This window comes from Coregonus clupeaformis, chromosome 4, assembly GCF_020615455.1.
Source record: "Coregonus clupeaformis isolate EN_2021a chromosome 4, ASM2061545v1, whole genome shotgun sequence".
Lineage (NCBI taxonomy): Eukaryota > Metazoa > Chordata > Actinopteri > Salmoniformes > Salmonidae > Coregonus > Coregonus clupeaformis.
Genome location: NC_059195.1, coordinates 7,018,557 through 7,162,735, shown reverse-complemented (window position 1 = coordinate 7,162,735; position 144,179 = coordinate 7,018,557). Strand labels below are relative to the sequence as shown.

At 44.8% G+C, this 144,179-nt stretch overlaps 1 protein-coding gene and 1 pseudogene across 2 annotated transcripts; both read right to left on the bottom strand.

The window, feature by feature from the left end:
* Positions 1–29,874: 29,874 nt before the first annotated feature.
* On the bottom strand, positions 29,875–115,556 carry LOC121548200 (annotated as a pseudogene).
* A 15,622-nt stretch (positions 115,557–131,178) lies between these two features.
* LOC121550464 (gap junction gamma-1 protein) lies at positions 131,179–137,550 on the bottom strand. 2 transcript variants are annotated; one of them, XM_041862735.2, is made up of 3 exons: positions 137,332–137,550; positions 131,929–133,102; positions 131,179–131,712 (listed from the first exon to the last, which is right to left on the bottom strand). In XM_041862735.2, the coding sequence occupies exons 2-3, from the start codon at positions 133,064–133,066 to the stop codon at positions 131,699–131,701; spliced, it is 1,152 nt and encodes a 383-aa protein (XP_041718669.1). In that variant the 5' UTR covers positions 133,067–133,102; positions 137,332–137,550; the 3' UTR covers positions 131,179–131,698. The 2 variants fall into 2 exon arrangements, with proteins under 2 accessions (XP_041718669.1, XP_041718675.1); XM_041862741.2 differs by lacking the exon at positions 137,332–137,550 and adding an exon at positions 133,246–134,046.
* Between the last annotated feature and the right edge of the window lie 6,629 nt (positions 137,551–144,179).

Sequence of the window (144,179 nt, the reverse complement as noted above, 5' to 3'; positions counted from 1 at the left end):
GAAACACAGACACAAAGGTGGAGTTAGTGAATAGTCACATTGTCTGTCTGTCATGGATCCACGTACAGTTGAAGTCAGAAGTTTACATACACCTTAGCCAAATACATTTAAACTCAGTTTTTCACAATTCCTGACATTTAATCCTAGTAAAAATGCCCTGTCTTAGGTCAGTTAGGATCACCACTTTATTTTAAGAATGTGAAATGTCAGAATAATAGTAGAGCGAATGATTTATTTCAGCTTTTATTTATTTCATCACATTCCCAGTGGGTCAGAAGATTACATACACTCAATTAGTATCTGGGAGCATTGCCTTTAAATTGTTTAACTTGGGTCAAAGGTTTTGGGATAGCCTTCCACAAGCTTCCCACAATTAGTTGGGTGACTTTTCCTCCTGACAGAGCTGGTGTACCTGAGTCAGGTTTGTAGGCCTCCTTGCTCGCACACGCCTTTTCAGTTCTGCCCAAACATTTTCTATAGGATTGAGGTCAGGGCTTTGTGATGGCCACTCCAATACCTTGACTTTGTTGTCCTTAAGCCATTTTGCCACAACTTTGGAAGTATGCTTGGGGTCATTGTCCATTTGGAAGATCCATTTACGACCAAGCTTTAACTTCCTGACTGATGTCTTGAGATGTTGCTTCAATATATCCACATAATTTTCCTTCCTCATGATGCCATCTATTTTGTGAAGTGCACCAGGCCCTCCTGCAGCAAAGCACTCCCACAGCATGATGCTGCCACCCCCGGTTGGGATGGTGTTCTTCGGCTTGCAAGGAACCCCCTTTTTCCTCCAAACATAACGATGGTCATTATGGCCAAACAGTTCTATTTTTGTTTCATCAGACCAGAGGACATTTCTCCAAAAAGTACGATCTTTGTCCCCATGTGCAGTTGCAAACCGTAGTCTGGCTTTTTTATGGCGGTTTTGGAGCAGTGGCTTCTTCCTTGCTGAGCGGCTTTTCAGGTTATGTCGATATAGGACTCGTTTTACTGTGGATATAGATACTTTTGTACCTGTTTCCTCCAGCACCTTCACAAGGTCCTTTGCTGTTGTTCTGGGATTGATTTGCAATTTTCGCACCAAAGTACGTTCATCTCTAGGAGACCGAATGCGTCTCCTTCCTGAGCGGTATGACAGCTGCGTGGTGTTTATACTTGCGTACTATTGTTTGTACAGATGAACGTGGTACATTCAGGCGTTTCGAAATTGCTCCCAAGGATGAACCAGACTTGTGGAGGTCTACAATGTTTTTTCTGACGTCTTGGCTGATTTATTTTGATTTTCCCATGATGTCAAGCAAAGAGGCACTGAGTTTGAAGGTAGGCCTTGAAATACATGCACAGGTACACCTCCAATTGACTCAAATTAAGTCAATTAGCCTATAAGAAGCATCTAAAGTCATGACATCATTTTCTGGAATTTTCCAAGCTGTTTAAAGGCACAGTCAACTTAGTGTATGTAAACTTCTGACCCACTGGAATTGTGATACAGTGAATTATAAATTAAATACTCTGTCTGTAAACAATTGTTGGAATAATGACTTGTGTCATGCACAAAGTAGATGTCCTAACCGACTTGCTAAGACTATAGTTTGTTAACAAGAAATGTGTGGAGTGGTTGAAAAATGAGTTTTAATGACTCCAACCTAAGTGTATGTAAACATCCGACTTCAACTGTATAGCCTAAATTCTATGAAATTGACAATGACATACAATGACATACTCAAGAGGAAGGTGTCTGTCTGGCCATGGTTTCATTTCTGTGGCCATGCAGAGCAGAGGGGGGCTGGGATGGGTAGCCTAAGAGAAAATGGTATATAGGCAACTACAATATTAGTTCTCACATTTGGTGCCTGTTGGATAGAAAAGAATGCTACTCTGCTAAACACAGAAGTGCAAAATTGAGGGACGAACTAATTTCATTAGCTACAGTATGTGTGAAATTAGTTTAGACATAGTTTTGGTGTAGTTTCGATGGGGCATTGTCAGATGGCAGCCAACTGTCGGGTGAAGGAAGGGCAAAAACTGCTAATAATACAAAATCTGTTTGTGATATCGAATCTTCAACAGTGTGTTGAAGAGACTTATTTAGGAAAAGTCAAGGATGGAGGGACATCCCACTGGGCAAAAACTGATTGACTCAACGTTGTTTCCACGTCATTTCAACAAAAACATTATATGTGATGATGTTGAATCAACGTGGAAAACTGATTGGATTTGAAAAAGTAATCAACATAAGGGAATTGTATAACAATAAACAAAAACATTTTTTAACCTAAATCCAATGACATGGTGCCATTTTTTTTGTTTTTTAAAAAGTTGAATTCAGGTTAGTTGACAACTCAACCAAATGTCAATCAAAACTAGACGTTGAACTGATGTCTGTGCCCAGTGGGATGACTTTGAAAATGGCAGAGTAATTAAAATGTTAAATTCATATGACCTCAAAATGATGCTCTCACGCTTCTAGTGTTTATCCACAGATAAAAGGGGAAACCTAGTTAGTTTTTAGTTAGTTATCTATGATTAATTTCTCCTCGTTTGTCTTTCAAGCATCCACGAGGGGTTGTATCTTCCTGATATCCAATAAGGAGGGGTCTTGCAGCACGTGGAGCATCTCAAATAGAACCAAGTTCTATTTTAGGCTTGGCTATGTAGATGCTTGTTCACATGCGTAACATGTATGTGTAAATGTATTTTGCAACGCTCGCGCACGCAACGTGGCCGATGTGGTTTGCGTGTTAGGTGATGTGGTAGCATTAGTATGGGTAAAGCAGTGATTTACTCACTCAGCTATATATTAAATTACTTCAAATGGATTGAACTCACCGCACAGTTAGCTATGCTAGCTATAGCTTGCTAGCCAGCCAAACTTGTATAGTTAGCGAGCAACTGCTACTTGCTAGCTAGCTACATTATTTTTGTAGTGCAGCCATGCACGTCTCCAGAATTGACGAGGTGTCCCAGCTGTGTTGACATTTCACCTATCCACTTCATCCACTCATCAGAATAATATAGCTATTTTCTAACTCACCGTTTCACCGGCGTCAGCCCAACCAACATCTCCCAACAGTCGAAGTGCATTGCAGACACAGTAAGCCACAGTAGCAACAGGATGTAAATAGGAAGTAAGGAGCCCACACGTGTTAGCTCTAACATGTTTGTAGGTAGGTGGTTCCAAATGAACTAAAGCCAGCCCTATAACTGACACGTAAGTCAGAAATAACTTAGCTACACGTCATTGACATGGATTTCCCACTTCGGATTTCTCACTTCAAGCCCAAATATATCATATTCTGACTAAAACAATGACTTACTGACTTGAATCGTTGAGCAACATCACGGGTAAGCTTTGGGTGAATTCTTGCTGGTGTGGGCGTTAAAAGCTCTGCATTTTGATCGCCTGCCCCAGCTGGAAACATTCTTCCAGTATCATGTTGCCATTAATGAAGTGAAAATATTCCTGCTCGGTTTGAGGCTATCATTCCGGGTCCCACCCCACACCATTCCTTTACAATAATGTTTTCCTGCTCTAGCATTTTAAGTGGCAAGACCTCTGCCTCTTTCCTGGAATGGGAGTTTGTAAGACATCCAGCTCTGCACAGGGAGCAAAAAGAAACACAAACACTCACACATCCCGTCTCTGCTCTGCACGCTTATCTTAGAGAGATTGTATAAGATATGTACTACAACTACTACTATTTTGCATGTTTTACCACCTTGCAACCTACAATTCAATAATAGCAACATCTTCAATGCAAAAAAAGAGAAACCAACATGATATCATAGGAAAACATCATCCTGGCATCAACCAATTGACTCTTATGTCAATACACTGCATTCAATGGGAAAAGATGAGGGTCACAGGGTTGACGCTGATGTTAATACAGTCCAGTTAATGGAAAAATATGAAAAGATGAGACTAACAGACAGACAGACATGTCTCTCTTGCTCTATTCTCTAATTGTCCCGTCTCTCTCTCTCTCTCCCTTCCTCCCTCTCTCTACTTATTTTTGCCTCCCTGTGTCTCTTTCTCTCACCCTCCTCTTTATCCCCCTTCCTCTTCTCTTTCCCTCCCCGTTCTTTCAACCCCTCCACCCTCTCCCCCTCCCTCTCCCTCCTTCTCACTCTCTCTCGCTCCCTCCCGTTCTCTCTCTTCTATCTCACTTTCTCCACCTATCTCCCTCCTCTCACTCACTCTCTCGCTCTCTCTCCCCTCCCTCCCCCTCCCCCTCCCCCTCATCTCATCTCTCTCCCACTTCTCTCCCACCTCTGTCTGTTGACTCTCTCTCCCTCCCTCCCTCCCTCCTTCACTTTCTCCCTTTCTCTCTCCCCCTCCCTCACTCTCCCCCTTTTCTCTCCATCTCCCCATTCTTTCTCCCTTCTTCTTTTCCTCCCTCCCCCTCTTCTCATCTCTCTCTCCCTCCTCTCTCTCCGTCCTCTCTCCCACCTCCACAGACAGGATATTGACACACAAAGATGCGTCAAGGGCATTGATGTATAAGTCAATACATTGCATTCAAGGCAAGAAAGTTGGTGATACAGCTGCAATGGACAGACAGAAAGAGAGGCAGGCAGACAGACACAGGCACACAGGCAGACAGACAGTCTGTGGAGGTGGGAGAGATGATGGAGAGAGAGAAGGGAGAGAGATGAGAAGAGGGGGAGGGAGGGGAAAAAGGAGGGCGAAAGAATGGCGGTGGAGGAGGGAGAGAGAGAAGGGGAACAGTGAGGGGAGAGAGAAAGGGAGAGGGTGAAGGGGGGGGGGAGAGAGAGGAGGGAGGGGAGAGAAATTAGAGGAGGGGGAGGGGAAGGACGGAGAGAAAATGGAGGGGGAGAGAGAGAAGGGGCTCTGTCGTAGCCGGCCGCAACCGGGAGACCCATGGGGCGGCGCACAATTGGCCCAGCGTCGTCCAGGGTAGGGGAGGGAATGGCCGGCAGGGATGTAGCTTAGTTAGTAGAGCATGGCATTTGCAACGCCAGGGTTGTGGGTTCAATTCCCACAGGGGGCCAGTATGAAAAAATATAAAATAATTTATGCACTCACTAACTGTAAGTCGCTCTGGATAAGAGCGTCTGCTAAATGACAAAAATGTAAAATGTAAAATGTGTCATTGAAGAGCATTCAGGTATTCTCAAAAAAATACTGACCAGTAGAAATGAAAACAAAGATGGTCAGTGGCATGAATCTATTATCAGGGGAGTAAAAACACATCCCTAGAGTTATGAAAACAATTGGGTAAATCTTAAATGTCACAAAATATGACAGGAGGAATAGCACCCGAGATTCTTCCCTATACACACCACTTCCTTACTATGGACTTCCATGTCACATCAGGTAAGAGTACACACTACGTTTTCCAAAGTCAACCTGATAAGAGCTGAATTGCATCTCCCTCGAGCTGTGGTGTGAGTGCAGTATCTGAGCCTTTCCAATCCATAGCACAGAATAACTGATGTAACACTGCCACTTACAGGATGACTGACGACAGTGACCATAGACGTGAAAAATGCTACAAAGCTTAGCCTTTACATCAGAGGAGGCTGGTGGAAGGAGCTATAGGAGGACAGGCTCATCGTAATGGCTGGAATGGAATCAATTGAACGGAGTCAAGCACGTTGTTTCCATGTGTTTGGTACCATTCCATTGATGCCATTCTAGCCATTACAATGAGCCCATCTTCCTATAGCTCCTCCCACCAGCCTCCTCTGCTTTACATCCCATTAACGATACAAAGTGACGTGCTGCACTACAAATAGGTAGAGTAGCTGGCCACCATGTCCAAAATAGGGGAGAGTTGGCCCCCAAAAAACGTTTGCTTTCGGGAGGGTTGTGTGGTTGTTTTATTAGGCACGGGAGGGTAGTGCGTTTTTTCCCTGGTTTACATTCGCTCTTTTGCAGGTTTTGCTATATAATTTCTTCCATCCTAGCCACATTTCCTCATCTGCTTGCACGCGCCTCCCCTATATCAAGGTGTATCCTACCTAGACTCCCCTACAACACCACAATGCAATGAATAATTGCATTATTGTTTTCAAGTGAGTACCAAATTCTACTTTAGGCTGCAGTGAAAATGTAATTTGTATAACGACGCAAAAGCCCTGTGATTTGAATGTTTCATTCCATTTGGATCAGTTGTGGGTCTACTCTCAACAGTTTATAAGGTCTAGAAAGGCACAGTAGCAGGCCAGTCTGGCTGCATTTTTACTTCTGATACTGAGATGCGCGGTCTGTGCAGATCATAATTCTCCCAAGTCGTCCTATTATAATGTGGCAACATATGCTCCATATCACGTTTCAGGAGAAGACCCAGATGCAGACAGTGTCGAAGTAACAAAAGTTTATTACAAAAACAGGGGGCAGGCAAACGACAGGTCAAGGGCAGGCAGAGGTCAGTAATCCAGGGTGGTGTGACAAGGTACAGAACCGCAGGCAGGTTCAGGGTCAGGGCAGGCAGAATGGTCAAAACGGGGAAAACTGGAACTTGAGAAAGACAGGAGCAAGGGGGAAAACGCTGGTAGGCTTGTCGAAACAAAACAAACTGGCAACAGACAGAGAATACAGGTATAAATACACTGGGGAAGATGGGCAACACCTGGAGGGGAGTGGAGACAATCACAAAAACAGATCAGATCTCCCTTCTTCTCATCTCTCTCCCTTCTCTCTCTCCATCATCTCTCCCACCTCCACAGACTGTCTGTCTGCCTGTGTGCCTGTGTCTGTCTGCCTGCCTGCCTCTCTTTCTGTCTGTCTGTCTGTCCATTGCAGCTGTATCACCAACTTTCTTGCCTTGAATGCAATGTATTGACTTATACATCAATGCCCGAGATTGACAGTTATTTTGTGTTTCTTCCATTTGCGAATAATCGCACCAACTGTTGTCACCTTCTCACCAAGCTGCTTGGCGATGGTCTTGTAGCCCATTCCAGCCTTGTGTAGGTCTACAATCTTGTCCCTGACATCCTTGGAGAGCTCTTTGATCTTGGCCATGGTGAAGAGTTTGGAATCTGATTGATTGATTGCTTCTGTGGACAGGTGTCTTTTATACAGGTAACAAACTGAGATTAGGAGCACTCCCTTTAAAAGTGTGCTCCTAATCTCAGCTCGTTACCTGTATAAAAGACACCTGGGAGCCAGAAATCTTTCTGATTGAGAGGGGGTCAAATACTTATTTCCCTCATTAAAATGCAAATCAATTTATAAAATTTTTGACATGCGTTTTTCTGGATTTTGTTGTTGTTATTCTGTCTCTCACTGTTCAAATAAACCTACCATTAAAATTATAGACTGATCATGTCTTTGTCAGTGGGCAAACGTACAAAATCAGCAGGGGATCAGATACTTTTTTCCCTCACTGTATACGGAGGGTACGGGGCAACAGAAGATGAACAGCAGAGGGGCTAATGATCTTGGAGATGGGGAAAGGGCCGATAAACCAGGGGGAAAGTTTGCGGGACTCCACTCGGAGGGGCAGATATCGGGTGGACAAATATACTTTCTGCCCAAGACGATACCGGGGTGCCGGGGTCCGGTGGCGGTCCGCTTGTCGTCGATACCTGGAGGTGGTCTTGAGAAGAGCCGACCGGGCTCTCCTCCAGGTACCATGACAGCGGCGGACAAACATCTGGGCCGAGGGTATGCTGACCTCTTCCTCCGGGAAGAGCGGGGGCTGACAACCTAGGGAACACTCAAAGAGCGAAAGACCCGTGGCAGAGCAAGGAAGGGTGTTGCGGGCGTATTCAACCCACACTAGTTGCTGGCTCCAGGTGGTGGGGTTGGCGGAGACCAGGCAGCGCAGAGTCGTCTCCAGGTCTTGGTTGGCTCGCTCCGACTGGCCGTTAGACTGAGGGTGGAAACCGGAGGACAGGCTGGCCGACGACCCAATGAGTGTGCAGAACGCTTTCCAGAACCGGGACGAGAACTGAGGACCCCGGTCGGAGACCATGTCCACTGGGAAACCATGGATCCGGAAGACGTGATGCACCATGAGCTGGGCCATCTCTTTGGCAGAGGGTAGCTTGGGGAAAGGAATGAAGTGGGCGACCTTGGAAAACCGATCCACAACTGTCTGGATGACGGTGTTGCCATCAGACGGGGGAAGACCCGTGACAAAGTCCAGAGATATGTGAGACCAGAGACAGTGAGGAACAGGCAGAGGTTGGAGGAGACCAGCCAGAGCTTGCCGAGGAGTCTTGTTCTGTGCACAGATCGTGCAGGTGGCGACGAACGTGGAGATGTCAGTGTTATGATGAGTTTCTAGGGTATCAAGTGATTACGAATGTAAGGATGTACTTAGACACTTTTGATGAGGAGTTCATATAAGTATTTAATATGGTACCATGGTTAGTGTCACGATCGTTGTAAGAGGCAGGCCAAGGCGCAGCGTGATAGGCGTACATCTTTTAATGAGTACTTTACACCAACAACAAAACAACAAAACGATACGTGAAGTCTAAAGGTTCACCAACACAAACCTATACAGAACAAGATCCCACAATCAACTGTGCAAAACAGGCTGCCTAAGTATGGTTCCCAATCAGAGACAACGAGCTACAGCTGTCTCTGATTGGGAACCACCCTGGCCAACATAGATATGAACGATCTAGAACAGACCCAATGAAAACTAAACATAACAAGTCCACACCCTGGCTCAACATTTAAGAGTCCCCAGAGCCAGGGCGTGACAGTACCCCCCCCAAAGGCGCGGACTGCGACCGCGCCAATCAAACACAACAGGGGAGGGGCCGGGTGGGCATTCCGCCTCGGAGGCGGATCCGGCTCCGGGCGTGACCACCACTCTCTCGCTACCCCCGTAGCGCCCTGGTCTGGTCTGGCCCGCTGGCCGGAGCTGGACTGGACACCGGTGGAGCGGATTGCTCTTGCTCCGGAGTGGAGCAGCTGACCGGTGCCGGACCAGGCACCGGTGGAACAGGCACGGCCCTTGCGGGACGGACACGCGCACCACTGGCTTGGTGCGGGGAGCAGGAACGGGCCGGACCGGCTGACGACGCGCACCACTGGCTTGGTGCGGGGAGCAGGAACGGGCCGGACCGGGCTGACGACGCGCACCACTGGCTTGGTGCGGGGAGCAGGAACAGGCCGAACCGGGCTGGCGACGCGCACCATTGGCTTGGTGCGGGGAGCAGGAACAGGCCGAACCGGGCTGGCGACGCGCACCACTGGCTCTCGCCGTGCCTCTACACTCTCCTTCCCCCTCATGACCAATGGCCCCCGTAACCTGGTGGCCTCCTCTCCTAGTCCGTAAACTCGCCCTGTAGCTGCCTCCAGCAGCCCCGTCGTCCATGCCGTGTGCCCCCCCCAAAAAATGTCTTGGGGTTGCCTCTCGCCTGTCCGACGACGACCCGGTTGGCGCCGCTTCTCCTCTCCTGCCTGGGCATCCTCCCTCATCGCCTACCAGAGTAACCTCTTGTTCCATACCCGGCGTTTGCTCCTGCACACGCTGCTTGGTCCTATTTCGGTGGGATCTTCTGACACGATCGTTGTAAGAGGCAGACCAAGGCGCAGCGTGATAGGCGTACATCTTTTAATGAGTACTTTACACCAACAACAAAACGATACGTGAGGTCTAAAGGTTCACCAACACAAACCTATACAGAACAAGATCCCACAATCAACTGTGCAAAACAGGCTGCCTAAGTATGGTTCCCAATCAGAGACAACGAGCTACAGCTGTCTCTGATTGGGAACCACCCTGGCCAACATAGATATGAACGATCTAGAACAGACCCAATGAAAACTAAACATAACAAGTCCACACCCTGGCCCAACATTTAAGAGTCCCCAGAGCCAGGGCGTGACAGTTAGTTATAGCAGACATAGCCCTGCCTCTTCTAACTCCATAACAAAGATCCACTCTCTATATATACACTGCTCAAAAAAATAAAGGGAACACTAATATAACACATCCTAGATCTGAATGAATGAAATAATCTTATTAAATACTTTTTTCTTTACATAGTTGAATGTGGTGACAACAAAATCACACAAAAATTATCAATGGAAATCAAATTTATCAACCCATGGAGGTCTGGATATGGAGTCACCCTCAAAATTAAAGTGGAAAACCACACTACAGGCTGATCCAACTTTGATGTAATGTCCTTAAAACAAGTCAAAATGAGGCTCAGTAGTGTGTGTGGCCTCCACGTGCCTGTATGACCTCCCTACAACGCCTGGGCATGTTCCTGATGAGGTGGCGGATGGTCTCCTGAGGGATCTCCTCCCAGACCTGGACTAAAGCATCCGCCAACTCCTGGACAGTCTGTGGTGCAACGTGACGTTGGTGGATGGAGCGAGACATGATGTCCCAGATGTGCTCAATTGGATTCAGGTCTGGGGAACGGGCGGGCCAGTCCATAGCATCAATGCCTTCCTCTTGCAGGAACTGCTGACACACTCCAGCCACATGAGGTCTAGCATTGTCTTGCATTAGGAGGAACCCAGGGCCAACCGCACCAGCATATGGTCTCACAAGGGGTCTGAGGATCTCATCTCGGTACCCAATGGCAGTCAGGCTACCTCTGGCGAGCACATGGAGGGCTGTGCGGCCCCCCAAAGAAATGCCACCCCACAACATGACTGACACACCGCCAAACCGGTCATGCTGGAGGATGTTGCAGGCAGCAGAACGTTCTCCACGGCGTCTCCAGCACTGTCACGTCTGTCACATGTGCTCAGTGTGAACCTGCTTTCATCTGTGAAGAGCACAGGGCGCCAGTGGTGAATTTGCCAATCTTGGTGTTCTCTGGCAAATGCCAAACGTCCTGCACGGTGTTGGGCTGTAACCACAACCCCCACCTGTGGATGTCGGGCCCTCATACCACCCTCATGGAGTCTGTTTCTGACCGTTTGAGCAGACACATGCACATTTGTGGCCTGCTGGAGGTCATTTTGCAGGGCTCTAGCAGTGCTCCTCCTGCTCCTCCTTGCACAAAGGCAGAGGTAGCAGTCCTGCTGCTGGGTTGTTGCCCTCCTACGGCCTTCTCCACGTCTCCTGATGTACTGGCCTGTCTCCTGGTAGCGCCTCCATGCTCTGGACACTACGCTGACAGACACAGCAAACCTTCTTGCCACAGCTCGCATTGATGTGCCATCCTGGATGAGCTGCACTACCTGAGCCACTTGTGTGGGTTGTAGACTCCGTCTCATGCTACCACTAGAGTGAAAGCACCGCCAGCATTCAAAAGTGACCAAAACATCAGCCAGGAAGCATAGGAACTGAGAAGTGGTCTGTGGTCACCACCTGCAAAACCAGTCCTTTATTGGGGGTGTCTTGCTAATTGCCTATAATTTCCACCTGTTGTCTATTCCATTTGCACAACAGCATGTGACATTTATTGTCAATCAGTGTTGCTTCCTAAGTGGACAGTTTGATTTCACAGAAGTGTGATTGACTTGGAGTTACATTGTGTTGTTTAAGTGTTCCCTTAATTTTTTTGAGTCCATTGATAATGTATAGTCTGTTACAAGTCTCTCAACGAACATCTGGTAAACCTCCATGGGCACTCCCTTTCTTTGATGTTATTACCCTTTACCCCCAAGTCATATATCCTGTCCATCAATCATTTCTAAGATCAACATCAGTAATCTCCTTTGACAATAGGAATGCAGACTATGTGTCACCAAACCACTTATCTACTAACTCTCCCCTGGTCCACACAATACTATGACATGACATCATTACCATTTTTTTCTTCTTCTTTTGTGGTAAGTAAAATTACTTAACCCCCAATAATTCATATAAAATACAATATTCCCAATCAGTAGTATATATATATTTCTGACTAGATCCTAAACTATGCTAGATAACTGACCCATCATCTTAGACATGCTACCAAGAAAACATCCATAGAAAAAAATAAAAATTGTGACCATAATGACATCATCCCGACAAATACAAAGATACATGACAATTTCTAATTTGCATTGATATTACAATATATTCAAATGAATATATCAAAATAAAATAACTTCAATCTTCCTCATCCATCTTCATACAGATGAACCCCAAGCTTTTCTCTGTTCACTTGGAGCGCTAACTGATCGACTGAGATAGTCTTCTTTCCACATCTTCAATCCTGTATACCTTAAAATCCACTTTACACATCTCCATCTTAACATTCCTTATTCCTCAATCAACATTATCAATGGACTCTAAACTGGAATAACATATAGATGAATAATTTATCCTTTCTCTACTTGCATTTATACTGACTGATACATCTCTATTCATACTCCTAATACCTTCCTATATGTCTCTAATATTTCCCATAGCTTTATTTAAATTCCCAATACCTTCCTAATCTTAATGGCCAACATGTATCCCCCATATAATCACATACATTCCCTCTTTATCTACTATAATAGCATCCAATGCTATGTGATTATCACTTACATAGTCTAATGAGTGACATCTCAGACCCAATTGCTTAAAAACCCATGATTGTTAATAGATACAATGTTCAACTCCGACTTTGTTCTCCTATTATTCCTGAGATAGATACACATTATAACACTCTATTTTCACTCCCTGCTAAATCATTACATCCCTAAACCAATCATGCTTAAAAAATTAAACCATAATCAGATCATCTGAAAATATCATAACCCCATGATAGTAACCAATTAAGTGCTTGCCTAGCAACATAGATACAGTGGGGAAAAAAAGTATTTAGTCAGCCACCAATTGTGCAAGTTCTCCCACTTAAAAAGATGAGAGAGGCCTGTAATTTTCATCATAGGTACACGTCAACTATGACAGACAAAATGAGAAAGAAAATTCCAGAAAATCACATTGTAGGATTTTTAACGAATTTATTTGCAAATTATGGTGGAAAATAAGTATTTGGTCAATAACAAAAGTTTCTCAATACTTTGTTATATACCCTTTGTTGGCAATGACACAGGTCAAACGTTTTCTGTAAGTCTTCACAAGGTTTTCACACACTGTTGCTGGTATTTTGGCCCATTCCTCCATGCAGATCTCCTCTAGAGCAGTGATGTTTTGGGGCTGTCGCTGGGCAACACAGACTTTCAACTCCCTCCAAAGATTTTCTATGGGGTTGAGATCTGGAGACTGGCTAGGCCACTCCAGGACCTTGAAATGCTTCTTACGAAGCCACTCCTTCGTTGCGGTGTGTTTGGGATCATTGTCATGCTGAAAGACCCAGCCACGTTTCATCTTCAATGCCCTTGCTGATGGAAGGAGGTTTTCACTCAAAATCTCACGATACATGGCCCCATTCATTCTTTCCTTTACACGGATCAGTCGTCCTGGTCCCTTTGCAGAAAAAGCAGCCCCAAAGCATGATGTTTCCACCCCCATGCTTCACAGTAGGTATGGTGTTCTTTGGATGCAACTCAGCATTCTTTGTCCTCCAAACACGACGAGTTGAGTTTTTACCAAAAAGTTATATTTTGGTTTCATCTGACCATATGACATTCTCCCAATCCTCTTCTGGATCATCCAAATGCACTCTAGCAAACTTCAGACGGGCCTGGACATGTACTGGCTTAAGCAGGGGGACACGTCTGCACTGCAGGATTTGAGTCCCTGGCGGCGTAGTGTGTTACTGATGGTAGGCTTTGTTACTTTGGTCCCAGCTCTCTGCAGGTCATTCACTAGGTCCCCCCGTGTGGTTCTGGGATTTTTGCTCACCGTTCTTGTGATCATTTTGACCCCACGGGGTGAGATCTTGCGTGGAGCCCCAGATCGAGGGAGATTATCAGTGGTCTTGTATGTCTTCCATTTCCTAATAATTGCTCCCACAGTTGATTTCTTCAAACCAAGCTGCTTACCTATTGCAGATTCAGTCTTCCCAGCCTGGGGAAGGTCTACAATTTTGTTTCTGGTGTCCTTTGACAGCTCTTTGGTCTTGGCCATAGTGGAGCTTGGAGTGTGACTGTTTGAGGTTGTGGACAGGTGTCTTTTATACTGATAACAAGTTCAAACAGGTGCCATTAATACAGGTAACGAGTGGAGGACAGAGGAGCCTCTTAAAGAAGAAGTTACAGGTCTGTGAGAGCCAGAAATCTTGCTTGTTTGTAGGTGACCAAATACTTATTTTCCACCATAATTTGCAAATAAATTCATTAAAAATCCTACAATGTGATTTTCTGGATTTTTTTTTCTCAATTTGTCTGTCATAGTTGACGTGTACCTATGATGAAAATTACAGGCCTCTCTCATCTTTTTAAGTGGGAGAACTTGCACAATTGGTGGCTGACTAAATACTTTTTTTGCCCCACTGTATGTACCACTCTCAACATCCATATCAATACCACCCAATACTTCAAATGTATATAATGACTAATATGCTAATACGTTAACCCAATTAATCAACATATTCATGATTTAATTCACAATCCTCACATTAACTTCCATGTTTCAAACAGTATGATTCAACAATGTCTACTCAAAATAAATCCTATAAGTGTATCCTAAGACATTATCATAATTTATCACTGTTTTTAACCCATAATATCTATATAAAACAGTTCTAAATTGTACAATCAATATCCTTCATTTTGAAAATAATTATACTAAGACATACTAATGATTCACTTAAATCACTCAGTCATCTTATAAATTATAACCCAAAACCAAATGACTTAACTCAACCAAATTTAAAATGACAATCCTTATTGATTCACTTTATCTTTATCAATGAAAATTAAAACCCTAAACTTTATCACCCATTACCTGTCAGAATGTACACTTATATTAACATACAGTATAAACATCCATAATTCTATTATGACTCCTCATCCTGATAATAAATACAGATCATTATCTCAATGCATTCTTATTACTATTAATTTAGTAGTGTATATACCTACTACCCAAATTAGCAAATTTATATAAACCCAATTTTATTATCAATACAGCTAAGCAACCCCTTAATTTCTCCCGGCACTTAAATCTTCTGCCGTCTCTTCATTATGTTCTTCAGACAGCTTCATAGTTCAAAATGACTTGCCCATGACAATGTCACAACTACAATGTCTCATTCGAGTCACCACCAACTCCACAACCTCATTGTCTTGTCCATTTGCCAACCATTATGCCCACAACATTAAAAATGTTGCATTTGAACATATCTTTCTCCATTCTCACTCAATGGTGGACTCCTTTCCCACTCCTTCGAGACAAAAACATGAGAAAATCCTTTGATAGCTTCGATTGGTTGTTGTAGACCAGTTGCATGTAGAAGTGATATTTTACAAAAACATCTTCAACGCCTCTGATATTCATCTTCAGCCGGTTCATAGTTTGTTACTTTATTTAGTTAGGTTCACACCCTTCTAGGCCAAATTATCCCTACTATGAATCAAGACACCATCTGTATTTACCTCACTAGAAGACAAACATAATAGTTGAATTGATTTAATTTTTAATCCAATAAATCCATACAATAATTTACCACATGACAAATTATTATGTTTTAACAATTATACTTAATACCAATTTCTAATATACTTCCCAATTTCTGGTCACATCGCTCTGTGTAGTGTCCTTCTTGCGTCGCACCAATATGGAATTCAAGATTCACTGCTGCAACGTCACACAGACATAGACACAAAACAATGCTCCCCATTGACAGTGCCATCTTCCTCCTCTGATTTTTATTACCTCCTACAGTGGGACAAATAGATGCACAAATCTCTCTCTGCTACTGTCCCCTCCATCGAGGTAGCCAGCAATACCTAGTACTAACCTCTCCTTCTATATTCTCTCCATCTCTTACGTCTTTAATCCTCTACTGCCACACAGTCTCCCATGCACAGAAAATGCCTAGATTCTCCTCTAGTTCTTGCCAAGAAGCCTTCACCTTTTTGGCTAAAAATCTTCAAAACATTGTTAGGTGAGACACAATATGCTACTTTACACTGTCTTCTTATCAATCACTCAGGAAAAGCCTCTATTAGGAAGTACACATTATTGCATCTTGTTATAGTCCCTCTTTCCATAGACATGCCTCCACTACATTCTACCTTAAACCACAAATAAATGTTCACCTAAAACATTTAATCTAACTCATAACACATTGATTACTACTGCTCATATTCTTACTACAATATGCAAATGTACCAATAAATCCTCATACCATCAGTACTACTACTTTTCTGAACAGATGAGTCACAACGTGATTCATGCTTTCAAAAACAAAACACCAACCTTGCCTATTAAACCAAAATAATAAATGAAATTAAAATGACAACATTTGATAATACCTTAACTTACTTCTATCCCGTAAATAATCCAAGATTAGTACAATTGACTAGCAACAGGTATCCCTCATCCAGGGAAAGCTCTCTCTCTCTTTTCTTTTCATGGTCCGAATCATATATATTATTACCAAATTATAAACTTCTTCACAATTTTCAGTATTATAAATTATCCTCAACTCGGTAAAATAAACTATCTTAAAGTCCTCATCTCATGCCTTTAGAATTACCAGTGTGGGTGATCAATTCACACTAGAAAGTCAGAACAGAGTGCAGAGGTCATTGAAATCATCCAACTAATTGTTCCATTCTATAGTGTGCTAATCATTACCAACATTCAAAACCTTTCATAAATGTTACTTATCCCAAGTGTACATTAAATCCTCATGACATTTCTGCACATAAGAAATCATGTGTATCCAAAACTTACTCAAAAAAGAAAGAAAAATTCATAGAATTCACTGTGTATGCTCCTTTAAGACTTATCACCTTTGACCTGTTGAAAACCCCCTAAAATCAAAAATAACAACCCTTTATAAACATCATACTAGGTGTGTTGTGTTTTTTATTTGAAAAACCCAATTGAAAGCAACAAATAAAAATAGCCATGCCTTATTTAATTTGGTAGCTCCCTTCCATGACCTAATACTGCCTAACTTCACTAAACTGCTCCCCCTAGCCCTAGGCAATATTCAAATGAGATAAGGAAATCCCCTTTCTCCTGGAAGAGTAATTATACATTTCATTAACATTCAATTACTATCAGTAATCCAAAGATAGTAAGTACACACAAAACATGATACAGATACAGTTGAAGTCGGAAGTTTACATACACCATACAACTCAGTTTTTCACAATTCCTGACATTTAATCCTAGTAAATATTCCCTGTCTTAGGTCAGTTAGGATCACCACTTTATTTTAAGAATGTGAAATGTCAGAATAATAGTAGAGAGAATGATTTCTTTCAGCTTTTATTTCTTTCATCACATTCCCAGTGGGTCAGAAGTTTACATACACTCAATTAGTATTTGGTAGCATTGCCTTTAAATTGTTTAACTTGGGTCAAACATTTCGGGTAGCCTTCTACAAGCTTCCCACAATAAATTGGGTGAAGTTTGGCCCATTCCTCCTGACAGAGCTTGTGTAACTGAGTCAGGTTTGTAGGCCTCCTTGCTCGCACACGGTTTTTCAGTTCTGCCAACAAATGTTCTATAGGTTTGAGGTCAGGGCTTTGTGATGGCCACTCCAATACCTTGACTTTGTTGTCCTTAAGCCATTTTGCCACAACTTTGGAAGTATGCTTGGGGTCATTGTCCATTTGGAAGACCCATTTGCGACCAAGCTTTAACTTCCTGACTGATGTCTTGAGATGTTGCTTAAATATATCCACATAATTTTCCTTCCTCATGATGCCATCTATTTTGTGAAGTGCACCAGTCCCTCCTGCAGCAAAGCACCCCCACAGCATGATGCTGCCACCCCCGTGCTTCACGGTTGGGATGGTGTTCTTCGGCTTGCAAGGAACCCCCTTTTTCCTCCAAACATAACGATGGTCATTACAACAATGGCCAAACAGTTCTATTTTTGTTTCATCAGACCAGAGGAAATTCTCCAAAAAGTACGATCTTTGTCCCCATGTGCAGTTGCAAACCATAGTCTGGCTTTTTTATGGCGTTTTTGGAGCAGTGGCTTCTTCCTTGCTGAGCGGCCTTTCAGGTTATGTCGATATAGGACTCGTTTTACTGTGGATATAGATACTTGTACCTGTTTCCTCCAGCACCTTCACAAGGTCCTTTGCTGTTGTTCTGGGATTGATTTGCACTTTTGCACCAAAGTACGTTCATCTCTAGGAGACAGAACGCGTCTCCTTCCAGAGCGGTATGACGGCTGCGTGGTCCCATGGTGTTTATACTTGCGTACTATTGTTTGTACAGATGAACGTGGTACCTTCAGGCATTTGGAAATTGCTCCCAAGGATGTGGACACTTGTGGAGGTCTACAATCTTTTTTCTGAGGTCTTGGCTGATTTCTTTTGATTTTCTTTTGATTGGGGTATGGCCGCCGGGCTATAGCGGCGTGACAGCGCATCTGGCTTGACATTCTTGGATCCCGGTCGGTATGAGAGGGAGAAGTTGAACCGGATGAAAAGCAGGGCACACCTAGCTTGCCTGGTATTGAGACGCTTGGCGGTGCTGAGATATTCCAAGTTTCTGTGGTCTGTCCACACAATGAATGGATGTTCCACCCCCTCCAGCCAGTGCCTCCACTCCACGCCATCTTCACTGTGAGAAGCTCATGATTCCCCACATCATAATTCCTCTCTGTGATGTTGAGGCAATGGGAGAAGAAGGCAAAGGGATGGGCCCCGTGTAGCTCAGTTGGTAGAGCATGGCGTTTGCAACACCAGGGTTGTGGGTTCATTTCCCATGGGGGGCCAGTATGAAAAATGTATGCACTCACTAACTGTTAGTCGCTCTGGATAAGAGCGTCTGCTAAATGACTAAAATGTAGATTTTAGAAATGTAACTTGTAGAAATATAACTTGAGGTCCAGTGCTGAACGCTGGGACAGGACTGCTCCCACTCCGACATCCAAAGCATCTGCTTCCACTACGAACTATCGGGACGGGTCAGGATGAACCGAGATGGGAGCAGCGGTGAAACTGTGTTTGAGGTCCCAAAACGCCCGGTCAGCAGCTGGGGACCATGTGAATGGAACCTTGGGAGAGGTGAGTGCAGACAGGGGGGAAGCCAGGGTGCTGTAACCACGGATAAAGCGGCGATAAAAGTTGGAGAATCCCAGGAAACGTTGTAGCTGCACTCTGGATGTAGGCTGGGCCATTCCACCACTGCTCTCACCTCCCCGGATCCATCTGTACACTCCCTGCAGCAATGATGTAGCCCAGGAAGGGGATGGTGGAGCGATGGAATTTGAATTTCTCCGCTTTCACAAAAATCTGGTTCTCCAGGAGGCGTGGAGCATGTTTTCTTGGGCGGAGCGGGAGAAAATGAGGATGTCGTCGAGGTAGACGAACTGGTTCATGTCGTGGAGAACATCATTAACCAGGGCCTGGAACACAGCTGGAGCATTGGTAAGGCCAAATGGCATGACCAGATACTCGTAGTGAACGCTGGCCATGTTGAAGGCAGTCTTCCACTCATCCCCCTCCCATACATGCACCAGGTGGTAGGCATTCCGTAGATCCAGCTTGGAGAAACGGCAGACTTCAGAGACTCGTGGGAACTCGGGTAGCCTCGGGTTCTCTCGGAAACGGAGCCGTCAGGGACTTCCGGGATGCATCGGAGGCGAGGTGGAATCCTTGGGCGGGTGAGTGGAATTCGACTTCCTCTCCTTCCTTCGTTCCCGTAGTCGCCCATCGATCCGAATGGTCAAGGCGATGAGCGAGTTGATATCCATCGGTAGTTCTCGGGCTGCAAGCTCGTCCTTTACTTCCCCCGATTCTCAGCTTCCGGGTTCCAGGCACACTCAGCTGCCAACGTGCGGAAATCCACTGCAGGATTCTTGCCGAAGCTGGAGTAACTTCCGGGCAGCCTCTCTCCCGGACAATGGAGCATCGAAAACCTTCTTTACTGCCTGCATGAACTCCTCCAGACTGAAGCATACGGCCGACTGTTGTTCCCACACTGCCATAGCCCATGCGAGAGCCCTCCTGGACATCAGCGTGATAAGGTACGCCATCTTAGAGCGGTCAGAGTGAAAGGAGGAGGGCTACAGCTCAATGATGAGCGAACACTGAGTGAGAAATGCCCGACAGGTTCCCGACTCTCCAGTGAAGCGTTCCGGGGGAGGTAAGCAGGGTTCTTGGGAAACCGGGGTGGCCGGGGAGGCTGTGCTGCTAACAGCCGGGTTACTGAGGGGCTGGAAGGTTACTGTCATGGTAGGCTGCCTAACAGACAACCCACGGAATTGCTCCAGCAATGTGTTAAATGCTCGGTCATGGTGTTTGGCCAAGGTCTAGAACCCTTCCATGAAACCACAAAGCAACTCCTCGTGCCTTCCAATGGTGGCTCCTTGGGAGGAGATGGTGTTGCGGAGCTGGTCCGAGTCTGCTGGGTCAGTCAAGGGCCAGTCCGTACTATCACGTTTCAGGAGAAGACCCAGATGCAGACAGTGTCGAAGTAACAAAAGTTTATTACAAAAACAGGGGGCAGGCAAATGACAGGTCAAGGGCAGGCAGAGGTCAGAAATCCAGATCAGAGTCCAAAAGGTACAGAACGGCAGGCAGGCTCAGGGCAGGCAGAATGGTAAAAACCGGGAAAACTAAAAAACAGGAACTTGAGAAAGACAGGATCAAGGGGAAAACCGCTGGTAGGCTTGACGAAACAAAACGAACTGGCAACAGACAAACAGAGAACACAGATATAAATACACTGGGGATAATGGGGAAGATGGGCGACACCTGGAGGGGGTGGAGACAATCACAAAGACAGGTGAAACAGATCAGGGTGTGACACTCCCAGCAGGCCCAGTTATTCAGGAAAGCTTAAGGAGCGCTATGCCTCCTCTCTAATCCGAGCGGCTATTCCTTGCGCACCTAAATATTTATAATTTAACTTACCTTTATATGTGGCATAAACAACCAGTCACAATGTTTTTAATCTGATTAAGCTACTTCAAAAGTCTCCCGTAGGCATGCCCACGTTCGTCCAATTCCAGCATCCTCAAAATGGCTTGACATTAACCAGGTTTCCATCAAACCTTTTTAATGCGAGTAAAGTACAACGGATAAAAATTGTCAAGACATCATGGGAAAGCATGCAGTTTATTAGGCAACAGATTAAATAAATGATTATGAACTTCACAGGGTGCTGAAAGTGCACAGTGATGAGCTTGATGCTCCTTTCAATAAAAAGTGAGGGTCTTACGCTGGTGACATGATGATCAATGATTGGCTGCCTTTTGACAAATAAAAAATAATCTCACACTTTTGTTTATAATAATCTCATCATGTATAGGCTATACCCGCACTATATCTACGAGCTATGGCTAGAGCACACCAAAGTGGGCACATTCGCTATATCTATGCAACATTTTTTGTGACAAAACCATCAGTAGGCCTAGAGTTGAAAATGCGATGGAAACCCATTTAGCTTGTATTTTTTATTCGGTACAAGGGAATTTTACTGCAAAGTAATTTTTATGTGCACTATGTATTTACGCACAGACTTTTATCCTAACAAGTCAATTTGATGGAAACACAACTCTGTTGGGAAAATGCACACATTGTTTTAATGCCGATTTTAGAATATTCGCATGGAAATCTGTCACCAATTGGATGGGAACCTAGCTATAGACACCCTAAAGACTGGCAAGTGCTCTAGTCCAGTGTCACTTTGATTATGCCTGCACATCATGGTTCACCAGCAGCCCCAAACATCTAAAGAAAAGATAACATTTGATTATAAAGTATGCAAGTTTGTATGTCGATACACAAGCTTCTATGTTAAATTTCGTGGTCGCACACTGAGTACAATTCACAAATGTGTAATTTCATTTCACAATCTTGTATCATGATTCGCAAATGTGTCATTTAATTTCGCATGCCTGTATCATGATGTGTGAAAAATATAACGGTCGCAAAATTGTAACTTGACATTTGAATACATTCAATAAGATTTGCAAGCATGCAACTCAATTTGAAGAAGAATGCAACTAAATGACTAAACTTGCAACTGGTGAATCTTCTTCTGTGAATAAAAACTACATTTGCCCATGTCGAATCTGCACACTTGGAGTTTTGAAACAAATGCAACTTGTAACTTGTGCCAAAATGGTTGTAGTTGTAAATCCGGGGTTATCTGTGCTTGTGTCTTTATGAAAGAGAAAAATACATGATGGCTCTGGTGTGGGCAGGGCTTTTTCTTCTGACCAATTAGGTGAGTGCATGGCCTTTTCCTCCGACCAATCACATGAGCGCATTGCCTTTTTTTCTGACCAATCAGGTGAGGTTCTATCATTCTGCACCCTTGTTTCAACCAATTATGTATATAAACCCTGGATTGCCGATGCTAAGTATTGCCCATTGAGAGGCTTTGAAGCCACCGGTCGGGCTTTGAAGCCAAGGTGGGTGTGGTGCAGGAATCAAGCGCAGGACGCAGAAGCTAAGTCCAAAAGACTTTAGTGAATTATTCACGTAGTAAGCGAGCACAATAAGCCCGGAGGCGAAATAAAGGCGCACACAGGCGTCAAACAAAAGGCGCACTAACATGTGCGAAAACCTCTCCAAACAATGGAGGGAAGTACGTAGCTCAGAACACCAAAACAGAAGAGCAATCACACACAACACCATACACACACAACGAGAACTAAATAGGACACTAATGAGGACTAACTAGACACAGGTGTACAACATCAAGACAAAACCAAACGAACATGAAACATAGATCGGTGGCAGCTAGTACTCCGGGGATGACGACCGCCGAAACCTGCCCGAACAAGGAGGAGGAGCAGCCTTGGCCGAAACCGTGACAGTACCCCCCCCTTGACGCGCGGCTCCAGCCGTGCGCCGACCCCGGCCTCGGGGACGACCAGGAGGGCACGGAGCAGGGTGCGCGGGATGGTCCCGGTGGAACTCCGACAGGAGAGATGGGTCTAGGATGTCCCTCCGCGGCACCCAGCACCGCTCCTCCGGGCCGTACCCCTCCCACTCCACGAGATACTGGAGACCCCCCATCCGGCGTCTAGAGTCCAAGATGGACCGATCGGTGTACGCCGGAGCCCCCTCGATGTCCAGTGGGGGCGGAGGAGTCTCTCCTATCTCACATTCCTGGAGTGGACCAGCTACCACCGGCCTGAGAAGAGACACATGGAACGAGGGGTTAATATTCTTATATTCAACAGGCAGATGTAACCTATAACACACCTCGTTCAATCTTCTCAGGACTTTAAAAGGCCCCACAAACTGCCGACCCAGCTTCCGGCAGGGCAGGCGGAGGGGTAGGTTTCTGGTAGAGAGCCAGACTCGATCTCCGGGTGCGTACACCGGCCCCTCACTGCGGTGGAGATCGGCGCTCGCCTTGTGACGACGGATGGCCCGCTGCAGGTGGGACGTGTGCAGCGTTCCACGTCTCCTCCGAGCGCCTCATCCAATCATCCACCGCAGGGGCCTCGATCTGGCTCTGCTGCCAAGGTGCCAGAACCGGCTGGTAACCTAACACACATTGGAAGGGGGTTAGGTTGGTAGAGGAGTGGCGGAGAGAGTTCTGGGCCATCTCGGCCCAGGGGAATGTACCAAGCCCACTCCTCAGGCCGGTCCTGGCAATACGACCTCAGAAACCTACCCACATCCTGGTTGACTCGTTCTACCTGCCCGTTACTCTCCGGGTGGTACCCTGAGGTAAGGCTCACCGAGACCCCAAACGCTCCATGAACGCTCTCCATACTCGGGAGGTAAACTGGGGGCCTCGATCAGACACTATATCCTCGGGTACCCCGTAATGCCGGAAGACGTGGGTAAATAGTGCCTCTGCGGTTTGTAGGGCAGTAGGAAGACCCGACATAGGGAGAAGACGACAGGCCTTAGAGAACCGGTCCACAACGACCAGGATGGTGGTATTCCCCTGAGAGAGGGGAAGGTCTGTCACAAAATCCACCGAGAGGTGGGACCATGGTCGTTGTGGAACGGGCAGGGGTTGTAACTTACCCCTGGGCAGGTGTCTGGGCGCCTTACACTGGGCGCACACCGAGCAGGAGGAGACATAAACCCTCACATCCCTGGCTAACGTGGGCCACCAGTATTTAGTGCTAAGACAATGCACTGTCCGGCCAATACCCGGATGTCCAGAGGAGGGTGACGTGTGAGCCCAGTAAATGAGTCGATCCCGAATCTCGAGCGGAACGTACTTCCGACCCTCAGGACACTGTGGAGGGCTGGGGTCGGTACGCAACGCTCGATTTCGGCATCGACCTCCCACACCACCGGTGCCACAAGACAAGACTCCGGTAGTATGGGAGTAGGGTCAACGGACCTCTCCTCCGTGTCATACCGCCGGGACAGCGCATCTGCCTTACCATTCTGGGACCCAGGGATGTACGTGATTTTAAATACGAACCTGGCGAGAAACATGCTCCATCGAGCCTGGCGAGGGTTCAGTCTCCTCGCTGCCCGGATGTACTCCAGGTTCCGATGGTCAGTCAAAATGAGGAAAGGGTGTTGAGCCCCCTCAAGCCAATGCCTCCACACCTTAAGGGCCTGAACTACAGCTAACAGCTCCCTGTCCCCGACGTCATAATTTCGCTCCGCCGGGCTGAGCTTTTTAGAGTAAAAAGCACAGGGGCGGAGTTTAGGTGGCGTGCCGGACCGTTGAGAGAGTACGGCCCCTATACCGGCCTCAGACGCGTCCACCTCGACCTGAAAGGGTAATCGGGGTCCGGATGCGCCAGCACCGGGGCCGACGTAAACAGGTCCTTCAGTCTCCTAAAGGCCCTGTCCGCATCAGCTGACCACTGCAGGCGCACCGGACCCCCTTTCAGAAGGGACGTGATGGGAGCTGCCACCTGTCCAAAACCCCAGATAAACCTCCGGTAGTAATTCGCAAAGCCCAAGAACTGCTGCACCTCTTTGACAGTGGTTGGGGTTTGCCAATTACGCACAGCTGACACACGATCCACCTCCATTCTCACCCCTGACGCGGACAACCGATAGCCCAAAAAGGAGACCTACTCCTGGAAAAACAGACATTTCTCTGCCTTGACATATAGGTCGTGCTCCAACAGCCTCCTCAATACACGACGCACCAGGGCTATATGCTCGGCTCGGGTAGACGAGTACACTAGAATGTCATCAATGTACACGACCACCCCTTGCCCCTGCATATCCCGGAAAATGTCATCTACGAAGGATTGGAAGACTGATGGAGCATTCATCAACCCATATGGCATGACGAGATACTCGAAATGACCTGACCTGGTACTAAACGCTGTTTTCCATTCGTCGCCCTCCCTAATGCGCACCAAGTTATACGCGCTCCTGAGATCCAGTTTTGTGAAAAACCGCGCTCCATGCAATGACTCCGTCATGGTCGCAATCAGAGGGAGTGGATAACTGTATTTCACAGTAATCTGATTGAGACCACGGTAATCGATGCACGGGCGCAACCCTCCATCTTTTTCTTCACAAAAAGAAGCTCGAGGAGGCGGGAGAAGTGGAGGGCCGTATGTATCCCTGTCTCAAAGATTCGGCTATGTAAGTTTCCATAGCTTTTCTCTCCTCTTGAGACAAGGGATACACGTGGCTCCGTGGGAGCGCTGCTCCTGCCTGGAGATCAATCGCACAATCCCCCTGTCTATGAGGAGGCAACTGCGTCGCCCTAGCTTTACTAAACACGAGAGCTAAATCCCCATATTCAGGCGGAATGTGCAGTGCGGGCACTTGGTTTGGACTTTCCACCGAAGTCACCCCTACGGAAACACCCAGACATCGCCCCTCACACTGAGCAGACCACCCATTGAGAGCCCTCTGTTGCCACGAAATAGCAGGGTTATGGGTGCTTAACCAGGAATTCCCAGCACCACCGGGGTACGCAGGAGAGTCGATCAGATACAACTGTATAGTCTCCTCATGACCCCCCTGCGCACACATCCTAAGTGGCGCTGTGACTTCCCTAATCAACCCCGACCCCAACAGGCGGCTATCTAAAGCATGAACGGGAAAAGGCTTGTCAACAGGTAGTAGAGGGATCCCTAAATCTAAACAAAACTTCCGATCAACAAAATTCCCAGCTGCGCCTGAATCTACTAGCGCCTTATGCTGGGAATGAGGTGCAACCTGTGGAAAACAAACAGGTATACAAAAGTGCGCAACAGAGAGCTCTGGGTAAGTGGGGCGTCTACTCACCTGGGAAGGCTCCCCAGTGCGTGGCCTGTTGTCTCCTCCCTCGGGGAACCCTCCCCAGCACCTGGCCGCAGTGTGCCCTCCACGACCGGTGCAGGGGACAGGCCCCCTCGGGCTCCTCCTCCTCCTTTCTCTAGCGCCAGCACCCCCGAGCTCCATAGGGCTCGGCTCGGAGGTGCCGGAGGGTGGAATGGACAGACCCCACTCGGGACGTCCCACGGGTGGCCAGCAGGGTGTCCAGACGGATGGACATGTCGACCAACTGGTCGAAGGTGAAATTGGTGTCCCTGCAGGCCAACTCACGTTGAACGTCCTCCCGTAGGCTACATCGAAAATGGTCGATGAGGGCCCGTTCATTCCACCCTGCGTCTGCTGCTAGAGTCCGGAACTCCAGCGCGAACGCCTGTGCGCTCCTCCTCCCTGTCTCAGGTGGACTAGACGCTCCCCCGCCGCTTTGCCCTCAGGTGGATGGTCGAACACGGCCTTGAAGCGACGGGAGAACTCGGCGTAGGAGATGGTGGTGGCGTCCATCCTCCTCCACTCGGCGTTGGCCCATTCCAACGCCTTGCCCGTGAGACAGGAGATGAGGGCGGAAACGCTCTCGTGTCCCGAGGGCACCGGGTGTACAGTGGCCAGGTAGAGCTCCACCTGCAGGAGGAACCCCTGACACCCGGCAGCTGTTCCGTCATACACCCTCGGGAGCGAGAGCCGAATCCCACTGGGTTCCGGACCTGGGACTGGTGGACCGGCCGATGGGGGGTGGCAGGGTAGGTGGAGGTGTGGGTACCCCTCTGGACTCCCATCGGTGCAGGGTGTTGATGACGTCCTGTAGAGCGGTCCCCAGTTGTCGTATCTGGTGATCCTGGCCGCGGACATGCTCCTCCAGCGACTCAGGGCGTGACTGTTGCTCCTGCTGATTCCATTATTAAAGGTGTGTGATTCTGTCAGGGGTGCTGAAGGTGGGTGTGGTGCAGGAATCAAGCGCAGGACGCAGAAGCTAAGTCCAAAAGACTTTAGTGAATTATTCACGTAGTAAGCGAGCACAATAAGCCCGGAGGCGAAATAAAGCGCACACAGGCGTCAAACAAAAGGCGCACTAATATGTGCGAAAACCTCTCCAAACAACGGAGGGAAGTACGTAGCTCAGAACACCAAAACAGAAGAGCAATCACACACAACACCATACACACACAACGAGAACTAAATAGGACACTAATGAGGACTAACTAGACACAGGTGTACAACATCAAGACAAAACCAAACGAACATGAAACATAGATCGGTGGCAGCTAGTACTCCGGGACGACGACCGCGAAACCTGCCCGAACAAGGAGGAGGAGCAGCCTCGGCCGAAACCGTGACAGTATGTAACTACTCAAATTCATCCAATCTGCTACGGACGCAAAAACTGACTTATATTCACTTGTCCTATTCTTCAGCATTGTCTGGAATATGTATTTTAGTTGGCACACCAGTGTGATGTCTTCTTTAAATATATAATTATATATTTTAGCCCCTTTTTCTCCCCAATTGCGAGCATTTAACACAAGTCAACCTGCAGGCACCCGGCCCGCCATAAGGAGTCACTAGAGCGCAATGAGCCAAGTAATTCCCCCTGGCCAAACCCTCCCCTACCTGGACGACGCTGGGCCAATTGTGCGCAGCCCTATGGGACTCCCAGTCACGGCCAGTTGTGACACAGCCTGGGAACGAACCTGGGTCAGTAGGTACGCCTCAAGCACTGCGATGCACTACCTTAGACGGCTGCGCCACTCGGGAGGCCTGTGTGATGTCTTCTATACATGAGTAAACATTTATTCACCCTGGACATGAGACTTGCATTGATTTGAAACCTTTTTTAATCATAAGCTCTAACATGCTAACCACACCACTCGCGTCGCGTGCACGAGCGTTGCAAAATAAATGTACACATACATATTATTCAATCATTGCACCCACACTGCTCGCGCACGTCAACGAGTGTCTGTGTAGCCAGGTGCTAAAATAGAACTTGGTTCTATTTGTGATGCTTGATGTGCTGTTGTCCCGCCTCTCCCATCTCCTCATTGGTTTTTAGGAGCACATTCCCACGTGTGTGATTGAAAGATGAACTGAGGTACACACGCCAGACCAGTTGGTGGGGGTAATGCACCTTAAAGTTGGTTGCCAACCGCCATATAAAGTCCAAAGAAGAAGAAGAAGCATGAAGGAGGAGAGATTACTAGAAACAAACTTTGTTTACCCTTTTATCTGTGTATTAATTGTCGGAGTAGAGGACCATGTGCATTTCAGGTAAAATAACAACCAAATGTTTATGTCCCAGGACAAATTAGCTAGCAACAGCAAGCTAGCTAGCTAAATTGAAATAAACATTTAATGCTTTTCGACCTGTACCCAAATTAATATATTTGGTTCAGAGTTCGTTTTGATATTTCAACCTGCGTGACTCATCTGGGAATATGGCGATGGACACTTGTTAGTTTTTTATAAAATTCTGTGAGACTTTTAGGGGGAGGGTAGAGCATGAGTTTGAGTGAGTACAGTAAATCCAATCCAACCAGTGGCCTGGGATAATATGCTATATGTCATCACACAGACAGACAGCCATAGTGAAGGAGGTTTAAAGTATATTACCACCAGCGGGGCTTACTTCTCTGTGCTCTGGAGAGGTCGCAAGTAGATGATCAGAAGGCTCTGGAGGAATATTCTGTCTCTGTAGAACCTGTAGTGAGATGGATAGAGGTACTGAGTGCTCTTGAAAGAGAGAGAGCAAGACAGTCAACATTTATGTTGTTGATTATTGAGGACTTCAAGGGTGCCTTCCAATCAGACAAATGGCTGCGTAAAAGATGCAGCAACTCAATGGTTTTCAATGGGAGGAGTGTGTTGGGGGATAGGCTTGTGTTGTGCTGTCCATCAGAAAAGTTGCAAATACTATCCATCAACCAAATTAAAAGTAAAACTGAGTTTTTCCCCATCAAACAGCTGCATTGGACATGCATTTCATTCATTTTGGTATGAAGGCAGCCTTACTCTGTGGTTCAAGTTGTATCTTCATGTCTGTAACTTTGCTCTCATCTCACTCCCTCTGACCCCTAAGCCCTCACCACTGACCTCCCATTGGCCCAGGGCCTCCTGCCAAATCCTCTAATCAGTCTCTCTGACAGGGACTTACTCCAGGAGTAGACAGGTTTATGGTGCATAGGGCTTCTCCACTCCTCATATGAGTAGAGCATTATTTAAAAAAATATACATGATTTACTGACACTGACATGAAGTGCGCCATGTTCCTGCTGGTAGCAGGCCTAAACCTGGATGCAGGGAAATGTCCTGCCTTGGAAGATGGTTGTATCCATCTTCTTGTATTCCAGGATCCTGGAAATCAGATAACAAACCTGCATAGATTAACAAAAGAAAATGCTACATGTACTATTTAGTCAATTGAAGTAGTGACAGTCACAGGTTATTTACACAGGAGTGTACAGGTTTTGTTCCAGCACTTCACTAACACCTCATTCAACTAATTGTGGTCTAAAATGAACAAAAACTTGCACACAATTCAGTCCCCTGGGACAGAAATCACCCATGCCTGTATTATTGAATGAACTTCCCAAGTTACAAGCTAACAATTCTGCATGCTAGAAATAGATCCAAACATATTATTCTATACCTAAACTTGTGAATAAACTCCAAGAACAAGATGATTTTCCTGGTGGCCGGGAGGTTGTGAAGTTCTTTACATCTGCCAGGGTGTTAGGGGCTGTGCTTTAACCTGAGAAGAACAGAGCAGAGACATAAAGGGGAAGAAATTAACCTCACTGCTCAAATTTCAGTGCTGGTTGCTGAGATTCAAAACTACCTTTAATGTGCCATCATTTTGTAAACAGTTTTACATATTCACCTGTTTACATTTCACTGATAATTCCATACTTCAAAACATTTTCTTTACAACAATAGCCTAGCTACATAGCTAGTCTATTCGCTGTGAAATCAGGAGGGGCATTTTTCTTGCCAACTTTTCCAGTCACCAAAAATATCAATAAACAGGCAGTGGAATGAAGTAGTTTGACGAAAAGTGTTCAAAAGTCAGTAACAAGTCTTTAAAATAAAGCTAGTAAATATATAGTTATTTTCTAGAAACCTAGATAACATTAGCTACAGTGATGATGGTGGGAGTTAGCTCTAGCTAGCTAGCTTTCCCCTGAACCAAAATCTGGCTTTACAGGAGACGGTGATATGGCGAATCTCCTTTAAGCCCAGGAAGCAGCCATTCAAATTGCCATTCACCAGCTTTTCAAGCTTAATAATGGCAAAATATGTTCGTTACTCACCAAATATGGAGTTTTGATTAGCAACTATCGATTAGCAACTGTCCCCCAGTAAAGATTTGAACTGTCCCTTAGAGGACAGAAAATATAACAAAGCAAATAGTATGTTCATATAGATTATCTTACGAAAGTAAGTTTCACTCTACCTTCAGGCTCAGGATTCAAACACTCGTGAGGTCCCAGTGCGGGGTCAGAGAAGCCATTGCATTTGATGATAGTGGCGTAGCGGGCAGGAGAGCTCTTGGCTACGCGTGGAAGTTTGGGGTCAGAACGGTTCACAATGAACAGGCCAAATCTTTCAGAATACCCTGCAGCCCACTCAAAATTGCCCATCAGAGACCAGGCTGTGTAGCCTCGAAGATCCACCCCATCCAGCAAAGGTGCTGTAAAGAGGGTACAAAACATATAGCGAATAAGGGCTATATTGTGACTAAGAAAACTAAACTGGAAAAATATATAATTGACAGTTACACAAAAAATTTACAATATGTATTATATGTTATAAATTAAATTAATAAAATTTAATAAAATCATGAAAACTACAAGATAATTTTTGAAATAAATAAAAAATTATGAGGGCTTAACTTGAAAAAGCAGTTGTGTATCAGAAAAATTATAATTCATGAGACATATCAGTTCCATAGCTGCTATGAATACGGTGTTCTTGTACTGTACCTTTTAGGGCCTGGTTAATACAGTTTTCATAGTAATGAGTCCCGTAGTAGTCGTCCAGGGACACTTCCCCTCGTTCCAAGACCTCGTTTTCTGTGACGTAGAGAGACGGATTTCCATACTCATCCTTGATGAATTTCAGAATTTTCCGGAATCCTAATAAAGTGATCTTAAGCTAAAATGAGCCGGTCTCAATCAGAGATGACTGTCGTACCCCTGGAACACAGGTTAAAGGGGACGTTTTACAACTTGATGTTAGATGGTTCCTCACCCTGAGAGTAATCTTTAGGCCAGCAGAAACTGTAATCCATGCTTCGGTTTTCTTTAAACAGCCACTACAAACTTCAGCTAACTTTAGCCACCACTAGTTAACAATAAAAGGAAATGACAGGGACAACCTAGCAATAAAAATAATAATGGCCAAATCAGCTCAAATTTAACTCAATATGGAAGATCTCAATATCTTAATGAAAGATATTCAATGCACTATGGATAAAGAACTGGTTATCTTCAACAATGTAGACATACAGTATTTCAATTCATATTCCATTTCCTTGTGGACCCCAGGAAGACTAGCTGCTGCTTTCGCAACAGCTAATGGGGATCCTAATAAAATACCAAATACCAAATCTCAATGACTTATCTCATATACTGTAAATATTCTGCTTTTCAGCACTTCGTCATCCCCTGCCATGATATACACACATTATGTATCTACACAGCAAAATTGCAAGTTTTAAAATCAACCCTAATAGTGTTACATTTTTCATTCAGTGTCTATATTGTCCCACACTACACCGAGCTAATGTTACACTATTGAAAGTGTTTCTGTAACTGTATATATATATTTTTTTTTACACTGTTTTTGTTGCATTCACTGGTTTAAAGTATTAAAATAACTAATGTTATACTAAATTAACTCTCTCTCTCTCTGTACAGTTTTTACTCTAATAGAGTTGACTACCTTTTAACACTGTGGATGTTTAAACTTAAATTGTACTTCTATTCTACTCTGACCTCTCTTTGTCTTTAACAAGTTTGTGTTTTATGTTCTGTTTGGTGCTCAACCCACATTGGTATGTGGGCTGTAATAATCAAATAATTTGTCAATTTTTTTATGTAATTCAGCTTTCTATTGAATATGTCTTCGACCAGAGCTTACTTATCTCCCTCATAGTCCTGTTGCATTCCTAGGTCATTAGGGAATGCCAGAACAGAACAGCAGTGGTTGAACCCAAATTAATCATTGGTGCTTTTGATCCTCTGGATCTCTGCAGGGGTAAACTCAGGAAGCCTGTAAAAACAGATGTTATTGGTGGGTAATGCAAATACAGAGCAGTATATTATGTGTAATTTTTTTGTCATGGTTGTAGAGGGTAACCTGGAGAGTATGGATAAAAATATAAAAAGGGGTTAGCCGAGTGGAATTAGAATGTCACACCCTAACCTCAGGAGTGCTTGGAATGTTCCATTACACACATCATTTTCAAGGTATAAAACCGAAATAGTGTGTGTCTCTGTAATGTAGTAATCGTTTGCGAACAGTTCTAAGGGACTCGCTAGCGTGCGAGAATGGTATTGTAAAAAGGCAGTCATGCACTAAAACAAGTTCAAGTGCAGCGCTGTCTCACTACTATTGTTAGCTAATTATGTGGAGGTATACTGTAAGTATTAGCATTATATAACAAAGGGTACCCCACAGAATATTACAGTCCTAAAATATCACTATTGACCATGGAAATATGCCTGGCTCACCTGAGGCTGGATGTTGGCAGCAAGCAGTGCATCCAGCAATCTTTGGTAGTAGTTGAGGCCGGCTTCGTTTATGAATTTGTTGGTGCCATCAGGCAGCACCCTGGTACAGCATATGGAGAAGTGGTAGTGTGACGCTTTCAACATCTTCAATACCTCCACATCCTCATCGATCTTATTGTAGCTGTCACAAGCGATGTCCCCGCTGTCAACTCTAAAAGGAGTGTGGGCAAACTTGTCCCATATGCTCAGGCCCTTTCCATGTGCTCTCCAGCTGCCCTCAATCTGGTATTAAGGGAAGAGACTGTTATGATTTAACTGGATAAGAACCCAAATGCAGACAAGTACACCAAGCCAGAGAAGTTTTAACAGGTTTATTTACAATGTTCAAAGTCCAGGTTTCCAAATATATGGGAAGAGCAAGTCCAGGTACAGGGAGGGTAACAGATCCAGATCAGGGCAGGTGTGGTACCGTAATGTCCTAGTGTCCGTGGTGAGTCCAAAAGAGAGGTCCGGTAATGGAGAGCAGGATGGTGGTGGCAGGAGTGAAGCGGAGGCAGGAGTCAGGTTCCAAATATATGGTCGTCTTGACTATGATCTGACGATGAGTGGTAAGTTTGACCGGGTCTTAAAGGCTGAGGTGATATGGTGAATGAGCTGCAGCTGGAACCCTGACTCCCGCACACCAGACTTCACTCCTGCAATCAAGGACAGACAGAGGGGAGGGAGAGAGCAGAGAGAGCTACCTATCAGCAGTAGGCCTAACAGTACCCCCCCCTCTACGGACGCCACCTGGCGGCCGACGGGGTTTATCGGGATGTAACCTATGAAACTCTCGGACCAGATCAGGATCCACAATGAAGCTCCTGGGCACCCAGGAACGTTCCTCGGGACCATAACCCTCCCAATCCACCAGGTACTGGAAACCACGACCTCGGCGGCGAACATCCAGAAGTCGCCGGACAGTGTAGACCGGACCCCCACCCACGATCTTGGGCGGAGGAGGGGACGAGAGGGCGGGCACAAAGGGCTAACCGACACAGGCTTAATCTGGGAAACATGAAAGGTGGAATGAACCCGTAGGGAGGCAGGAAGCTGTAGCTTAACCGCGCAGGGGGTTAACAATAGACAGTATCTTGAACGGTCCTATAAAACGAGGCGCCATCTTCTTAGACTCCACCTTCAATGGAAGGTCCCGTGACTTCAGCCATACCTCTTGACCAGGAGAGTAACCGGGAGCCTGGGACCGGTGACGGTTGGCTTGCCTCTGCATGTACGCTCGAAGCTCGGGACAGAGCTACCCTGGCCTTCCTCCAGACCTTGAAGCAGCGGCGCATGTGGGACTGCACCGAGGGTACCGCAAGTTCCCTCTCTTGGGAAGGGAACAGGGAGGTTGATAACCCAGAGCACACAGAAAAGGAGACAAACCAGAGGAAGCGTTAGTCAAGGTGTTATGAGCATATTCCACCCAGGGGAGCATGGAGCTCCATGACCCAGGGTTAGACCCAGTGACACAGCGAAGTGCGGTCTCCATCTCCTGGTTCGCTCTCTCGGCTTGCCCGTTGGTCTGGGGGTGATATCCAGAGGACAGGCTGGATGTAATGCCCAAAGCTTTACAGAAAGCTTTCCACACCTGGGAGACAAACTGGGGACCCCTGTCAGAGACAATATCCGTGGGTAGACCATGAGAGCGGAACACATGTTCAACCAAAATATCAGCCGTCTCTCTGGCAGTGGGCAGTTTAGGTAGGGCCAAAAAATGAGCGAACTTAGAAAAACGATCAATCACCGTAAGAATGACAGTCTTACCAGATGAGGGGGGAAGTCCAGTGACAAAATCCATAGCGATATGCGACCAGGGCCGGCTGGGTATAGGTAGAGGTCGTAGATGACCAGCGCTGGCCTGGGTGGAGTTTTTACTTCGTGCACATACCGTACAAGCAGCAATGAAGGCTCGAGTGTCCGCCTCCATCGTGGCCCACCAGAACTTCCGTCGCACAAAGTCAAGGGTCCGCGAAACTCCAGGGTGACAGGTAAGGGGAGACGAGTGAGCCCACTGAAGTACCTGGGAGCGAGCAGACTCAGGGACAAACATCCGGTTAGGAGGACCCCTCCCAGGGTCAGCTTGATGATGTTGAGCCTGTCTAACAATCCCCTCGATGTCACATGTGATGACTGCAATACTGCAGGTAGGAGGCAAAATGGGTTCAGGGTTACTACCAGTATCAACAGCCGAATGAACACGAGACAGGGCGTCAGGCTTGACGTTGCGTGACCCAGGACGGTAAGACAGAGAAAAATTGAATCTCCCAAAAAATAGTGCCCACCTGGCTTGACGGGGGTTGAGCTGCTTCGCTGACTGGAGGTAAGCCAGATTCTTATGATCCGTCCAAACGATGAAGGGTTGTTCCGCCCCCTCCAACCAATGTCGCCACTCCTCGAGAGCCAGCTTAACGGCGAGCTGTTCACGATTTCCAACATCATAATTCCTCTCTGCCTGAGAAAGTTTCCTTGAGAGAAAAGCACAGGGATGCAGTTTGTTATCTTCAGGAGAACGTTGTGACAACACTGCACCTACCCCAGTGTCGGATGCATCCACCTCCACGACAAACTGGCGGTCGGGGTCCGGCTGCATCAGAATGGGAGCCGAGGCGAAGCGATGTTTCAGTTCTTCGAACGCTGATTCGGCCCCTTCATTCCAAGCGAACGGTCGTGAGATGGAGGTGAGAGCGGTGAGTGGCGCCGCAATGCGGCTGTAGTCCTTGATGAACCTCCTATAGAAGTTCGCAAACCCCAGGAATCGTTGAAGTTGTTTGCGGGTAGAGGGAGCTGGCCAGTCCGTGACAGCAGAGATCTTAGCTGGGTCCATCCGCAGCTCCCCCTGAGCTATGATGTAACCCAAAAAGAGGTCTCAGACACATGAAATTCACATTTCTCCATCTTCACAAACAGTTTGTTCTCCAACAACCTTTGCAACACCTGGCGCACATGCAGTTCATGTTCCTGGGAGGACTCTGAGAAAATCAAGATATCATCCAGATAGACAAAAACAAACCGATTCAACATGTCCCGAAGGACATCATTGACTAGTGCCTGAAAAACAGCAGGGGCATTAGACAACCCAAAAGGCATAACCCGATACTCAAAATGTCCCAAGGGTGTGTTGAAGGCAGTCTTCCATTCATCACCCTTACGAATGCGCACCAGGTGATACGCATTTCGTAGATCCAGTTTCGTAAAGATGGTAGCACCATGAAGGAGGGGAAAAGCAGAATTAATCAAAGGCAGAGAATACTTGTTCTTAATGGTGATGTTGTTAAGTCCACGGTAATCAATACAGGGTCTGAGGGTCTTATCCTTCTTAGCAACAAAAAAGAATCCCGCTCCTACAGGTGACGAGGAAGGACGCATAATACCTGCCGCCAAGGAGTCCCGAATGTAGTTCTCCATAGCCTCCGTCTCCGGCCGGGAGAGATTGTACAGGCGACTGCTGGGGAGCGGGGCTCCTGGCTGGAGGTCAATGGCGCAGTCGTAAGGCCGGTGAGGAGGAAGAGAAGTAGCTCTGTGTTTGCAGAAAACGGATGCCAGGTCATGATACACGTCAGGAACAGCAGAAAGATCCATGGACTCCAGTGGAGGTTGAGGCACAGTACTGGCAGGAGTCTGAGCAGAACACAAACAATTCACATGACAAAATGTGCTCCATGAAACAATGCTACCTGTCACCCAATCAATGTGTGGATTGTGTTTTATGAGCCAGGGGATACCAAGGACCAGGGGGAGTCTGTGGGCAGTCGATAATATGGAATTGAATGTTCTCCTGATGATTTCCCGACACTCTAAGACAAACAGGAACAGTCTGATGGGTAATGCGGGTCAACAATTGTCCATTTAGACCCTTAGCCTGCAGCGGACAGTCCATAGGAACAGTCTCCAAATCCATTTGTTGAGCCCACTCTCTATCCAAAAAGCTTTCGTCGGCACCAGAGTCAATCAGCGCACTAACAGAGAAATTCTGGGACTGCCACTGGAGGGATGCCTGGAGCAGAATGCGGGGAGAAGAGGAAGAATCCGCTGCTCGGCTCACCAAAACTTCTCCCATTAATGATGAGCCGGCCCTTTTCCCCGGACGAACTGGGCAGGAAGGAACGAAATGACCAGCTTCTCCACAATACAGGCAGACCCGAGCCTGAATACGACGTGCACGCTCCTCTGAGGACAACCGTGCACCGACCCACCTCCATGGCTTCGGGTTCAGTGCTCCTCGTATCGACTCGGGAAGACACGGCTCTCTCCGTAGGGACGATGCAGGGAGGAGTTTGTTGATGACAGACAGGTTGCTTGGAACTAACACTCCTCTCCCGGCGGCGCTCCCGAATCCGATTATCCAACCTGATAGTGAGTGAAATAAGATTATCCAGCGTAGGCGATTCATCATATGACACCAATTCATCTTTTAAGGTCTCAGACAAAGCATTGATGAACACTCCTTGTAATGCCTCGTCATTCCAACCACTCACTGCTGCTAAAGTCCGAAACTCCACTGCCATCTCCGCCACACTACGAGCCCCCTGCCGAAGAGAAAACAGCCGTTTCGCAGCCTCCTTGCCTCGTACGGGGTGGTCAAAAACCTTCCTCATCTCCGTGGTGAAGGCAACGTAAGCGTTGCAAATGTCCGACTGACTCTCCCAGACCGCGGATCCCCAGGCACGAGCGGAACCGCTAGTAGAGTTGATAAGGTAGGCAATACGGGCTCTTTCTGAGGCGTAGGTGAGGGGCTGTTGTTCAAACACTAACGAGCATTGAGTCAAAAAAATCGCCACAGGTTCCCATGTTCCCGTCATAGCGCTCTGGAGCAGGAACAAAAGGCTCTCTGATCTGGGCTGAAGGGGTAGTAAGGGCAGATACTTGATTGGAGAGTAATTGAACCTGATTAAGCAGCACCTGACTGTCCTCAGCAATCGTTTTAAACAGGGTATCATGTTGGCCAAGTAAAATGCCCTGATTGGCTATGGCAGTCCAAATTTGAGTGCACTCTGGGGTGGTATCCGAGCTACTGTCTGCTGGGTTCATGTTGGTCAGATCATACTGTTATGATTTAACTGGATAAGAACCCAAATGCAGACAAGTACACCAAGCCAGAGAAGTTTTAACAGGTTTATTTACAATGTTCAAAGTCCAGGTTTCCAAATATATGGGAAGAGCAAGTCCAGGTACAGGGAGGGTAACAGATCCAGATCAGGGCAGGTGTGGTACCGTAATGTCCTAGTGTCCGTGGTGAGTCCAAAAGAGAGGTCCGGTAATGGAGAGCAGGATGGTGGTGGCAGGAGTGAAGCGGAGGCAGGAGTCAGGTTCCAAATATATGGTCGTCTTGACTATGATCTGACGATGAGTGGTAAGTTTGACCGGGTCTTAAAGGCTGAGGTGATATGGTGAATGAGCTGCAGCTGGAACCCTGACTCCCGCACACCAGACTTCACTCCTGCAATCAAGGACAGACAGAGGGGAGGGAGAGAGCAGAGAGAGCTACCTATCAGCAGTAGGCCTAACAGAGACATTATGACATAATGTGTAAATCATTACACTTGACAAGTAAAATGTGTATTACTACCAGTTAGGTATGAAATAAACCAAGAAGGGCCTGTGTTGTCATGTCAATAGGACATACATTTTCATACTATTGTTTTTAATACTTTTTGTTGATTCCCAGCACCATCGTTTTCTAAAAGTTAATATTAATTTCTGTTTTCAAGTTTGTTCTCAATAAAACTACTGGTAAATGAAACATGCAGTAGTAAAATATGGTCACAGCCACCTGGTAAGAAGCATTAAGGTGCAATATGCAGAAATCGCTCTGCCATTTCCTGGTTGCTCAAATTCAGTTAGTCTAATTTCAGTTTATGTGGCAAAACAAGCAATAGTGTAGAGAATCATTGTACCATTGAAACCGCTGGAAAATACACTGTTCAAAAAAATAAAGGGAACACTTAAACAACACAATGTAACTCCAAGTCAATCACACTTCTGTGAAATCAAACTGTCCACTTAGGAAGCAACACTGATTGACAATACATTTCACATGCTGTTGTGCAAATGGAATAGACAACAGGTAGAAATTATAGGCAATTAGCAAGACACCCCCAATAAAGGACTGGTTTTGCAGGTGGTGACCACAGACCACTTCTCAGTTCCTATGCTTCCTGACTGATGTTTTGGTCACTTTTGAATGCTGGCGGTGTTTTCACTCTAGTGGTAGCATGAGACGGAGTCTCAGGTAGTGGCTCAGGTAGTGCAGCTCATCCAGGATGGCACATCAATGCGAGTTGTGGCAAGAAGGTTTGCTGTGTCTGTCAGCGTAGTGTCCAGAGCATGGAGGCGCTACCAGGAGACAGGCCAGTACATCAGGAGACGTGGAGGAGGCCGTAGGAGGGCAACAACCCAGCAGCAGGACTGCTACCTCCGCCTTTGTGCAAGGAGGAGCAGGAGGAGCACTGCCAGAGCCCTGCAAAATGACCTCCAGCAGGCCACAAATGTGCATGTGTCTGCTCAAACGATCAAAAACAGACTCCACGAGGGTGGTTTGAGGGCCCGACGTCCACAGGTGGGGGTTGTGCTTACAGCCCAACACCGTGCAGGACGTTTGGCATTTGCCAGAGAACACCAAGATTGGCAAATTCGCCACTGGCGCCCTGTGCTCTTCACAGATGAAAGCAGGTTCACACTGAGCACATGTGACAGACGTGACAGAGTCTGGAGACGCCCGTGGAGAACGTTCTGCTGCCTGCAACATCCTCCAGCATGACCGGTTTGGCGGTGGGTCAGTCATGGTGTGGGGTGGCATTTCTTTGGGGGGCCGCACAGCCCTCCATGTGCTCGCCAGAGGTAGCCTGACTGCCATTAGGTACCGAGATGAGATCCTCAGACCCCTTGTAAGACCATATGCTGGTGCAGTTGGCCCTGGGTTCCTCCTAATACAAGTCAATGCTAGACCTCATGTGGCTGGAGTGTGTCAGCAGTTCCTGCAAGAGGAAGGCATTGATGCTATGGACTGGCCCGCCCGTTCCCCAGACCTGAATCCAATTGAGCACATCTGGGACATCATGTCTCGCTCCATCCACCAACGCCACGTTGCACCACAGACTGTCCAGGAGTTGGCGGATGCTTTAGTCCAGGTCTGGGAGGAGATCCCTCAGGAGACCATCCGCCACCTCATCAGGAGCATGCCCAGGCGTTGTAGGGAGGTCATACAGGCACGTGGAGGCCACACACACTACTGAGCCTAATTTTGACTTGTTTTAAGGACATTACATCAAAGTTGGATCAGCCTGTAGTGTGGTTTTCCACTTTAATTTCTTGGGTGACTCCAAATCCAGACCTCCATGGGTTGATACATTTGATTTCCATTGATAATGTTTGTGTGATTTTGTTGTCAGCACATTCAACTATGTAAAGAAAAAAGTATTTAATAAGATTATTTCATTCATTCAGATCTAGGATGTGTTATTTTAGTGTTCCCTTTATTTCTTTGAGCAGTGTATATTTTCAATAAGGAAAAATATTGTATTTTCAGCTGTTTAAAGCTGGTGTACAAAACCGAAAGTTAAAGACGCAAAAACGAAGAACAGATCTACCTCTTCTTAGACGATTAATTGACAGTAGCAACTGACATTGCTACTGTATGTGAATTTGGTTGGGTCGCCCAAAAAGTTGCATACTGTATTGCAGCTTTAATAGACCAATAACAAAGAGAGTTACAAACCTCTCTGCCAATAACAGCTAGTTTTAAGTTTTCCCCTCCCCACTCAGACCACTCCCGGACAGTCCTAACAAAATTATTGTTTTTGCAAAAAAACTATTTTTGCCCAGTTTAATGAAAATCTATTACGGTAAGGTACTTAATTGTTACCCAGAAATGATTAGATATTGATATAAAAAAAGTAACACGACTCAGGATATGACCCAGATGCAGACACAGGAGACGGAAAGTTCAATAAACAGAGTTGTTTATTAAAACCACAGGAGGCAGGCAAGGGGCAGGTCGAGGACAGGCAGAGGTTCGTAACCAGGTCCGAGTCTGATAGGTAAAGGGCAGCAGGCAGGCTCAGAGTCAGGACAGGCAGAAGTTCGTAAACCAGGTCAGAGTCAGATAGATACAGGACGGCAGGCATGCTCGGGGTCAGGGCAGGCAGAATAGGTCGGAACCGGGAGAACTAGATAACAGGGACTAGAGCAAACAGGAGTACGGGAAAAACACGCTGGTAGGCTTGAAAAGACAAGACGAACTCGCAACAAACAAACAGAAAACACAGGTATAAATGCACAGGGGATAATGGGGGAAATGGGCGACACCTGGAGGGGGGGACAAGCACAAGACAGGTGAAACAGATCAGGGTGTGACAAAAACGGCTGCATTGGGCCTTTAAGTTAATATTAGCCAAGAAATGTTAGCTAGCTAACTTGGGAAGGCATTTAATAATGACCTAACTTAATTAAATGGAATGTCAGCTAAGCAGTTAGTTACTTTATTAGCAACTAATTACACCCAGAACTGATCAATCAGCTAAAGGACGACTATGAAATGTAAACCACAGCTTTCAATATTTGAAAACTAGCAAGTCCTCAGTGGCAGTGGATAGCAGCATATAGATAGTGATACTTGGCTAATATTTAATTGCTAAGTGTCTTTACTATGCTAGCTACTAGCTAGATAGCTTCGTAGACTCTCAACCAAGGGATCTACAGTATTACTTTAACTAGCTAAAGATATGGTAAGGCTCTATGGAAATACATATATATTTTTTACACATATTTAACCCCTTATTTTTGTTGGCACAAAACTACCTCCATACTTCCATTCATTTGTATGGGTTACCTTTAGAAGAGTCCCCTGACACTTGTGATAATAATATAATAATAATAATATAATAATATATAATATATAATAATATGCCATTTAGCATACCCACTTGTGTGGGTCGTAGAGCAAAACGGAGAACACCATTGCGTTCGTGAGAGTCATATTAATCATATTCAGATGCTACTGACGTTTTCGTGAGAAGACCAATTTTCATGATGTCTCCTGGTCTGTAGCTCTGACACTTTCCACCGCAGATGCGGAAGGACAACATAGGCAGATGCGGTGTATTGAGACGCAGCCCATGCAACAAACCAGATATCTGTAGCTTAAACTGACAGATTTTGATGGGGATTTTGTATTATGTTACTTAGATTGACGCACTGATGCGTCAATAGACTCTAGGGGTTATCTCTCAGAGCGCTAAGCATTGCCTTCAGAAAGTATTCAGACCCCTTGACTTTTTCCACATTTTCTTACGTTACAGCCTTATTCTAAAATTGATTAAAAATTATATATTCTCAGCAATCTACAGACAACACCCCATAATGACAAAGCAAAAACAGTTTTTTTTTTTTTTTTATGTGCAAATGTTTTAAAAATAAAAAACAGAAATACCTTATTTACATTAATATTTATGAGACTTGAAATTGAGCTCAGGTGCATCCTGTTTCCATTAAGCATCCTTGAGATGTTTTTACAACTTGGAGTCCACCTGTGGTAAATTCAATTGATTGGACATGATTTGGAAAGGCACACACCTGTCTATATAAGGTCCCACAGTTGACAGTGCATGTCAGAGCGAAAACCAAGCCATGAGGTCGAAGGAATTGTCCGTAGACATTCCAAGACAGGATTATGTCGAGGCACAGATCTGGGGAAGGGTACCAAAATATGTCAGCAGCATTGAAGGTCCCCAAGAACACAGTGGCCTCCATCATTCTTAAATGGAAGAAGTTAGGTACCACCAAGATTATTCCTAGAGCTGGCCACCTGGCCAAACTGAGCAATCGGGGGAGAAGGGCATTGGTCTGGGAGGTGACCAAGAACCTGATGGTCACTCTGACAGAGCTCTAGAGTTCCTCTGTGGAGATGGGAGAACCTTCCAGAAGGACAACCATCTCTGCAGCACTCCACCAATCAGGTCTTTATGGTAGAGTTGCCAGAAGGATGCCACTCCTCAGTAAAAGTCACATGACAGCCCGCTTGGAGCTTGCCAAAAGGCACCTAAAGGACTCTCAGACCATGAGAAACAAGATTCTCTGGTCTGATGAAACGAAGATTTAACTCTTTGGCCTCAATGCCAAGCGTCACGTCTGGAGGAAACCTGGCACCATCCCTACGGTGAAGCATGGTGGTGGCAGCATCATGCTGTGGGGATGTTTTTCAGCGGCAAGGACTGGGAGACTAGTCAGGATCGAGGGAAAGATGCACGGAGAAAAGTACAGAGATCCTTGATGAAAACCTACTCAAGTGCTCAGGACCTCAGACTGGGGCGAAGGTTCACCTTCCAACAGGACAATGACCCTAAGCACACAGCCAAGACAATGCAGGAGTGGCTTCAGGACAGGTTTCTGAATGTCCTTGAGTGGCCCAGGCAGAGCCCGGACTTGAACCCGATCGAACATCTCTGGAGAGACCTGAAAATAGCTGTGCAGCGACGCTCCCCATCCAACCTGACAGAGCTTGAGAACATCTGCAGAGGAGAATGGGAGAAACTCCACAAATACAAGCTTGTAACGTCATACCCAAGAAGTCTTGAGGCTGTAATCGCTGCCAAAGGTGCTTCAACAAAGTACTGAGTTAAGGGTCTGAATACTTATGTAAATGTAATATTTAAGTTTTGTAGTTTTAATATTTCAGTCTTCTGTGATGTATATAAAGTGTGATATTGGGATGCTAACTCAAAATTATTGAATACATTTCAACTCTATATCTGACATGGTACAGGTGTCTACTTTTTTGTAAGACCATAACTATGTGTGTGAGGTGTATACTTTTGTTTCAAAGTAGATTGGTTTAAGACTACCAAGAAACACTCCGTGTGACCCTGATTTAGCCCACTGCAGTAAATTAAAGTTAGTCAAGGGACAACATTCACAATACTTCATTTGAAAGTTAACTAGTTTGTAGTCAGTAATCAACAATTGGTGAATCTCAATTCTTTAGAGTAGTTCATTCATCTGGTAGGAGTCCTTTATTCCAGTGGGATGCTGACCCGTAACCGTACCCAGCATGGCTGACCACCCAGGGGCTACTGAAGGTCCTAAACCTATCTCCAAACCTGGAGAGGCAGAAGTCTGCATAGCCTTTGAAGGCTTCTGCAATGGAAACATTGGTCCAGTCTCCATATTCCTGGAGTGCCTGAGGAAGATCTCAGTGGTGCAGGGTCACAGCAGGTTCTATGCCCGCTCTATCAACGCGTTGATCAGGCTGTCATAGTAATGTGCTCCTTCTTCAGAGTGGCTCCCCTGATGGCCGGAGGGGATAATGCGAGCCCAGGAGCTAGAGAACTGTTAGGTTTTGACGAGGAGATCCCTAAGGAGGTAGACGTCATTGTCCACTTTGTGGTAACTGTCACAAGCCAGGTCTGCAGTCTGATTATCAAAAGCTTTGTTCTTATGGCCAAAGCGGTCCCAAATGGTCTCGCCCTTCCCATCCTCAGACCAGCCGCCCTTAACCTTGAAGGACTCACTGGAAGTGGCTCACTGGAAGCCATCAGGAAAAGATGCCCTTGGGAGGATGTTCCGCTCGGATGAAGACAGGAGGCCAAACTAATTCCAGACTTTTTGGTAGGTTGAGGAAGGAGTTATGATACTCCTCTACAGATTGTAAGTGTCTAGCACTGCATCATCTGCCTGGTATGGAATACTTTTTGCCAGTGAATTTTAGCACACTATCTCACAGCCCTTCAGAGACAAACTATAACTTTCTAACTCCTGCAGCAGGCTCCCCTCCCCCACTGGAGCCAAGCAGGCCAGGGGGTCGTTATCTTGCCTTTCACACCTAGGACCCTGGCCACCGATTGGTTGCCAGGGGTCATTGTTGCCAGGGGCCTTATCACACCGTGGGGTCAGCCAATCACACGCAGTTAACTTGGGTCCCAGATTCCCAACTCCTGCCTCACACTCTCAGTCTCCCTCATGCAGTGACAGAGAGCAACATATCTGTCTCTGCCCATCAACAACTGGACTCAATCATATCTCTGGGATGGTGTGCATGTATAAAGTGTTTTATTTTACAGCTTATACAACACAGAGTGGCTTTACAAGATCATTATTTTTATTGCTCCCCATGTGTACCCAGCAGGTCAGTGTCTTATGGCAGTAAACAGAGATAATAAACAGGCAGATAAGAATTTTGTAATTCAAAGTACCACGTGTTTATGTCTGATTGTGGACAGCGGTTACCTTTCAGGACATTGGCGAGTGGCTTGAATTGGTTGAAGAAACAGCCCTTGATATCCATCTCATATAAGATAATGGGAATATTCTTCGCCTGCCTGTTTTGTGTGTGACAGCGTATGTAGTGTGTGTGTGTATGGGTATGTTGGAGTGTCAGATTAAGTATATGTTGTGTGTGGGTAGAGTCCAGTGAGTGTGCATAGAGTCAGTGCAAGAGAGTCAGTGCAAATAGTCCAGGTAGCCGGACAACATTAATGGACAAATATAATGTCCAATATAAAGACAAAACAGAAAAAAAGCATTGGTTATAGGCTACTGATTAGGCTACTGCCATAACCAATTGCATACCGCTAAGATCTGCTTTTGGTGAGTCTTAACTATCACTAGTAGCGCTGCTTGAAATTGGCACATTGGTCAAATATTTCTACCCCTTCCACGACACACTTAAAATAGTGAGCTGATATAAGACAGTTAAATTACCAAGACTGGTGCCAGGGTTGGAACATACAGTTGAAGTCGGAAGTTTACATACACATTAGCCAGATACATTTAAACTCAGTTTTTCACAATTCCTGACATTTAATCCTAGTAAGAATTCCCTGTTTTAGGTCAGTTAGAATCACCACTTTATATTAAGAATGTGAAATGTCAGAATAATAGTAGAGAGAATTATTTATTTCAGCTTTTATGTATTTCATCACATTCCCAGTGGGTCAGAAGTTTACATACACTCAATTAGTATTTGGTAGCATTGCCTTTAAATTGTTGAACTTGGGTCAAACGTTTGGGTAGCCTTCCACAAGCTTCCCACAATAAGTTGGGTGAATTTTGGCCCATTCCTCCTGACAGAGCTGGTGTAACTGAGTCAGGTTTGTAGGCCTCCTTGCTCGCACACACTTTTTCAGTTCTACCCACAAATGTTCTATAGGATTGAGGTCAGGGCTTTGTGATGGCCACTCCAATACCTTGACTTTGTTGTCCTTAAGCCATTTTGCCACAGCTTTGGAAGTATGCTTGTGGTCATTGTCCAGAGGACATTTCTCCAAAAAGTACAATCTTTGTCCCCATGTGCAGTTGCAAACCGTAGTCTGGCTTTTTTATGGCGTTTTTGGAGCAGTGGCTTCTTCCTTGCTGAGCGGCCTTTCAGGTTACGTCAATATAGGACTCGTTTTACTGTGGATATAGATACTTTTGTACCTGTTTCCTCCAGCAACTTCACAAGGTCCTTTGCTGTTGTTCTGGGATTGATTTGCACTTTTCGCACCAAAGTACGTTCATCTCTAGGAGACAGAACGCGTCTCCTTCCTGAGCAGTATGACGGCTGCATGTTCCCATGGTGTTTATACTTGCGTACTACTGTTTGTACAGATGAACGTGGTACCTTCAGGCGTTTGGAAATTGCTCCCAAGGATGAACCAGACTTGTGGAGGTCTACAATTTTTTTCTGAGGTCTTGGCTGATTTCTTTCGATTTTCCCATGATATCAAGCAAAGAGGCACTGAGTTTGAAGGTAGGCCTTGAAATACATCCACAGGTACACCTCCAATTGACTCAAATGATGTCAATTAGCCTATCAGAAGCTTCTAAAGCCATGACATCATTTTCTGGAATTTTCCAAGCTGTTTAAAGGCACAGTCAACTCACTTGGTGCAGGGGACAGGCCCCCTCGGGCTCCTCCTCCTCCTTTCTCTAGCGCCAGCACCCCCGAGCTCCATAGGGCTCGGCTCGGAGGTGCCGGAGGGTGGAATGGACAGACCCCACTCGGGACGTCCACGGGTGGCCAGCAGGGTGTCCAGACGGATGGACATGTCGACCAACTGGTCGAAGGTGAAATTGGTGTCCCTGCAGGCCAACTCACGTTGAACGTCCTCCCGTAGGCTACATCGAAAATGGTCGATGAGGGCCCGTTCATTCCACCCTGCGTCTGCTGCTAGAGTCCGGAACTCCAGCGCGAACGCCTGTGCGCTCCTCCTCCCCTGTCTCAGGTGGACTAGACGCTCCCCCGCCGCTTTGCCCTCAGGTGGATGGTCGAACACGGCCTTGAAGCGACGGGAGAACTCGGCGTAGGAGATGGTGGTGGCGTCCATCCTCCTCCACTCGGCGTTGGCCCATTCCAACGCCTTGCCCGTGAGACAGGAGATGAGGGCGGAAACGCTCTCGTGTCCCGAGGGCACCGGGTGTACAGTGGCCAGGTAGAGCTCCACCTGCAGGAGGAACCCCTGACACCCGGCAGCTGTTCCGTCATACACCCTCGGGAGCGAGAGCCGAATCCCACTGGGTTCCGGACCTGGGACTGGTGGACCGGCCGATGGGGGTGGCAGGGTAGGTGGAGGTGTGGGTACCCCTCTGGACTCCCATCGGTGCAGGGTGTTGATGACGTCCTGTAGAGCGGTCCCCAGTTGTCGTATCTGGTGATCCTGGCCGCGGACATGCTCCTCCAGCGACTCAGGCGTGACTGTTGCTCCTGCTGATTCCATTATTAAAGGTGTGTGATTCTGTCAGGGGTGCTGAAGGTGGGTGTGGTGCAGGAATCAAGCGCAGGACGCAGAAGCTAAGTCCAAAAGACTTTAGTGAATTATTCACGTAGTAAGCGAGCACAATAAGCCCGGAGGCGAAATAAAGGCGCACACAGGCGTCAAACAAAAGGCGCACTAATATGTGCGAAAACCTCTCCAAACAACGGAGGGAAGTACGTAGCTCAGAACACCAAAACAGAAGAGCAATCACACACAACACCATACACACACAACGAGAACTAAATAGGACACTAATGAGGACTAACTAGACACAGGTGTACAACATCAAGACAAAACCAAACGAACATGAAACATAGATCGGTGGCAGCTAGTACTCCGGGGACGACGACCGCCGAAACCTGCCCGAACAAGGAGGAGGAGCAGCCTCGGCCGAAACCGTGACAGTATGTAACTACTCAAATTCATCCAATCTGCTACGGACGCAAAAACTGACTTATATTCACTTGTCCTATTCTTCAGCATTGTCTGGAATATGTATTTTAGTTGGCACACCAGTGTGATGTCTTCTTTAAATATATAATTATATATTTTAGCCCCTTTTTCTCCCCAATTGCGAGCATTTAACACAAGTCAACCTGCAGGCACCCGGCCCGCCATAAGGAGTCACTAGAGCGCAATGAGCCAAGTAATTCCCCCTGGCCAAACCCTCCCCTACCTGGACGACGCTGGGCCAATTGTGCGCAGCCCTATGGGACTCCCAGTCACGGCCAGTTGTGACACAGCCTGGGAACGAACCTGGGTCAGTAGGTACGCCTCAAGCACTGCGATGCACTACCTTAGACGGCTGCGCCACTCGGGAGGCCTGTGTGATGTCTTCTATACATGAGTAAACATTTATTCACCCTGGACATGAGACTTGCATTGATTTGAAACCTTTTTTAATCATAAGCTCTAACATGCTAACCACACCACTCGCGTCAGCGTGCACGAGCGTTGCAAAATAAATGTACACATACATATTATTCAATCATTGCACCCACACTGCTCGCGCACGTCAACGAGTGTCTGTGTAGCCAGGTGCTAAAATAGAACTTGGTTCTATTTGTGATGCTTGATGTGCTGTTGTCCCGCCTCTCCCATCTCCTCATTGGTTTTTAGGAGCACATTCCCACGTGTGTGATTGAAAGATGAACTGAGGTACACACGCCAGACCAGTTGGTGGGGGTAATGCACCTTAAAGTTGGTTGCCAACCGCCATATAAAGTCCAAAGAAGAAGAAGAAGCATGAAGGAGGAGAGATTACTAGAAACAAACTTTGTTTACCCTTTTATCTGTGTATTAATTGTCGGAGTAGAGGACCATGTGCATTTCAGGTAAAATAACAACCAAATGTTTATGTCCCAGGACAAATTAGCTAGCAACAGCAAGCTAGCTAGCTAAATTGAAATAAACATTTAATGCTTTTCGACCTGTACCCAAATTAATATATTTGGTTCAGAGTTCGTTTTGATATTTCAACCTGCGTGACTCATCTGGGAATATGGCGATGGACACTTGTTAGTTTTTTATAAAATTCTGTGAGACTTTTAGGGGGAGGGTAGAGCATGAGTTTGAGTGAGTACAGTAAATCCAATCCAACCAGTGGCCTGGGATAATATGCTATATGTCATCACACAGACAGACAGCCATAGTGAAGGAGGTTTAAAGTATATTACCACCAGCGGGGCTTACTTCTCTGTGCTCTGGAGAGGTCGCAAGTAGATGATCAGAAGGCTCTGGAGGAATATTCTGTCTCTGTAGAACCTGTAGTGAGATGGATAGAGGTACTGAGTGCTCTTGAAAGAGAGAGAGCAAGACAGTCAACATTTATGTTGTTGATTATTGAGGACTTCAAGGGTGCCTTCCAATCAGACAAATGGCTGCGTAAAAGATGCAGCAACTCAATGGTTTTCAATGGGAGGAGTGTGTTGGGGGATAGGCTTGTGTTGTGCTGTCCATCAGAAAAGTTGCAAATACTATCCATCAACCAAATTAAAAGTAAAACTGAGTTTTTCCCCATCAAACAGCTGCATTGGACATGCATTTCATTCATTTTGGTATGAAGGCAGCCTTACTCTGTGGTTCAAGTTGTATCTTCATGTCTGTAACTTTGCTCTCATCTCACTCCCTCTGACCCCTAAGCCCTCACCACTGACCTCCCATTGGCCCAGGGCCTCCTGCCAAATCCTCTAATCAGTCTCTCTGACAGGGACTTACTCCAGGAGTAGACAGGTTTATGGTGCATAGGGCTTCTCCACTCCTCATATGAGTAGAGCATTATTTAAAAAAATATACATGATTTACTGACACTGACATGAAGTGCGCCATGTTCCTGCTGGTAGCAGGCCTAAACCTGGATGCAGGGAAATGTCCTGCCTTGGAAGATGGTTGTATCCATCTTCTTGTATTCCAGGATCCTGGAAATCAGATAACAAACCTGCATAGATTAACAAAAGAAAATGCTACATGTACTATTTAGTCAATTGAAGTAGTGACAGTCACAGGTTATTTACACAGGAGTGTACAGGTTTTTGTTCCAGCACTTCACTAACACCTCATTCAACTAATTGTGGTCTAAAATGAACAAAAAACTTGCACACAATTCAGTCCCCTGGGACAGAAATCACCCATGCCTGTATTATTGAATGAACTTCCCAAGTTACAAGCTAACAATTCTGCATGCTAGAAATAGATCCAAACATATTATTCTATACCTAAACTTGTGAATAAACTCCAAGAACAAGATGATTTTCCTGGTGGCCGGGAGGTTGTGAAGTTCTTTACATCTGCCAGGGTGTTAGGGGCTGTGCTTTAACCTGAGAAGAACAGAGCAGAGACATAAAGGGGAAGAAATTAACCTCACTGCTCAAATTTCAGTGCTGGTTGCTGAGATTCAAAACTACCTTTAATGTGCCATCATTTTGTAAACAGTTTTACATATTCACCTGTTTACATTTCACTGATAATTCCATACTTCAAAACATTTTCTTTACAACAATAGCCTAGCTACATAGCTAGTCTATTCGCTGTGAAATCAGGAGGGGCATTTTTCTTGCCAACTTTTTCAGTCACCAAAAATATCAATAAACAGGCAGTGGAATGAAGTAGTTTGACGAAAAGTGTTCAAAAGTCAGTAACAAGTCTTTAAAATAAAGCTAGTAAATATATAGTTATTTTCTAGAAACCTAGATAACATTAGCTACAGTGATGATGGTGGGAGTTAGCTCTAGCTAGCTAGCTTTCCCCTGAACCAAAATCTGGCTTTACAGGAGACGGTGATATGGCGAATCTCCTTTAAGCCCAGGAAGCAGCCATTCAAATTGCCATTCACCAGCTTTTCAAGCTTAATAATGGCAAAATATGTTCGTTACTCACCAAATATGGAGTTTTGATTAGCAACTATCGATTAGCAACTGTCCCCCAGTAAAGATTTGAACTGTCCCTTAGAGGACAGAAAATATAACAAAGCAAATAGTATGTTCATATAGATTATCTTACGAAAGTAAGTTTCACTCTACCTTCAGGCTCAGGATTCAAACACTCGTGAGGTCCCAGTGCGGGGTCAGAGAAGCCATTGCATTTGATGATAGTGGCGTAGCGGGCAGGAGAGCTCTTGGCTACGCGTGGAAGTTTGGGGTCAGAACGGTTCACAATGAACAGGCCAAATCTTTCAGAATACCCTGCAGCCCACTCAAAATTGCCCATCAGAGACCAGGCTGTGTAGCCTCGAAGATCCACCCCATCCAGCAAAGGTGCTGTAAAGAGGGTACAAAACATATAGCGAATAAGGGCTATATTGTGACTAAGAAAACTAAACTGGAAAAATATATAATTGACAGTTACACAAAAAAATTTACAATATGTATTATATGTTATAAATTAAATTAATAAAATTTAATAAAATCATGAAAACTACAAGATAATTTTTGAAATAAATAAAAAATTATGAGGGCTTAACTTGAAAAAGCAGTTGTGTATCAGAAAAATTATAATTCATGAGACATATCAGTTCCATAGCTGCTATGAATACGGTGTTCTTGTACTGTACCTTTTAGGGCCTGGTTAATACAGTTTTCATAGTAATGAGTCCCGTAGTAGTCGTCCAGGGACACTTCCCCTCGTTCCAAGACCTCGTTTTCTGTGACGTAGAGACGGATTTCCATACTCATCCTTGATGAATTTCAGAATTTTCCGGAATCCTAATAAAGTGATCTTAAGCTAAAATGAGCCGGTCTCAATCAGAGATGACTGTCGTACCCCTGGAACACAGGTTAAAGGGGACGTTTTACAACTTGATGTTAGATGGTTCCTCACCCTGAGAGTAATCTTTAGGCCAGCAGAAACTGTAATCCATGCTTCGGTTTTCTTTAAACAGCCACTACAAACTTCAGCTAACTTTAGCCACCACTAGTTAACAATAAAAGGAAATGACAGGGACAACCTAGCAATAAAAATAATAATGGCCAAATCAGCTCAAATTTAACTCAATATGGAAGATCTCAATATCTTAATGAAAGATATTCAATGCACTATGGATAAAGAACTGGTTATCTTCAACAATGTAGACATACAGTATTTCAATTCATATTCCATTTCCTTGTGGACCCCAGGAAGACTAGCTGCTGCTTTCGCAACAGCTAATGGGGATCCTAATAAAATACCAAATACCAAATCTCAATGACTTATCTCATATACTGTAAATATTCTGCTTTTCAGCACTTCGTCATCCCCTGCCATGATATACACACATTATGTATCTACACAGCAAAATTGCAAGTTTTAAAATCAACCCTAATAGTGTTACATTTTTCATTCAGTGTCTATATTGTCCCACACTACACCGAGCTAATGTTACACTATTGAAAGTGTTTCTGTAACTGTATATATATATTTTTTTTTACACTGTTTTTGTTGCATTCACTGGTTTAAAGTATTAAAATAACTAATGTTATACTAAATTAACTCTCTCTCTCTCTGTACAGTTTTTACTCTAATAGAGTTGACTACCTTTTAACACTGTGGATGTTTAAACTTAAATTGTACTTCTATTCTACTCTGACCTCTCTTTGTCTTTAACAAGTTTGTGTTTTATGTTCTGTTTGGTGCTCAACCCACATTGGTATGTGGGCTGTAATAATCAAATAATTTGTCAATTTTTTTATGTAATTCAGCTTTCTATTGAATATGTCTTCGACCAGAGCTTACTTATCTCCCTCATAGTCCTGTTGCATTCCTAGGTCATTAGGGAATGCCAGAACAGAACAGCAGTGGTTGAACCCAAATTAATCATTGGTGCTTTTGATCCTCTGGATCTCTGCAGGGGTAAACTCAGGAAGCCTGTAAAAACAGATGTTATTGGTGGGTAATGCAAATACAGAGCAGTATATTATGTGTAATTTTTTTGTCATGGTTGTAGAGGGTAACCTGGAGAGTATGGATAAAAATATAAAAAGGGGTTAGCCGAGTGGAATTAGAATGTCACACCCTAACCTCAGGAGTGCTTGGAATGTTCCATTACACACATCATTTTCAAGGTATAAAACCGAAATAGTGTGTGTCTCTGTAATGTAGTAATCGTTTGCGAACAGTTCTAAGGGACTCGCTAGCGTGCGAGAATGGTATTGTAAAAAGGCAGTCATGCACTAAAACAAGTTCAAGTGCAGCGCTGTCTCACTACTATTGTTAGCTAATTATGTGGAGGTATACTGTAAGTATTAGCATTATATAACAAAGGGTACCCCACAGAATATTACAGTCCTAAAATATCACTATTGACCATGGAAATATGCCTGGCTCACCTGAGGCTGGATGTTGGCAGCAAGCAGTGCATCCAGCAATCTTTGGTAGTAGTTGAGGCCGGCTTCGTTTATGAATTTGTTGGTGCCATCAGGCAGCACCCTGGTACAGCATATGGAGAAGTGGTAGTGTGACGCTTTCAACATCTTCAATACCTCCACATCCTCATCGATCTTATTGTAGCTGTCACAAGCGATGTCCCCGCTGTCAACTCTAAAAGGAGTGTGGGCAAACTTGTCCCATATGCTCAGGCCCTTTCCATGTGCTCTCCAGCTGCCCTCAATCTGGTATTAAGGGAAGAGACTGTTATGATTTAACTGGATAAGAACCCAAATGCAGACAAGTACACCAAGCCAGAGAAGTTTTAACAGGTTTATTTACAATGTTCAAAGTCCAGGTTTCCAAATATATGGGAAGAGCAAGTCCAGGTACAGGGAGGGTAACAGATCCAGATCAGGGCAGGTGTGGTACCGTAATGTCCTAGTGTCCGTGGTGAGTCCAAAAGAGAGGTCCGGTAATGGAGAGCAGGATGGTGGTGGCAGGAGTGAAGCGGAGGCAGGAGTCAGGTTCCAAATATATGGTCGTCTTGACTATGATCTGACGATGAGTGGTAAGTTTGACCGGGTCTTAAAGGCTGAGGTGATATGGTGAATGAGCTGCAGCTGGAACCCTGACTCCCGCACACCAGACTTCACTCCTGCAATCAAGGACAGACAGAGGGGAGGGAGAGAGCAGAGAGAGCTACCTATCAGCAGTAGGCCTAACAGTACCCCCCCTCTACGGACGCCACCTGGCGGCCGACGGGGCTTATCGGGATGTAACCTATGAAACTCTCGGACCAGATCAGGATCCACAATGAAGCTCCTGGGCACCCAGGAACGTTCCTCGGGACCATAACCCTCCCAATCCACCAGGTACTGGAAACCACGACCTCGGCGGCGAACATCCAGAAGTCGCCGGACAGTGTAGACCGGACCCCCACCCACGATCTTGGGCGGAGGAGGGGGACGAGAGGGCGGGCACAAAGGGCTAACCGACACAGGCTTAATCTGGGAAACATGAAAGGTGGAATGAACCCGTAGGGGAGGCAGGAAGCTGTAGCTTAACCGCGCAGGGGTTAACAATAGACAGTATCTTGAACGGTCCTATAAAACGAGGCGCCATCTTCTTAGACTCCACCTTCAATGGAAGGTCCCGTGACTTCAGCCATACCTCTTGACCAGGAGAGTAACCGGGAGCCTGGGACCGGTGACGGTTGGCTTGCCTCTGCATGTACGCCGAAGCTCGGGACAGAGCTACCCTGGCCTTCCTCCAGACCTTGAAGCAGCGGCGCATGTGGGACTGCACCGAGGGTACCGCAAGTTCCCTCTCTTGGGAAGGGAACAGGGGAGGTTGATAACCCAGAGCACACAGAAAAGGAGACAAACCAGAGGAAGCGTTAGTCAAGGTGTTATGAGCATATTCCACCCAGGGGAGCATGGAGCTCCATGACCCAGGGTTAGACCCAGTGACACAGCGAAGTGCGGTCTCCATCTCCTGGTTCGCTCTCTCGGCTTGCCCGTTGGTCTGGGGGTGATATCCAGAGGACAGGCTGGATGTAATGCCCAAAGCTTTACAGAAAGCTTTCCACACCTGGGAGACAAACTGGGGACCCCTGTCAGAGACAATATCCGTGGGTAGACCATGAGAGCGGAACACATGTTCAACCAAAATATCAGCCGTCTCTCTGGCAGTGGGCAGTTTAGGTAGGGCCAAAAAATGAGCGAACTTAGAAAAACGATCAATCACCGTAAGAATGACAGTCTTACCAGATGAGGGGGAAGTCCAGTGACAAAATCCATAGCGATATGCGACCAGGGCCGGCTGGGTATAGGTAGAGGTCGTAGATGACCAGCGCTGGCCTGGGTGGAGTTTTTACTTCGTGCACATACCGTACAAGCAGCAATGAAGGCTCGAGTGTCCGCCTCCATCGTGGCCCACCAGAACTTCCGTCGCACAAAGTCAAGGGTCCGCGAAACTCCAGGGTGACAGGTAAGGGGAGACGAGTGAGCCCACTGAAGTACCTGGGAGCGAGCAGACTCAGGGACAAACATCCGGTTAGGAGGACCCCTCCCAGGGTCAGCTTGATGATGTTGAGCCTGTCTAACAATCCCCTCGATGTCACATGTGATGACTGCAATACTGCAGGTAGGAGGCAAAATGGGTTCAGGGTTACTACCAGTATCAACAGCCGAATGAACACGAGACAGGGCGTCAGGCTTGACGTTGCGTGACCCAGGACGGTAAGACAGAGAAAAATTGAATCTCCCAAAAAATAGTGCCCACCTGGCTTGACGGGGGTTGAGCTGCTTCGCTGACTGGAGGTAAGCCAGATTCTTATGATCCGTCCAAACGATGAAGGGTTGTTCCGCCCCCCTCCAACCAATGTCGCCACTCCTCGAGAGCCAGCTTAACGGCGAGCTGTTCACGATTTCCAACATCATAATTCCTCTCTGCCTGAGAAAGTTTCCTTGAGAGAAAAGCACAGGGATGCAGTTTGTTATCTTCAGGAGAACGTTGTGACAACACTGCACCTACCCCAGTGTCGGATGCATCCACCTCCACGACAAACTGGCGGTCGGGGTCCGGCTGCATCAGAATGGGAGCCGAGGCGAAGCGATGTTTCAGTTCTTCGAACGCTGATTCGGCCCCCTTCATTCCAAGCGAACGGTCGTGAGATGGAGGTGAGAGCGGTGAGTGGCGCCGCAATGCGGCTGTAGTCCTTGATGAACCTCCTATAGAAGTTCGCAAACCCCAGGAATCGTTGAAGTTGTTTGCGGGTAGAGGGAGCTGGCCAGTCCGTGACAGCAGAGATCTTAGCTGGGTCCATCCGCAGCTCCCCCCTGAGCTATGATGTAACCCAAAAAAGAGGTCTCAGACACATGAAATTCACATTTCTCCATCTTCACAAACAGTTTGTTCTCCAACAACCTTTGCAACACCTGGCGCACATGCAGTTCATGTTCCTGGGAGGACTCTGAGAAAATCAAGATATCATCCAGATAGACAAAAACAAACCGATTCAACATGTCCCGAAGGACATCATTGACTAGTGCCTGAAAAACAGCAGGGGCATTAGACAACCCAAAAGGCATAACCCGATACTCAAAATGTCCCAAGGGTGTGTTGAAGGCAGTCTTCCATTCATCACCCTTACGAATGCGCACCAGGTGATACGCATTTCGTAGATCCAGTTTCGTAAAGATGGTAGCACCATGAAGGAGGGGAAAAGCAGAATTAATCAAAGGCAGAGAATACTTGTTCTTAATGGTGATGTTGTTAAGTCCACGGTAATCAATACAGGGTCTGAGGGTCTTATCCTTCTTAGCAACAAAAAAGAATCCCGCTCCTACAGGTGACGAGGAAGGACGCATAATACCTGCCGCCAAGGAGTCCCGAATGTAGTTCTCCATAGCCTCCGTCTCCGGCCGGGAGAGATTGTACAGGCGACTGCTGGGGGAGCGGGGCTCCTGGCTGGAGGTCAATGGCGCAGTCGTAAGGCCGGTGAGGAGGAAGAGAAGTAGCTCTGTGTTTGCAGAAAACGGATGCCAGGTCATGATACACGTCAGGAACAGCAGAAAGATCCATGGACTCCAGTGGAGGTTGAGGCACAGTACTGGCAGGAGTCTGAGCAGAACACAAACAATTCACATGACAAAATGTGCTCCATGAAACAATGCTACCTGTCACCCAATCAATGTGTGGATTGTGTTTTATGAGCCAGGGGATACCAAGGACCAGGGGAGTCTGTGGGCAGTCGATAATATGGAATTGAATGTTCTCCTGATGATTTCCCGACACTCTAAGACAAACAGGAACAGTCTGATGGGTAATGCGGGTCAACAATTGTCCATTTAGACCCTTAGCCTGCAGCGGACAGTCCATAGGAACAGTCTCCAAATCCATTTGTTGAGCCCACTCTCTATCCAAAAAGCTTTCGGTCGGCACCAGAGTCAATCAGCGCACTAACAGAGAAATTCTGGGACTGCCACTGGAGGGATGCCTGGAGCAGAATGCGGGGAGAAGAGGAAGAATCCGCTGCTCGGCTCACCAAAACTTCTCCCATTAATGATGAGCCGGCCCTTTTCCCGGACGAACTGGGCAGGAAGGAACGAAATGACCAGCTTCTCCACAATACAGGCAGACCCGAGCCTGAATACGACGTGCACGCTCCTCTGAGGACAACCGTGCACGACCCACCTCCATGGCTTCGGGTTCAGTGCTCCTCGTATCGACTCGGGAAGACACGGCTCTCTCCGTAGGGACGATGCAGGGAGGAGTTTGTTGATGACAGACAGGTTGCTTGGAACTAACACTCCTCTCCCGGCGGCGCTCCCGAATCCGATTATCCAACCTGATAGTGAGTGAAATAAGATTATCCAGCGTAGGCGATTCATCATATGACACCAATTCATCTTTTAAGGTCTCAGACAAAGCATTGATGAACACTCCTTGTAATGCCTCGTCATTCCAACCACTCACTGCTGCTAAAGTCCGAAACTCCACTGCCATCTCCGCCACACTACGAGCCCCCTGCCGAAGAGAAAACAGCCGTTTCGCAGCCTCCTTGCCTCGTACGGGGTGGTCAAAAACCTTCCTCATCTCCGTGGTGAAGGCAACGTAAGCGTTGCAAATGTCCGACTGACTCTCCCAGACCGCGGATCCCCAGGCACGAGCGGAACCGCTAGTAGAGTTGATAAGGTAGGCAATACGGGCTCTTTCTGAGGCGTAGGTGAGGGGCTGTTGTTCAAACACTAACGAGCATTGAGTCAAAAAATCGCCACAGGTTCCCATGTTCCCGTCATAGCGCTCTGGAGCAGGAACAAAAGGCTCTCTGATCTGGGCTGAAGGGGTAGTAAGGGCAGATACTTGATTGGAGAGTAATTGAACCTGATTAAGCAGCACCTGACTGTCCTCAGCAATCGTTTTAAACAGGGTATCATGTTGGCCAAGTAAAATGCCCTGATTGGCTATGGCAGTCCAAATTTGAGTGCACTCTGGGGTGGTATCCGAGCTACTGTCTGCTGGGTTCATGTTGGTCAGATCATACTGTTATGATTTAACTGGATAAGAACCCAAATGCAGACAAGTACACCAAGCCAGAGAAGTTTTAACAGGTTTATTTACAATGTTCAAAGTCCAGGTTTCCAAATATATGGGAAGAGCAAGTCCAGGTACAGGGAGGGTAACAGATCCAGATCAGGGCAGGTGTGGTACCGTAATGTCCTAGTGTCCGTGGTGAGTCCAAAAGAGAGGTCCGGTAATGGAGAGCAGGATGGTGGTGGCAGGAGTGAAGCGGAGGCAGGAGTCAGGTTCCAAATATATGGTCGTCTTGACTATGATCTGACGATGAGTGGTAAGTTTGACCGGGTCTTAAAGGCTGAGGTGATATGGTGAATGAGCTGCAGCTGGAACCCTGACTCCCGCACACCAGACTTCACTCCTGCAATCAAGGACAGACAGAGGGGAGGGAGAGAGCAGAGAGAGCTACCTATCAGCAGTAGGCCTAACAGAGACATTATGACATAATGTGTAAATCATTACACTTGACAAGTAAAATGTGTATTACTACCAGTTAGGTATGAAATAAACCAAGAAGGGCCTGTGTTGTCATGTCAATAGGACATACATTTTCATACTATTGTTTTTAATACTTTTTGTTGATTCCCAGCACCATCGTTTTCTAAAAGTTAATATTAATTTCTGTTTTCAAGTTTGTTCTCAATAAAACTACTGGTAAATGAAACATGCAGTAGTAAAATATGGTCACAGCCACCTGGTAAGAAGCATTAAGGTGCAATATGCAGAAATCGCTCTGCCATTTCCTGGTTGCTCAAATTCAGTTAGTCTAATTTCAGTTTATGTGGCAAAACAAGCAATAGTGTAGAGAATCATTGTACCATTGAAACCGCTGGAAAATACACTGTTCAAAAAAATAAAGGGAACACTTAAACAACACAATGTAACTCCAAGTCAATCACACTTCTGTGAAATCAAACTGTCCACTTAGGAAGCAACACTGATTGACAATACATTTCACATGCTGTTGTGCAAATGGAATAGACAACAGGTAGAAATTATAGGCAATTAGCAAGACACCCCCAATAAAGGACTGGTTTTGCAGGTGGTGACCACAGACCACTTCTCAGTTCCTATGCTTCCTGACTGATGTTTTGGTCACTTTTGAATGCTGGCGGTGTTTTCACTCTAGTGGTAGCATGAGACGGAGTCTCAGGTAGTGGCTCAGGTAGTGCAGCTCATCCAGGATGGCACATCAATGCGAGTTGTGGCAAGAAGGTTTGCTGTGTCTGTCAGCGTAGTGTCCAGAGCATGGAGGCGCTACCAGGAGACAGGCCAGTACATCAGGAGACGTGGAGGAGGCCGTAGGAGGGCAACAACCCAGCAGCAGGACTGCTACCTCCGCCTTTGTGCAAGGAGGAGCAGGAGGAGCACTGCCAGAGCCCTGCAAAATGACCTCCAGCAGGCCACAAATGTGCATGTGTCTGCTCAAACGATCAAAAACAGACTCCACGAGGGTGGTTTGAGGGCCCGACGTCCACAGGTGGGGGTTGTGCTTACAGCCCAACACCGTGCAGGACGTTTGGCATTTGCCAGAGAACACCAAGATTGGCAAATTCGCCACTGGCGCCCTGTGCTCTTCACAGATGAAAGCAGGTTCACACTGAGCACATGTGACAGACGTGACAGAGTCTGGAGACGCCGTGGAGAACGTTCTGCTGCCTGCAACATCCTCCAGCATGACCGGTTTGGCGGTGGGTCAGTCATGGTGTGGGGTGGCATTTCTTTGGGGGGCCGCACAGCCCTCCATGTGCTCGCCAGAGGTAGCCTGACTGCCATTAGGTACCGAGATGAGATCCTCAGACCCCCTTGTAAGACCATATGCTGGTGCAGTTGGCCCTGGGTTCCTCCTAATACAAGTCAATGCTAGACCTCATGTGGCTGGAGTGTGTCAGCAGTTCCTGCAAGAGGAAGGCATTGATGCTATGGACTGGCCCGCCCGTTCCCCAGACCTGAATCCAATTGAGCACATCTGGGACATCATGTCTCGCTCCATCCACCAACGCCACGTTGCACCACAGACTGTCCAGGAGTTGGCGGATGCTTTAGTCCAGGTCTGGGAGGAGATCCCTCAGGAGACCATCCGCCACCTCATCAGGAGCATGCCCAGGCGTTGTAGGGAGGTCATACAGGCACGTGGAGGCCACACACACTACTGAGCCTAATTTTGACTTGTTTTAAGGACATTACATCAAAGTTGGATCAGCCTGTAGTGTGGTTTTCCACTTTAATTTCTTGGGTGACTCCAAATCCAGACCTCCATGGGTTGATACATTTGATTTCCATTGATAATGTTTGTGTGATTTTGTTGTCAGCACATTCAACTATGTAAAGAAAAAAGTATTTAATAAGATTATTTCATTCATTCAGATCTAGGATGTGTTATTTTAGTGTTCCCTTTATTTCTTTGAGCAGTGTATATTTTCAATAAGGAAAAATATTGTATTTTCAGCTGTTTAAAGCTGGTGTACAAAACCGAAAGTTAAAGACGCAAAAACGAAGAACAGATCTACCTCTTCTTAGACGATTAATTGACAGTAGCAACTGACATTGCTACTGTATGTGAATTTGGTTGGGTCGCCCAAAAAGTTGCATACTGTATTGCAGCTTTAATAGACCAATAACAAAGAGAGTTACAAACCTCTCTGCCAATAACAGCTAGTTTTAAGTTTTCCCCTCCCCACTCAGACCACTCCCGGACAGTCCTAACAAAATTATTGTTTTTGCAAAAAAACTATTTTTGCCCAGTTTAATGAAAATCTATTACGGTAAGGTACTTAATTGTTACCCAGAAATGATTAGATATTGATATAAAAAAGTAACACGACTCAGGATATGACCCAGATGCAGACACAGGAGACGGAAAGTTCAATAAACAGAGTTGTTTATTAAAACCACAGGAGGCAGGCAAGGGGCAGGTCGAGGACAGGCAGAGGTTCGTAACCAGGTCCGAGTCTGATAGGTAAAGGGCAGCAGGCAGGCTCAGAGTCAGGACAGGCAGAAGTTCGTAAACCAGGTCAGAGTCAGATAGATACAGGACGGCAGGCATGCTCGGGGTCAGGGCAGGCAGAATAGGTCGGAACCGGGAGAACTAGATAACAGGGACTAGAGCAAACAGGAGTACGGGAAAAACACGCTGGTAGGCTTGAAAAGACAAGACGAACTCGCAACAAACAAACAGAAAACACAGGTATAAATGCACAGGGGATAATGGGGGAAATGGGCGACACCTGGAGGGGGGGACAAGCACAAGACAGGTGAAACAGATCAGGGTGTGACAAAAAACGGCTGCATTGGGCCTTTAAGTTAATATTAGCCAAGAAATGTTAGCTAGCTAACTTGGGAAGGCATTTAATAATGACCTAACTTAATTAAATGGAATGTCAGCTAAGCAGTTAGTTACTTTATTAGCAACTAATTACACCCAGAACTGATCAATCAGCTAAAGGACGACTATGAAATGTAAACCACAGCTTTCAATATTTGAAAACTAGCAAGTCCTCAGTGGCAGTGGATAGCAGCATATAGATAGTGATACTTGGCTAATATTTAATTGCTAAGTGTCTTTACTATGCTAGCTACTAGCTAGATAGCTTCGTAGACTCTCAACCAAGGGATCTACAGTATTACTTTAACTAGCTAAAGATATGGTAAGGCTCTATGGAAATACATATATATTTTTTACACATATTTAACCCCTTATTTTTGTTGGCACAAAACTACCTCCATACTTCCATTCATTTGTATGGGTTACCTTTAGAAGAGTCCCCTGACACTTGTGATAATAATATAATAATAATAATATAATAATATATAATATATAATAATATGCCATTTAGCATACCCACTTGTGTGGGTCGTAGAGCAAAACGGAGAACACCATTGCGTTCGTGAGAGTCATATTAATCATATTCAGATGCTACTGACGTTTTCGTGAGAAGACCAATTTTCATGATGTCTCCTGGTCTGTAGCTCTGACACTTTCCACCGCAGATGCGGAAGGACAACATAGGCAGATGCGGTGTATTGAGACGCAGCCCATGCAACAAACCAGATATCTGTAGCTTAAACTGACAGATTTTGATGGGGATTTTGTATTATGTTACTTAGATTGACGCACTGATGCGTCAATAGACTCTAGGGGTTATCTCTCAGAGCGCTAAGCATTGCCTTCAGAAAGTATTCAGACCCCCTTGACTTTTTCCACATTTTCTTACGTTACAGCCTTATTCTAAAATTGATTAAAAATTATATATTCTCAGCAATCTACAGACAACACCCCATAATGACAAAGCAAAAACAGTTTTTTTTTTTTTTTTTATGTGCAAATGTTTTAAAAATAAAAAACAGAAATACCTTATTTACATTAATATTTATGAGACTTGAAATTGAGCTCAGGTGCATCCTGTTTCCATTAAGCATCCTTGAGATGTTTTTACAACTTGGAGTCCACCTGTGGTAAATTCAATTGATTGGACATGATTTGGAAAGGCACACACCTGTCTATATAAGGTCCCACAGTTGACAGTGCATGTCAGAGCGAAAACCAAGCCATGAGGTCGAAGGAATTGTCCGTAGACATTCCAAGACAGGATTATGTCGAGGCACAGATCTGGGGAAGGGTACCAAAATATGTCAGCAGCATTGAAGGTCCCCAAGAACACAGTGGCCTCCATCATTCTTAAATGGAAGAAGTTAGGTACCACCAAGATTATTCCTAGAGCTGGCCACCTGGCCAAACTGAGCAATCGGGGGAGAAGGGCATTGGTCTGGGAGGTGACCAAGAACCTGATGGTCACTCTGACAGAGCTCTAGAGTTCCTCTGTGGAGATGGGAGAACCTTCCAGAAGGACAACCATCTCTGCAGCACTCCACCAATCAGGTCTTTATGGTAGAGTTGCCAGAAGGATGCCACTCCTCAGTAAAAGTCACATGACAGCCCGCTTGGAGCTTGCCAAAAGGCACCTAAAGGACTCTCAGACCATGAGAAACAAGATTCTCTGGTCTGATGAAACGAAGATTTAACTCTTTGGCCTCAATGCCAAGCGTCACGTCTGGAGGAAACCTGGCACCATCCCTACGGTGAAGCATGGTGGTGGCAGCATCATGCTGTGGGGATGTTTTTCAGCGGCAAGGACTGGGAGACTAGTCAGGATCGAGGGAAAGATGCACGGAGAAAAGTACAGAGATCCTTGATGAAAACCTACTCAAGTGCTCAGGACCTCAGACTGGGGCGAAGGTTCACCTTCCAACAGGACAATGACCCTAAGCACACAGCCAAGACAATGCAGGAGTGGCTTCAGGACAGGTTTCTGAATGTCCTTGAGTGGCCCAGGCAGAGCCCGGACTTGAACCCGATCGAACATCTCTGGAGAGACCTGAAAATAGCTGTGCAGCGACGCTCCCCATCCAACCTGACAGAGCTTGAGAACATCTGCAGAGGAGAATGGGAGAAACTCCACAAATACAAGCTTGTAACGTCATACCCAAGAAGTCTTGAGGCTGTAATCGCTGCCAAAGGTGCTTCAACAAAGTACTGAGTTAAGGGTCTGAATACTTATGTAAATGTAATATTTAAGTTTTGTAGTTTTAATATTTCAGTCTTCTGTGATGTATATAAAGTGTGATATTGGGATGCTAACTCAAAATTATTGAATACATTTCAACTCTATATCTGACATGGTACAGGTGTCTACTTTTTTGTAAGACCATAACTATGTGTGTGAGGTGTATACTTTTGTTTCAAAGTAGATTGGTTTAAGACTACCAAGAAACACTCCGTGTGACCCTGATTTAGCCCACTGCAGTAAATTAAAGTTAGTCAAGGGACAACATTCACAATACTTCATTTGAAAGTTAACTAGTTTGTAGTCAGTAATCAACAATTGGTGAATCTCAATTCTTTAGAGTAGTTCATTCATCTGGTAGGAGTCCTTTATTCCAGTGGGATGCTGACCCGTAACCGTACCCAGCATGGCTGACCACCCAGGGGCTACTGAAGGTCCTAAACCTATCTCCAAACCTGGAGAGGCAGAAGTCTGCATAGCCTTTGAAGGCTTCTGCAATGGAAACATTGGTCCAGTCTCCATATTCCTGGAGTGCCTGAGGAAGATCTCAGTGGTGCAGGGTCACAGCAGGTTCTATGCCCGCTCTATCAACGCGTTGATCAGGCTGTCATAGTAATGTGCTCCTTCTTCAGAGTGGCTCCCCTGATGGCCGGAGGGGATAATGCGAGCCCAGGAGCTAGAGAACTGTTAGGTTTTGACGAGGAGATCCCTAAGGAGGTAGACGTCATTGTCCACTTTGTGGTAACTGTCACAAGCCAGGTCTGCAGTCTGATTATCAAAAGCTTTGTTCTTATGGCCAAAGCGGTCCCAAATGGTCTCGCCCTTCCCATCCTCAGACCAGCCGCCCTTAACCTTGAAGGACTCACTGGAAGTGGCTCACTGGAAGCCATCAGGAAAAGATGCCCTTGGGAGGATGTTCCGCTCGGATGAAGACAGGAGGCCAAACTAATTCCAGACTTTTTGGTAGGTTGAGGAAGGAGTTATGATACTCCTCTACAGATTGTAAGTGTCTAGCACTGCATCATCTGCCTGGTATGGAATACTTTTTGCCAGTGAATTTTAGCACACTATCTCACAGCCCTTCAGAGACAAACTATAACTTTCTAACTCCTGCAGCAGGCTCCCCTCCCCCACTGGAGCCAAGCAGGCCAGGGGGGTCGTTATCTTGCCTTTCACACCTAGGACCCTGGCCACCGATTGGTTGCCAGGGGTCATTGTTGCCAGGGGCCTTATCACACCGTGGGGTCAGCCAATCACACGCAGTTAACTTGGGTCCCAGATTCCCAACTCCTGCCTCACACTCTCAGTCTCCCTCATGCAGTGACAGAGAGCAACATATCTGTCTCTGCCCATCAACAACTGGACTCAATCATATCTCTGGGATGGTGTGCATGTATAAAGTGTTTTATTTTACAGCTTATACAACACAGAGTGGCTTTACAAGATCATTATTTTTATTGCTCCCCATGTGTACCCAGCAGGTCAGTGTCTTATGGCAGTAAACAGAGATAATAAACAGGCAGATAAGAATTTTGTAATTCAAAGTACCACGTGTTTATGTCTGATTGTGGACAGCGGTTACCTTTCAGGACATTGGCGAGTGGCTTGAATTGGTTGAAGAAACAGCCCTTGATATCCATCTCATATAAGATAATGGGAATATTCTTCGCCTGCCTGTTTTGTGTGTGACAGCGTATGTAGTGTGTGTGTGTATGGGTATGTTGGAGTGTCAGATTAAGTATATGTTGTGTGTGGGTAGAGTCCAGTGAGTGTGCATAGAGTCAGTGCAAGAGAGTCAGTGCAAATAGTCCAGGTAGCCGGACAACATTAATGGACAAATATAATGTCCAATATAAAGACAAAACAGAAAAAAAGCATTGGTTATAGGCTACTGATTAGGCTACTGCCATAACCAATTGCATACCGCTAAGATCTGCTTTTGGTGAGTCTTAACTATCACTAGTAGCGCTGCTTGAAATTGGCACATTGGTCAAATATTTCTACCCCTTCCACGACACACTTAAAATAGTGAGCTGATATAAGACAGTTAAATTACCAAGACTGGTGCCAGGGTTGGAACATACAGTTGAAGTCGGAAGTTTACATACACATTAGCCAGATACATTTAAACTCAGTTTTTCACAATTCCTGACATTTAATCCTAGTAAGAATTCCCTGTTTTAGGTCAGTTAGAATCACCACTTTATATTAAGAATGTGAAATGTCAGAATAATAGTAGAGAGAATTATTTATTTCAGCTTTTATGTATTTCATCACATTCCCAGTGGGTCAGAAGTTTACATACACTCAATTAGTATTTGGTAGCATTGCCTTTAAATTGTTGAACTTGGGTCAAACGTTTCGGGTAGCCTTCCACAAGCTTCCCACAATAAGTTGGGTGAATTTTGGCCCATTCCTCCTGACAGAGCTGGTGTAACTGAGTCAGGTTTGTAGGCCTCCTTGCTCGCACACACTTTTTCAGTTCTACCCACAAATGTTCTATAGGATTGAGGTCAGGGCTTTGTGATGGCCACTCCAATACCTTGACTTTGTTGTCCTTAAGCCATTTTGCCACAGCTTTGGAAGTATGCTTGTGGTCATTGTCCAGAGGACATTTCTCCAAAAAGTACAATCTTTGTCCCCATGTGCAGTTGCAAACCGTAGTCTGGCTTTTTTATGGCGTTTTTGGAGCAGTGGCTTCTTCCTTGCTGAGCGGCCTTTCAGGTTACGTCAATATAGGACTCGTTTTACTGTGGATATAGATACTTTTGTACCTGTTTCCTCCAGCAACTTCACAAGGTCCTTTGCTGTTGTTCTGGGATTGATTTGCACTTTTCGCACCAAAGTACGTTCATCTCTAGGAGACAGAACGCGTCTCCTTCCTGAGCAGTATGACGGCTGCATGTTCCCATGGTGTTTATACTTGCGTACTACTGTTTGTACAGATGAACGTGGTACCTTCAGGCGTTTGGAAATTGCTCCCAAGGATGAACCAGACTTGTGGAGGTCTACAATTTTTTTTCTGAGGTCTTGGCTGATTTCTTTCGATTTTCCCATGATATCAAGCAAAGAGGCACTGAGTTTGAAGGTAGGCCTTGAAATACATCCACAGGTACACCTCCAATTGACTCAAATGATGTCAATTAGCCTATCAGAAGCTTCTAAAGCCATGACATCATTTTCTGGAATTTTCCAAGCTGTTTAAAGGCACAGTCAACTTAGTGTATGTAAACTTCTGACCCAATGGAATTGTGATACAGTGAATTATAAGTGAAATAATCTGTCTGTAAACAATTGTTGGAAAAATTACTTGTGTCATGCACAAAGTAGATGTCCTAACCGACTTGCCAGAACTATAGTTTGTTAACGAGAAATGTGTGGAGTGGTTGAAAAACTAGTTTTAATGACTCCAACCTAAGTGTATGTAAACTTCCGACTTCAACTGTAGCAGAGTGCTGGCTTTTACAAGTCAAAATTGCCAAAGAGCGTGCCACCTTAACGGCAGCCGAAAATAGAGCCCTGTGTGTATAATTCATTACATTTTACAAAATGTATGACCTGATTTTCTGTTCAAGAGAGATGCTCACAGGAATATACATGTATTTAAGATTGCACCTTGCAAATAAATAGCATTGCACTGTAAATGTTCATGTTATCCTGTTAACATCCTAAGTATGACACATGTATCAGTCATCTCTTTGAATTCTAAAATGTGATCAAAGGAAATAGGTGATACATTTGTTGCATTGATAAAGTTTAAAAAAATAACCCTATATATATGTTTCTCTTTTATTTATTTATTTATTTATTTGGCCATGTGTCCTTCATACTCTTTCAATATTCAGCTCTTACAGTACCTTTGCCAGGAAACAAGCGATGGAAGAGATTGTACACATTGGTGTGGGCATGGAGGGCATGTTTTAGCAGCAGCTTCCCTGCATCCCTCAGCTCTTCAAGATGGCTCCGCATCACCCAGGAGTGTGCCAGTTCTCCATACGCCAAAACAACTAATTCAGCATATTGCTCAAAGACCTCTGGCAGCTCTGGGCTTTCCTAGCCCCCATATCTGGATCTAAGGGCCTCTGTTAAAGAAGCAGAGCGATGTAAGACCATAAGGGGTTTGAGGCCTACTTCCACTAGCTGCTCCAGGAAGGTCTGATAGCAGGACAATGTACGCTGACTGGACTGGCTGGGGTCACCTGTAAGTAAGAGGTGAGCCCAGGACAGGGGCACTTTAAAATGAGTTACTCCTTGACTCTGAAGGTACTAGAAGTAGTCCCTGGAGCCCATGGGAAGGGGATGACTGCAGTCAAAATAATCAATCCCTGATGGAATTGCTGAGTGCTTGGTGCTTAGGTCCCTTACTAAGTGATTGCATGAAGTCTTGTGGGTACAGAAGCATGAAGTCTTGTGGGTCATCCTCCTCTTGCCAACCGTAGAGACACAGCACATACAGAGAGAGAATCCTCCCTAGGGATCCCATCTTGGTTATGGTGGAAGTCTACACAGTATAAGCCATTTATTATGGTGTTTTTTACTAACTTGAACTCTCTCACACACACAGACCCTGAGCGTTTCATAATCATGACATTGATGTGATGGTTTATGGTGCTCGTAATGATGGTCACAACCTTGAGTGGCTCTGATAAAGTCAAAGGGTTCACACAGAAGGCAGAAGGGCCTAACAAGGAAATATCTGTGCAGAGGTAAAAATAATAGACTTTCAGCACTACTACATTGTAAACACACTTTATTTAATTAATTAGAACTTCTAGCATTTATAATGTATAAAGCATTAAAAATTTATAAGCATTTACAATGGATTATTTCTTTAAAGTTATTATAAAGTGTTACAGATTAATGTAGCCTAATTTCAAGACAATACCCTCTGTTTTAAAATCATCATTGTAAATTGACATCATGTATAACTTGTATACCGTTGTAAAGTATGGAAATGTTTAATATCACTATTTTGCAGACAGAAATGTCACCCGTTATATATAGCTTCGAATAATGGTGCAACTGATAAGTGTCTCTCTGTCACGCCCTGGCTCTGGGGACTCTTATATGTTGAGCCAGGGTGTGTAGGGTCTATGTTTTGTGTTCTATGTTCAGTTTCTAGTTCATGTGTTTTCTATGTTGGCCGGGGTGGTTCTCAATCAGAGGCAACGAGAATCAGCTGTTGCTTGTTGTCTCTGATTGGGAACCATACTTAGGCAGCCTGTTGTGCACTTGTGTTTTGTGGGATCTTGTTCCGTGTTGGTTTGTGTTCATGACCGAGGACTTCACGTTTCGTTTTGTTGTTTTGTATTTTGTATTCGTGTTGCCAGTACACTATTAAAAAGATGTACGCATCTCACGCTGCGCCTTGGTCCAATCATTATGACGATCGTGACACTCTCTCAGAGTTTAATTGTCTGATATTAACGACATTTCATAGATATCAAGGACTGCAACATTTCCATTATGCATATCTCACTTCACCTTTAAGAGGTGGTGGGAGGGGGGCCCTAGGACTTTGCACTATGTCACTAACTATAATGCCTTCTCATTGCATTGAAGAAAATGAGTATACACTGTGACCTAAAAGCAGTAAACACTGCATTGTAAACCTTTGTTCTAACCCAAAGACCAGAGGATCTGATGCAACAGCTTCCTCTATTGGACAACTAATGACAATAATAATAATCACAGACTGTATTTCTCAAAATAACAAGCGATGGCACTGTTTGGGGATGATGATGATTTATTTTACAATTTAAAAACACAATTCAACCACACGTGGATAATACATTTAAAAATATAAAAGTTTCCATTGTGGTCCTCTTTGATGCAGATGGAGATTGAAAAGTCTCTCTATGGCCTGTGGTGCAGACAATAGCGACAAGTCAGGTATATAATCAACATCGCATTGTCATATTCCACAAATAGACAGGTACTTTTCAAGTACAGTATTTACAGATTGTATAGAAACTATGGGGCCATACTTCCGAACATTATAAAAAGTTTTAGTTTAAGTTTAAGCACCAGACAATTAAAATCATTGAAGTAGTTACACGTAATCTGTTCCCGTCACATAACCTGGTACATTTAGCCCTATGCTAATCTCAGCAGGTGGCCGTGATTATATAAGGTCACATTTTAGCAAATGTCTTAAAAATGAAATACAGAAATATCTAATTTACATAAGTATTTACACCCCTGAGTCAATACTTTGTAGAAGCACCTTCGGCAGCGATTACAGCTGTGAGTCATTCTGGGTAAGTCGCTAAGAACTTTGTACACCTGGATTGTACAATATTTGTACATTATTCATTTATAAATTCTTCAAGCTCTGTCAAGTTGGTTGTTGATCATTGCTAGACAGCCATTTTCAAGTCTTTCCATAGATTTTCAAGCCGGTTTAAGTAAAAACTGTAACTAGGCCACTCAGGAACATTCAATGTCGTCTTGGTAAGCAACTCCAGTGTATATTTGGCCTTGCGTTTTAGGTTATTGTCCTGCTGTAAGGTGAATTTGTCTCCCAGTGTCTGTTGGAAAGCAGACTGAACCAGGTTTTCCTCTAGTATTTTGGCTGTACTTAGCTCTATTCCGTTTATCTTCATCCTAATTGACCGATGACAAGGATACCCATAACATGATGCAGCCACCGCCATGCTTGAAAATATGAAGAGTGGTACTCAGTGATGTGTTGAATATGCCCCCAATATAACGCTTTGTATTCAGGACATAAAGTTCATTTCTTTGCAGTTTTACTTTAGTGCCTTATTGCAAACAGGATGTATGTTTTGGAATATTTTTTATTCTGTACAGGCTTCCTTCTTTTCACTGTGTCAATTAGATAAGTATTGTGGAGTAACTACAATGTTGTTGATCCATCCTCAGTTTTCTCCTATCACAGCCATTAAACTCTGTAACTGTATTAAAGTCAACATTGGCCTCATGGTTAAATCCCTGAGCAACTGAGTTAGGAAAGACACCTGTATCTTTGTAGTGACTGGGTGTATTGATTACACCATCCAAAGTGTAATTAATAACTTCACCATGTTTAAAGGGATATTACATGTCTGCTTTTAACATTTTTACCCATCACCAATAGGTGCCCTTCTTTGCGAGGCATTGGAAAACCTCCCTGGTCTTTGTGGTTGAATCTGTGTTTGAAATTCACTGCTTGACTGAGGGACCTTACAGATAATTGTATGTGTGGGGTACAGAGATGAGGTAGTCGTTCAAAAATCATGTTATTGATGTTAAACACTATCATTGCACACAGAGTGAGTCCATGCAACTTATTATGAGACTTGTTAAGCACATTTTTACTCCTGAACTTATTTAGGCTTGCCATAACAAAGGGGTTGAATACTTATTGACTCAAGACATTTCAGCTTTTCATTTTGAATTCATTTCTAAACATTTCTAAAAATATAATTCCACTTTGACTTTATGGGGTATTGTGTGTAGTACAGTGACACAAAATCTACATTTTATCCATTTAAAGTTCATGCTGTAACACAACAAAATGTGGAAAAAGTAAAGGGGTGTGAATACTTTAAGGCACCGTATGAACATAAAACGTAATGATACCCTTTTGTTTACAAAAACCAATGCAAAGTTCAAAATGGGGAAACTCCTCATTAAATAACCTTTAATAAAACTCCTTCCAATCACTTTCTGTTAGTTTGAAGATTGTGTCTTATCTTTTATGGTTCGCCGGTGTGATATGGTGTGTGTGTAAAACAGACAGATTCACCAACTTGTAACGTGTTTTTCCTATCTGAAATGCACTGTGTGGAACAGTGAGATTGACAGTGTTTACATTTTTACATTTTTAGTCATTTAGCAGATGCTCTTATCCAGAGCGACTTACAATTAGTGAGTGCATACATTTTCATACTGTTCTCACATTACCTTCAGCTCAGGATTCAAACACTCTAGAGGCCCTAGTGCTGGTTCAGGAAAGCCATTGCAGGTGATGATGGTGGCATAGCCAGCAGCAGAGTTCTTGGCTACTCATGGAAGTTTGGGGTCAGAACAATTCACATAGAACAGGCCGAATCTCTCTAAGCCAGTGGCCCACTCTAGTTTGTCCATCAGAGACCAGGCTGTGTAGCCTCGAATATCCACCCCATCCAGAAACTAAACTGAAAAGAGACAAAAACAAATCCTAGTGACTACACAAAAAAAATTAAATAGATTCTGTAAAGGTTCCCAAAACATTGAATTAGGTTGTGGGGAATGGTTTCACTTGTAAATTACATAAAACATTTCATATTATCAATATAGAAAATACGGAAATGTTATTGTGGCCTGGTACCTTTTGAGGACTTGAATGATGTAATTCTCATAGTAGTGGATCCTGTTAACATCGTCCACTGGCCCTCGCGCCGAGTGTACTCCTCCTTAATGAAGTTAAGGATATTGCGAAATACAAATGGATATACCTTCAGCCAGCCGGAGCCCGAGTCCAGCCAGCTTCGATCAGTATGAGGCGCCGATGTGGACAAAAGCTGGACGAATGCAGATTGATTTGTTGAGCATCACCTGTTTAGCAAAAAAAATATATATATATGTGTTGCCTGTTTTGCATGTTATTTTGACATTAATACATGTCACATGTCAGTTTGCAAACAATGTAAAAAAATATATAATTGAATTAATAAAGCCTCATACAAACATGGTCTCTTTTTTGCTTTCTTGCATAAGGCAGCTCCAAAATGCAGGTGTTTCAGCCTAGCTCAGTGCTTTCTGTGGTGGTGGGGCAGCCAGCGGAAAATACGGAGCGTAGGGGTTGGTAATGTTCTCTAGTTGCGCCGTGATTGACTCAGTGTTCTGTCACTCATGGGGACACTACGTTACCACAAAATCTATGGAGAGAGCTCGGAAATTCAAGCCCCTTGGGTGCTGCCATAGAGTTATCATTCATTTCGGACTCGGGCCAGATCCGGCTGCCAGACCCGGGCCAGCAGTTTTAGATCTGGCATGCCGGAATCAGGCCAGATGTGGGCCAGACGTTTGTGCTACCTGGGTACCAAGTTTTTATTTCCTCACGTGTTTCGCGCTGTGGCTGCCAGGCGAGCTCGCTCATTCCACCCACACTGCCACTCAGCCAGGAAGGTACAGAACTGACTGATTAGGCGCCGCCAAACGTCAAATCGATAGTTAAAATGCCAGGCAAATGTAGATTCAAACCTGCCTTTTGTGGGTATGGAACATTTCTGGGACCTTTTATTTCAGCTCATGAAAGATGGGACTTTACATGTTGTGTCTTATATTTTTGTTTACCCACCTTTTTTTACCACATCACTGTATCCAACCATCCCACACCGTGTAAGGTGCAGAAAATGTATCCGACTTTGACATTAGGCTGTCATTGTAAATAAGAATTTGTTCTTAACTGACTTGCCTAGTTAAATAAAGGTTCAATCAAATAAAAAATAAAAACATTGCGAGCATGGGGGAATCGGCCCTGAAGAGTCACATGAAGGGGGTAAGACACTATGCTGCATCCTGCGCTGGCGCCAGTTCTACATTAAGTGACTTTTTCTCTGCAACAATCTGCAGAGCTTTTTTGCCAATTGCCTCATTCACGGCACACATGTGCTTGTGTGATTAACTCCCAGCCATATTGTAATAAATCCACTTTCTTGTCCTGGTCTTGTTACTGTTTCATTCTAAATGGCCCTTTCTCTATGGCCCTTTCATTCTAAATGGTCCTTTCTCTGATTTTAACTGGCAAAGACATATCAACAATAAAAATCTATTCATCCTTACCAGTGGCGATTTTAGCACGTAAATCTTGGTGGGGCAAACTTGGAAATAAGTTTTTTTGGATGCATGCCAGCAAAGCCACTACACAACACTAAACAATACATTAATTGCACTATAACGGTGACAAACGGTGCCCACAAACTGTTAGGGCCTACATAAAGCTGTCCCAACAGCAAAGCTTTCTTTTCAGCACCATTGAGTGAATCCTTACCACTGCTACACCTGGCTATCAGCGGAGCCTTTTCTGGCAGCGAAACAGTTAATTCAGCCTCATTTACTGCATTTAAAAAAAACATAGCTGATATGGCTGTCTTGCTTAAACAAATGTGGTTTCTACTGACAATTGAGATGTAAAAACTATGGCATAAGGGGATGACGAGCGGATAAGAGGCAATCCGTAATTTCGATTAAGACATTAATGAGCTAGCTAGGACGGACGTAGTCAATATAACTATTTGTTCAGCACTTTTGAAATGTACAGCGACAGAATTCAGAACATGGGCCGTTCTTACAGTATTCTCCCTGTACACCAAGTCAGAACCGTAGGATAAATAATATAAGCAGACAATGAAAGCTCTTACAATATTCGATGATGACATTTCTCTAAAACAGGCTATAGGCTACATGTGCACCACCAAGTCAGAACAGTAGGCTAAATTATGAGGGGGAAAAGGGACCAAATTATTAGGGTGAGGCACATGAGCTACTAACAGCTTACTACACAACATACACTTAGTATTATTAGTAAGATTGTCTCACCCCGTGTTCAAGAATGGCCTTTTCCCTTTATTCAGACTACAACCTCTCAAAAGGAAATAATCTCCCAAATATAACTATTTATAAAACAAGCCATAGAAAGTTGGTTGCAATTTCAATTTAATCCTCCAGAAACGACAGAACACATAAATCAACAAATATGGTCTAAGGCACTGCATCTCAGTGCTTGGGGCGTCACTACAGACCCCCTGGTTCGATTCCAGGCTGTATCACAACCGGCCGTGATTGGGAGTCCCAAAACTCAAATATACTAATTGCTAAAAAAAAAATATTTTTTGAAAAAATGTTTAGAAAAGGTATAATCTTCGTAAATTATATCATAGGTAGGACTGGTGGAGTTATGTCGCACATGCAGCTAACAAAAACATATGGAAATGTCTGCTCTACCCAAAATTACAACCAAATAATTGCAGCATTACCGCAAAAATGGAAGAGAGAAGTGGAAGGGGGAAAAAGTAAGGAACTTGTCTGTCGGCCCTGCATTAAAGAACATAATTAGTTAAAGAAAATTGTGATAAATAAAAAAGTATACCAGTTTCATTTAAGAACCAAAGGATTGACAGCTGTCCCATATAGATTGCAAAATAGTTGGGAAGAGATTTTTGACATTCCATGGCATAATGTTTATGAACTGATATGCAAAACGACACCGGATTCAAAACTTAGAATTTTTCAATTTAAATTATTATACAAATGTCTTGCTACCAATATAATGTTATTTATATGGGGGGTACAATATTCCCAGCTCTGCAGATTTTGCTGTGAAGAGACAGAATCATTAGATCATTTGTTTTGGTACTGTCCATTTTTGTAGCTTGTTTTTGGTCACAGGTCCAGGAATGGTTGAATGATTGCAATATTTACCTGGAGCTAACCCTGCAGATAGCACTACTAGGTGATCTGAAAAGTCATAGTCAATGGATCAATAATATAATAATACTTTTAGCAAAAATGTTTATTTTCGATTTACAATCTGTAGAAACAATGAGAATAGAAGGGTTCAGAACTTTTGTGAAACATCACAGTACAGTTGAAAAATATATGGCAAATAGAAATCCAATATGGATGGTGTTAAGAGATAGATGGGAGGTGTTGAATGGAGCTGAAGGATGGGACTAATAACAACTAACAACAACTAATAACAACAAGATAACTAATGTAAAGCATACTGTGTCCATAATAAGTATATAGGTTATAGGTTGAGAGCTTTTTTGAAAGAGCACAGTTAGAAAGATATGTCATATAGAAGCAAACCGGATGGTCGTCATGAAAATGATCGGAGAGGTTGAGGGTAGAGGAAGTTCAGGAGTAAAAACAAACAAAATATAATTATTGTAAGATTGACTGTGTCCATAAAATGTATATACTGTAGTATGTATAAGCTGGAAGTAGAGGCCTAAGCGTTGTTGTTCAGTAGGTTACCCTAATTAGGGAAGGGGTGGTGGGGTTGGAAAGTAATAAAGGGAAATATATTTTCTAGGCAGAGTTGCAAAGAAAAAGCCATATCTCAGACTGGCCAATAAAAATTAAAGATTAAGATGGGCAGTCTGATATATAGCTTTTTCTTTGCAACTCTGCCTAGAAGGTCAGCATCCCGGAGTCGCCTCTTCACTGTTGACGTTGAGACTGGTGTTTTGCGGGTACTATTTAATGAAGCTGCCAGTTGAGGACCTGTGATGTGCCTGTTTCTCAAACTAGACACTCTAATGTATTTGTCCTCTTGCTCAGTTGTGCACCGGGGCCTCCCACTCCACTTAATGGCACGGGACTTATAAGCATATTTTGTCTGCTAAATTAACAAGCCTACAGCCTATGGCATGGCACATAGCCAGATAGATAACATAAGCTAACTCATATTCTGTTCTTCCGCAAACCATTTTCTTAATGTTTCTTTAGACCTGCCTAAAATAAATAATGGATTTATTGTGATGGTGTATATTCAATTGATTTATTATACTTTTTAAAATGTATATGTTCCAAAGGTGCACATCAGTGGCTTGTATGTGGCTTGTATGCGTGGGTGCCTTTAGATGCTAAATGTGTTTTTGTTAATTAACAGTCAATTACCATGAGACCGGCAGTGTTTTGCATGAAAATAACTGGCTGACAAAATTTCATGACCGTCACAGCCCTATTCACACCCACATTTTGTTGTGTTACAGCCTGAATTTAGAATGTATTACATTGAGATTTTTGTCACTGTCCTACACACAATATCCCATGATGTCAAAGTGGAATTATGTTTTTACAATCTTTTACAAATGAATTACAAATAAAAAGCTGAAATGTCTTGAGTCAATAAGTATTCAACCCCTTTGTTATGGCAAGCCTAAATAAGCTCAGGAGTAAAAATGTGCTTAACAAGTCACATAATAAGTTGCATGGACTCACTCTACGTGCATTAATAGTGTTTATTTTATCTTTCTACCCCACATATACAATTATATGTAAGGTCCCTCAGTCGAGCAGTGAATTTCAAACACAGATTCAACCACAAAGACCAGGGAGATTTTCCAATGCCTTGCAAAGAAGGGCACCTATTGGTAGATAAAAGAAATACAGAAAATAATAATACATAGAATATCCCTTTGAGCATGGAGAAGTTATTTATTACACTTTGGATGGTGTATGAATACACCCAGTCACTACAAATATACAGGCGTTGTCACGATCGTCGACTGAAGACACGGACCAAGGCGCAGCGTGATAAGCGTACATTTTTATTAACCGAATAAACACACGACAAAAACAACAAACGAAACGTGAAGTCCAAGGTAGCACACAAACATACCATAACACGGAACAAGATCCCACAACTAACAGGTGCCAAAAGGCTGCCTAAGTATGGTCCCCAATCAGAGACAACGAGCAACAGCTGCCTCTGATTGGGAACCACTCAGGCTAACATAGATCTATACATACTAGATCTAACCATAGACAATAAACATAGCACAACACGACCCAGAAAATACACACCCTGACTCAACAAATACGAGTCCTAGAGTCAGGGCGTGACAGGCGTCCTTCCTAACTCAATTGCCGCAGAGGAAGGAAACCACTCAGGGATTTCACCATGAGGCCAATGGTGACTTTAAAACAGTTACATAGTTTAATGGCTGTGATATGAGAAAACTGAGGATGGATCAACAACATTGTATTCACCTGTCGGGTGAGGTTGTGTCTCTCTCTGGCGGGAGGTAAGCTTGGCTTATATGGCTTATATGCATAGTTTGGGCTTTGTCGAGTAAAGCTTAAACTATGTATTTAGATTGTAGTTAGGTATTGTAGGTAGTTATCGTGGGTTGTTGTATGTAATTATTGTAGGTTAGCATTGTATTCGGCTGAGCCCGGTGAAGCACGAAGCTAGCTAACCCACTACCTGGACTAGCTAGCGGGTAGCTACTGGTAACTATTAGCAACTGTGGATAGTTGTTTCACGCCTGAGAGTACCTGTAATTACGCCAGCTAGCTGCCTACAATAATTACATACAATAATGCCTACCATTCAGCTGTTTTTCTAACCTCATTGTCTGAAGCGTTAACGCTAGGTAGTAAGTGGCTACTGTGCTTGAAATTTAGCTAGCTTGTTGCTACCTGGATGGCTACTAAACAATAGCTGGAACGACCTAGCGAACAGACGCGAACTGGCTGAGTCAATTCAGTGGCTAGCTTTGCACTTGGCTAGCTAACAGTAGCTGCTAGGGGTAAGTTATAACCTACATTTGTGTTTTGTTTTTACATACTGGTAGCCAGAGTCGTTTAAGGGAATTCGGGACATGGGTGACTAGTTAACGTTAGCTTGGCTCTCTCTGTGTGTTCGTGCCGTGGGAGGAGGGGTTTCTTTGTTGTCTGAAAGCAATGGCTAGCTAGTATGCTAACTATTCTAGCTAACTAACTGGCTGAATAAGTTGACGACGGACTCGCTCAAGCTGTTGGGACTAACCCACAACGTTAGACACGGACACAAATGATCTGCTTGGCGTGTTGACACACTGGTGGTTTGCTGTGGCCGAGTATTGGTGCTAAACCGTGTTGTTGGAGTCCGGCATGCTAGTTGGCTGTGGCGTCATATGACTAGGTGCCCTGGATGATTTTCACGGAAGAATACTGTACCAAGTTAGCTAGCTGAATAAACTAAGTTAGTCTATTCCTAGAAAACATTGAACCGCTGTAGTTTACATCAATTATAGTTTCTGAGGTGGAAGTTGGGAGAGTTATATTTGGGTGTTTCAGTGAAACGTAAGTGAGGGAGGCCCCGCTCTCTCCTTTCCCAGATGTTTAGTTCATTTCATTCCGATCTCCTTTGCATTATTGTAGCCATTTTCTGTAGCTTGTCAACTATGCCTCTGTCTATCCCTGTTGTCTCCTCTCCGCACAGGCTATACAAACGCCTCACACCGCGTGGCTGCTGCCTCTCTAACCTGGTGGTCCCTGCACGCACCACCCACGTGGAGTTCCAGGTCTCAGGCATCCTCTGGAACTGCCGTTCTGCTGCCAACAAGGCAGAGTTCATCTCAGCCTATGCTACCCTCCAGTCCCTCGACTTCTTGGCGCTGACGGAAAAATGGATTACCAATGAAAACACTGCTACTCCTACTGCTCTCTCCTCGTCTGACCATGTGTTCTCGCATACCCCGAGAGCATCTGCTCAGCGGGGTGGTGGCACAGGAATCCTCATCTCTCCCAAGTGGACATTCTCTCTTTTTCCCCTAACCCATCTGTCTATCTCCTCATTTGAATTCCATGCTGTCACAGTCACTAGCCCATTCAAGCTTAACATCCTCATCATTTATCGCCCTCCAGGTTCCCTTGGAGAGTTCATCAATGAGCTTGACGCCTTGATAAGTTCCTTTCCTGAGGATGGCTCACCCCTCACAGTTCTGGGTGACTTCAACCTCCCTACGTCTACCTTTGACTCATTTCTCTCTGCCTCCTTCTTTCCACTCCTCTCCTCTTTTGACCTCACCCTCTCACCGTCCCCCCCTACTCACAAGGCAGGCAATACGCTTGACCTCATCTTTACTAGATGCTGTTCTTCTACTAATCTCACTGCAACTCCCCTCCATGTCTCCGACCACTACTTTGTATCCTTTTCTCTCTCGCTCTCCTCCAACACTACTCACTCTGCCCCTACTCAGATGGTAATGCACCATCGCAACCTCGCTCTCTCTCTCCCGCTACTCTCTCCTCTTCCATCCTATCATCTCTTCCCTCTGCTCAATCCTTCTCCCTCCAATCTCCTGATTCTGCCTCCTCAACCCTCCTCTCCTCCCTTTCTGCATCCTTTGACTCTCTATGTCCCCTATCCTCCCGGCCGGCTCGGTCCTCCCCTCCTGCTCCGTGGCTTGATCACTCATTGCGAGCTCACAGAACAGGGCTCCGGGCAGCCGAGCAGAAATGGAGGAAAACTAGACTCCCTGCGGACCTGGCATCTTTTCACTCCCTCCTCTCTACATTTTCTTCATCTGTTTCTGCTGCTAAAACCACTTTCTAACACTCTAAATTCCAAGCATCTGCCTCTAACCCTAGGAATCTCTTTGCCACCTTCTCCTCCCTGCTGAATCCCCCCCCCCTCCCTCCCCCCCCCTCCTCCCTCTCTGTGGATGACTTCGTCAACCATTTTGAAAAGAAGGTTGAAGACATCCGATCCTCATTTGTTAAGTCAAATGACACTGCTGGTCCTGCTCACACTTTTTTTTTATTTTTTTTTATTTCACCTTTATTTAACCAGGTAAGCCAGTTGAGAACAGGTTCTCATTTACAACTGCGACCTGGCCAAGACAAAGCAAAGTAGTGCAACAAAAACAACACAGAGTTACATATGGGGTAAAAAAAAAAACATAAAGTCAGAAATACAACAGAAAATATATATACAGTGTGTGCAAATGTAGCAAGTTATGGAGGTAAGGCAATAAATAGGCTATAGTGCAGAATAATTACAATAGTATTAACACTGGAATGCTAGATGTGCAAGAGATTATGTGCAAATAGAGATACTGGGGTGCAAAAGAGCAAATTAAATAACAATATAGGGATGAGGTAGTTGGGTGGGCTAATTTCAGATGGGCTGTGTACAGGTGCAGTGATCGGTAAGGTGCTCTGACAACTGATGCTTAAAGTTATTGAGGGAGATAAGAGTCTCCAGCTTCAGAGATTTTTGCAATTCGTTCCAGTCATTGGCAGCAGAGAACTGGAAGGAATGGCGGCCAAAGGAGGTGTTGGCTTTGGTAATGACCAGTGAGATATACCTGCTGGAGCGCAGACTACGGGTGGGTGCTGCTATGGTGACCAATGAGCTAAGATAAGGCGGGGATTTGCCTAGCAGTGATTTATAGATGGCCTGGAGCCAGTGGGTTTGACGACGAACATGTAGTGAGGACCAGCCAACAAGAGCGTACAGGTCACAGTGGTGGGTAGTGTATGGGGCTTTGGAGACAAAACGGATGGCACTGTGATAGACTACATCCAATTTGCTGAGTAGAGTGTTGGAGGCTATTTTATAAATGACATCGCCGAAGTCAAGGATCGGTAGGATAGTCAGTTTTACGAGGGCATGTTTGGCAGCATGAGTGAAGGAGGCTTTGTTGCGAAATAGGAAGCCGATTCTAGATTTAACTTTGGATTGGAGATTCTTTATGTGAGTCTGGAAGTTGAGTTTACAGTCTAACCAGACACCTAGATATTTGTAGTTGTCCACATACTCTAGGTCAGACCCGTCGAGAGTGGTGATTCTAGTCGGGTGGGCGGGTGCTAGCAGCGTTCGATTGAAAAGCATGCATTTAGTTTTACTAGTGTTTAAGAGCAGTTGAAGGCTACTGAAGGATTGTTGTATGGCATTGAAGCTCGTTTGGAGGTTTGTTAACACAGTGTCCAATGAAGGGCCAGATGTATACAAAATGGTGTCGTCTGCGTAGAGGTGGATCTGAGAGTCACCAGCAGCAAGAGCGACATCATTGATATACACGGAGAAAAGTGTCGGCCCAAGAATTGAACCCTGTGGCACCCCCATAGAGACTGCCATAGGTCCAGACAACAGGCCCTCCGATTTGACACACTGAACTCTATCTGAGAAGTAGTTGGTGAACCAGGCGAGGCAGTCATTTGAGAAACCAAGGCTATTTAGTCTGCCAATAAGAATGCGGTGGTTGACAGAGTCGAAAGCCTTGGCCAGGTCGATGAAGACGGCTGCACAGTACTGTCTATTATCAATCGCGGTTATAATATCGTTTAGGACCTTGAGCGTGGCTGAAGTGCACCCGTGACCAGCTCGGAAACCGGATTGCATAGCGGAGAAGGTACGGTGGTATTCGAAATGGTCGATGATCTGTTTATTAACTTGGCTTTCGAATACTTTCGAAAGGCAGGGCAGGATGGATATAGGTCTGTAGCAGTTTGGATCTAGAGTGTCACCCCCTTTGAAGAGGGGGATGACCGCGGCAGCTTTCCAATCTCTGGGGATCTCAGACGTTATGAAAGAGAGGTTGAACAGACTAGTAATAGGGGTTGCGACAATTTCGGCGGCTAGTTTTAGGAAGAAAGGGTCCAGATTGTCTAGCCCAGCTGATTTGTAGGGGTCCAGATTTTGCAGCGCTTTCAAAACATCAGCTGTCTGAATTTGTGTGAAGGAGAAGCGGGGGGGCATGGGCAAGTTGCAGCAGAGGGTGCAGAGTTGGTGGCCGGGTTAGTGGTAGCCAGATGGAAAGCATGGCCAGCTGTAGCAAAATGCTTGTTGAAATTCTCGATTATTGTAGATTTATCGGTGGAGATAGTGTTTCCTAGCCTCAGTGCAGTGGGCAGCTGGGAGGAAGTGCTCTTATTCTCCATGGACTTTACAGTGTCCCAAAACTTTTTGGAGTTAGTGCTACAGGATGCAAATTTCTGTTTGAAAAAGTTAGCCTTTGCTTTCCTGACTGCTTGTGTATATTGGTTCCTAACTTCCCTGAAAAGTTGCATATCGCGGGGGCTTTTTGATGCTAATGCTGTACGCCACAGGATGTTTTTGTGCTGGTCAAGGGCAGTCAAGTCTGAGGAGAACCAGGGGCTATATCGGTTCTTAGTTCTGTATTTTTTGAATGGGGCATGTTTATTTAAGATTGAGAGGAAATTACTTTTAAGGAACAACCAGGCATCCTCTACTGACGGAATGAGATCTATATCCATCCAGGATACCTGGGCCAAGTCAATTAGGAAGGCCTCCTCGCTAAAGTGTTTTAGGGAGCGTTTGACAGTGATGAGGGGTGGTTGTTTGACCGCGGACCCGTTACGGACGCAGGCAATAAGGCAGTGATCGCTGAGATCCTGGTTGAAGACAGCTGAGGTGTATTTAGAGGGTATGTTAGTCAGGATGATATCTATGAGGGTACCCATGTTTAAGGATTTAGGGTTGTACCTGGTAGGTTCGTTGATAATTTGCGTGAGGTTGAGGGCATCTAGCTTGGATTGTAGGATGGCTGGGGTATTAAGCATATCCCAATTTAGGTCACCAAGCAGTACAAACTCAGAGGATAAATGGGGGGCAATCAATTCACATATGGTGTCCAGGGCACAGCTGGGGGCTGAGGGGGTCTGTAGCAAGCGGCAACAGTGAGAGACTTATTTCTGGAAAGGTGGATTTTTAGAAGTAGAAGCACAAACTGTTTGGGTACAGACCTGGATAGTATGATAGAGCTCTGCAGGCTATCTCTACAGTAGATTGCAACTCCACCCCCTTTGGCAGTTCTATCTAGACGGAAAATGTTATAGTTGGGGATGGAAATTTCAGAATTTTTGGTGGCCTTCCTGAGCCAGGATTCAGACACTGCTAGAACATCAGGGTTGGCAGAGTGTGCTAACGCAGTGAATAACTCAAACTTAGGAAGTAGACTTCTGATATTTATGTGCAAGAAACCAAGACTTTTGCGATTACAGAAGTCAACAAATGATAGCTCCTGGGGAGTAGGAGTGATACTGGGGGGCTACAGGGCCTGGGTTAGCCTCTACATCACCAGAGGAACAGAGGAGGACTAGAATAAGGATACGGCTAAAGGCTTTAAGAACTGGTCTTCTAGTGCGTTGGGTACATAGAATAAAGGGGGGCAGATTTCCGGGTGTTATAGAAAAGATTCAGGGCATTATGTACAGACAAGGATATGGAAGGATATGAGTAAAGTGGAGGTAAACCTAAGCGTTGGGTAACACTGAAAGAGATAGTATCTCTAGAGGCATCAATTGATTCGGTCTCTGAGTGTATGGGTGGAGGGACAAAGGAGCTAACTAAGGCAGGTTTAGCTAGGCTGGGGGGTCTACAGTGATATAGTACAATTAGAAATAACCGAAACAACAATAAACTAACCATGTTTGGGCTGAGGCTAAACATAAACAGGATGTAGTACCGTAAAAAAGGAACAGTCCAGCAGATATCAGCTGTATAGCTGGGTTATCATAAGGTCCGGTGGTGAAGTGCTAGTGAGTAAGAGGCCACGGCTAGCGTGTGCTACGTCCGTTTTGTTGTAGCCAGCTGGTAGCGAAGAATCCGGAGTTAAAGGTCCAGTGATTCCGGCGGAATCACTGGATGTTCTGGGTCGATAACGCGCAGTGCTGACTGGCCGAATATCCGGTGATCAAAGTCCAGTGATTAAAATTAATCCCGCGGAAAAAAATCAAATGTTCTGGGTGAAACACTGCTAGCTGTGGCTAATAGCAAGTAGCTAGTCCAGTAGCTAGTTCAGTTTAGTGAGTAAGCGTGTGCTAACGGGCCAGGGCTAGCAGATGGATGGAATCTTCGTGGTTACGTCGTAACCACATCAGACGATTTCGTCGGCAGACCAGTCGTGTAGGATCGGCGGGGCTCCGTGTCAATACTATGTGGTCCCGTCCGGTTGATAGAGAGGTAGATAGCCGGGAGATGGGCCTAGCTCAGGTTGATTAGCCAGACCACAGCGTCCGTTTTGTTGTAGCCAGCTGGAAGCGATGAATCCGGAGTTAAAGTTCCAGTGAATCAGTGATTCCGCGGAAAAACTGATATGTTCTGGGTCGATAACGCGCTGTGCAGACTGGCCGAATATCCGGTGATCAATGTCCAGTGATTAAAATTAATCCCGCGGAAAAAAAATCCAATGTTCTGGGTGAAAACACCGCTAGCTGTGGCTAATAGCAAAAAGCAAGTAGCTAGTTAGCTGGCTAGCTAGTTTCAACTGGAGATTCTAGATTCTAGATAAAGGTAAGTCAATAATAGAATCCGTTCCACATTGAGTGAGGCGGGTTGCAGGAAAGTATATCTTGTAGAAGGATGAAAAGTCTGATAGGGAAATATGTACGAAAAATTTACGAAAATAGGGTATTTACAGGCTATTTACAGACAGACGATAAAAACACAACTGCACTACTTCGCCATCTTGGAGTAATCCTACCCTATGCTTTTACTTCTTTTTCCCCTCTCTCTCCAGATAAAATCTTGCGACTTGTGACGGCCGGCCGCCCAACAACCTGCCCGCTTGACCCTATCCCCTCCTCTCTTCTCTAGACCATCTCCGGTGACCTTCTCCCTTACCTCACCTCGCTCATCAACTAATCCTTGACCGCTGGCTATGTCTCTTCCGTCTTCAAGAGAGCAAGAGTTGCACCCCTTCTCAAAAAAACAACACTCGATCCCTCTGATGTCAACAACTACAGACCAGTATCCCTTCTTTCTTTTCTCTCCAAAACGCTTGAGCGTGCCGTCTTTAGCCAACTCTCTTGCTATCTCTCTCAGAATTACCTTCTTGATCCAAACCAGTCAGGTTTCAAGACTGGTCATTCAACTGAGACTGCTCTTCTCTGTGTCACGAGGCTCTCCGCACTGCTAAAGCTAACTCTCTCTCCTCTGCTCTTATCCTTCTAGACCTGTCTGCTGCCTTTGATACTGTGAACCATCAGATCCTCCTCTCCACCCTCTCCGAGCTGGGCATCTCCGGCGCGGCTCACTCTTGGATTGCGTCCTACCTGACCTGTCGCTCCTACCAAGTGGCGTGGCGAGAATCTGTCTCCACACCACGTGCTCTCACCACTGGTGTCCCCCAGGGCTCAGTTCTAGGCCCTCTCCTATTCTCGCTATACACCAAGTCACTTGGCTCTGTCATATCCACATATGGCCTCTCCTATCATTGCTACGCAGACGACACACAACTAATCTTCTCCTTTCCCCCTTCTGATAACCAGGTGGCGAATCGCATCTCTGCATGTCTGGCAGACATATCAGTGTGGATGACAGATCACCACCTCAAGCTGAACCTCGGCAAGACGGAGCTGCTCTTCCTCCCGGGGAAGGACTAACATCAAGGCGGTGACCCGATCCTGTAGGTTCATGCTCTACAACATTCGGAGAGTACGACCCTGCCTTACACAGGAAGCGGCACAGGTCCTAATCCAGGCACTTGTCAACTCCCGTCTGGATTACTGCAACTCACTGTTGGCTGGGATCCCTGCCTGTGCCATTAAACCCCTACAACTCATCCAGAATGCCACAGCCCGTCTGGTGTTCAACTTTCCCAAGTTCTCTCACGTCACCCCGCTCCTCCGCACATTCCACTGGCTTCCAGTTGAAGCTCGCATCTGCTACAAGACCATGGTGCTTGCCTACGGAGCTGTGAGGGGAACGGCACCTCCATTCCCTCCCGTACCCTGGAAGACACTGGGCCAATTGCGCGCCGCCCCATGGGTCTCCCGGTCGCGGCCGGCTACGACAGATTCTGGATTCGAAACAGGATCTCTAGTGGCACAGCTAGCACTGCGATGCAGTGCCTTAGACCACTGCGCCACTCGGGAAACCTCAGGGATTTCACCATGAGGCCAATGGTGACTTTAAAACAGTTACAGAGTTTAATGGCTGTGATATGAGAAAACTGAGGATGGATCAACAACATTGTAGTTACTCCACAATACTAACCTAAATGACAGAGTGAAAAGAAGGAAGCTTGTACAGAATAAACATGCATCCTGTTTGCAATAAGGCACTAAAATAAAACTGCAAAAAATGTGGCAAAGAAATGAACATCATGTCCTGAATACAAAGCATTATGTTTGGGGCAAATCCAACGCAACACATCACTGAGTACCACTCTTCTTATTTTCAAGCATGGTGGTGGTTGCATCATGTTATGGGTATGCTTGTCATCGGCAAGGACTAGGGAGTTTTTGTTTTTTAGGATAAGAAGAAACGGAATAGAGTTAAGCAAAGGCAAAATCCTAAAGGAAAACCTGGTTCAGTTGGCTTTCAAACAGACACTGGGAGACAAATGAACCTTTCAGCAGGACAATAACCTAAAACACAAGGCCAAGTATACACTTTAGTTGCTAACCAAGACGACAGTGAATGTTTGTATGTGGCCTAATTACAGTTTTGGACTTAAATCAGCTTGAAAATCTATGGCGAGACTTGAAAATGGCTGTCTAGCAATGATCAACAACCAACTTGACAGAGCTTGAAGAATTACAAAAATAATAATGTTCAAATATTATCCAGGTGTGCAAAGCTCTTAGAGACTTACCCAGAAAAACTCACAGCTGTAATCGCTGCCAAAGGTGATTCTAACATTGCCTCGCAAAGGATTCTAATGTATTGACTCAGCTGGTTGAATACTTACCTAATCAATATATACAGTGAGGTATATATTGAGTGATCCCTTGCTGATTTTGTACGTTTGCCCACTGACAAAGACATGATCAGTCTATAATTTTAATGGTAGGTTTATTTGAACAGTGAGAGACAGAATAACAACAACAAAATGCAGTGGGGTCAAAAATGTTATAAATTGATTTGCATTTTTACGAGGGAAATAAGTATTTGACCCCACTGCAAAACATGTCTTAGTACTTGGTGGCAAAACCCTTGTTGGCAATCACAGAGGTCAGACGTTTCTTGTAGTTGGCCACCAGGTTTGCATACATCTCAGGATGGATTTTGTTCGACTCCTCTTTGCAGATCTTCTCCAAGTCATTAAGGTTTCGAGGCTGACGTTTGGCAACTCGAACCTTCAGCTCCCTCCACATATATTAATGTGCTTCTTCTTGAGCCACTCCTTTGTTGCCTTGGCCGTGTGTTTTGGGTCATTGTCATGTTGGAATACCCATCACGACCCATTTTCAATGCCCTGGCTGAGGGAAGGAGGTTCTCACCCAAGATTTGACGGTACATGGCCCCGTCCATCGTTCCTTTGATGCGGTGAAGTTGTCCTGTCCCCTTAGCAGAAAAACACCCCCAAAGCATAATATTTCCACCTCCATGTTTGACGGTGGGGATGGTGTTCTTGGGGTCATAGGCAGCATTCCTCCTCCTCCAAACACGGTGAGTTGAGTTGATGCCAAAGAGCTCGATTTTGGTCTCATCTGACCACAACACTTTCACCCAGTTCTCCTCTGAATCATTCAGATGTTCATTGGCAAACTTCAGACGGGCCTGTACAGTGGGGAAAAAAAGTATTTAGTCAGCCACCAATTGTGCAAGTTCTCCCACTTAAAAAGATGAGAGAGGCCTGTAATTTTCATCATAGGTACACGTCAACTATGACAGACAAAATGAGGAAAAAAAATCCAGAAAATCACATTGTAGGATTTTTAATTAATTTATTTGCAAATTATGGTGGAAAATAAGTTTTTGGTCAATAACAAAAGTTTCTCAATACTTTGTTATATACCCTTTGTTGGCAATGACACAGGTCAAACGTTTTCTGTAAGTCTTCACAAGGTTTTCACACACTGTTGCTGGTATTTTGGCCCATTCCTCCATGCAGATCTCCTCTAGAGCAGTGATGTTTTGGGGCTGTCGCTGGGCAACACAGACTTTCAACTCCCTCCAAAGATTTTCTATGGGGTTGAGATCTGGAGACTCCAGGACCTTGAAATGCTTCTTACGAAGCCACTCCTTCGTTGCCCGGGCGGTGTGTTTGGGATCATTGTCATGCTGAAAGACCCAGCCACGTTTCATCTTCAATGCCCTTGCTGATGGAAGGAGGTTTTCACTCAAAATCTCACGATACATGGCCCCATTCATTCTTTCCTTTACACGGATCAGCCGTCCTGGTCCCTTTGCAGAAAAACAGCCCCAAAGTATGATGTTTTCACTCCCATGCTTCACAGTAGGTATGGTGTTCTTTGGATGCAACTCAGCATTCTTTGTCCTCCAAACACGACGAGTTGAGTTTTTACCAAAAAGTTATATTTTGGTTTCATCTGACCATATGACATTCTCCCAATCCTCTTCTGGATGCACTCTAGCAAACTTCAGACGGGCCTGGACATGTACTGGCTTAAGCAGGGGGACACGTCTAGCACTGCAGGATTTGAGTCCCTGGTGGCGTAGTGTGTTACTGATGGTAGGCTTTGTTACTTTGGTCCCAGCTCTCTGCAGGTCATTCACTAGGTCCCCTCGTGTGGTTCTGGGATTTTTGCTCACCGTTCTTGTGATCATTTTGACCCCACGGGGTGAGATCTTGCGTGGAGCCCCAGATCGAGGGAGATTATCAGTGGTCTTGTATGTCTTCCATTTCCTAATAATTGCTCCCACAGTTGATTTCTTCAAACCAAGCTGCTTACCTATTGCAGATTCAGTCTTCCCAGCCTGGTGCAGGTCTACAATTTTGTTTCTGGTGTCCTTTGACAGCTCTTTGGTCTTGGCCATAGTGGAGTTTGGAGTGTGACTGTTTGAGGTTGTGGACAGGTGTCTTTTATACTGATAACAAGTTCAAACAGGTGCCATTAATACAGGTAACGAGTGGAGGACAGAGGAGCCTCTTAAAGAAGAAGTTACAGGTCTGTGAGAGCCAGAAATCTTGCTTGTTTGTAGGTGACCAAATACTTATTTTCCACCATAATTTGCAAATAAATTCATAAAAAATCCTACAATGTGATTTTCTGGATTTTCTTTTCTCAATTTGTCTGTCATAGTTGACGTGTACCTATGATGAAAATTACAGGCCTCTCTCATCTTTTTAAGTGGGAGAACTTGCACAATTGGTGGCTGACTAAATACTTTTTTTCCCCACTGTATATGTGTTTCTTGAGCAGGGGGACCTTGCGGCCGCTGCAGGATTTCAGTCCTTCACGACGTAGTGTGTTACCAATTGTTTTCTTGGTGACTATGGTCCCAGCTGCCTTGAGATCATTGACAAGATCCTCCCGTGTAGTTCTGGGCTGATTCCTCACCGTTGTCATGATCATTGCAACTCCACAAGGTAAGATCTTGCATGGAGCCCCAGGCCGAGGGAGATTGACAGGTCTTTTGTGTTTCTTCCATTTGCGAATAATCGCACCAACTGTTGTCACATTCTCACCAAGCTGCTTGGCGATGGTCTTGTAGCCCATTCCAGCCTTCTGTAGGTCTACAATCTTGTCCCTGACATCCTTGGAGAGCTCTTTGGTCTTGGCAATGGTGGAGAGTTTGGAATCTGATTGATTGATTGCTTCTGTGAACAGGTGTCATTTATACAGGTAACAAACTGAGATTAGGAGTACTCCCTTTAAGAGTGTGCTCCTAATCTCAGCTCGTTACCTGTATAAAAGACACCTGGGAGCCAGAAATCTTTCTGATTGAGAGGGGGTCAAATACTTATTTCCCTCATTAAAATGCAAATCAATTTATAACATTTATGACATGCGTTTTTCTGGATTTGTTTGTTGTTATTCTGTCTCTCACTGTTCAAATAAACCTACCATTAAAATTATAATTATTATCAAATTATCATTTCTTTGTCAGTGGGCAAACGTACAAAATCAGCAGGAGATCAAATACTTTTTTCCCTCACTGTATATATTTTTGGTATAATTTTTGGGGGGAATATTTAAAACACAATCTTCTTGCAGTGAAGCCGCTCAACATCTACATCACATTAGTCATCTAACAGACTCCCATCCAGAGCGACCCACAGAAGAAACCAGGGTCAACACCTTGCTCAAGGGCACGTCGAAAGATCTCCCACAAGGTCAAAAAACGGGGACCCGAACCAGTGACCCATCAGCCACCGGCCCAAGCTCCCAACCGCCAGGCCACCAGCCCTCCAAGATCCCCCCCACAGTTCCCCAAGAGCTGCCCCTCAACCATCCGAGAGAAAAATTTAATAATTCCATTCCCCCCAAGACCCCCCCGGCCCCGTCCCCCAATGCACCAACAACCAACAAAATGAACGAAACAGAAAAAAGATGAAGACAAAGGAAAACTGAAAACAACAATGCAAAAAACAAAAGACATCAAGGACAACAAAAATCATAACAGCAAGGCCAACTAAATATGTTTGAGTGCATGTATGGCACTATTTACAAGTGTGTACGTGTGTGTGTCCGTGTATGTGCACGTTTGTGCATTTGAATGAGAGTGTGTGTATATGCATGTGTACAAACACCTGCACGGCATCAGCCTCAGGCAAACAGGCATTAGCTGTAACAACACTGCCCCTCAGTGTCATTCAAACATCCTTTTTGTTATGTTTTATTTTGACTTTTTCTATCCCCCGCCCAGCAACTCCACTCTCACTTGTCTCCAATTCCACATCCCAACCCTCAGCTTCCCTCAGCCCATCCCACCTATCTCTGCTGGCCACCCTCTTCGGATTTCTACGCACCATATATCTTTCAACTATGCTGTGATGTTTAACATACAATTTGAATTTATCTAATCAAATAGAATCCACAGATTGTGAGTTGAAGAGAAATAATTTTACTAAGAGTATTAGTATATTAGTAATTGACTGACCCGGTCTCTCCAGATCTCCCAACAATACTATTTCTAGGGTCAATTTCAGATCAACGTTATGCATTTTCAGCCATTCCTGAACCTGAGACCAGAAAAAGGCTACCTGAGGGCAATACCAAAACAAATGGTCTATTGATTCTGTATCCTCACAGCAAAATCTGCAGAGCTGCGATGTTTGTATGCCCCAAATATTCAACATTTTGTTGGTGGCAAGAATTCTGTACAATAATTTTAGCTGAAAAGCACGAAGTCTTGAATCTTGCGTCGTTTTATATATCAACTCAGACACCCTGTACCATGGAATCGGTACATAAAAAATCTCTTCCCAACTATTTTGCATAAATACAGGTCTTTTATCAACCAGCACATTTGAATTCAGCCATAATATTTGTTCTATCTTTTCAGGGGGAAGAAATTGAAATTGTAGCTAGCTCTGCAATGCTTATTTGAAAAACAGAGATACTTTGAAAAAGGTTTCATTTTCAATGAATCGAAAATGAGACATGGCAATCTGCACAAAGGCAAAAAGGCCATTTTTAAACAATGGATGAGCTTTTCTTAGTTATCTACTTGAGAACCATTTAGGGTTAAAGTAAATATTTTGGATAAGTGAAGCTTTTAGAGAAAGGTTTAGTGCTTTTATATTTAATCATCTCAACCCACCCAGTTCATATTCATTATATAGGCACGCTTTATCTTGTCTGGTTTAGCATCCCGGCTAAAGCGATATATTTTTTGCTCATATGATTTGAAAAACAAATCTCAGGAGTAGGCAGCGCCATAAGTAAGTGAGTAAACTGAGATATTACTGAGTTTAATCAGGGCCATTTTTCCATAAATAGACAGGTATTTACCTCTCCATGGTTGCAGGATCTTGACTATATTTACACGTTTTCTATTGAAATTCATTGTGGAGAGCTCATTTATATATTTTGTGATATGAATACCAAATGTCTACTTCACTGTCAGCCCATTTTATAGGTAAACTGCAGGGTAATGTAAAAGTTGTATTTTTAAAGATCCAATACATCATATTATACACTTATCATAAGTAGGTTTTAGTCCAGAAAGTCCAGGAAAGTTATCTAGATCTTCAATGAGACATTGCAGGGATCTAGCTTGCAGACTTAATATAAAACTTGAGTCATCGGCATACATAGACACATTTGTTTGTCAGCCTTGGATTTCTAATCCTCTAATATTGTTATTTGATCTGATTCTAATAGCTAGCGTTTCGATGGCCATAAAGAATATATATGGTGACAGCGGACGCCCTCGTTTAACTCCTCTTGACAATTCAAATCGCTCTGAGAAGTACCCGCTATTTACTATTTTACACCTGGGTTTGCTATACATTACTTTTACCCATTTTATAAGTGAATCACTGAAATTCTTTGATGTTTCATGTTGTTCTATTATTTCTAGTAATTGTCGTATATTATCTCCAATGTATCGTCCATGTAAAAAACCTGTCTGATCAGGATGAACAATACCTGGTAGAACCTTTTTAATTCTGAGTGCTATGCATTTCGCTAGTATTTTTGCATCATACATTGAAGTGTAAGAGGCCTCCAGTTTTTTAGATAGACTGGATATTTATATTTGCCATCTGGGTCTTGTTTAAATAATAGTGAAATCAGACCATCCTGCTGAGTACCTGACAGACTACCATTTCTATCAATATATATTAGTGTTTATTTTTTTTCCACTTTGACATTACAGAGTATTTTGTGTAGATTGTTGACAAAAAATTACAATTAAATCAATTTAAATCCCACCTTGTAACACAGCAAAATGTGGAAAAAGTCAAGGGGTGTGAATACTTTCTGAAGGCAATGTAGCCGTTTCAGAGTTTTTTATTTTGTGATTCACTGAATATTTCTTTCTTTTTATGGTTTGAGTGATATCATTTCCTCAGAATGATTGCAAAATCATCTATGGCATTTTTTTATTAGCAATGCTAATAAATAATTATCTTACCGTGATTTAGATAGGCCAGGTGCTAGGCTCCTCTCTCTAATGATTGTCTTCATTGTATCACTGTAGTTACCAATGAATATTGTCATGACTTCCTCCGAAGCTGCCTCCCCTTCTTGTTCGGGCAGGCTTCGGCGTTCGTCGTCACCGGCCTTCTAGCCACTGCCGCTCCATATCTCATCATTCCATTTGTCTTATCTTGTCAATTACACACACCTGGTTCTTATTCCCCTCATTAGTACGTGTTTAAGTGTTCCCTCTGCCCCCTTGTTCTTGTGGGTGATTGTTCATTGTGAGGATTAGTAGCTCGGTTGAGCTCAGTATTTTGTATTGCCGGGGTATTTTCCCTGTGTGCATGTTTGTTACTGTGATTTACCCTTCTGCGCCTGACTCCTTCAAATCACGCATCACAAATATAGGGTGGGCAAACCAGCCAATATAGAATTGCAACAGGAGAAAGGAAACAGCATTTACTGAATAAGAACATATGCTTAACTGCTGGGAAACTGCAGAAAACGAATGTTGTCACTCTTCATGTAACTCTTTAGTATGCCGTATGGACCATTAATGAGACCTTTTGTGTACTGTGCCAAATATTATGGGAAATGTGGTTTAAGCCAAATACAACTTTGTTAAGTCTGAAGTGAAGAGGTAGTACCTGGGGCGGCAGCTCCATAGCCTTGGCCAATATTAGCTACATTGTAAGGCTCATTGATGGTGATCCAGAACTTCACTTTGTCTCCAAGGCGAATGAAGATGAAATCAGCGTATTCTCTGAATTGGTCAACGATGCTGTTGTTCTCCCAGCCCCCCACATCCTGCAGAGCCTAATGATGTCCCAGTGGTAGAGGGTAATCTGTAGAGAAGAACAGGGGACAACATTCATGAAGAGCGGAATGTATTATTTACCTCAGAGGGAGCTGTTTTTACATGAGCATCATGGCCGCCAAACTCACGAGGCTGGATGTTGGCAGCGAGCAGTGCCTCAACCAGTCTATGATAGTAGTTGAGGCCGGTCTCGTTAATGTTTTTGGTAGTGCCATCAGGGAACACCCTGGACCAGGATATGGAGAAGCGGTAGTGGGTCACCTTCAGCCTCAGCATAGCCACATCCTCCTCAACATTATTATTACTGTCACAGGTGATATCTCCTGTGTCATCATTGTGTACTCTAAGAGGAGTGTTGGCAAACTTATCGCAGATAAGGCCCTTTCCATCTGTTTCCAGCCCCCCTCAATCTGGACACAAGATATAAAATGATAAGTTAAACATATTGTGGTACTTTTACTGGCACTTGACTTCTCAGAAATTATTTCAGTGAGCCATCACCAGGTAAAAGGCTGTTGTTGTGCTCCAGATGAAGTCTTTACAGAAGTTTCCATAAATGGATGTACCATCCTCTGATTGAGGAAAACCATTGTCCCTCATGACGTGATAGTAGTAGTGGGCTGAACGTTTGGGTGTCCTTGGTCGGCTTGGGTGAGTCAAGTCCACATGGTGGAGACCAAAGCCCACTGTGTACCCATTGAGCCACTCAAAAGAGTCCATAAGAGATTAGGCACTGTAACCCCGCACCTACACACCATCAAGGTCATGGGCTAAGGGGACATGAGAGAGCATTCACTTTTGGAAGATTACATTTTTTACAGCAAATGTTGGAAGTTCCCAGCAAAGCAAGTGGCATTCGCTTGTCCCTTGGTATTCTGCTCATACTTGTAGGGAAATAAATAATTAGATCTTACCTTTCAGAACCTCATCAATGTAAGACCACATCCACCATGGTCTTTGGAGCAGTAGCTATTCCATTATTTGTGACATAAATCTCTGGATCTCCATACTCCTCCTTGATCCAATTGAGGAGCCTCTGTAAGTCCCATGCTGATGGCAGAAGTGGAGGAATCACCCTCCTCTTCCTCTCCATCGTCCCGGTCATCATCATAGTACTGAGAACTAAGCCTGTCAGTCACTTGACGTACCACCTTTGTGGTATAGGCGTTTATACAGAAGACATTAGCAGTACCCCTGATGTTGGCCTTCTCACTATTGGTGAATGAGGGGAGCCTTGATCCTCACTCTTGTTGCCTACTTGCCATTTCATGGCATCGCGGTAATCGCCGGTTTTGAAGATGGGGTGAGTGAACCAGCCCATCTGAAACTGTAGGGCACGGTCTGCAGCCATTACTTCCCGGGGGTTGTTGACATCTTTGGGCTAGGCCAAGTCTGCATTGAGGGTGATTGAGACCAGACCTCCCTGGGATTTGCGATACTTCTTGTCATAGGTGTGATAGACCTTAGCATGTGCCTTCAGAAGGGTATGAGCTACTCTGTACAGTGCATCCCCAGGCTTCCTAATGTTTGATGGGATCTGCCCAAGACCGTATCCTGACCACACAATTGTATAGAGCTGGTTGAAGGTCAACCAAAACTTTACTCGGTCCTCAAAGGTGGAAAAGCAGAAGTCGCAGAAGTCATTGAAGATGTCAACCATCAGGATGTTTTCCCAGCCATCGGTAAGCCTTACCTCTCAGAGCCCTAAGCATATACAGGTCTTCCTTTAGCTATTGGTAACTGTCACAGGCTGTCAGCATTGGCGTCTCCGGTAATACTGGCAGGCTTCTGGGTAAAGGTGTCCCATACACTTGCACCCTTCCCATCGACATTCCAGCCATCTTCTATCTAATAGGCTGAAGATGCCACTCCCCAATGGAATCACTTTGGAAATAGACTGTAGTGGTAGAGCTTTCTCTGGAAATTCGACTGACTAGATAATTTCTCCCATACAACCTTAGATTTGGATGAGGTGCAACTGGACGCTGCACTTGACACATTTATGAAATTGCTTATTCCAGTTACTAATAAGCATGCACCCATTAAGAAAATGACTGTAAAAACTGTTAAATCCCTTTGGATAGATGAGGAATTAAAAAATTGTATGGTTGAGAGGGATGGGGCAAAAGGAATGGCAAATAAGTCTGGCAGCCCAATCAATTGGCAAACGTACTGCAAATTAAGAAACCGTGTGACTAAACTAAATAAAAATAAAACTATACTATGAAACAAAAATAAATGATATGAAGAATGATAGTAAAAATCTTTGGAGCACCTTAAATGACATTTTGGGGAAAAAGGCAAACTCTGCTCCATCATTCATCGAATCAGATGGCTCATTCATCACAAAACCCACTGATATTGCCAACTACTTGAATTACTTTTTCATTGGCAACATAAGCAAATTTAGGCATGACATGGCAGCAACAAATGCTGACACTACATATGCAAGTATATCTGACCAAATTATGAAAGACAAGCGTTGTACTTTTGAATTCGGTAATATTAGTGTGGAAAAGGTGACAAAAATTATTATTGTCTATCAACAATGACAAGCCACCAGGATCTGACAATCTAGATGGAAAATTACTGAGGATAATAGCGGACGATATTGCCACTCCTATTAGAAAGTGTGTGCCCTCAGGCCTGGAGGGAAGCAAAAGTCATTCCGCTACCCAAAAATAGTAAAGCCCCCTTTACTGGCTCAAATAGCCGACCAATGAGCCTGTTACCAACCCTTAGTAAACTTCTGGAAAAAATGGTGTTTGACCAGATACGATGCTATTTTACAGTAAACAAATTGACAACAGATTTACAGCACACTTATAGGGAAGGACATTCAACAAGCACAGCACTTACACAAATGACTGATGATTGGCTGAGAGAAACTGATGATAAAAATATTGTGGGTGCTGTTTTGTTGGCTTTGAGTAAAGCCAGTGTGTCTATGTATGCGGATGACTCAACACTATACACGTCAGCAACTGCAATGACTGCTAACATTAATGATATGCATGTAAATCTCTCATGGCTCAAAGTGGAAGAGAGATTGACGTCATCACTACTTGTTTTTGTAAGAAGTGTTGACAAGCTAAATGTACTGAGCTGTCTGTTTAAACTACTAGCACACAGCTCGGACACCCATGCATACCTCACAAGACATGCCACCAGAGGTCTCTTAACATTCCCCAAGTCCAGAACAGACTATGGGAGGCGCAGAGTACTACATAGAGCCATGACTACATGAAACTCTATTCCACATCAGGTAACTGATGCAAGCAGTAGAATCACATTGAAAAAACTGGTAAGAATACACCTTATGGAACAGCGGGGACTGTGAAGAGACACACACAAAGGTACAGACACACGCATAGGCATACATTGTAATGTTGTTGTATGGTGGTATTATACACTGCTCAAAAAAATAAAGGGAACACTTAAACAACACAATGTAACTCCAAGTCAATCACACTTCTGTGAAATCAAACTGTCCACTTAGGAAGCAACACTGATTGACAATACATTTCACATGCTGTTGTGCAAATGGAATAGACAACAGGTGGAAATTATAGGCAATTAGCAAGACACCCCCAATAAAGAAGTGGTTCTGCAGGTGGTGACCACAGACCACTTCTCAGTTCCTATTCTTCCTGGCTGATGTTTTGGTCACTTTTGAATGCTGGCGGTGCTTTCACTCTAGTGGTAGCATGAGACGGAGTCTACAACCCACACAAGTGGCTCAGGTAGTGCAGCTCATCCAGGATGGCACATCAATGCGAGCTGTGGCAAGAAGGTTTGCTGTGTCTGTCAGCGTAGTGTCCAGAGCATGGAGGCGCTACCAGGAGACAGGCCAGTACATCAGGAAACGTGGAGGAGGCCGTAGGAGGGCAACAACCCAGCAGCAGGACCGCTACCTCCGCCTTTGTGCAAGGAGGAGCAGGAGGAGCACTGCCAGAGCCCTGCAAAATGACCTCCAGCAGGCCACAAATGTGCATGTGTCTGCTCAAACGGTCAGAAACAGACTCCATGAGGGTGGTATGAGGGCCCGACGTCCACAGGTGGGGGTTGTGCTTACAGCCCAACACCGTGCAGGACGTTTGGCATTTGCCAGAGAACACCAAGATTGGCAAATTCGCCACTGGCGCCCTGTGCTCGTCACAGATGAAAGCAGGCTCACACTGAGCACATGTGACAGACGTGACAGAGTCTGGAGACGCCCGTGGAGAACGTTCTGCTGCCTGCAACATCCTCCAGCATGACCGGTTTGGCGGTGGGTCAGTCATGGTGTGGGGTGGCATTTCTTTGGGGGGCCGCACAGCCCTCCATGTGCTCGCCAGAGGTAGCCTGACTGCCATTAGGTACCGAGATGAGATCCTCAGACCCCTTGTGAGACCATATGCTGGTGCGGTTGGCCCTGGGTTCCTCCTAATGCAAGACAATGCTAGACCTCATGTGGCTGGAGTGTGTCAGCAGTTCCTGCAAGAGGAAGGCATTGATGCTATGGACTGGCCCGCCCGTTCCCCAGACCTGAATCCAATTGAGCACATCTGGGACATCATGTCTCGCTCCATCCACCAACGCCACGTTGCACCACAGACTGTCCAGGAGTTGGCGGATGCTTTAGTCCAGGTCTGGGAGGAGATCCCTCAGGAGACCATCCGCCACCTCATCAGGAGCATGCCCAGGCGTTGTAGGGAGGTCATACAGGCATGTGGAGGCCACACACACTACTGAGCCTCATTTTGACTTGGTTTAAGGACATTACATCAAAGTTGGGTCAGCCTGTAGTGTGGTTTTCCACTTTAATTTTGAGGGTGACTCCAAATCCAGACCTCCATGGGTTGATAAATTTGATTTCCATTGATAATTTTTGTGTGATTTTGTTGTCAGCACATTCAACTATGTAAAGAAAAAAGTATTTAATAAGATTATTTCATTCAGATCTAGGATGTGTTGTTGAAGTGTTCCTTTAATTTTTTTGAGCAGTGTACATTTTCTATTTTAGATATGTAGTGGTGTAATGTTATATGTACTGTTTTATCTTTTGTTTTGTAGGTAATATAAGTGCTTTAATGTGTTTGAACCCCAGGAAGAGTAGCTGCTGCCTTGGCAGCAGCTAATGGGGATCCTAATAAATACAAATATAAATACAACATTTGGAGTGAACCTTGAACGGTGGCAAAGTGGGTTGCTGCCTAACGGTTTGAAACATTGACTCTTGTTGTGGACTTCTGTCTCTTGTATCAGCAATCCCATTTCACTTAATAACATCAGAGTAGAAATAGGCTGACTTTGGGTTGTGGGCCTGTCAGTCTTCAAAGTTGACATAGGGCAGACCAAACCTTTGGCTGTAGCCCTTTGGACCTTCAAAACGACCATCAGTGACTACACAGTGAACCGCTGCACGTCCACTCCATCCAGATGGATTGCTGTTAAAAGACAACCAAAGTAATTATTGTAAACAATCCTTATAAAAAATCAGTCATTCTTACAAACAGTCTCAAAAGACTCCTTCTGTACAGGTGTAATGAATACTCGGACAGAGTGGTAAGATCCAATCGCAGAATAGCGATGCTTTATTAGAGTACAGACAAGGGTATAGCTTAATCGTGGTCGGGCGGGCTGTGGTCAAAACCGGGCAAGGCATAGACAGGCAGAGGTACCAAAGGAGCGGGCTTAGTCGTAGTCGAGGGCACAGGCACAGGATCAGAGCACGGTAATCACTGGGGTAGACAAGCAGAGGATTAAGCAATTCGGGGAGTCAAACAACAAGGCACAGGTCGGATACACGGGTAATCAAAACAACAAACTCTCTCTCTCTCTCTCGGAACAAAACGCTTAGCAAGTCACAAAGGAACAATACCTCGCACCGACAGAACTTCTGAGCACACCTTATATCCTACCCTAATTACGGACAGGTGTGCTCAGAACTCAGGTGAACCAGATCGAGTCTGATGACTCCCCCTCTCTGTAGATCGGGGAAGTGTCAGACTCTGTCTAGACCCAGCCAACCCCCGATCCCTTACAGTATCCCCCTCCCCAGGGCCGGCTCCTGACGGCCTTCTACCTCTACCGGGTGGTCTTCCTCTGGGTCGGGGTCCGGGATGATCTGGGTGTTCAGCGTGGAAAGTGGCCTTGAGAGCGGGGTCTAGTATGTCCTTAGCAGGAACCCAGGACCGTTCCTCCGGTCCATATCCCTCCCAGTCCACGAGATATTCGATGCCCCCTCGTCTCCGTCTTGACTCCAGTATCTTGTGGACTGTATAGGTGGTGTCCTGTTCATCCTCCAAAGGTGGTGTAGTAGGTTGTTGAGCGATTGGTGGATACATCGGGCTATAATGAACAGGTTTCAGCAGGGAGACGTGGAACGTAGGGTTTATCCTGTAGTGTCGAGGGAGTAACAGACGGTAGGTGACAGGGTTAATACGTCTCTGTATCTTGAAGGGACCAATGTACCTGGGTTGGAGCTTCTTGCAGCTCCGTCGGAACCGCAGGTCTCGGGTAGACAGCCACACTCGCTGCCCGGGTTGATAAGTGGGAGTAGGTCTCCGGCGTCGGTCGGCGTAGGTCTTTTGCTGTTGTGAGGCTTGACTGAGATGTTGATGGGCCGTCTCCCAGACCTGCGCACTCCGACGGAACCACTCGTCCACCGCCGGTACCATCCCAGGTGCGGTATCCCACGGGAACAGGGGTGGTTGATACCCTAGAACACACTGAAAGGGCGTTAGACGTAGGGAGGTGTGAACGAGTGAGTTCTGAGCATACTCTACCCAAGGAAGGAATCGGCTCCACTCTTGCGGCTGCCGCGAACATTGTTGCCGTAGATATTTCCCAATTTCCTGGTTGAGCCGTTCTGTCTGCCCATTGGCCTGGGGATGATACCCGGAGGTGAGGCTCACCGAGATGCCCAAGCGTTCGCAGAAGGCCTTCCAAACCCGGGATACGAACTGGGGTCCCCGGTCGGAAACAATATCCTCTGGAACACCAAACTGCCGGAACACCTGGTTAAACATAGTCTCTGCCATCTGAGTGGCGTTAGGTAAACGGGTCATGGGTACTAACCGACACATCTTTGAGAATCGATCGATGACCACGAGAATTACAGTATGGCCCTCTGATTCTGGTAGGTCGGTAACAAAGTCCATCGCAATGTGCGACCAGGGTCGTTGAGGAGTTGGCAATGGCATCAGCTTACCCTCCGGTAGTGCTCGAGGCGCCTTGGACTGAGCACATACCGGGCAGGATAATACATAGTCTCTGACGTCATCTGTGAGGGAATCCCACCAGTATTTTCGACTGATGAGTCGTGTAGTTCGAGTGATTCCGGGATGACCAGATCCTAGCGACGTGTGGCACCATTCCATCAGTTGAGGTCGAAGCGGAGCTGGTACAAACACCGTCGACACCGGGGTTTCTGGAGGGGCTGGTTCCGCTTGTAGGCTCTCCTGAATTGTGTCATCGATAGCCCACCTCACAGGACCAGCACGGCAACTCATGGGGAGGATAGGTTCTGGTTCAACCGGTCTGTCAGCGCGCTCGAACCGTCGGGAAAGCACGTCCGCCTTACAATTCTTGGACCCGGGAATATAAGAAACAGTGAATTGGAAACGGTTGAAGAACAAAGACCACCTTGCCTGTCGGGAGTTCAGCCGTTTAGCACTGTGAAGATACTCCAGATTGCGGTGGTCCGTGAGCACTTGGAACGGATGAGCTGCTCCCTCCAGCCAATGTCTCCACTCCTCCAGGGCTAACTTCACCGCCAGTAATTCACGATTTCCCACGTCGTAGTTCTGCTCGGCCGGATTCAGCTTCTTAGAAAAAAAAGCACAGGGTCGTGATTTGGGCGGCTCACCTTGGCGCTTGGATAGCACGGCTCCCACTCCAACCTCCGAGGCATCCACCTCCACGATGAACGGCAAGGTAGGATCCGGCTGACATAAAATGGGAGCGGTGGTAAATCGTTGTTTCAATGTCTCGAAAGCCCGCACTGCCTCCTCCGTCCATTTCAGACCACGACCCTTGTGGCTGGTCATCGCCGACAGGGGAGCTGCGGTTGTGCTGAAATTACGCACGAACCGTCTATAGTAATTGGCAAACCCCAAGAATCTCTGAAGCTCTTTCACCGTCTGGGGTTGAGGCCAGTCTCGTACAGCTTGTACCTTGGATTCATCCAGTCTTACCCCGTCGGGAGTGAGTATGGCCCCAAGGAAGGAAATCGTCGTGACATGGAATTCACTCTTCTCGGCCTTCACGAACAGAGTGTTGGCGGAGTCGGTCCAGAACCTGTCGTACATGGGACACATGTTCTCTCAGAGAGTTAGAGTAGATTAGGATGTCATCAATGTACACTATGACGAAGCGATCAATCAAGTCCCTAAAAATGTCATTCATGAACGCCTGGAACACAGAGGGCGCGTTAGTAAGTCCATAGGGCATGACACAATATTCATAATGTCCTCGATGGGTGATGAAGGCGGTCTTCCATTCATCCCCCTCTCTAATGCGCACCAGATTGTACGCACTCCTGAGGTCCAGTTTACTGTAGATGGAGGCCTGCCCCACCTGCTCGATGGCTGCTGGAATCAAAGGAAGGGGGTAACGATTTTTAATGGTGATATCGTTCAAACCTCGATAGTCTATACAAGGACGCAGTCCGCCATCCTTTTTCTTAACAAAGAAAAAACTGGATGCCGCGGGAGACGTAGATGGGCGAATGGCCCCTTGCTGAAGTGCCTCATCAATATACTTGCTCATTGATTCCCGTTCCGGCTGTGACAAAGGGTAGATTCGTCCGCGAGGAGGTGTAGCCCTGGATAGCAGATCAATTGCACAATCCCAGGCCCGATGCGGTGGTAACACGGTAGCCCTCTCCTTGGAGAACACCTGCGCGTAATCCTGGTACTCTGTAGGAACAACAGTAGACACCGCACCCTTCGCATCCTCCACAGTAGACGTTTTGCAAGGTAAAATGAGGCACTCAGCCCTACATACCTCACTCCAAGCCGTGATATCGCCAGACTTCCAGGAGATGACCGGATCATGGGTAACGAGCCAGGGGTGGCCGAGGACTAGCGACTCCCGTGGAGCGGAGGTGACGAACAGAATGATGTTCTCATGGTGCGGGAAGCCCACTTGTAACTTGATTTCCCCGGTACGGTGCGTAATGAACCCAGTGCCCATGGGCTCACCGTCTAGCGCGTTGACTCGCAGGGGAGGTTGAATTGGGATAAGTTGAACTCCCAACTCCTCAGCAAGACCCATATCCAGAAAGCTGGCCGCCGCTCCGGAATCAATAAGCCCTTCCAACCTGCGCACTTTCTCTCCGACAGATAAGGTAACAGGTACATACATTTGTTTAGATGTAATGTTCAAAACGGGAGTCTCACTCACCGGTTTGGCAGTTCCGAGGCGATACCCTGGGATACGGTTAGGTCGTACCGGACATTGACGAACAAAATGACCCGACTGACCACAATACAGGCATAGTCCGTCTTGCCGACGTTGTTGTCTCACCGACCCTTGTAGAGGTGACCGTCCCAGTTGCATAGGTTCCTCCTCAGATTCTCTCCTCCGCTCTGTCGATTGCATAGGACCAGTGATCGAGGGCTCCCGAACAGTGGATGCCTTGTGTTGCACTATAAAATTATCAATAGCGATGGCTATTTTGATAAACTCATGTAGCGCAGTGATATCTCCTCGACAAGCCAACTCAGTCTGTACGTCTTGGCGCAGCCCTCTTCGGAAAACTGTGAGCAAAGCAGTCTCGCTCCATCCGCTACCGGCTGCGATAGTACGGAACTCTAAAGCGTAGTCGGCTACTGTGCGACGGCCCTGCTGAAGTTCGCACAGTTGGTCTCCCACACTACGCCCAGATACTGGGTGGTCGAACACCTCTTGAAAGAGTCTCTTGAACTGAACTTCCGCATTCAGCTCGGGGACCTCAGCTGCCCAAAGCGCAGTAGCCCAATCCAGTGCTCTTCCCGTTAGCAGAGAAATCATGAAATCCACCCTGCTACGGTCATCGGAAAACATAGTACGATTATATGACAGATACAGGGACATCTGGGTAGAAACCCCTGACATTTGCCAGGTTCCCCGTCGTACCTTGTAGGTAGAGAAATCGGAGGTGCATGACGAGGACTGACCGTGCTCGGTGTGGTGCCTTCAGCCGCACCAGCGTGGAGTAGCTGTAGGAGTTCATCCATCCGTTTCTCCTGTATCTCCCATCGCCTCTGTAATTCCGCTGGATCCATGGTAATGGCGAGGTATTCTGTAATGAATACTCGGACAGAGTGGGAAGATCCAATCGCAGAATAGCGATGCTTTATTAGAGTACAGACAAGGGTATAGCTTAATCGTGGTCGGGCGGGCTGTGGTCAAAACCGGGCAAGGCATAGACAGGCAGAGGTACCAAAGGAGCGGGCTTAGTCGTAGTCGAGGGCACAGGCACAGGATCAGAGCACGGTAATCACTGGGGTAGACAAGCAGAGGATTAAGCAATTCGGGGAGTCAAACAACAAGGCACAGGTCGGATACACGGGTAATCAAAACAACAAACTCTCTCTCTCTCTCTCTCTCTCTCTCTCTCTCTCTCTCTCTCGGAACAAAACGCTTAGCAAGTCACAAAGGAACAATACCTCGCACCGACAGAACTTCTGAGCACACCTTATATCCTACCCTAATTACGGACAGGTGTGCTCAGAACTCAGGTGAACCAGATCGAGTCTGATGACTCCCCCTCTCTGTAGATCGGGGAAGTGTCAGACTCTGTCTAGACCCAGCCAACCCCCGATCCCTTACAACAGGGCTAGGTGACCCCTGATCCACCAAGTTCCAGAGACTTACCTTTCAGTGCTTCGTTGATGTAGCCCCTTAAGTAATCTGTGCACTCTATGTCATTGATAGTGTCCCTGCTGTACTCTGTGGGCATCCCATTCCCAGTTATGTAGACGGTCACCTTGGTGACATTCAGATACTCTGCAGAGACATAGTTGAGTAGCCTACGGAGGCCCCAGGGTTCAGGGTGGATCCAGTCAGACACTGTAGAAGGCCAGGAGGGGTCCTTGAAGTCTCCCACCCCCTCTGGTCCAGGCACGCAGCCACCATCCCTGCTGTTGGCCAGACGAGAGGTGTAGTGGTTCACCATGAAATCTGCCATTCTGCAAATTTGCTTACTCTGCAGTGAAGACAGGGAGTATGGCAGGCACAGAGTGGGGACAATCCCGCCTTTTCTGCTCAATCTGAGACTTCAGCAAAACTGGATAGTCCCCATCCATGAAAATGGGATGGGCGAACCATCCCAGTATGAACAGCAGGTAGCAGTCAGCAGCCGCTACATCTTTTGGATTGGAGGAGGAGCTTGGAGGCTCAGCCTAGTTGGAGTCCATGTTGTGAGTCACCTTTTGGTGGGGGGGTGGAGACAAAGGATAAAAATCATTAACAAAATGTATTCAAATTCACAAAGTCAAGGAGTGATGCCAGTTCTTTCACCTGGTAGGAGGTAAACACATAGTCCTTTACCTCAGGGGGATGCTGACCTGTACCGTACCCAGCATGGCTAATCACCCAGGGGCTACTGAAAGTGTTCCAGGTCCTAACTATCTCCAAACCTGGAGAAGCTGAAGTCAGCATAGTCTTTAAAGGCTTCTTCAATGGAAATATTGGTCCAGCCTCTATAGTCCTGGAGTGCCTGGGGAAGATACCAGTGGTGCAGGGTCACAGCAGGTTCTATGTCCGTCTCTATCAATGCGTTGATCAGGCTGTCATATTAAAGTGCTCCTTTCTCAGAGTGGCTCAACCAGTGGCTGGAGGGGAAAATGCGGGCCCAAGAGATAGAGAACTGGTAGGTTTTGACAAGTAGACCTCTTAGGAGGTAGACGACGTAGTCCACTTTGTGGTAGCTGTCACAAGCCAGGTCGGCAGTCTGATTCTCAAAGGCTTGGTGCTCATGGCAAAAGAGGTTCCAAATGGTCTCACCCTTCCCATGCTCAGACCAGCCACAATCGACTTTGAAGGACTCACTGGAAGTGGCCCACTGGAAGACATCAGGAAAAGACTCATTCAGGAAGATGTCCCGCTCGGACAGGGTCTGAGTTCCAAATTTATCCCACACACTGGTAATTTACTGAAAGTTGCATCCCCAGTGTGGTCTTAAAGACTAGGTGAGCAAGAGAGGTAAAGGGCATTATTAAATATACACATACAGAGGTATGAAAAACATACTAAATGACAAAAAAAGACAAAAGGTTAATTCAGACTATTTTTATATCTTTCATTATACTAATAATAGACTATTTAATCGATTATGACATTTCCAAATAGTTTAACCAACAAGCAATTATAATCTTAAATCATCTTGCCTATTTGGAAAGTCCAACAAATCCAGTTACCCTAACAAGTCAACCATCTCCCGAGTGGCGCAGTGGTCTAAGGCACTGCATTGCAGTGCTAGCTGTGCCACTAGAGATCCTGGTTCGAATCCAGGCTCTGTCGTAGCCGGCCGTGACCGGGAGACCCATGGGGCGGCGCACAATTGGCCCAGCATCGTCCAGGGTAGAGGAGGGAATGGCCGGCAGGGATGTAGCTCAGTTGGTAGAGCATGGCGTTTGCAATGCCAGGGTTGTGGGTTCGTTTCCCACGGGGGGACAGTATAAAAAAATAAAATAATGTATGCACTCACTAACTGTCAAGTCGCTCTGGATAAGAGCGTCTGCTAAATGACTAAAATGTAATGTCACATCCAAGTATTTGCAGGTCCTCATTTCTCAGAATTGTAATGATTTCAGACCACAGACCCAGCGCCAGGATAAAGTGACTAAGGGGGCAGTTGAAATCGGCGAAGGGGCAAAGTTTTGTGGGGTTCTTGCATTGGAATTATATTGATATACCGTGCATTCGGAAAGTATTCAGACCCCTTGACTTTTTCCACATTTTGTTACGTTACAGTCTTATTCTAAAATGGATGACACACAATCTGCACACAATACCCTATAATGATAAAAAGCAAAAATAGGTTTTTAGAAATTTCTGCAAATGTTTAAAAAAGAAAAAACTGAAATATCACATTTATGTAGGTATTCAGACCCTTTACTCAGTACTTGGTTGAAGCACCTTTGGCAGCGATTACAGCCTCACGTCTTCTTGGGTATGACGCTACATGCTTGGCACACCTGTATTTGGGAAGTTTCTCCCATTCTTCTCTGCAGATCCTCTCAAGCTCTGTCAGGTTGGATGGGGAGCATCGCTGCACAGCTATTTTCAGGTCTCTCCAGAGATGTTCGATATGGTTCAAGTCGGGGCTCTGGCTGGGCCACTCAAGGACATTCAGAGACTTGTCCCGAAGCCATTCCTGCGTTGTCTTAGATGTGTGCTTAGGGTCGTTGTCCTGTTGGAAGGTGAACCTTCGCCCCGGACTGAAGTCCTGAGTACTCTGGAGCAGGTTTTCATCAAGGATCTCTCTATACACTGCTCCGTTCATCTTTGCCTCGATCCTGACTAGTCTCCCATTCCCTGCCGCTGAAAAACATCCCCAAAGCATGATGCTGCCACCACAATGCTTCACCATAGGGATGGTGCCAGGTTTCCTCTAGACGTGACACTTGGCATTCAGGCCAAAGAGTTCACTCTTGGTTTCATCAGACCAGAGAATCTTTTTTCTCATGGTCTGGGAGTCCTTTAGGTGCCTTTTGGCAAACGGGCTGTCAAGTGCCTTTTACTGAGGAGTGGCTTCCTTCTGGCCACTCTACCATAAAGTCCTGATTGGTGGAGTGCTGCAGAGATGGTTGTCCTTTTGAAAGGTTCTCCCATCTCCACAGAGGAACTCTGGAGCTCTGTAAGAGCGACCATTGGGTTCTTGGTCACCTCCGTGACCGAGGCCCTTCTCCCCCGATTGCTCAGTTTGGCCGGGCGGCCAGCTCTAGGAAGAGTCTTGGTGGTTCCAAACTTCTTCCATTTAAGAATGATGGAGGCCACTGTGTTCTTGGGGACCTTCACTGCTGTAGAAATGTTTTGGTACCCTTCCCCAGATCTGTGCCTCAACACAATCCTGTCTGGGAGCTCTACGTACAATTCCTTCGACCTCATGGCTTGGTTTTTACTCTGACATGCACTGTCAACCATGGGACCTTATATAGACAGGTGTGTGCATTTCCAAATCATGTCCAATCAATTGAATTTACATCAGGTGGACTCCAATCAAGTTGTAGAAACATCTGAAGTATGATCAATGGAAACAAGATGCATATGAGCCCGATTTCGAGTTTCATAGCAAAGGTCTGAATACTATGTAAATACAGTGGGGGGAAAAGTATTTAGTCAGCCACCAATTGTGCATGTTCTCCCACTTAAAAAGATGAGAGAGGCCTGTAATTTTCATCATAGGTACACGTCAACTATGACAGACAAAATGAGGAAAAAAATTCCAGAAAATTACATTGTAGGATTTTTTATGAATTTATTTGCAAATTATGGTGGAAAATAAGTATTTGGTCAATAACAAAAGTTTCTCAATACTTTGTTATATACCCTTTGTTGGCAATGACACAGGTCAAATGTTTTCTGTAAGTCTTCACAAGGTTTTCACACACTGTTGCTGGTATTTTGGCCCATTCCTCCATGCAGATCTCCTCTAGAGCAGTGATGTTTTGGGGCTGTCGCTGGGCAGCACAGACTTTCAACTCCCTCCAAAAATGTTCTATGGGGTTGAGGTTTGGAGACTGGCTAGGCCACTCCAGGACCTTGAAATGCTTCTTACGAAGCCACTCCTTCGTTGCCCGGGCGGTGTGTTTGGGATCATTGTCATGCTGAAAGACGCAGCCACGTTCCATCTTCAATGCCCTTGCTGATGGAAGGAGGTTTTCATTCAAAATCTCACGATACATGGCCCCATTCATTCTTTCTTTTACACGGATCAGTCGTCCTGGTCCCTTTGCAGAAAAACAGCCCCAAAGCATGATGTTTCCACCCCCATGCTTCACAGTAGGTATGGTGTTCTTTGGATGCAACTCAGCATTCTTTGTCCTCCAAACACGACGAGTTGAGTTTTTACCAAAAAGTTATATTTTGGTTTCATCTGACCATATGACATTCTCCCAATCCTCTTCTGGATCATCCAAATGCACTCTAGCAAACTTCAGATGGGCCTGGACATGTACTGGCTTAAGCAGGGGGACACGTCTGGCACTGCAGGATTTGAGTCCCTGGCGGCGTAGTGTGTTACTGATGGTAGGCTTTGTTACTTTGGTCCCAGCTCTCTGCAGGTCATTCACTAGGTCCCCCCGAGTGGTTCTGGGATTTTTGCTCACCGTTCTTGTGATCATTTTGACCCCACGGGGTGAGATCTTGCGTGGAGCCCCAGATCGAGGGAGATTATCAGTGGTCTTGTATGTCTTCCATTTCCTAATAATTGCTCCCACAGTTGATTTCTTCAAACCAAGCTGCTTACCTATTGCAGATTCAGTCTTCCCAGCCTGGTGCAGGTCTACAATTTTGTTTCTGGTGTCCTTTGACAGCTCTTTGGTCTTGGCCATAGTGGAGTTTGGAGTGTGACTGTTTGAGGTTGTGGACAGGTGTCTTTTATACTGATAACAAGTTCAAACAGGTGCCATTAATACAGGTAACGAGTGGAGGACAGAGGAGCCTCTTAAAGAAGAAGTTACAGGTCTGTGAGAGCCAGAAATCTTGCTTGTTTGTAGGTGACCAAATACTTATTTTCCACCATAATTTGCAAATAAATTCATTACAAATCCTACAATGTGATTTTCTGGATTTTCTTTTCTCAATTTGTCTGTCATAGTTGACGTGTACCTATGATGAAAATTACAGGCCTCTCTCATCTTTTTAAGTGGGAGAACTTGCACAATTGGTGGCTGACTAAATACTTTTTTCCCCCACTGTAACATGCTGAATAACAAACAGTATTTTACACTCAGTCTCTTCTCATAGCCGCAGGAAAGTATTTTGAAATATCTCACAAAATAATGCACTGGGCTTTTAATAGTCCTGTATTAGCGGACCGATATAGTTGTCTGCAGTGCCAGCGCGAGCAAAAATATTTGCTATGCGGATGACACTCAACTACTTTTCTCCTTCCCTTCTTCTGACACCCAGGTGGCGACACACATCTCTGCGTGCCTGGCAGATATCTCAGCTTGGATGTCTGCCCACCACCTCAAGCTCAACCTTGACAGGACGGAGCTGCTCTTCCTCACAGGGGAAGGCCTGCCCGCTCAAAGACCTCTCCATCACGGTTGACAACTCCACGGTGTCTCCCTCCCAACTTTGGCATGACCCTGGACAACACCCGTTGTTCTCTGCATACATCAAAGCAGTGATTTGCTCCTGCAGGTTCATGGTCTACAACATCCATAGAGTACGACCCTGCCTCGCACATGAAGAGGCGCAGTTCCTAATCCAGGCACTTGTCATCTCCTGTCTGGACTACTGCAACTCATTGTTGGCTGTGCACCCCGCTTGTGCCATCAAACACCTGCAACTTATCCAGAACGCTGCAGCCCACCTGGTGTTCAACCTTCCCAAGTTCTCCCATGTCACCCTGCTCCTCCACACACTCCACTGGCTTCCAGTCGAAGCGCGCATCCACTACAAGACCATGGTGCTTACCTACGGAACAGCAAGAGGAACCGCCACTTCCTACCTTCAGGCAATGCTCAAACCCTACACCCCAACCCGAGCACTCCGTTCTGCCACCTTTGGTCTCTTGGCCTTCCCACCCCTACGGGAGGGCAGCTCCCGCTCAGCCCAGTCCAAGCTCTTCTCTGTCCTGGCACCCCAATGGTGGATTCTCCCTGGAGATATAACATCAGGTTCCCTGCCCATCTTGTGAAAACATCTGAAACCCTACCTCTTCAAAGAGTATTAATCCCACAGCACCCTTCACCCTTCTTACCCCGACCAACCCTTTTGTGAACCAAAACTCGCACATTATATATTTTTTGTCTTACTAGCTCTGACTTTGCTGATACAGTGAGGGAAAAAAGTATTTGATCCCCTGCTGATTTTGTACATTTGCCCACTGACAAAGAAATTATCAGTCTATAATTTTAATGGTAGGTTTATTTGAACAGTGAGAGACAGAATAAAAACAAAAAAATCCAGAAAAACGCATGTCAAAAATGTTATAAATTGATTTGCATTTTAATGAGGGAAATAAGTATTTGACCCTTTCTCAATCAGAAAGATTTCTGGCTCCCAGGTGTCTTTTATACAGGTAACGAGCTGAGATTAGGAGCACACTCTAAAAGGGAGTGCTGCTTATCTCAGCTTGTTACCTGTATAAAAGACACCTGTCCACAGAAGCAATCAATCAATCAGATTCCAAACTCTCCACCAAGGCCAAGACCAAAGAGCTCTGCAAGGATGTCAGGGACAAGATTGTAGACCTACACAAGGCTGGAATGGGCTACAAGACCATCGCCAAGCAGCTTGGTGAGAAGGTGACAACAATTGGTGCGATTATTCGCAAATGGAAGAAACAAAAAAGATCTGTCAATCTTCCTCGGCCTGGGGCTCCATGCAAGATCTCACCTCGTGCAGTTGCAATGATCATCAGAACGGTGAGGAATCAGCCCAGAACTACATGGGAGGATCTTGTCAATGATCTCAAGGCAGCTGGGACCATAGTCACCAAGAAAAAAATTGGTAACACACTACGCCGTGAAGGACTGAAACCTTGCAGCGCCCGCAAGGTCCCCCTGCTCAAGAAGGCACATATACAGGGCCGTTTGAAGTTTGCCAATGAACATCTGAATGATTCAGAGGAGAACTGGGTGAAAGGGTTGTGGTCAGATGAGACCAAAATCGAGCTCTTTGGCATCAACTCAACTCGCCGTGTTTGGAGGAGGAGGAATGCTGCCTATGACCCCAAGAACACCATCCCCACCGTCAAACATGGAGGTGGAAACATTATGCTTTGGGGGTGTTTTTCTGCTAAGGGGACAGGACAACTTCACTGCATCAAAGGGACGATGGACGGGGCCATGCACCGTCAATTCTTGGGTGAGAACCTCCTTCCCTCAGCCAGGGCATTGAAAATGGGTTGTGGATGGGTATTCCAGCATGACAATGACCCAAAACACACGGCCAAGGCAACAAAGGAGTGGCTCAAGAAGAAGCACATTAAGGTCCTGGAGTGGCCTAGCCAGTCTCCAGACCTTAATCCCATAGAAAATCTGTGGAGGGAGCTGAAGGTTCGAGTTGCCAAACGTCAGCCTCGAAACCTTAATGACTTGGAGAAGATCTGCAAAGAGGAGTGGGACAAAATCCCTCCTGAGATGTGTGTGCAAACCTGGTGGCCAACTACAAGAAACATCTGACCTCTGTGATTGCCAACAAGGGTTTTGCCACCAAGTACTAAGTCATGTTTTGCAGAGGGGTCAAATACTTATTTCCCTCATTAAAATGCAAATCAATTTATAACATTTTTGACATGCGTTTTTCTGGATTTGTTTGTTGTTATTCTGTCTCTCACTTTTCAAATAAACCTACCATTAAAATGATAGACTGATCATGTCTTTGTCAGTGGGAAAATGTACAAAATCAGCAGGGGATCAAATACTTTTTTCCCTCACTGTAGCTACTTTATTGAGGAATAACATACTTTTCCATCCTCATGATGCCATCTATTTTGTGAAGTGCACCTGTCCCTCCTGCAGCAAAGCACCCCCAAAGCATGATGGTGCCACCCCCGTGCTTCACGGTTGGGATGGTGTTCTTCGGCTTGCAAGCAACCCCCTGTTTTCTCCAAACATAACGATGGTCATTATGGCCGAACAGTTCTATTTTTGTTTCATCAGACCAGAGGACATTTCTCCAAAAAGTACGATCTTTGTCCCCATATGCAGTTGCAAACCGTAGTCTGGCTTTTTTATGGCGGTTTTGGAGTAGTGGCTTCTTCCTTGCTGAGCGGCCTTTCAGGTTATTTGATATAGGACTCGTTTTACTGTGGATATAGATACTTTTGTACCTGTTTCCTCCAGCATCTTCACAAGGTCCTTTGCTGTTGTTCTGGGATTGATTTGCACTTTCGCACCAATGTACATTAATCTCTAGGAGACAGAACGCGTCTCCTTCCTGAGCGGTATGACGGCTGCGTGGTCCCATGGTGTTTATACAGATGAACGTGGTACCTTCAGGCGTTTGGAAATTGCTCCTAAGGATGAACCAGACTTGTGGAGGTCTTCCCATGATGTCAAGCAAAGAGGCACTGAGTTTGAAGGTAGGCCTTGAAATACATCCACAGGTACACCTCCAATTGACTCAAATTATGTCAATTAGCCTATCAGAAGCTTCTAAAGCCATGACATGTTTAAAGGCACAGCCAACTTAGTGTATGTAAACTTCTGACCCACTGGAATTGTGGAATTGTGATACAGTGAATTATAAGTGAAATAATCTGTCTGTAAACAATTGTTGGAAAAATTACTTGTGTCATGCACAAAGTAGATGTCCTAACCGACTTGCCATAGTTTGTTAACAAGAAATTTGTGGAGTGGTTGAAAAACAAGTTTTAATGACTCCAACCTAAGTGTATGTAAACTTCCGACTTCAACTGTATATGATGGGATGTATAGACATTATGGACAGTATATTGATAGAATATGTAGTATACCTGAAAAATACGTAGGATAGAATAGTACATGTACAGCAATATTTAAATAGGATAGGCCTTGACTAGAATACTGTATATACATATGAAGTGGGTAAAACAGTATGTAAACATTATTAAAGTGACCAGTGTTCCATTATTAAAGTCACCAGTGTTCCATGTCTATGTACATAGGCAGCAGCCTCTAAGGTGCAGGGTTGAGTAACCGGGTTGTAGCCGGCTAGTGACTAAAGTTCAGGGCAAGGTACTGGGCGGAGGCCGGCTAGTGGTGACTATTCAACATTCTGATGGCCTTGAGATATTAGCTGTTTTTCAGTCACTCTGTCCCAGCTTTGATGCACCTGTACTAACCTCACCTTCTGGATGGTAGCATGGTGAACAGGCCGTGGCTCGGGTGGCTGAGGTCCTTGATGATATTTTTGGCCTTCTTGTGACACCGGGTTTTGTAGATGTACTGGAGGCAGTGTGCCCCCGGTGATGCGTTGGGCAGACCGCACCACCCTCTGATGAGCCCTGGGGTTGTGGACAGTGCAGTTGCCGTACCAGGCGGTGATACAGCCCGACAGGATGCTCTCAATGGTGCATCTGTAAAATGTTGTGAGGGGCTTAGGGGCCAAGCCAAATTTCTTCAGCCTCCTGAGGTTGAAGAGGTGCTGTTGCGCCTTCTTCACCATAGTGTCTGTGTGGGTGGACCATTTCAGATTGTCAGTGATGTGTACGTAGAGGAACTTAAAGCTTTTCACCTTCTCCCTGTTGATGTGGATGGAAGCGTGCTCCCTCTTCTGTCTCCTGAAGTCCACAGGGGCCCCTGTGTTGAGGATCAGCGTAGTGGAGGTGTTGTTGCCTACCTTCACCACCTGGGGGTGGTCCGTCAGGAAGTCCAGGACCCAGTTGCACAGGGCGGGATTCAGACTCAGTGCCCCCGAGCTTAATGACGAGCTTGGAGGGTACTATGGTGTTGAAGGCTGAGCTATAGTCTATGAACAGCATTCTTACATAGGTTTCCTCTAGTCCAGATGGGATAGGGCAGTGTGCAGTGCGATGGCTATTGTGTCATCCGTGGATCTATTGGGGCAAATTGCAGTGGGTCTAGGGTGTCGGGCAAGGTGGAGATTATATGATCCTTAACTAGCCTCTCAAAACACTTCTTGATGACAGAAGTGAGTGCTACGGGGCGATAGTTATTTAGTTCAGTTACCTTCCATTTCTTGGGTACAGGAAAAATGGTGAACATCTTGAAGCAAGTGGGGACAGCATATTAGGAGAGGAAGAGATTGAATATGTCCGTAAACACTCCAGCCAGCTGGTCTGCGCATGATCTGAGGACTCGGCTAGGGATGCCGTCTGGGCCGGCAGCCTTGTGAGGCTTAACACGCTTAAATGTCTTACGTCGGCCATGGAGAGCAAGAGCTCACAGTCCTCGGAAGAGGTGGTGGCCTGCGTCGGCGGCACTGTTTTCCTCGAAGCGGGCGAAGAAGGTGTTTAGCTTGTCCGGCAGCAAGACGTCGGTGTCCGCGTCGTGGCTGGTTTTACACATCACACACCCAAGTGGGGTCTACATTCAAGCCCCACCTCAGCCAGAACTGCCAAGTAGGTCACCAAATCCACCTCAGCCTTCACTGTTTACTAGTGGGGTCCAGACCCAAGACCCATTCCAGCCTACACAGTCTGGTGGGTTACCAACCCATTTCTGCCTTCTGGGCCACGCCCACCAGAAGAATGCCAGTCTGGCCCTGGCTCTGATTCGCCAGCACGGCCAACATGGACATCAACTCCCATGGTGGAAGAGGCAACAGAGGAGCTGAAGAAGGTAACCTACTGCCTCAATGTCACACTATATCCCAGCACTAAACTTCCTGATGCCACCCAATTCCAGACCTGGCATGACCTTCTAAAAGTCACAGAGAAAGTGGTTGAAGGGCGGCTGGCACCAAGGCTGAAACACTTCTCCCACAGCAAGTCCAGGCAGAGTGTTTACCAGAAGAGCTGAGTGCTCTCAAATCAAGAAAACCCATCTACAGTCATCTCACTCTCTCACCTGAATTCAACCTGGCTCCTAGGAAAGAGGACCCTCCAAGGCCCCTTCCTGTGGCGTGCAAGCCAACTCCACCTCATCCTCCAGGGTCAGATCCTCATAGTGTTGTTCCGATGGATGGCAAACCATACCCCCTTCATCAAATTGCCATTCAGGCATGTCACCCTCCTCCAGAACTACCACACATGGTGCTCCATGGGGCGGCAGTACCACTCCCCTTCATTATCCTCCTACCTGACCCTGACCCGGACCCAGTCACTCCCAACTTGCTTCTCATGGGGCGGTGTGGCAGCTCTCTCCTCAAGTTATCTACGCTGATAGTGGTCTCGTTGGTCAACAGCTCTAACGTCATAGCCAAATCCTGGCTGACCACTTCTGGGCCAACTTCGAACTTACCTCAGACCGGAGGCCTGTCTGATTCCCTTGCCTGAGGTCAAGAATGACCCAGATTAAACCAGGCCGCTTAGGGATGGATCAACATTTACAGAATGGTTACCTAGAGGAAAATGGGGGAGGGTCATGCTTTTAGAATTTCAGTCAAGGGGAGGGTTTAGTATTTGTTAATCTAGTCCAGGGGAGGGTCATGTAATTGATGACATTTCTATATTTGTTTTAGAATTAGTTGCATATTAGGTTATACAGTGGGGGGGGAAAGTATTTAGTCAGCCACCAATTGTGCAAGTTCTCCCACTTAAAAAGATGAGAGAGGCCTGTAATTTTCATCATAGGTACACGTCAACTATGACAGACAAAATGAGAAAAAAAAATCCAGAAAATCACATTGTAGGATTTTTAATGAATTTATTTGCAAATTATGGTGGAAAATAAGTATTTGGTCAATAACAAAAGTTTCTCAATACTTTGTTATATACCCTTTGTTGGCAATGACACAGGTCAAACGTTTTCTGTAAGTCTTCACAAGGTTTTCACACACTGTTGCTGGTATTTTGGCCCATTCCTCCATGCAGATCTCCTCTAGAGCAGTGATGTTTTGGGGCTGTCGCTGGGCAACACAGACTTTCAACTCCCCTCCAAAGATTTTCTATGGGGTTGAGATCTGGAGACTGGCTAGGCCACTCCAGGACCTTGAAATGCTTCTTACGAAGCCACTCCTTCGTTGCCCGGGCGGTGTGTTTGGGATCATTGTCATGCTGAAAGACCCAGCCACGTTTCATCTTCAATGCCCTTGCTGATGGAAGGAGGTTTTCACTCAAAATCTCACGATACATGGCCCCATTCATTCTTTCCTTTACACGGATCAGTTGTCCTGGTCCCTTTGCAGAAAAACAGCCCCAAAGCATGATGTTTCCACCCCCATGCTTCACAGTAGGTATGGTGTTCTTTGGATGCAACTCAGCATTCTTTGACCTCCAAACACGACGAGTTGAGTTTTTACCAAAAAAGTTATATTTTGGTTTCATCTGACCATATGACATTCTCCCAATCCTCTTCTGGATCATCCAAATGCACTCTAGCAAACTTCAGACGGGCCTGGACATGTACTGGCTTAAGCAGGGGGGACACGTCTGGCACTGCAGGATTTGAGTCCCTGGCGGCGTAGTGTGTTACTGATGGTAGGCTTTGTTACTTTGGTCCCAGCTCTCTGCAGGTCATTCACTAGGTCCCCCCGAGTGGTTCTGGGATTTTTGCTCACCGTTCTTGTGATCATTTTGACCCCACGGGGTGAGATCTTGCGTGGAGCCCCAGATCGAGGGAGATTATCAGTGGTCTTGTATGTCTTCCATTTCCTAATAATTGCTCCCACAGTTGATTTCTTCAAACCAAGCTGCTTACCTATTGCAGATTCAGTCTTCCCAGCCTGGTGCAGGTCTACAATTTTGTTTCTGGTGTCCTTTAACAGCTCTTTGGTCTTGGCCATAGTGGAGTTTGGAGTGTGACTGTTTGAGGTTGTGGACAGGTGTCTTTTATACTGATAACAAGTTCAAAAAGGTGCCATTAATACAGGTAACGAGTGGAGGACAGAGGAGCCTCTTAAAGAAGAAGTTACAGGTCTGTGAGAGCCAGAAATCTTGCTTGTTTGTAGGTGACCAAATACTTGTTTTCCACCATAATTTGCAAATAAATTCATAACAAATCCTACAATGTGATTTTCTGGAGAAAGAAAATCTCAATTTGTCTGTCATAGTTGACGTGTACCTATGATGAACATTACAGGCCTCTCTCATCTTTTTAAGTGGGAGAACTTGCACAATTGGTGGCTGACTAAATACTTTTTTTCCCCACTGTTTATCGATGTGTGCCTGATGCCACCCCTCATCTCTGACTCTCTGCTGGACGTGCAATATCAAGTGTGCCTATAGACTATTTAGTGTGGTCTCAATCAAATGACCCATAGCCTATACGCTATGAAATGCATGCTCAGAGAAGCACAGAGCAAAGTTATATTGCTAAGATAGCTGCGGGGATGGTGTAAATAAAATTAGGCTGCATTACGAACTGCAATGGATATTCCAACCCTGAGCCCTGCTATGCTCTTGCTGATCAAAAACGTTTCTGTGTGCTGTGTAGGGCTACGGTGGCAGTTCAGGAGGAGAGTCAATGGTTTCTTCATATTATTATTTTTTTAATTAGGCCTAGTCCCAAAAAATTCACTATCTTGCGCGCGGACTAGCCTATAGCCTATGTTCTGTTCAGTTTGAGAAGAAGAGAGCAAAGATGAGAAGGAGGACCGGAGGTCAACTTTGATAGCCTGCTACTACTATAATTGATTTTATTAAAAACAATATGTTTCTTGCCCGTGATGTATTTATCTGAGTTATTGACCTCAGAATAAGCCAGATTCGAGTAACTTACATTGTAGTGCTGAAACTTGGAAATTCTCATAGTGCTGAAAGTAGGCAAATTCGAGTAGGCATAATTCATTTAAACCATCTTCATTTTAATTAGACTTTACTAACAACAAGAGGGCTTTTTGTTGGAGCCTATTTATTTTTATTTAAGAAATACACTGACGAAATTAGGCTATAGGCTACCATATCCATAGATTTGTTGGTAACTTCCTCCACCGACCATGCACTCTTTATATAGCCTACCTCTGTGTCAGTGAAGTGCAGTTGTGAAGTGAAGTGAAGTCAAAACCAAGACTCGAATTGAGGGGGTATGAGCATTTCTTAATTTGTAAATCGGGAGGTCCCGGAACAAAAAGTGAGCGCGAGAGGGGGGTGACCTGGGGAGCTCTGAGGTACCGGAACGCATGAGGAAAAAAATCAACATTGCATGCACATCATTGCATTTGCATTGAGGCATTACAGAAGTTACAGGCTCTGGGAAAATGTTTGCCTTTTATAAACGCATTTCATTCAATTCCATGTCCTTTTTGGCATAATATTTTTTAATGCTGCGTTCAAAACAACTGGGAACATGGAATTTGGAACTGGGAAATCTCCTACTTCTGACTTCAGTGCATTCAAGACAACTGGGAACTCAAAACAAACTAGCAGCAACTGGGCAAATTAATTTTGAACAGTCATCCAACTCGTAATTCCAAGACCGGAACTCAGGCCTCTTTCTAGAGCTCCGACTTTCCAACCTGAAGATCACTGATGTAGGCAATGATTTGACCTCGTTTTTGTTCGGAGTTCCCAGTTGTCTTGAAACACGGGAGGCTCCTGAAGGGAGGACGGCTCATAACAATGGCCAGAACGGAGCCAATGGAATGGCATCAACCACATGGAAACCATGTGTTTGATACCATTCCACCTATTCCGCTCCAGACTTTACCATGAGCCGGTCCTCCCCAATTAAAGTGCCACCAACCTCCTGTGTCTTGAAAGCATCAGAATACTGCACAAATGATCGAAATGACCAGCTACTTTGACACTGACAAACTGAGAATCTGAGATAAATAAAAACGACCTTGTCTTGAATCCATCAATAGCCTAGGCCTAGGTGTGTGAAGACACATATTGTTGACTACAATATGAGGAGTAAATTATAGTCCTTAAAATTATATCCAGTTTCACTAACTCACCAAAGATGTGCAGCTCACTAGACGATGACGGCCGATGCGCTCATGCCAAAAAACTATTTATTTCTCTTGTTTTACTTTGAAAAAGTATTTGGTAGCCTACAGCAAACAGATTAGAGTTTTCTCTTTTTTCGCCATTTGCTTTCCAACCTGTTTTTCCCGCGATTGTATTTTAAATATTGCGAAAGGCCTGTTTTGTCTGCATGCTGTTACTTCATTGACAGATTTGCCGCGCATTCCCTACGTAGTCTATGCCATGTTTTTGGGCTACACTCCACAGTTAGACTACTTTTTTAAAGAAGCTATTGATCCTATGGGGCAAAATAAAGGCTATCTCATTGTGTAGTAGGGCCCTACCTTTTATTAAAGAAAATGGCAAAAAGCACAGGCCTACCCCTTGTTAGCTTAAGATTTAAGAAAATAAAACGGATCCGATTATCTAAAGTGATCTATAACAGAGCTTTGGTCCGCATGCTTTATGCTAGAAGCGAGTTGTAAAATACCCGGGAAAGAAGTGACTCTGATGCATATGGGGATACATTGTTTCGTTTATTTGACATTCAAAGGCAGACTTTGCTTGGGAAGTAAACTAATTCTATCACTATCAATTTATTAAGCTATTCACTTACTGTACAATAGAAGATGTTGAAACCGAGAGGGCTTTTAGGGAAAATTATGTAGAATTGCAAGACATTTTTATAAAAGGCAATTCTTTCTCTGACCTGAAAATACGATGATAGATTCATGCAATGCTTTTAATATAAATGAGATCTTTCTACGTCTACTATTGTCCACGGTGGTCTGCGAACCCACAACCTTCTGGCCCACAGCCTTGTGCGCGATTAAAATTCCTGCGTTGCCATGTAATGCTTACAGGATAAAGAACAGTTTCTAAAACTGCATATCAAAGGCTCTGGTCTGTCCAAGAAGTGAGAGTAAACGGTAGACATGTTCTCTGCTATCCACTTTGTTTTAATTATTATTTTGTGTATAGGGGAGGGTGAATACTCTTTTTTCAAGCGCTACGAGACGGCCATCCATTTTCATTTCAGAAACCCCTATTATAAATAACGTTCACCAGCAGAGAAAAACCTGCAGAAAACGCTTTTGAAGGTGGCTGACGAAAAGGCTCTCATCTTTCATTATTACTTTTTAGTTAACTGTCCTTTTAACTGCAGGCACCTTGGAGCCATAGAGATGTACAGGCTTTTGGGCACTAGAGACCTCTATACATCTCTATGCTCTGAGCGCACCTGCAACTAATTCCCCTATTAAATACCTGAGTTCCCTTTGTCTTTTAGTTCAGCCTTGCTGAGCTCTAAAATGTGTAAGTCGCTCTGGATAAGAGCGTCTGCTAAATGATGTAAATGTAATGTAAATGTAAAAGATGGTTGAAGCTGACGCTGATGTGGAGCGTGAATATAATGGCGGGGTAATCAAGGAGAATTTGAATGTTTTCCAAAAGAATAGAAAACGGAGCAAAGTAGCATACAGTAATGAGAATGTCCCTTATCTTGTAGGAGTACAGTTTGTTAATGAGGAGCAGCTGATTGGATTACCAATTTTGAAGAATCCATTTGATATATCCAAACTGGTGGAGAGAGTGTTTGGTAAAGTGAAGGCTGTGAGGATCACGAGAGGCAGGCTTGTTTAGATGTTTTATTCTTCGGAGGATCAGAAGTAGCGTGTGGTAATGTCTGGCGTTTTCTGGGAAGTCGATGTTGCAGAGTTTAAAAATATTCCTGGAGTGATTGATGCTCGTCGGATGAATCGTGGTGAATGAAGAAAAAGTGAAGACTATCTGTTATTTTGTTTTTTAATATGGAGTCTCTCCCTGCTCAAGTGCAGTTGGGATATATAAACTACAGAGTCAGATAATTTGTTCCAAGACCAATGCAGTGTGATCATTGTAAAGCTTTTGGACATGTTTCAAGTGTTTGCAGAAGCAAGAAGCCAAGATGTTCAAGTTGTGGAAAATATCATATCATGTGTTTTTAAAAGTGATGAAAATGTGACATGTTGCAATCGTGCTGGGAACCATGAAGCCACATCTTTGGAATGCCCCACAAGAGTGAAAGAGAATGAGGTGGCCAAAGTCAGGGCTATCCAGAGTATTTCATATGCAGCGGCTGTTAAAAGGGTTGAGGGTTCAAATGGTGTTCCTGATGAGTCCATGGTGGTGGATAGGCCTTCAATGAAGGTTGCAGGGGGTGCCGTTAAACAGCAGGACCCAGATACACTACCGTTCAAAAGTTTGGGGTCACTTAGAAATTCCCTTGTTTTCTAAAGAAAAGCAATTTCTTTGTCCATCAAAATAACATCAAATTGATCAGAAATACAGTGTAGACATTATTAATGTTGTAAATGGCTATTGTAGTTGGAAACGGCAGATTTTTTTTAATGGAATATCTACATAGGTGTACAGAGGCCCATTATCAGCAACCATCAGTCCTGTGTTCCAACGCCATGTTGTGTTTGCTAATAATTTAAAAAGGCTAATTGATCATTAGAAACCCCTTTTGCAATTATGTTAGCACAGCTGAAAACTGTTGTGCTGATTTAAAGAAGCAATAAAACTGGCCTTCTTGAGACTAGTTGAGTATCTGGAGCATCAGGAATTGTGGGTTCGATTACAGAATCAAAATGGCCAGAAACAAATAACTTTCTTCTGAAACTTGTCAGTCTATTCTTGTTCTGAGAAATGAAGGCTATTCCATGCGAGAAATTGCCAAGAAACTGAAGATCTCGTACAACGCTGTGTACTACTCCTTTCACAGAACAGCGCAAACTGGCTCTAACCAGAATAGAAAGAGGAGTGGGAGGCCCCGGTACACAACTGAGCAAGAGGACAAATACATTAGTGTCTAGTTTGAGAAACAGATGCCTCACAGGTCCTCAACTGGCAGCTTCATTAAATAGTACCCACAAAACACCAGTCTCAACGTCAACAGTGAAGAGGCGACTCCGGGATGCTGACCTTCTAGGCAGAGTTGCAAAGAAAAAGCCATATCTCAGACTGGCCAATAAAAAGAAAATATTAAGATGGGCAAAAGAACACAGAGACACTGGACAGAGGAAGATTGGAAAAAAGTGTTATGGACAGACAAATCGAAGTTTGAGGTGTTCGGATCACAAAGAAGAACATTTGTGAGACGCAGACCAAATGAAAAGATGCTGGAGGAGTGCTTGATGCCATCTGTCAAGCATGGTGGAGGCAATGTGATGGTCTGGGGGTGCTTTGGTGGTGGGAAAGTGGGAGATTTGTACAGGGTAAAAGGGACCTTGAAGAAGGAAGGCTATCACTCCATTTTGCAACGCCATGCCACACCCTGTGGACGGCGCTTGATTGGAACCAATTTCCTCCTACAACAGGACAATGACCCAAAGCGCAGCTCCAAACTATGCAATAACTATTTAGGGAAGAAGCAGTCAGCTGGTATTCTGTCTATAATGGAGTGGCCAGCACAGTCACTGGATCTCAACCCTTTTGAGCTGTTGTGGGAGCAGCTTGACCGTATGGTACGTAAGAAGTGCCCATCAAGCCAATCCAACTTGTGGGAGATGCTTCAGGAAGCATGGGGTGAAATCTCTTCAGATTACCTCAACAAATTGACAACTAGAATGCCAAAGGTCTGCAAGGCTGTAATTGCTGCAAATGGAGGATTCTTTGATGAAAGCAAAGTTTGAAGGACACAATTATTATTTATATTAAAAATCATTATTTCTAACCTTGTCAATGACTACATTTCCTATGCATTTTGCTATATTTCCTATTCAAACTCATTTCATGTATGTTTTCATGGAAAACAAGGACATTTCTAAGTGACCCCAAACTTTTGAACGGTAGTGTACGTAAAAAATTAAGAAGGTGGACTTTGTGGCTTTTACAGCTAGGTTGATTAATGGTACTGCCAAGGTGGAGAGGAAGTCCAGGAAAATAGCTATCATTGTGGATGCGGCGGAACGGTTCCTGGGACTGAAAGACTTCTCGGCGGAGGAGTTACATGGAGTATTGTCACAAGCCGTACCACCCTCTCAGGTCATAGAGCCTAAGAAAGGCGATATGGAGATTTGAAGGAAGAAATAAGTTTTGGTTTTGTCCAATGTGTATTTTATATTGTTTTATTTTGGGTGGATTAAGTTAGTTTTCCCTATCACGTATGGGTTTTATTTTTACCTTGGTTTTTTCAACACCGTCCAGTTGGTGGTGGTAATACACCTTGTTGGGTTGTAGTCTGCCATAAAACCCACAGAAGAAGACTAATAATAATAATAAGTATTTTAGTGAGCCAGACGCCAGTTCGAGTTCTGGAGGTGAAATGGAAGGGGTAGAAGGTGTTGTGAGGAGCTCAGAGCCTGAGCCTTGCATTGATGGACATGGTTATGATAAAGATAAGTTTGGTCCAGTGGAAGTGAGATTTTTGAAGAGTTTGGAACCAGGCCTTTTGGCTGATCCATGGGTGGTTTCAGTTTGGGAGGAAAATATGGTGGGTGCTGTTGAGTCGGTGTAGGTAATCCAAAGTGGACTTGTGATGTTTGTGTTTCCTCAGATCAGAGGGAGCAGGTGCTCTGTGCGATGCAACTTGGATCAAGATCTGTTTCTTGCTTTGTTCTTAGGAACAGGGCACCATTGAAAGGAGTGATTTCTGGGGTAGCATTAAGTGTGGAGGTGGAGCAATTGAAGTTGAAGATTCCCGGTGTTTGTGACGCCCGCCGTTTGGTGCGAAGCAGACCCGGTGGTGAAACAGAGGAGTCACTGTCAGTCCTTTTGAGTCCTTTACCCAACAAGGTCATGTTAGGATATATCAGTTATATCCTAGTGGATTCGCCAAAAACGCTCTGTTTCAGGTGCAACGTTTATGGTCATGTCGCAGCAGTGTGTAGGAGGGAGATTCCAATATGTGGGAAGTGTGCAGGAGGGCATGGGATAGAGGATTGTGTAGTTTCAGTGGATAAAGTTGTATGCGTCAACTGTAGATGTGCACATGTTGCTGGGGATCAGAAGTGTCTGGTGTGAGAGAGGCAGGTTGAGGTGACTAGAGTCAGAGTAGTGCAGAAAGTGTCGTATGCTGAGGCAGGGAAGACTGTAGAAGAGGATGGGTCAAGGGTGAGGGGTTCTAAGAGGATCCCTGTGAATAGTAGATCTGTGTCAGCACAGAGGGACAGGCCAATGAGTGATATATGCTTCAGTAAGGTTGGCTTCTTAGCGTTCATAGCAATGGTTATCAACTGTACTGCAGAAATGGAACGTAAGTCACAGAAAATAGATGTGGTGGCAGCTGCAGAGAAGTACTTGGAGGTACGAGATTTGACTTCAGAAGAGTTACAGGGTGTGTTGAGTGGTAGTGTCCCATCCTCTCAGGTCGTTGGCCTGGGAAAGGATCAGATAGGGTTAAAATAGTGGAATAAGGTGATGGGTTTTAATGAGTGTAGGGTTAGTTGGTAGGGTAATAAAAAATATTCGGATTTTATTTTTCCCGTTTCCTATTTTGTATCACGAAGTGTAATGGATTTATAGTACAGTTCAGTTGGGGGCGGTAATGCAACATATTGGATGCCAACCACCGTTAAACCTCACCGAAAAAGAACAATCCATGCCTTGGAAGAACTCTAGCATTTATCCCTTGTATTTCCTCTATGTACATGTGTCCAATCTCCAACTTGAGTAGCCCACCATATGTTTACATTCTCCTTTCTGGTTTGTGTCAATCAATGTGCATCTGAAGATGCACTGTTGTGAATAGTCATAGAATGGTTTGATGGTAATGTTGGATATTCCTGGAAATGAATCTATTTTGTAAATGCTTTAGAGGGAATTATAGTTTATGAAGAGAATTATGACATGGAAATAATCAGTTTGATATAATTATGGTTTGGCTACTGGCTCTGAGATTGTTATGTGTATGACAAGTAATATTTATGATATACGATATGATCACGTGAATTCTTTATATGAAATATGCTAATAAATATTTTTCTGTTTTTCTTAGCACATACAAATCAATGCTGGAAATTAAATGGATGATTTGAAAGGAGAGCATAAATGGAGGCTCAAACTCGCTAAACATTAACCTCAAGTCGCTCTGCTCTATCCTTGTCCTCTAACTGGGACACCTGCACCCTGTTTTAGCTCCTATCTCTCCCAGTGCATTCTTAAATAGGAAACCTCCCTTAACAGGTAGATATGTAGGCCTACATATAGGTAGGGGTAAAGTGACTAAGCAACAGGATAAATAAACAGTAGCAGCAGCATACAGTTGAAGTCGGAAGTTTACATACACTTAGGTTGGAGTCATTAAAACTCGTTTTTCAACCACTCCACAAATTTCTGGTTAACAAACTATAGTTTTGGCAAGTCGGTTAGGACATCTACTTTGTGCATGACACAAGTAATTTTTCCAACAATTGTTTACAGACAGATTATTTTACTTATATCACAATTTCACTGTATCACAATTCCAGTGGGTCAGAAGTTTACATACACTAAGTTGACTGTGCCTTTAAACAGCTTGGAAAATTCCAGAAAATGTTGTCATGGCTTTAGAAGCTTCTGATAGGCTAATTGACATCATTTGATTCAATTGGAGGTGCACCTGTGGATGTATTTCAAGGCCTACCTTCAAACTCAGTGCCTCTTTGCTTGACATCATGGGAAAATCAAAAGAAATCAGCCAAGACCTCAGAAAATAAATGGTAGACCTCGACAAGTCTGGTTCATCCTTGGGAGCAATTTCCAAACGCCTGAAGGTACCACGTTCATCTGTACAAACAATAGTACGCAAGTATAAACACCATGGGACCACACAGCCGTCATACCGCTCAGGAAGGAGACGAGTTCTGTCTCCTAGTGATGAACGTACTTTGGTGCGAAAAGTGCAAATCAATCCCAGAACAACAGCAAAGGACCCTGTGAAGATGCTTGAGGAAACAGGTACAAAAGTATCTATATCCACAGTAAAACAAGTCCTATATCGACATAACCTGAAAGGCCGCTCAGCAAGGAAGAAGCCACTGCTCCAAAACCGCCATAAAAAAGCCAGACTACGGTTTGCAACTGCACATGGGGACAAAGATCTTACTTTTTGGAGAAATGTCCTCTTGTCTGATGAAAGAAAAATAGAACTGTTTGGCCATAATGACGATTGTTATGTTTGGAGGAAAAAGGGGGTTCCTTGCAAGCCTTAGAACACCATCCCAACCGTGAAGCACGGGGGTGGCAGCATCATGCTGTGGGGGTGCTTTGCTGCAGGAGGGACTGGTGCACTTCACAAAATAGATGGCATCATAAGGAATGAAAATTAAGTGGATATATTGAAGCAACATCTCAAGACATCAGTCAGGAAGTTAAAGCTTGGTCGCAAATGCGTCTTCCAAATGGACAATGACCCCAAGCATACTTCCAAAGTTGTGGCAAAATGGCTTAAGGAGAACAAAGTCAAGGAATTGGAGTGGCCATCACAAAGCCCTGACCTCAATGCTATAGAACATTTGTGGGCAGAACTGAAAAAGTGTGTGTGAGCAAGGAGGCCTACAAACCTGACTACACCAGCTCTGTCAGGAGAAATGGGCCAAAATTCACCCAACTTATTGTGGGAAGCTTGGGGAAGGCTACCCAAAACATTTGACCCAAGTTAAACAATTTAAAGGCAATGCTACCAAATACTAATTGAGTGTATGTAAACTTCTGACCCACTGGGAATGTGATGAAAGAAATAGAAGCTGAAATAAACAATTCTCTCTACTATTATTCTGACATTTCACATTCTTAAAATAAAGTGGTGATCCTAACTGACCTAAGACAGGGAATTTTTACTAGGATTAAATGTCAGGAATTGTGAAAAACTGAGTTTAAATGTATTTCGCTAAGGTGTATGTAAACTTCCGACTTCAACTGTATGTGATGTGTCAAGAGTTGGTGCAAAAAGGGTCAATGCAGATGGTCTGGGTAGGTATATGGTTAACTATTTAGTCTTATGGCTTGGGGGTAGAAGCTGTTCAGGGCCCTGTTGGTTCCAGACTTGATGCATCGGTACCGCTTGCCGTGTGGTAGCAGAGAGACGGCCTGGTATAGAGGTCCTGAATGGCAGGGAGCTCGGCCTCAGTGGTGTACTCTGTAGCAGCTTGCGGTCAGACGCCAAGCAGTTGCCATACTAAGCGGTGATGCAGCTATTCAAGATGCTTTCAATGGCGCAGCTGTATAACCTTTTGAGGCTCTGAGGGCTCACGCCAAATCTTTTCAGCCTCCTGAGGGGGAAGAGGCATTATTGTGCCTTCTTCACAACAGTGTTGGTGTGTGGACCATGTTAATTCCTTAATGATGTGGACACTGAGGAACTAGAAGCTCTCGACCCACTCCACCACAACCCCATTGAGCCCCATCCTGAATGGGAAATACATTATCACTATCACAGCAATACAGTGCCTTGAAAAAGTATCCCCTGTGCTGGGTCTAATTTTGTTGGAGGTTTCACATTTTGTTACCTGACATTTGGGCACATTCAATTGTCCAAATGTCAAAGGTACTGTACCCATACCTTAATGGTAGCCTCACTTTGGTAAAGGATGGGAACATCACTGGCCCTTACTCCAATCGACACATGCCACCCTGAGAGGAGAGCATAGAAAAGTGACCTTGTGGACTATAGAGCATAAGGGCCACATTTTAAAAGTATTCCAAAATAGTAGAGTACAGAAATCTGTACATCTTAAAGAAGAAATGCAGAGCGACAAAAGACCACAAGGGGTTTGAGGCCTACTTCCACTAGCTGCTCCAGGAGGGTCTGATAGCAGAACAATGTAGGCTGACTGGACTGGCTGGGTTCACCTGTGAGTTACTCCCCGGACGACTGCAGTCAAAGGCATCAATGGGTTTGGTGGTCAAGTCCATGCTTAAGTAGTTGGTCAGAGGGCCTGCAAGTAGCTTAAAGTCCTCTGGTTGATCCTCCTGACCCAAGCATTCATAGAGGCACATCAAGTACAGACCTGCATCGGGTTCTTGATCTTGGAAGTGGAACTGCACAGTCCAGACAGTAAGCCTTTCATAGCAATGCTGTTTACCTGCTTGAACTCTTGCATTATTTATGTAATCGTGCCAGATAACACACTTCAACTCTTCAAAGTTACCATTGATAATGGTCTATAACTGGTATACCTTGGACTTGCTGAAACAGTCTGATTTATTGCTGGGGTTTTGGCTCAATTGCTAAATCTGTAATTGTTTCCTCCCCTCCATTTGCACTGTTAGGACAGTACTTGACAGGTGAATACAATATGGTGGAAGCTCAGACACTGGGAGGGATCATTGGTAAATGTAATTAAATGACATTTTACTTTGCTATGGCATTTCATTCAAACCAAGCAGCAACAAACCCTCATAGGGCAACATTTGCCAACATCCCCAAATTGTGAAGGCGCAAAACATGTTTGCAACACTGCAGCAAGGAATTGCCTTGATGTGATCAAATAATTACAGCCCTCAGACACTAATTACAAAATCAATCCAGCTTCAAATCCTGTGAGTGCCAAGGTATTTTGCTTGCAGAATTCAGTGTTATTTTGCAGACTGAAAATGTACATACCTAATATACACCAGCCTACACATTGCATTACATACAATTTGCAGACACCCAAGGGAGGCATGAATTTATTAGAAAAAGTTTAAATAAAAAAAGTACTAAAGCAAGTATAAAAAAATTGTTTGAGATGAGTTTACACTTAATGGCACTGCTGTTATAGAGTGCACTGACAGCATCAGATCACATTCAAGGCATTTGGTCATTTTAACTGTAAAAAGATAACACAATGACAACATTTACAACTGTCACTGAGACTGGAGCATGGGGGTCATTCTTAACAGTTTAAGGCTTTTGAATTTGATTTGCATCAGAGTACAGTTACATGCACACAATACGATTTGTGGATAGTCAGATTAATCATTTGTTTAAAAGCTTTGCAAGAAGAACAATTTCCCTAACAATCCCTTTTTACATCTGAAATCAGGCTACCTGGTGGGACTTAAATAAATGCAGAAAATCGCCAATCAAAATAAACATTCAACCAAGTTCGGACATATAAAGTTTGATTGTGAACCATTTCTAAGATGCATACTTTCAGTTTTTACGAACTCACTTCACTTGCGCATAAGAGGGAGGCTTGAACTACCGGTGCTGGCGCATGCGCAGTTCAAATACACAGCTGGAATGCCAAATCAGCTGTTTACATGTCGTAATAATTCGAAAGATTGCTCAGAAAACCAGGTGTTTTAATCAGCGTATGCTTACTTCGATTTTGACATTATGCCGATTTAAGATAAGCAGAGTAAAGTGTTTACATGACTATTGCATAATCTGCCATAATCAGTTTAATATTGAATTATTAGTGTGCATGTAAACGTACTCATTGCCTCAATAATGAACACTGAACCGAGCATAGATTTTGAAATGTGTAGAGTAACAAAGCCACAAATCTACAGGTCCAAATTTCAGGGGGAAACACAACGATGTATAAAAATAACCCAGAGTTGGGCGGAAATTGACTTACTTTCAGAAAATGCTATTCGACAGATTAAATGCTTTGGTTAACCGCACCCCCCCCCGCAGGGAACTTCATACTTGGCCACAGTGGTATTCAAACATTTTCAGCAGGGACCACCCCCCCCCCTTGCAAGAATTTCTAGCGACCCCACCCCAAATCTAATGACAATCTTAAAGAAAAATCAGTACATTTCTATCTTTACATCAACAAATAACCTTCAATTCATTACGCTTTCATCTCTTATCAAAATGAAGAAACCAATATACATTTACTGAATACAATTATTTTTTTCTAATTATCTTCCTCAAAAATGTTTATATTGTCCAATACAAAAATGTGTCCAAAATGATTTGGGCATGCCCACAACCTTGAATACCACTGCCTTAAAGGCTTAATTTTACACTGTCAAGTGTCAATGTAGTCCAAACATTTACCATATAAAGCTAACAAACAAAATGAAAGAAAACAGTATCAAAAGCATGTTTTACATAACCAGACAAGATAATGTACATGAATTCAAGCATTATCCAGGTTTTTGATCCTTTGGACAAAGGGGCCGAGAAGGCTTCCAGTTCCCAGATTTGGCATCAGATTTGGGGGGGGTTTCATGATCAAAGTAAATTATTTTTGCTAACTACGTACTGCTGTTGGCGTGATACAACTCCAATATAACCGTTGTTACTGGTGGTTGACCAAAATAGTTACCCATTTTCAAACTGTAAGCTGTTGCACATGGAAGACAGTTATTCACTCCATAATATCATCAACACCCCCAACTCTGAATTGGCCACTTAGTACCTTTTCTTACGCTCAACAGCAGAGCGGCCTTTGTCTATTACCACACCAGTTCACAGTTCCAAACACTGACTCACTGTGTTTCCCTATTCCTCACAAAATACACACAAAAAAACAACTTTGACATGGTTTTGTGACACACTTTGTAAACTCCCGTTTTAGGTTCAAGGCCAACTTGAGATGGACCCCTCTAAACTCCAGCAAAGAGGAATAACTACAAACTAGAGGAAACACTAGTATTCCCCAAAAGAAAATAAGGGGTAAATGGCCAACAAAACAGCACAGCTGCCCTGAGAGACTGATAGGCATGTTCTGAAAACAGTTTGGACACTTTGGATCTTCAGACGTCGTCAAGTGTAGCTGGGTAGGAAGACCCTGCTCGTTGAGTTTGGCATGTTTTCGTTGAGCGTTCAATGGTCTCCAATACTGAAAGGCAGACCAATTCATCCTCCTCGAGTCACATACACACAACACCTGTCCCCACACAATGCTCCCTCATACCCCCACTGTCCCAGATGCAATAATATATCCTTAGAGGGCCAGGTGGGCTAATGAGGAAGTTAGGCTCGCAAACCTGAAGGCAAAAGGAGAAAAAAACGTAATATCAGTTTCAAGTAGACAATAATTGTACCCCATCCACAACATCCATTAATTGATTCGAACCACTATAAAATGATAATTACATGCAAATTACTACAGAAGTATTAGCTTAAATCTAGATTTGTCAAAAAATGATAAGACCGACATGTAATACTTTTTGTGACACATGGCAGAGCCCAGATAAACACACCTTTCTCGCAGGTGCTGCTCTGCTTCTCCTGGGCAAAGTTGAGGCGGTTCTGCTCCACGGCCGTCCCGTTGGACTCGGGGCTGCTGCTCCGCGACGGACTACTGTTGTCCTCGTTCAGGTGGGCCAGGTCCAGGTGCTGCTGGGCCAGCTTCAGGTGCCTCCTCAACCTCTCCAGCTCCCGCTGCGACGTCTCGTCCCCAAACGACTCACGGCCCGAATCGCCCAGGTTGTAGTCCAACCGCACGCCCTTGGGGTCCTTCTTCAGCGCTGTGTTGTAGCCCGGAGGAGCTGTGGGCACCCGGCGGCCACATAGTGAGGGATGCTGGCTAGCCAGTTGATGGGGGGTTGGGGGGCGAGGATGACAGAGACAGTCCCGGATGCCGCTATAGCCCAGGTGGAGGATCTCCAGCAAGGTGAAGAGCAGACAGAGGGCACTCACTCCGTACATGATGAGCAAGAAGATGGTCTTCTCTGTGGGGCGCGACACAAAGCAGTCCACCGTGTGCGGGCAGGGGGAGCGTGTGCACACGTACGAGGGAGACACCTCCAGGCCGTAAAGGATATACTGGCCGAACAGGAAGGAGATCTCGAAAGCAGCACGCGACAACAGCTGGAAGATGTACACCTTCATGAGGCCATTGCGCTTGATGCGCCGGCGCCCGTCATGCTTCTTGCTGGGCTTCTCCTCTTTCTTCTTCTCCTTCTCCACCTCAATCTCCTCCGAGATCATGGGATCCTCCTCACCATTATCCTCCGCCTCCTCGTAGTTCCTGTTGGTCCCTAGGCTCACCATGGGCATTCTCTTGCCGCTGGGCCTGTATTCATCATCGTCCATGCGGGCGATCTTGTGCATGGCGAAGCCCAGGTACATGATGGTGGGGGTGGTGATCATGATCACCTGGAAGACCCAGAAACGGATGTGCGAGAGCGGCGCAAAGGCGTCGTAGCACACATTTTCGCAACCGGGCTGGTGCGTATTGCACACAAACTTGCTCTGTTCATCGTAGTAGATGGATTCGCCTCCAACAGCCGTCAACACAATGCGGAAGACGATGAGCAGCGTGAGCCAGATCTTGCCCACAAAGGTGGAATGGTTGGAGATCTCATCCAGGAGACGCGTCAGGAAACTCCAGCTCATGGTGACTCCGGAGTGGGGGGAGAGGGACACTCAAATCTATATAGGGGGGCGGGGGGGAGTAGAGAAAAAAGTTAGCAAAACAGACTACATAAGCCTACACCATTTTGTATAGCTCATGAGAGTGAGGCAGTACCTAGAATAAATGATGCAATATTCAACGTTATTTAATCATATTTTACCATTTGGTTTTCAAGAATGTGTCTAACCCGCCTCTATAACGACAGCCTCTCAACTGCCAGAAGAAAGGAGCTCTTTGCTGAAAAATGACGAGAAGGATTCCTCCTCAGTATGAGAGTTTGCAACATGTGTGAGTGCCAATGACACACACCCCTAAACGATTCCTACGGAAACATCAACTTCATTGCCAATTATTCATTTTCTGGGAAATTCAGACCAGCTATTGGGTGAGAATAGTTATGAACAAAGAGTAGACTGTTTGACAAATTTCCCTCATGGACTATTCTAGTGGATATATGAGGCTTGTCAAATATCTCTTTAGACAAATAATATAGCCTATAAGTTTGCATAAATCAGTTTCAGTCCCCACAAATACTACAATATTGAAACTGCCCAAATAATATGAAGATAAGACCTCGATTGCCTGCAGAGGAGCAGTACATTTACTACACCAACCAACTGAAGTGTGTAGATGTGATATAAGCATATGCTACTAATAAAATAATAAATGTGTCTGTGTGGTGTATGCCTCTTTTTCTGTTTGTCAGTATAGGCCTCTATGAAATTGTGTTCTCTCACTATACTCATATGGTCTATTTGATTGGTAATATTAAAAAAGAAAAACCCTAGCAAAATCAGATGGCTCAAGGAATTCAAAGGCGCACAACACAATAGATGAGAAAATGCACCTACATCTTGCCTTAGCTATCATCAGGAGACAAATGTGGTGATCCATCTGCAAGATATCACAAATATCCACCAGATGGCATTAACATCAATGTAAGTGTCTCACAAAGGCAGCCCTCATGAGTTTTGCTCGGTATGGATAATACCAGTTCTGTCAGCTTTTCATTCTTGAGATGGCACAAGCTTGGGTAAGGATCTTATGAAATGGGCTTATTTCAATAGGCTCTAACTGGAATATTTTATCTCCAAATGAATGTATGCCATTAAACAGCTGTAAGAATAAATCACTTACCAGCTTGAAATTTCAAGCTTGGGCATCCACTTACCTGTGACGAAAACCATCTATCTTGGGCTACAAACTCAACCACTAATCTAAGGCAACTTATGGTCAAGACTTTCCAACGCCCAAATCATCAGTTTATGAAATGTACTGTGCATAGCTCATTGACGTAGTTTGGAGTAAAAAAATAAATATATATACACAGTACCAGTCAAAAGTTTGGACACACCTACTCATTCAAGGGTTTTTCTTTATTTTTACTATTTTCTACATTGTAGAATAATAGTGAAGACATCAAAACTATGAAATAACACATATGGAATCATGTAGTAACCAAAAAAGTGGCAAACAAATAAAAAAATATTTTATATGAGATTCTTCAAAGTAGCCACCCTTTGCCTTGATGACAGCTTTGCACACTCTTGGCATTCTCTCAACCAGCTTCATGAGGTAGTCACCTGGAATGCATTTCAAATAACAGGTGTGCCTTCCTTCTTAATGTGTTTGAGCCAATCAGTTGTGTTGTGACAAGGTAGGGGTGGTATACAGAAGAGAGCCCTATTTGGTAAAAGACCAAGTCCATATTATGGCAAGAACAGCTCAAATAAGCAAAGAGAAACGACAATCCATCATTTCTTTAAGACATGAAGGTCAGTCAATCTGGAAAATGTCAAGAACCTTCAAGCGCTATGATGAAACTGGCTCTCATGAGGACCGACACAGGAAAGGAAGACCCAGAGTTACCTCTGCTGCAGAAGATAAGTTCATTAGAGTTTAACGCACCTCAGATTGCAGCCCAAATAAATGTTCAAGTAACAGACACATCTCAACATCAACTGTTCAGAGGAGACTGTGTGAATCAGGCCTTCATGGTTAAATTGCTGCAAAGAAACCACTACAAAGGGACACCAATTATAAGAAGAAACACGAGCAATGGACATTAGACCGGTGGAAATCTGTCCTTTGGTCTGGAGTCCAAATTGGAGATTTATGGTTCCAACCGCCGTGTCTTTGTGAGACGCAGAGTAGGTGAACGGACGATATCCGTATGTGTGGTTCCCACCGTGAAGCACGGAGGAGGTGGTGTGATGGTGCTTTGCTGGTGACACTGTCTGTGATTTATTTAGAATTCAAGGCACACTTAACCAGCATGGCTACCACAGCATTCTGCAGCGATACGCCATCCCATGGTTTGCGCTTAGTGGGACTATCATGCTTTTCAACAGGACAATGACCCAAAACACACCTCCAAGTTGTGTAAGGGCTTTTTGACCAAGGAGAGTGATGGAGTGCTGCATCAGATGACCTTTCCTCCACAATCACCCAACCTCAACCCAATTGAGATGGTTTGGGATGAGTTGGACCGCAAAGTGAAGGAATAGCAGCCAACAAGTGCTCAGCATATGTGGGAACTCCTTCAAGACTGTTGGAAAAGCATTCCTCACGAAGCTGGTTGAGAGAATGCCAAGAGTGTGCAAAGCTGTGATCAAGGCAAAGGGTGGCTACTTTGCCTTTATTTAACACTTTTTTGGTTACTACATGATTCCATGTGTTATTTCATAGTTTTGATGCCTTCACTATTTTTCTACAATGTAGAAAATAGTCAAAATAAAGAAAACCCCTTGAATGAGTAGGTGTGTCCAAACTTTTGACTGGTACTTATATATATATATATATATATATATATATATATATATATAATTTGTGTATGAAGTAAAACAAGCTACTGCCTACTAATACTTTGGGGTACATTGGAGTCCATTGGTTTTTGGGTTAGATTTTCAAACACACCCAAAAACCTGGATGAAAGGTAAATAACCCTTAAAAGAAAACCACACATGAACTAAAAAAGGGGCAATCTGATTGCTAAATCAATTGTTGTACATTATATTTTAGTCATTTAGCAGACGCTCTTATCCAGAGCGACTTACAGTTAGTGAATACATATTTTATATATTATTTTTTTTATACTGGCCCCCCGTGGGAATCGAACCCACAACCCTGGCGTTGCAAACGCCATGCTCTATCAACTGCGCTACATCCCTGCCGGCCATTCCCTCCCCTACCCTGGACGACGCTGGGCCAATTGTGGGCCGCCCATGAATCTCCCGGTCGCGGCCGGCTGCGACAGAGCCTGGATTCGAACCAGGATCTCTAGTGGCACAGTTAGCACTGCAGTGCCTTAGACCACTGCGCCACTCAGGAGTTTAACTTGTACTTTGTACTTGTACTTTGAAATTAATGATAAACATGAAACTTAAATGTCTCATGAGCTTATTAGTTCAACAGTCTTACCCCATCAGAACACAAAATATAATCTTGTTTACGCCATTGTTTGTAAAGAATGTAATTGAAAGCAAACATTATTAGCCTCAAACATAGTTCAAACTATCCTTTTGATATCATGGGTGGCCCCATCTATGAATTTGTGAATCTCCAGCACCATCCATAAGCTATTTACACTAAAAAGGTGGTGCTGTAGGTGACTTGTTGTTGTTTCAACTGCAGATTGCATCTTTAATATCTCATAGAAACTGTAAAAATGCCAGCCACGTTCCAACGTTGGAGCGGTTCAGCCTAAACGGTTGGGAGGGCAAGCAGTAGGCTGCTCGCGCCGAAGAACTGGCCTCCAGTGGCTCAAAACGTCAATTTCTGTTATTTTTCCTTTAATCAGCTAACTACACTACCCCATGTACACGAAAAGTTGCCAGCCAGGGAGAAGCCATTACATACGGCCGTAGAAAATGGATTAATAAGAAATCCACGTTCTACTGTGCTGCGTTCGATAGCTTCCATCACCTTCATCCCCTCGCACAACCAAGGAACAAGCTAGCATAAGTCAAGATTTTAATTAGATAACTAATTATTTGGCTAGTTTTGGTAACACTTACCAAACAATTGACTGATTGGCTATCTAAACTAGACAGATAGGATAGCTACTTATATCAAATATTGAACGCAGTAGCTAACAAGCTAGGAAAAAACAATTGCTTCAAGCAGCCAGCTAACAGAAAAGCTAACGTTAGCTAAGATAGCGCACAACACTCGGAAACTACAAAAGTATCCTAAACACAAATTAATGCTCAGTTTTGTTGGTTGACGTGTTTGTTATTAATCTTACCTTGAAACCTACCTACTCCGTTTCTAAATTCCTTGAATTCAGCCTGTAGACTATGCCTAAAAAAAATGTCCTCAAATATCTGTACACTTTCCTCTCTACTATAGACAAAAGCGTCACTCTTTATTACCCCCATTCGAAAAATACGGGGGAAGACAGACAAAGAACATCCCTAAATCCCAATTTTCTCCTCCCCTCCGTGCGCATGCACCCCACCCCCCTCTTCAGGACCTTTTCATGAAATCTGAGACAAGGATCTACGTCGACACTCTTCATCCTCAGAACCTGAGTATTTATTTTTCATACAATGCGATACACACAGTCAGCCACCAAAACAGATTTAGCCGTTTGAGTAGCTGTTTACATTGCAAATGAAGACGGCAGTACAATTTCTCAATAAATAATGTCCCTCTCTCTCCTGAGTTCATAGCCTATGGCTGGACGTAATGCAATGTAAAGTTGTTCTCACAATCAACTATTTCCAATATTAATAAGAACATCAATAACTATCACATCCACAATGTAGAATTTGTAGCACATTTGTCATAATGAAATGTATGTATGCACATTTTACATTTTAGTAATTTAGCAGACGCTCTTATCCAGAGCGATTTACAGTTAGTGAGTGCATACATTTTCATACTGCACCCCTATAATATATATTTAAGAAAATTGCAATTTATAATTTTACGATTTCAGTTAGCACAACTAGGCAGCTGTCGCAGTGTCTATGATAACTCTTATGATTTACAGTCTGCTGAGTTTTACCTGTATGTTGGTGATGTGGACATTTGAAAATGGTGCTACAATCCTCATTGTTGTGGGATGTGCAGCAACAAGCCCCCAGCTGTTATGTGGCACATGTATGTTTCCCTGTTAAATTATTTCAGCAATCTAAGAGGGTAGCCTACCATTTGGTTGCCAGCCAATCAATTATCATGGTCATTGTTCTTCCTGTATTCACAGAAATGCAAGCCTACGAGGTAAAGTATTGCGCAACATCACTATGCAATTGGCAAGTAAGCAGATGTATTGTGTTCAATAAATTGCTTGCGAAAGGACTTCATGATTGTGGATGACCGAGTTATATTGTCTGGCCAAGGCAGTTTGCCTCTCAAAGCCCATCATACTGCTCTTCATTGTTTCATATGTGCTGCAAGCAGGTCAGAGACGGAATGTGCCCCACTTCCCCCTTCTTGGGGAGATTTCACAAGCATGCTTTCATTCATGGACTTCAATGTGGGGTCCCCTCGTTAACTAGACTTACAAGCCCCCTTTTCACCACAACGGCAGAAACTCTGGATAGCAGGAACCCAGAACATAGTGGTTATTCAAGTTGCTTGACGATAGTGTGCTGTTAAGGTTTGCTTTGTGCCCTGGAGTGCAGCTTGCTCTTAGTTTACTCTGATCACATTTCTCCAGATTGGAACGTCCACCGTGCTACAACTGTTTGCGTAATATTACCAAACACTAGGTAAAAGTGCTTTGTCCAACAGTTGCTTGTTCCATTTGTGCCACTGTGCATAACCTGTGAAAGCTAGTGGTTGAATCATCCCCTCGTGATGTTTGTCTTCCTCAATGCCACATACACCCTGCTTTTGTGAAAGGCCATAACTGTCTTTTGCCTGAATATAGTTCTGCCGTGAGTTTACCCATTAAGGAGCTATAGACCGCTCTTTTGTCAGTGTAATAGGCCGAAGAATAAGGAATGGGGGAGTTAGTGGCAGAGAAAAGGAGAAATTAGTCCCAGGGTTCTACACCAGCACAGTGAAAAGGATTTCACAAAAAAAGAAGAGAAAAATCACCCTGGAAACTCACCACTTTAAAATCATTGGATATTCAGCTACATTGCAAACTGATATTCCCCACCAATTCCACCCCTGGTTGTACTTAAACATTTTAAATACTAATAGTCACAGAATTGACTAGCTATACGCTTTAAGTATTCTGGTCAACACAGGAAAAACTCACACCTACATACAGTATGTGCCAACAGCATTAACTAAAAATCACCAAGAAAAGGTGGCTGTGCCTGTTTTAGTCACTAGGCAACACATTTGTGGATTTGGAATTGCAATACACTCCCCTCAGCAACTCTATAGCCTTTCTCTGTCTGAGCCCTTAGTCATGCTGAGGTGCTTTGAGGCAGTTGAATTATTAGAGCCTGGCCCACTCCCTCGCTGGTTGTAATGTTCCCCTCACATTAATAATAATATGCCATTTAGCAGACGCTTTTATCCAAAGCGACTTACAGTCATGCATGCATACATTTTTGTGTATGGGTGGTCCCGGGGCTCGAACCCACTACCTTGGCGTTTCAAGCGCCGTGCTCTACCAGTTGAGCTACAGAGGACCACAACATTCTTGAGGTGATCTCCATACCATCACACTGGCTCACAATAGACCATGACATTTGTAAGATGTTGGATCAATTGTTGTGCTATTGTTTGCGAGACTCTTCCCACTTACAGATCCAGCGATAATGGACATACACATGACACTACTGTGTCCTGTTGGGAGGTGGCAGGCACGGTTCAGGTTTACGGTCCAAAGCAAACATTTTGCAGGTTGGGTTCGGTTTGAATAATAAGGATATAATCGTAACACTTTTTTATTAACACTCTTTTTGTGTTTCCCTTGTATAACTTAATTCTGAAAGTATGGGTTACATGTCAGAGGCACAAGACAGACTGGTTGTTCACGTTGCAAAATCAACCTATGATTCAAAGCTTTGTGGTGCCCTTCTCCATTACTACACGGAATATACCCCTGACTGGTGCTTGCAACTCTGCTGTCCATGTGTTTTTGATAATGGCTATTTGCTGTGTTGTTTTATGTGGTCTTTGATGTTTTAATGATGGTGGATGATGTTTATAACTGGATGGGCTGTGAAAATCATTTGCCTGAGGACAATAAAATGTCTATCTGTTTTTCAGGCACACGGATCGCTTTCAATAAACATATTTTCCATCCACATAAATCAAATTGTTTGTTTTGTGGCATACATTCATAGCCATCCCAATGCCTCAGCCAAATACAAAACACTTGTATCATAAACATGCCCAATCCCATTCATGAAATTCTGCTGCAAAATCTGGAAGGCGGGTGCGATTATCAGTTGCACTTGCACCTGTAGGTTTTTGGCAATTCCATTACTGAGCATACAGTAATTAAGTTCAGCAGTAAACTTTCCCCGCATTATTACTACTTCATTCACAGTTTGGGGAAGTGAAGCCATGTGCTAGCAAGGCTAATGCGTCCCATCTGTGTTTGTGGGCCATTGTAGCCTACTGTAGGACCTTGGAGCTCAGTTTCAAAAAGCTGCATTTTGTTTACAACTGATATAAGGCTAAATGAATACATAAAACAGTCACACACTGCTGTGTAAAGCCTCAAGCCCTAAGGTCACTTATAAGTGGCACATTTACATATGTAAAACAATAATTGCATTGACTGTTGGGAGGAACAGTGGCTAAAGGCAGTGTCGTAGAAATGCAAACTGCCATCTTGCACTGAAATTGTAATTTTGGAGAGAAATGTATTGAACATTTTGCATGCTATACAGTAATCTCCTTTTTGTTGACATCTGAGGTATTTTTTCTCTTTATGATTATAGAGTAAATAGTGTAGTTTGTTTGGTGGGCTCTTTTTAAGGTGAAACAAACTTTATGATACAATAGGATGCAAATGGTGACACTGCCCTGCAGTCATGCACGCCCCACTACTGGGGAGATAAGGAAACAGATTCCCACCTAGTAGCACTTCAGCTCATTGTATTGGGTCAGGGGGGTCGGGACACAGGTTGGCTTTTGAGGGTTTAAGGCATCAGCATGCTTCAGTTCGGCTGGCGCCTAGCCAAACTTGGCTAGCCGAACTGAACGAGTGTGCTCGCATACTCCCTTAAAAGACCTTCGCTTGAAAAACTAGAAAAAAGCGGCAATAGTATGGTTTGTCCATTTTGAGACGCCATAGCCTCAAAATAGTAATTAATTTTGACATTTTTGCCAAAGAGATCTTAGTCATGCATTTAACTAAGATGTTTGGTGCAGTATTTTTCAAAGAACAAATGTGCATGAAAACGTGTCGTCTCTCGTTGAATGACAACAAAGACTTTATTGAAGAATCCCTACTGTTGACCAATCACTGACAAAGGGGAGTAGAGTTCGGCTCCGAACTAAGGCTTGCCTTCAGAAAAAAATGTGTGCGCCCGAACAGCCGAAAAACCCCACACCGAATCCAAAACGAACAAAAAAACGTCACAAAATGTAATCATAACATATGCACAAACTGTTTCGGCTGGGAAGCATGCGGATGCCTTTCGGGGATGGGTGGGCGCCTCAGGCGGGCTTTGTGAGGGGGGGATGGGGGTGTTGGTGGTAGTCAGCAGGGGGGTTGATGATTCTCCTATTTCAGTCCAGGCTCCTTTGCATTGTCACTGTGTGCACGCAGGCATGCAAGCACACACACACACACACACCAACCAAGTATTGGGGCAGACAAAATAACCCACAACCCGTATAGGGAAGAGGGGTACTGGGTTGCCATGGAAACAGATGACTACCCCCGGAACAGATGGTAGGAGGTGAGGGTGATCAGGGTGGTTAAAGTGGCGGCAGCTAAAGATTATTATTACTTAAGTTTCCCCCCTAAACTTCAGATTCTAAGCTGGCATTTTTTCCCTAAGTGTGCCCGCCAAAAACATACGGTAGTCATACAGTAGTTCACTCAAATGATAAAATGATCCTAATTTGCTGTTGTTAATCCATGATAATCCTAATTGGCAGTAATGTTGTTGATTGACCCAGGTAGCTTTTCAGTGCATATGCCACTCTGACCCAAACTGTACTGAGAATGAATTAAGAACTGGAACAAGGGACTTGAGAATGATTTGTCCTGACCCCAATACGAATGCTAGATACTGTACCTGCAGTGGTTCGTCAGTTTGGGGAGAAGATACCCAGCCACCGTTATCGAATGCAGCACAGGAGACTAGACTGAAAGGGATTTTTTTTTCTTCCTCTCTGCAAATTTAGTTTGGGGTGTGTTACTTTTTTGCATGCATCCTACTTACCTCCTCGATTTCTTGTTGCTCCTCCTTAAATGTATCCTTGTTGTCACTGAGGACAGGACAGCTGATATGTCTGTCCCCAACCCACTCAGACCACCATATATCGCTGACCATCTCCATTGCCTTATCAATTGTTGCTTCCACCTGGCACCTGCCAGACAATGCACCCTAGTCCTGTTAAAAGGGAAGACACAAAATTGAATTTCTATGGGTACATACAGTATTGCTTCTTAAACTTTGCGTGAGTGAGCTACTGCTCCATAGGCAATTGCACCTTCTCTGCTGCTTCTCTTAGCTCGGAACTTGGGATTTCCCTGGCCTATAATATAACAGTATGTCTACCTCCCGTTCGAGTATGACTGTTTTAGTTGACCTACCCTCTGCTCTGACATATACAGTGGGGGAAAAAAGTATTTAGTCAGCCACCAATTGTGCAAGTTCTCCCACTTAAAAAGATGAGAGAGGCCTGTAATTTTCATCATAGGTACACGTCAACTATGACAGACAAAATGAGAAAAAAAATTCCAGAAAATTACATTGTAGGATTTTTTATGAATTTATTTGCAAATTATAGTGGAAAATAAGTATTTGGTCAATAACAAAAGTTTCTCAATACTTTGTTATATACCCTTTGTTGGCAATGACACAGGTCAAACGTTTTCTGTAAGTCTTCACAAGGTTTTCACACACTGTTGCTGGTATTTTGGCCCATTCCTCCATGCAGATCTCCTCTAGAGCAGTGATGTTTTGGGGCTGTCGCTGGGCAACACAGACTTTCAACTCCCCTCCAAAGATTTTCTATGGGGTTGAGATCTGGAGACTGGCTAGGCCACTCCAGGACCTTGAAATGCTTCTTACGAAGCCACTCCTTCGTTGCCCGGGCGGTGTGTTTGGGATCATTGTCATGCTGAAAGACCCAGCCACGTTTCATCTTCAATGCCCTTGCTGATGGAAGGAGGTTTTCACTCAAAATCTCACGATACATGGCCCCATTCATTCTTTCCTTTACACGGATCAGTCGTCCTGGTCCCTTTGCAGAAAAACAGCCCCAAAGCATGATGTTTCCACCCCCATGCTTCACAGTAGGTATGGTGTTCTTTGGATGCAACTCAGCATTCTTTGTCCTCCAAACACGACGAGTTGAGTTTTTACCAAAAAGTTCTATTTTTGGTTTCATCTGACCATATGACATTCTCCCAATCCTCTTCTGGATCATCCAAATGCACTCTAGCAAACTTCAGACGGGCCTGGACATGTACTGGCTTAAGCAGGGGGACACGTCTTGCACTGCAGGATGTGAGTCCCTGGCGGTGTAGTGTGTTACTGATAGTAGGCTTTGTTACTTTGGTCCCAGCTCTCTGCATGTCATTCACTAGGTCCCCCCGTGTGGTTCTGGGATTTTCTTGTGATCATTTTGACCCCACGGGGTGAGATCTTGCGTGGAGCCCCAGATCGAGGGAGATTATCAGTGGTCTTGTATGTCTTCCATTTCCTAATAATAGCTCCCACAGTTGATGTCTTCAAACCAAGCTGCTTACCTATTGCAGATTCAGTCTTCCCAGCCTGGTGCAGCTCTACAATTTTGTTTCTGGTGTCCTTTGACAGCTCTTTGGTCTTGGCCATACTGGAGTTTGGAGTGTGACTGTTTGAGGTTGTGGACAGGTGTATTTTATACTGATAACAAGTTCAAACAGGTGCCATTAATACAGGTAACGAGTGGAGGACAGAGGAGCCTCTTAAAGAAGAAGTTACAGGTCTGTGAGAGCCAGAAATCTTGCTTGTT

Coding starts and splice junctions, on each gene's coding strand:
- LOC121550464 (XM_041862735.2), bottom strand. CDS start 133,066: ATGAGCTGGAGTTTCCTGACGCGTCTCCTGGATGAGATCTCCAACCAT.